At 47.1% G+C, this 144,179-nt stretch overlaps 1 protein-coding gene and 1 pseudogene across 1 annotated transcript; one reads left to right on the top strand and one right to left on the bottom strand.

Annotated features, from left to right (window-relative positions):
• Positions 1 to 8,831: 8,831 nt before the first annotated feature.
• LOC144116459 (uncharacterized) lies at positions 8,832 to 13,486 on the bottom strand (annotated as a pseudogene).
• A 9,268-nt stretch (positions 13,487 to 22,754) lies between these two features.
• LOC144116469 (uncharacterized) lies at positions 22,755 to 73,953 on the top strand. Its single transcript, XM_077651196.1, has 5 exons — positions 22,755 to 22,773; positions 23,738 to 23,975; positions 25,276 to 25,534; positions 71,053 to 71,226; positions 71,578 to 73,953. The coding sequence occupies exons 1-5, from the start codon at positions 22,755 to 22,757 to the stop codon at positions 73,951 to 73,953; spliced, it is 3,066 nt and encodes a 1,021-aa protein (XP_077507322.1).
• The last annotated feature ends 70,226 nt before the right edge of the window (positions 73,954 to 144,179 follow it).

Genomic DNA, 144,179 nt, shown 5'->3' on the forward strand with positions numbered 1-144,179 from the left:
GCCATTACCTTTCCTTAAAAACCAAGTAATATTATTTTTATCACATAGAAAGGAAATGGCCGAATAACTCTCTCACATATCTCAGTGAACACACGAACCGCGCTGTAAAGGAATGGAGAAAGGAGAGAGTGCGAGAACAAAGGAAGAAAGAGGTGCCTGAGTGGAGGGCGCGGGAATAAGTTCGACCAGCTGGGGATATATAACGTACACTGACACTGCAGAGCAGACGCATGTCCGGGCCTCGTAGAGTATCTTTTACGGGTCCAATTGGACGTATTTTTGGAAATGTGGCTGGGAGTTTGAAGGCCCCTTAACATCCGCCACTGGTTGTCCCGGTATTGCACTACCTCAGGGACCGGCCTTTTCTTTAGCGCGTCTTTACTATCCTGTCTTTCTATCTCACCTGTCAACTCTCCTACTATCTGCACAGGGTAGCGATTGTGGCTCGACTTGAGCAAGTGAGCAGGCCTGTGCATTCCCCTTTCTTTTCTTCCTGGCAGCAACAGACAGATAGACACAGCAGACGGGAACCTACAGATTTTCGCCTCCATCAACGTGGCTGCCGTGGTCGTGTAACCCGGTCACGGCATGTTTCCGTTTGCTAGTCGCTACAGACAAGCTCAATGTTGCCCACACCCGACCTATCTATCTATACGCGTGGTACGAAGCCGTGTACTGAGAGGGAGATGTGTGCTGCGTGCATTAGCGCTGACAAAGTTGTGGTACACACTCGGCACTCCAGCAATGGCCGCAGCGTTCATTGCTAGACCAATCTCTCGCGATCAACATTAAGTGCCGCCTGGTGGTCTGGCAGTGTGGGCGCGCTGCCTATTCAGTGTGCGAAACGCAAAATTGAAAATTGGTTTTTGAGGAAAGGTATTTGCGTAGTAAGTCTCACATGACTCGGTGGACACCCGAACTGCGCTGTAAGGGAATGTTGATCAAATAACTTCAACTGCACCCGTCAAGGAATCAGAGGGCGGTGAAGTCTTGAGTCTTGACCGCGGTCATCTTCCTCCCTTTTCAGCAGGCTGTGAGCGGTGTCCAGGGCCGGACGGGTAACTTTTTTGACGCAACAGCGATAAGGAGCTCGTGTGTGTCGCAGAAAAGCCGGTGACGTCGGCGTTGGCCGTGAGCGAACACTCCCTTCTCCTTTTCCTTGAAATGTACGCCACTGTCGCAAAAGATAGCGCACGACGGCAGCGCCTGCCGCTCGTCTCGTTCGGGCGCAGTGTTTTTTTTAATTGGTTCTTTTGGGGGGAAAGGAAATGGCGCAGTAACTGTCTCATACATATCGTTGGACACCTGAACCGTGCCGTAAGGGGAGGAATAAAGGAGGGAGTGAAAGAAGAAAGGAAGAAAGAGGTACCGTAGTGGAGGGCTCCGGAATAATTTCGACCACCTGGGGATCATTAACGTGCACTGACATCGCACAGCACACGGGCGCCTTAGCGTTTTTCCTCCGTAGAAACGCAGCCGCCGCGGTCGGGTTCGAACCCGGGAACTCCGGATCAGCAACTAAATATTGCCTTTCCTACGCCAGCGGAATCCCCTGCTTCGGTCGCTCAATGACACCGGCTTGATGTTTTATACTGCCTCGAGCACCCTTGGCAGTGGATATTTCCTTCTCTCAGCTGTCATCAACATTAAAGTAGCTAAGCGAATGCCGTCGTGACGAAACACGCGACAAACTTCGCTGTCTCGTGCACTCGCAGCTCAACTCCAGTCCCCAAACACGTTCACTCATAACCACACATAACCACTCCCACCCACTCATCACATCCGAAGCGCGTTCACCACGAAGCTTGCGGCTTGCTGCGCGTTTGTTCGGTGCGGAGAAAACGCTGGGCGCAAGCGGGGCGTGCGGACGTGTGTCGCATGGGCTCCGCAAATTTACGCAACTCCAACTCGACTAATCATTGGACAACCCAAATTTTTGGGAGAATCGAAAACAACAAGTCACCAGCACCACGAGGACACCAAATTCATCAAAGAAGCATAAAGCCAAAAGCACTTTCATAGTAAACATATATAGCCCACCCAGACAGAAGACATGCAATTTCAATAAGCTTTTCATGGAGGTGGGAAGACTAGCTAAATCCAACACTCTGCTTATCGCGGGAGACTTCAACGCGAGACACCCCAGCTGGGGCCACCAGAAAGGAGAGATAAAAGGACAACTAATCTGTATAGCAGCGGAAAATGCAAACTGCACCCTACTAACAGATGAGAACCAACCAACGCGACTAGGGAACAGCGTTAGCCTAGACACGTGCCCAGACCTGACTTTTGTCAGAGGAGCGCGACAGGCCGAGTGGGAGAACTTGCTGGAGAACCTGGGAAGTGACCACTATATAATCAAGGTCACCCTTGAAGCAGATAATACTAAAAGGAAGAAGCCGCCCCAAAAACAGGGGAGAACATCATCATGGTACTGGACATCAAGGGCGCGTACGATAACGTCAGCCATGACGCCATCATGGAAGGGCTAACCACCACCAACTGCGGAAGAAGAGTACACGACTACGTAAGGGCCTTCCTGTCAAACCGCACAGCTACGGTTGAACTGGGGGACCTACGCAGCAAGGTATTCGAAACACCAAACAAAGGCACCCCGCAAGGATCAGTGATCTCGCCGCTCCTCTCCAACATAGCCATGATTGGGCTAGGCAGACAGGTGAGCCAGATAGAGGGGATACAGCACGCTATGTACGCCGATGAAATAACGATCTGGATCAGCCAGGGCTCCCCAGGGCAAAAACAAGATCTCCTGCAGCTGGCAGTCACATGCGTGGAGAAATACGTCAGAGAGAGAGGCCTGGCATGATCCAACGAGAAGTCCGTAATTCTACGAGTGTGCAAGAGACCATCCAAAGAAATATACAACATAAAAATTGAAGGGGAGGTCGTCCCGGAACGCAACATGATCAGAGTGTTGGGAATGTGGATCCAAAGCAGCGGGAAGTGCAGCCACACCCTGAGCCATCTCCCACAATCAATGCAACAGGTCAGCAGAATGATCCCCAGAGTATCATACAGAAGATTTGGCATGAAGGAGAGTGACACGATCAAGTTAGTCAAGAGCCTGGTGGTCCGCCGCATAACATACTCACTCCCCTATCACAAGATGACACAGCACGAAAAAGAACAAGCAGACACTTGAATCAGGAAGGCTTTCAAGGCGGCTCTAAATCTACCAAGATATACGTCAAACGAGAAGCTCCTCAAGTTGGGATTCCACAATACGTTTGACGAGCTAAAGGAAGCTCAAATAGGGGCCCAAATGTACAGGCTCCAGCAGTCAACCACCGGTCGAGGGCTCCTCCGAAGGTTGGGCTACTTAAGTGAAGAAGTGGAAGATAGGGTTGCGGGCATACCTGATAACATTCGCCAAACACTCAGGGTGTACCCAATCCCTCGCAACATGGACCGTAATCTGCACGCTGGGAGAAGAGCTTCGAGAGCAGAGTATGTAGAAAAGCACTTAGCTGAAAAAAGCAAATGTAGTATACACAGATGCGGATTTGCATCGATGGAACAGAAACACGAAGGAACACAGAGTAGTATCGGTGGTGGTGAATCATCAAGGGGACCTAGTCACCACTATATCACAGAGTGGCTGCAGAGTATCCGAGTGGGAAGAAGCTGCTGTTGCGCTAGCAGTAGCTGAAGGATGCCGCAGAAATAAATCGCTCACAATAATCACTGACTCCAAAGAAGCATGTAGGCGCTACACTAAAGGTAGGATACGCAAGGGAGCGCTACGCATCATCCTCTAGGCCGGACCTCCGAACAAAGAAATTCAGCACAAAATTTTCTTGGTGCCGGGGCATACCGGGGTGACTGGGAATCAGAGGGCCGACGTTCTATCTCGCGAGCTTACGAACCGAGAAGATACGTCAAGTGACCCTGGGCCCACCACAACGGGAGAACCATCGTACGCGGAAATCCTAAATTACTACAGAGGACACAGGATAGCGTATCCTCCACCACACCAGCTATTAACGCAATATGAGGCGGTCGGTAGGCATAGACTGCAAACAGGAAGCTTTCCTAACTTGCACATACTTCACAAAATGTTTCCGAACCAGTACGCGGACACATGCAAGTGGTGTGGAGCCACCCCCACTTTATGCCATATTACATGGGAGTGTAAAAACAATTATTCATTCCATAAACTAAAAGAGCCCAATGCGGAAAAGTTGGAGAATCTGCTCACCAGCAGCGTGCTGGCGGTTCAAAAGGACTGGTCCAGCATGCGTATGAGGTAGCAAGACTCAGTGGGGCCCGGGAATAAGGGCTCCACCCCTGGAAGACTCGGAACTTCAACATGAAGACACCCGGGTCCCGCTGAATCGACCAATTTTTGGCGCCAATAAAGTTTTTTTCTCTCTCGGCGCGGAAGCTATTCTGGCGTTCGTGGCATCGGGTTTGTCGAGAACTGTCTGCCGACGAACTACGACTGCAACTTGAGTCTCGCGCGTTGCGGCAAGGCGCCTGGCAACGCTTTGTTGTGCTTTGCCGCTCCGCGCGTCCGTTAACCGTACGTAGCAGAGCAATTTGTCTAACGGGCAAGGCGTCGCGCCGAACAGGCGGTGTCGTTCCGTGGACTCCCTGACAGTGCTGCAACACGCTGTTGCGTTCCACTCTTAAAACCAAAGCTTGAGCGTCACCCAATTTTTGTTTATGCCTGTGTAGAAGTGAGCGGGTTCTTTTATTAATGTGAAAGCAATAAATGATTCCCTTTCAAGGTCATATCCGCAAAAAAGTGTCCGCAAGAAACGGCACCAGGTGACGTCACGAGCCGACGATTCATGCGACGAAGATGATGATGTCACATAATAATGACAATTATTATAATTAGACAGCGCTAAGACTAATTGTATAACTGGTGATGACATCATATGAGTGCGACGTCATACCAGGTCACGTGACTGCGATGTATTATGTCACCAAACCTAATCACGTGACGATGCTGTAATATGACATCACACCTACTCACGTGACAACGATGTAATTTCTCGTCATAACCGGCTGCCATCCAACCTCCTTCCACCCCCATTTCAAGGTCTATATGGATTCCACATTACTACACATGCAGCCGCCGCGGTGGCAGAGTGGTTATGGCGCTCGGCTGACGCGGTCAAATTTCGATGGAGGCAAATTTCTAGAGGCCCGTGTACTGTGCGATGTCAGTGCACGTTAAAGAACCCTTGGTGGTCGAAATTTCCGGGGCCCTTTACTACGGTGTTTCTCATAGCCTGATTCGCTTTGGGACGTTAAACCCCCATAAACCAAAAACCATTACTACACATAAGCCAATGACGCATTAGAAAGAGTGCCCACAACCGGGTCCTCATTAATGATATTAGGATTGTCCAACAGGTAAACGCGCCAGTTCTCATGTATGACATGCTGAAAAGATCATGCAACGACGCATGCCTTTGACTTTTGAGATGATGGCGATGACGATGATGCTAACAATGTATCTTTATCAGCCCGGGGAAGTCTGATATACGGCTACCAAATCAAATGTTGCCAGAATAATGATTAAATATTGTACATTACCCAGCAACCGAAGACAATTATTGTGCGGCAAAATAAGAATACCTGCAGCTAATAAATAGGGTTTGATGATGGTGATGTTACTGTGAGAGCAAGGCCCTCCCCGTTTCCGCCACTTCCCTCCAGGTGGCGATGGTAATGGTTCCGAAATGCTGGGAATTGTCCGATGACTCGGTGATCCCGCGGCATTTTAAAAGTAAGGGGTAGATTACGTCTTTGAACACCGTGCCAACTATTAAAATCGCACAGGTCGGAACAAACTGGCGTCGAGTAGGCAGCTTAGGCCTCTCTCTGTGTCAAGAGTACCACGGCTCTCCGCTGAAATTTCCCGGCAGCGAAATCTTCTTTCGAGCGCACCCCCCCCCCCCCCCCTGAAAAAAAACGCCTAAATACTCATACGCCTCGACAGAATTCTTAGACAAGCTGCTTTAAATCATTCACTTGCTAACCATCCAAACTGAACTAATCAATGGTACGCCAGCATCCTCGACGTTTTTTACCCGTGGGCACCGCTTGAGCATTCTGCGAAGCGTTTTAAATTGAACGATGGGTCTCTGCAAAATAGTTAAAGGAAAGATAACGTGTAGCGCCTGGTTGTCTGCAAGGCAGGCCGCCAACCTAACTGATCCCCTACGAGAAAAGAAAAAAGAATGACTAGAAATAAACAAACAAAAATCGCACATTAAAAACAGAAAACAACAGTTCGCCCCATTCAAAGTCATATTATAAGGTTTGAAACAGCGACTCAGCAGCACCCCGCCAGCATGTCATCAGTTCTATTCCCACATCTTTATTGCAAAAATGTAAAGGAATCATCTACCACATCACCATACATTCATAATAGTTTTGCATATTTTACCGCTGTAACACCGCTATGCTGGTGCGTTCGTCTCGTGCTGCGGTGTTTCGGCATAATAAGCGAATTTCCGAGAAGGAACAAGGAACCGGATACCAAAAGAGAGGATATTCTGAAATATAAAAAGGGAAATTATGTTTGCACCTGCTTACATTACGAAACGAAAATATACAGAATTAGTGTGAGATTCGAAATGTTGTCATGGATCAAAAGCCTCGACGATGTTTACAGGTTTTTCTGCCTTTGGGATTTTTTAATTAAATCAGCTGATGTCGTCTTTAGGAACGGTATGAATCATATTCTCGCGCCTCTTCTGACTACTCTAGTTTCTGTTAAGTCAGCTTGAGATAATAATAATAATAATAATAATATTAATAATAATAATAATAATAATAATAATAATAATTTTTATTCAAGCAATTGTACTTGATAGTAACAAGCCCGCTTAATCATTGATGCATCTGAGCATGGCTGGGCAGTACAGTTGTTGACTTATTTCTAGCAGATACCTTTTTAACTGCTACATTTATGTGTGTGTTGGTATTTAGATATTTTTCCTTAGCAATAGCGATAAGGTGTAACAATAACAGAACTGGATTTTTTGAGGCGTTGTTGCGCAAATAATATTGGCTCTCCGTATGGATCGAAGCCATATTGCTTGCGGTTATAGGAGTGCATACAGCCACACACGCGAGTACAGGTCACACTCGACACCTATGACCAGATTCCGCGCGGCAGTAACCATAGCAGTCGATCAAGCGATTGCCTTTAGAACGCGGTTATCGCCGTGCGCCTTGGGCATGACACTTATCACCATGCCTGTTATCGCTGCTCAGTATGCACGCGTTTCTCTGTCACTGTCCCGGGTGTCTTCCTCCGCCTTCCAAAGCTTTAGCGGGGTGTGAGAGCGGGGGAAAAACTCAAAGAATAGTGGCAATAAGACATCTGCTCGCGGAATGCAGAGTAACTGCTTTAGTTGAATATTACCGATAGCAACAATGCGGCGGCGTTGGCACAGATATTCACCGTTGACAAGAATAATGCAAGAATATATAAATAGAGAAGATGGAATATTTGCAATATATGTTCTCTGCGACCAGCACTGCCAAATGCAATCGCGAAGGCAACATTCAGGGTGTTTCACACAAGATTTTACACAATTTTTTAAAATAGGTTTTCTGCGTTAGAAGAGCGCTTGTTTCGGCGTAGTATTGTCATCGGTAGTACAGTTCATCACAATATAGCTAAGATGTGCTCAATAGCAGGCTGGTTAAATAAAATTGAATAGTTAAGTTTTTAACTATTACAGTTAGGCTCCTTATTTTTGAGAGGCGTGTAGCCCACCTTATGTAATATCCATATAGGTTTTCAGAATTTCGAAAACGCGATTACCCTCGGCGCTGTTATTAATTTATTTAATTTATTTAATTGGTTTTGGGGGAAAGGAAATGGCGCAGTATCTGTCTCATATATCGTTGGACACCTGAAGCGCGCCGTAAGGGAAGGGATAAAGGAGGGAGTGTGCCCCAACAAAGTTTGGCGACATCGCGCGCTTTCGGGAAGCTTGCAGGCAAAGCAACCTATCCAGTGCATGTAACTCATCGAAATGGCTAAATGTTTTTCGCCATAGCGCCGAGGGTAACCGCGTTATCGAAATTCTAAAAACTTATATGGATATTAGCTACGGTGCGCGATCTCCTCCCAGTTATTAAGGAGCCTAACAGTAATAATTAAAAAGTTAACTATTCAATATTTGTTCATGACCTTGCTAGTTGGCATGCCATTATTATGTACTACACCGCTGACAAGGGTATGCCGAAAAGAAAAGCGCTCTTCTAACTCAAGAAGTCTAATTTTAAAGATTGCGTAGTCTTAGGTGAAACACCCTGAATACTTCGGCCAATCTGTACACCACGCACGTTAAGGAAGTTGCAACGAACAGTGTCAGAGACCATTGATTTTTCTATATATCTTTATTTCTTTTCCAACAAATCTGAACGTCATGCATAACGATCCATTCTCACAGCTGCTACAGCAGAGCAAATATCTTGTCCGAAAAAAGAATGACCGTGACTAGCTTTGTTCAGGAGCTGTACGGGCTACACAGTTCGCATCGATCAAAAGAACCAGGACGCTCAGCAGGTTCTCTCTTATTCATAAAACACGGCCAACAAGAAAAATGCGTAACCAATTCATCAAACGCCCTTTTCAGACTGACCGGCGCACTTGAAGTTTGATGCAACCGGTAAAACAGTGCGGCCTCAAATACGCCGGCGCGATCGAAAAATGTCTCCAGCTTTGCAGGTTCCTAGTTTGCACCACAGGTATTTTAATCTGAGGCTTGCGTTGCTTACCCGCAGTAGTCGCTCGGCGTGACAACCGCGGAGCTGGTCACCCTAAGCCGGTTCAGCTACCCCTGCTGCTGCTGCTGTAGTGCGCTGGAGGCCGCGTATCCGCGCACTTTGCCCATGATCTTGAACTTCCCCTTTACTTCCTGCAGCAGGCCTGACTGCAGCACGCCGGAGTTGGTGCCCAGGAAGGCGGCGCCGTTGCCGCGGGCCTGGTTGTAGAAGTACGTCCGCTCGAAGCCCTCCTCGACCTGCTGGCCCTGGGTCTGCCGGAAGCCGCCGCACTCGCAGAACTGGCCGCCGCCGCCTCCGAGCAGAGGGCCGCCATCCGCAACCAAGGGAACGCCTACAGCGGGGCTTCCGCCGGCCGTGCTTCCCTCTGCCCTGGCCGTGACCCTGGCCTCTCCCGCAACCGAGGCCCTTGCCCTGGCCTTGGCAGCTCGTGTTGCACACTGCCAGCGCCAGCAGCAGCAACAAAGTTGTCGCCTGTTCCGGATGAGAGAGCAGAACAGGGCGGGCGGTCTTTCAGTCTCACAAGTCACATGTGGAGCGGCAATCGCCTTTAAGAATGACTCTCCGCGTTACTCGTCGACGTCTGCCCCAGGACGAGGCATTGTTGGGGCATGCGACACAGCCGCAGTGATACAACTTGCAAATTTATGCAGTCGGCCACAAAATGAAATTGCGTATAGTGTTTTGGGTAAGGGGCTCATATCTCATGAACGTGCTTATTTTTTATAGCGTTTGCTTCGTCCATCCCGTCTGTAGCAGTCTCCATCTCTCTATGTCTGTATATCAACAGCACTTCACTGACTGATTGTTATTGCATGACAAGAACGCCGCTTGGAAAATCACAACGATAGTAATTCCAGCTGGTGAATCCCCGTTCTGCACCTCAGGAATGCTATATACGTATACGTGTGTGCGTGTGTGTGTGTGTGTGCGCGCGTGCGCGCGTGTGTGTGTGTGTGACTATTACACTTAGGCTATTTGTTGCAATTAGACACTTGTAGCCTGCCGTTTCTAATAGCCATTGCCATATCAGTTTTCAGAATTACGAAAACGCGATCACCCTCGCCGCTCTGGCTAATGAAAATTTGTATTTTTGCTTTGCCTACATGCTTGCAGCCGATGCAGCCAATGCAGCGCATGTATTTTCGCACGATCAAAAGACACGGCAGCTGCCGAGGGCGGCGTTGAAGGCCCGAGGGAAGCGTATATAGTCCCCGTTCCGTTCTCTGTTTCGGTATCGCTTGCAGTGCCTTATGTCCCATTGAAAACAGCATTAGGGATGGGCCACGGGCAGGCGCCCAAAGACTAAACTCTTGGATGATTAGAAGGGGTTATAATGGGCGCATCCTAAAATAAGACGGAGTCCAGCACGCCCCCGCCCGTGCCCACACTTCCAGCGGTCTTCCTCTTCCTCGCTGGCCGGACTGCGAAGACGATGAAAAGGGCTCAACTAGAGTCACTAAATAAAACTTAGAGTACCGACACTGTAGCCCGTCGGTAAGCAGGGGCGGCCATTTTGGTGTTTATCATTGTTGTCAGATTGCCGCTTCTGCAACTTCGCCGCTAATTTCTGCCCAACCATTTCGTAATCAACGCTGCTAGCCATCCTGACGCTGCTGCGGGAATCGTGCGGCTTGGAACTGCTCAGATGCGAAGGGTACAGCCGTTACCATCAGTTTATGCTTTCGTCGTGGAGAGACACTCCTTGCATTATGAGCTTAAATATTCCAGGTTATTGTTGATTATTCTGGGCAAATTTTTCTTAACTCTCCACAATCGGCGTTGCACTGTTCGTATGCTTTATTATATATTGCGATAGGCGATCGCCTCCTCAGTAGAGGCTGTTGCTATAACACTTCATGGGTTGAATTTTAAACTTGCTTTTGTTTCCTAGGAGCTAATGTGTCAACACTGCGGGAGTGTTGCTAATGGCTCAATGTAGGAAGCGGTCGAGTGCAATGCTACTACGGGTATCTTCGCGGTGACTCCAAAATTTTACAGGAGAAATTTACGTGGGCTCTGGCTGAGCAATTCACGGTGATTAAGGCAAGGGTAACCCCGCTGGAGGTAAAATAACGCTGGGAGCGCTGGTGACTGCTTCAAACAGTGGCTTAATCTTGAAGCGAATGGCAGCGAGCCGTCTGCACGCGTATTCTCAACATGCAGCCGGTGTTACTCGATGGTCAGTACGCTTCCTGAGCACAGTAATCACTATAATTATGTGAAACTTTGGGAGCTGGTTACAGGTAATGGCATTATCGTGCGATACACTAACGCGGGCATTCGATTTTCAGCGTCGGTTTTCGTGCATGCACCTGCTCGCCGGCTGAATTTTGGGAAGCACATAGCGTGCTTCTGCTAGTCATAACTTTAAAAACCTTGCCACCCGACCGCAAATGCTTTCAAATGTGGGGAAAAATTGCTTATTGAAAGTACGGAAAGGAACACAGCTCAGCACGCGCTGGACCAGCCACATGCTTTGGATTTTATTTTTCGGGAGAAAGAGACAGCGAATTGTAAAGTGCATGCTTCACTGATAGTGGTTCTGGGCAGTATCCATACACGTATTTCATTCCAGATTGATTGAAAGAACCGCAAGGAAATTATGGGAAACCCTAACATCTGGTGCTGGATTACCTCACTTACGAATACTGGAAATAAAGTGCGGTATACTATTTCATAATAACAATGATGATGTGCTATTTAGCTTAAGTCTAGCTTGGATAGTTTATCTAGTTTGTAACGCAGTGGAACTAACCAAAAACTCGACACTGTTCTCTGCAATTTCATTAAGCAGTTTTCATTTACTGAGACTCAACTCTATAAAAAATAACCACTTTCAGGAGCCAAAAGCACTTACCGCGTGAAAGCGGCGCTACGAATTCAACATCCCAACAGAATATTTTTATTCACGAGATAACACCTTACATAAAATACAAATTCAGTCAGTGTTAAAAACAATGTGGACAAATGACAGCATGAACAATGTGAAGCCTTTTGAGAACACTGCAGCTGCTACACAACCAATGCTTCATATAGTTCGAGATTACATGAACTAAAATAGCATCAGATGAAACCAAACTTCTTCATGTAAAAAAAAAGCAATTTTATACTTTTGCATGAAGCAAGAAAAAATGATTGCCATACGAACAGGCAACTGCTGCCTTTTTATTCCACTGCTGAACTTAAGACTATAGCAAGGACATCATTGCAATATCACTTGTGTGCGTGCACACGCACACAGACACACACACACGCACACAAAGTGACCAGGCGCTTGGGAGAATATCAGTAAATACACTTCCAAGGTAACACATAGAAAAATTTTGTGCGGGCACATGTACACATAAAAAAGGCCATGTTACTTTTGAAAATATGTAAACACATGGCTGAAGTCACATCATGCTGCGGATCTAGGAAAACAGGCCTTTCAAGAATATGATCGCAACGAAAAAGAAGGTCATTCAACTAAATTATAAAATCCATAAAAACAATGAGCCACAACCGCCGCAAGTCATAATATAGACCAGGTCAACAGTCATCAGAACAATTCTAGGTGGCGCATAATAAATCCTCCATTTCTTCACAAACAATTCAGACCAGCATAAACATGAAGAAAGACTATTCCACTCCGTGACAGTTCCAGAAGAGAACTTCACTTAAACCTATTGGCTCATGCAAAAATTGGGGCTAATAAATGCTCGCGTACACGTGTTGTTTTAGTACAGGCCAATTCGATACAATTAGGAATATCTGCTTTCAAATTGTTAGAGATGTAACTGTGAAGAAGTACGAGACAGCTAACTTTTCTTCTTATTGCTAGAGGCTGTTAATTACTGTTTTCAGTTAATGCATTAGGAGAATCTGTCCAATATTTTTTGCTGCGTGCACTCCACTTGTGCGATGTTCTGTTTATTATGCGCATGCCACACTGCTTCCGCATGTTAAAGCAGAAGCCTCTAATCGCTCATTGTCAAGGTCATCTGCTGTTAGCAGAAACTGTCACAGCTTTCCGGCCTCCTGACTGGTCTCCTCTCTGTTGTGACGTCACTGATTGAGGTTGCCTCCTGATTCGGCACTGTGTGGCCTGACGTCACCGTCTGCTTGGGTGTGGTGTGGCTGCGACGGCAGTTTACTTTGCGGTATCGTGCGGGAAGGACCCCTCGTCTCGCCAAACAAGTCTCCCAACACGCGACGTGCAGCAGCGGCTGAACGCAAGCAGCTCTCAAGAGAGGCTGAGCGTATACGGTCGCATGTATCAGGGCGGCGAGGCGCGTCCGAGTTGTTTGCCTCCGCGCTGTTTCCGACGCAACAAATTGCCATTGGCAATGGTGTGAGGCTTCCGCCGTTTCACACTTTAGTCTCGAAAATGTGTTTTCTGTAATTATTCTTTGAGACCTCACACAAGTCAGGTACGCACACAATTCAGTTTCAAAGCTTTTAATAAACCATACTTTTCTTCATGCTGATGAGCTGAAGTCATCAATATGAAAGGACCAAGTAACTTTGTTTGTGAGGGTTAATGCGAAGTATTTGTAACTCTCTACCTACAAAATAAGACAGTTACGAAGTGTATAACTATGAAGCCTGGGCTCTTTCTTTGTGATTTGTTACAATACAGCTTTCTCTTGCCTAATGTCCATACTCCAGCGCTCACACGAGTCGGCAACTGCTGCCACGGATTTTTGTAGTCACAGAAGGTCATGGTTGCTTCCTTCCTCTTTGAAAACAATCGTCAGCAAACAGCCTCACAAATAAGGCCTTTTCAATAACATCCACTATGTAACCTTGCGTCACTAGGACATCTTGCGCTTGAATCGCTTAGCGATTGCTTGTACCCAGGTGCACCAATCATATATGTTGGTTCTGTAGGACTTGTGCCAGTCGAGTGCTGCACCACGATGTCGTGATGGCCTTCAGCATAGTGAGACGTTCCATCCAGTTCGCGAGGGAGGCGACGCATTCGGCCTCTTCAAGGACCCTGTCAGGCTCTCTCGCATGGTACCTTCAAAGGTGCGAATTGCTGTTGTAGTGTCTCCAAACAAATGCATTTGAAGTGCATGTGTGTTCCGTAACAGAGCTTGGGCGAATTGGCATTGCATTTCTGCAATCACACCGAAGATGCCAGTTGAAGAATAGGGACGTGTCCCGCTGTCTTCGTCTCTATATGGGTGGAGTCGTGACTTATGTGTACAGCTAGGACCATAGTCGCCTCTTGTTGTCTTGCTGGACTCTTAAAGCAGTAGTCGCGGAACATGTAGTGCTCCATTGGCTGTTTGATCTAGTCCGTGATCGTTGCTCAAGTTCAATGCTTGCAGTAGCGTGTGCAGCTGCACCCTGATGTCCTTTATTTTGTTCCGGAGGTCAACAACGGGGCTTGTATCCACGTCCGTAGATGGCTGTGCCATATTTAAAAATCTGAGGCCGACAAAATAAAGCCTAGAATATTCTTTATCTGCCTTTGCCACGTGCACTTCTTCATCGCTCTCTTCTGCATGTGCGCTGCTCCAGGGCACCAGATCACGATCACATTCTTATAGAGGCAAGAAACATAAGCACCCACGTGGACGAAATTTCGGCATATGTTAAACGTCTCGAGGTGGCCTAAATTAATCCCAGGCCGTTCATTGCGGAATGCCTTTTGTTTGCTTTCACTTCTGTGCTCTGCAGTCAACAAACATATTAGCGAATCGGAGAAATAGGTGCTCTCATCCCTACACTTTTGGATCCATATTTCGCCTTTGCGGCCTTCTCCTTGCTGCTGAGCTTCCGTAGTGCAATTCGTAGCCGCAGCATGGGGAAAGCTTGGGATAGGCGCCTTTACAGATCATGGCAATGTGCAAAGCTGTATGCGAGTTTGCACGTGTCCAAGGTAGCATTCGTAAGCGAGGAGAGGGAAACAGTTAAGGCCACTTGCTCGTGGTCACGGAACACCTTATCGGCATGTTGCAGCAGGCTCACAACGTGACGTGAAGGACGAGTGAGGGGGCTCGGTTGTGGCTGCGACCGATACGATTTCAGCTTTAAAAGCTGGTTGTTTTGCTCTACAGGCTCCGCTTCAAGACTCTCCTTGCATGTGTTGCATAGCTTGTACTTCTTGGTCACGCTATGGGTGATGTACCCGGACACATAAACAAGCGATTAATTTTGCACCTCGTCAAGGGGGGGGGGGGGGGCATCATCGTCAAGAAGGCTGCCATCCAAGAGCTTATCTTCTGCTGCCTTCACACCGTTCTTCAAAGCTGCTTTTTTATTTCAACAAACTCAATAAGGTCTACTGAGTCATCGATGTCATAGTTGCCCTTTGTGCTTGGTTTAAAGAACTGGCTCAACATTATGAGCCTCTGCATCAGTTTAAACTCTAGTGGCCTCGGCACTGCGTGTCTCGAGCGAATGCAGGAGAAGAGGTTCTCCAGGGCACCCTGTGTCATCCTGCACAACACAAACTTGAACTTGTGCCCACTTAGAAGCTGGTGTTGAATGTGGAGTGCACTAGGCGTTGTGATGAGCACACCAGCTTGGAGAGGCTTCGACATTTCCTTCGCGTTACGGGATTTTATGGAAACATGTGCAAAAATCTCTATGAATTCCTTGAGAAAAGCCACTGCCTCATCATGCGCATCCTGCTTGAAAAGGGTAATTGCAGTGCCGATATACCGTGATTTGATTAGTGTAAACCACCGGAACACACCTTCTACAAACCAAGCTGTGGTTAGAGCCTATGATTGCAGGAGCCGAAGGCTCACTAGGGTACGCATAGCCGCACCAACACTGTGGTTCAGAACTGCAGCCGGAGAAGCCACATTCATTTTGGCAAAATGACCAGGGTCACGCTGTGCAGGTTTCAGGTGAGAAGCCAACTTAAGGTCCCGTTCTGCGTCGATTACAGAAAGTTCCCTAATGTGCTTCACAGACACCTGCGAGAAGCACAAAACAGATTTGAAAACGGTTTAAACCTTGCCGTAGTTTAAAAGACCACAGCTTAAGCAATGTCACAATGTCCCTGTTTCACTGCAAAGTTAAATGTGATTTTGAACAAAACTGAAGTTTGAAGTAAAATGCAAGTTAATGTGGCATTCAATCATGCCCACTAAGTCCATCATTAGAGAATTAGGTTCCTCAATACAGATTGGCAGCCTGATTACCCTGACCGTACGGGGCATCAGCCAAGAAGTACAGCTGTCGACCACGTTGGCCGCACACGGATGCCTGCAAAGACACCAAGGGCTTGACTGAGCGAGTTACAGAGATCCCAGATCTCTTCCACAGTCCGTTGTTGCTGGGCCTAATGTCAGAAATCACAGCATCCACGTGACACCCAGCCGCTTCACACTTTTCAATCACAGAAAACAGGACATCTTTAAAAAAAAGAGCCATCGATAGAGTCCCCTGCAACAGAATGAAACCAAAAAATGCCAAATGGGTTGAGGTTGATTTACTAAAGAAAAAATGTACAAAGATGAGGCTTATGCTGGTTTACATTGTACACAAGGCTGCAGTCACGTTTTCAGTTTGTAATGGAAAGAGAAGTGGGCAGAGAAACTGATGACTGAGAGGCGATACAAAAAGTGTTAAAAACAAAGCAGCATTAAGAGAGAACAGCCGCACTACAAATATCTGGCATGGCACAGTTCTCCACGGAAGAAAGAAATTCACAGGAAATCAACATTCAGCCACGGGGGCCCCTCACTTGCTGTTTCCCCTGAGCATAATGAAAGTACAGCAATCTTTATTGCGTCCTGAAAGTAATAGAATGCTTCGGCAGCTACTATGTGACACAAGTCCTAGTTCAATGATAAGAGAAAGTTTGTCATGTCTGGTGAGGACTGTGAAATTTCCTTTACTTTTCGAAAAAGCATCCCTCGCAGCCTGAGTAGATTTGGGACATTAAACCCAATAAACCGAACAAACGTTTAAAAGTTGTGTACTTATCAGGTGGTTTCAGGGTTTCCCTTTCAGTATACCCCGTAGTTCAAAAAAAACCCATTGGCATCATAACAAGCACAAATGCCAACATCACGCTGGATTACTTTGGCTTCCACTGTACGCATACAGGAATATTAAAAAACATGTTGGCAATTACACTTTTTGTAGTGCAAATTTCGAGCTCAGCTGTTGAGATATAATCTTCTTTGCAGTGATATCATCTCTTACTGCGGCAATTATGCCTTGGAATCAACCTGAAGGCAGAACGAAAACACAATGCAAATTATAACAGGCTGTCGAGAAACTTGTTTTGAAATGCCCTACGAAGAGAAATTCCTGCACCTCTACACCTTAGATTATTAAAACACTTACATTATTAAAACAGAATGAAGAACTATTATTCTCTTTATTTTTTAGCGGGAGCTGTTTGCGATTCTTTCTCCAGGGTAAACAGCTGCGGCATTCGCGTCATAGAGAGGCGTAATCAATGAATCTAGCGTTCGCGGAAAGACAATATTATCCCTGTGTACTCGGGCCACGAGGACTTGTGAGCCTGGGAGAGGGGGCTCTTGGGAGTGCGCCGGCTTCAGTCACGTGATATAGGTGCACCTGGAACCCAGTGCAGAGGTGGGGCGGGGGTTCTGCGCTGCAGATATTTCACTGCCTCTCCGCCGGGTATTCCGAAAAATGTGGGAGTATTTAAAGCGGCTTTAACGTCGACTTCGCAAGCACTCGCAAGCCCAGCCAGGTTTTGCCTTTATGCAATTTTCGCATCCTAATTGAGATTTCTTCATATACCTTCATTCACCAATTATGCAGAACTCTTTTTCTTTAGTAGTACATTTTTCAAAGTACATTTCTATTTGCATAAATGATCTTTACAGTGTGCATTGCTCTCAGACGTGTCTTCGATGCGAATCAGTTGGCACTATAATATGTTTTTTATTTTTTCTGCCTCTGTGGCTGAAAGTGGGGCTTTCAACGAGAAGAGGCAGGGTAGCTTTGAGTTCAATCCTACTTGCTTTTACAGGGTCCTGTTAGATGGAAGGGCCCAAAGGCTCGGACGGACCAAAGGGAGAGGGTGTATGTATTTAACCGCTAGTTCTGTCAGTTTTTAATGTTGGCTATAGCCTTCGCTGTCAGTTGGAGCCGACGTTAAACGTATAAAGAGCCTTAGCTCTTACTCATCACGTTTCGAGATTTCGTTGGGTCTGCTGCCACTCTTGATACCAGCGCCATCTGTGGCTGCAACTAGAAAACAGCGCATCTCGGATTGAGACTTGCAGCGCCATCTACAATAGCATTAATATAAACAACCACCTGCCGCGTGCCAATGATGACGTCACGGTCCTATATGGTGGATAGAGGTGGAACGACATGAGTATGACGTTAATGGTTTCGGTTTCTCGAATCCAAGAAGCCCGCCATTAAATTTGGCTGTGCCCCTTCTCATCCCCCCTCGCCCCCCGCATGGAATCGCGCAACATTTCATGAGACTGTGGAAGGAACCTTCAATAAATATTGGTTCCAGAGAATTGTAGCGTGTATCATTCTGTTTTGAAATGAAAAGGTGGATAATAAATGCAAGAAAACAAAGAATAATTGCGTTGACCTAGTTTTTGCAGTACAAAAATAAATATCTCAGTTAATTGGTCGCTCTGAATTTCCCTTACTTGAATGCCGATTTTTGTCTCGCTTTTTTTTTTCGTACGCGTGCTGCGTCTTGTGTGCAAATGCCGTTGGCTTTTGAGCAGGTATTATATTTTTATTTCTTTGTGGGGAAAGCGACTGCAGAAACCCGAAGGAATTCCGGAACATAAAGGCGTTCAGGTAAATAAATCCCAACTTTTTATTCCAGGGAAAAGTGGCATATTTGAACATTCAGCTCAAGCATGAGACTCATCGCATACTCGCTCCAAACCCAGCATGTGGGAAAAAAAGCAGCAACATCAGGATAACGAGCAAGAAAATTTAACCCCTGCAGATAAAGTAACATATAAGAAGTAAAAAAAAACTGAAAAATAAACGGATAAATTGAATAAAAAATCTAAAAAGAGGGGACCATCTCTTATCAAAAGCATGACAAACAATCGTAACAAAAGCACTTATACATGAGAAGCAAAAGCAGTCAGAAACCGAAAAACGACAGCACTAAAAAGGATAAAACCAATAACAAACATTCTCCTAAAGAACAACAACAAACAAACACAACAGACGGCCGCTAGAAATGGAGGGCTGAAAGTCGCAGAGTACAAGAGGTCGCAAAAAGTTATCAAGAAATGAAACTTCAATTCTACGGAGGGATACCAAAGAGTGCTAAAAAAAGTGCTTCCCTTATTTTTATTCATAAAAGCCTCAAGTATTTCACGTGCCACCTGATCGCAACTCGAGTCCAGAATCCTTATTCCGTTAAGCCTTGGCTCACACTTTCATTCTTTACAATGGGGAGGCAAATTCGGCCCGCCTCCGTTTTCTAGCGATTTCTGTCTTTCTTGATCGTGTCCTTGTTAGCACCGCCGTTCATTTCATCATGCACCAACTCACCCGTCAGGCTGTTATTCTAAATAAATCCCATTTTCCACAGCTGGCACTGCAGCACAGCAGACACTGCGGCGCAAAATAATGTTATCATTTTCTTTTTTTATGCAGGGGCTAGCCGGAATGAAAGGTGAAACTGGACCTCACGTAAGGAAGTATAATATTTTAGCGAAAAAATACCACTTTGGTTCTCCGACCATAACCGGTAATTTGAACTTCCTGCTTTTTTTATTTGTTACACGGACTCGCAGGTCCCCCGTGAGTATACCCTTTAAGAAATCTCTACTAGCATGATAGCTATGCGTGATGTGATTTCTTACTCTTGCCAAGTGAAGTACGTTTTTGCTTTCATCTGCTTTTTGTTCATATATGTGTGCATGGTCATTGTCACCAATGATGGACTTCGCTCAAAATATTTAGCATGATGTTGACAATAACCGAAAGGCAAAATCTATTATTTAGGCGCGCTGCTAATATGTCCTCAGACGAAAACGCATCTCGGAAGAGAGAACGGTTACGTAAATAGTATCTTGAAGGTTATACTAACGTAACATCTGGAAACGAACAGTGCATTTAAAGAAGCGCAATAGCTCTGGAAATCATTTCGCCCATTGCAGGACCAATTTCACCTGGTAAACTCGCCGAAGTTAACTTCTATATATGCCGAAGTGGCTATTAATTCTAGACTCCTGGAGCTTGCTTAAATACTAGGCCATATCATTCCAAAATGCAAACCATATTATTACAAGAATTCAACTGTTCGTCGAAAGGTAGCACTGTTTGAAGCCGTTGTCTTTCTTCCAATCGGAAACTGTGGGTGCCGGAAGCTTTGACCTGAGCTGAAAGTGGAAGCGTGAAGAGGAGAGATGTATCCTGGCGGCATTTTAGGTATAACGAGACAAACATCACAGTATAGTCAGTAGACGACCATAATGAAAACTGTTTATACACAACTAATCACTAATGCTCTTTGAAATGTCAGGAGCTAGAGCATAGCTGAAAGCGACAATCTCTTGGCTCTCGCGGCTAAGGAACGCACCTACTCAGTATTCCCTTAACGTCCGGAAGCTTTTAACCAGACCTGATATCGCAAACCACACGAGTTTCCATTTCGACCCGCCACGGTGGCTCAGTGGTTTTGGTGCCCGGCGGCTGTGCCCGAATGAGCGGGTTGGAATCCTGACCTGGCGGTAATGGAGCCGAAATGCAACAGCGCGGCCGCGTGCTGTGCGATGAGAGTGCATCTTAAACAAACCAAGGTGGTCGAAATTAATACTCGGTCCCCAACTTTGGCGTTCATTCATTGCCCATCTCTACCACATTATACAATTTTTGCATTTACCTGGCGCCGAAATATGGCCGCAGCAGCCGAGATTTTGTCCCGCGATCGTAGGCTCACAACTTGAACGGTAAAACCACTGAGCCATGGCGGTGGCAACGAAACATCTTGTGCAAGGTCAATAACCGCTGACACCTTTATTTTACGACGTCAGCCCTTTTCAGTGGAGGCAACCATTTTTTTTGTATGCTGCGGAACTTCGCTATGGCTAAGTCGAAGGGGGTCCAAGATCATTTCGTTACGACCGCTACTTCATTACAGGCGCATTAAAATTGGCCGCAGCTGTCACATGTCAACAGGTATCCTGGCAAGGTGTAGACCGAGGACAACATGTGTGGCGTTTAGTCTGCCACCGATCTGTGTTTGGGCAGTCTCCAAAACTCGCACCAAACGCTCCCGACGCGGCCCAATATAGGTACACGATATACACATGTCAGCCTTCTCATCACAGGCGCATTTTTTTTCCCGCGGGGCCTAGCTAATGACTCTTGAAGCAATGTTGTCATAGAGGACGGGATGAAACTCATCCAGAATATTTGGCCCAATGTTCTCGGTTCTGAAGCAGATACGAACACAGGTGAAAGAGGGCGCGGCGGTGATTCCCCGGCTGTAGTGGCCGATTTTGTTTTCTTCCCCGCATGACGCATGAGCTCGCAGGCTTCACTGCATGACAGAACTGAATATCTGGGGACGACTACAGTAGACTGAAGTCTACCGCAGAACCGTTCATAATTTCTGAAAGCTCCCTCAATTGCTTCGGATACATATGTCTCTTACCTTATTTCCTGTTCCTTGCACACTGCGGGTGACGGCACTAGTGATTGCTTCTTTGTTGCCGAATATTGCAGACGGCTGGCGCGAGGTGACGTCAAAGCCCCTCGCTACCTGACACTTTGTACCCGATGCGACCGCTTCGATTGTGGCCGTGTTCTGGTGAACGGAAGTCAACTTAGGCTTTTTGTTTTCAGCCGCTGTCACTAATTTTGACCTTGTGAAACAAGCGGCGTGTCGATGTCGTCAGGCCGCGAAAACCGAAACTGGTGAGCACACGGCACCTAAGAAGCACAGCACGCTCCCAGCGAGCCAAGCAGATCGAGTGGGTTGGAGAGCGGGGAGCGCCAATGACCTTGGCGACTCTGTCGAGACGCAACATGCAATGCGCGCCGCCTGAAGTGGCATTCTTGACTGGGCCGCGGGCTCGAGTTTCGGTAAAAATGGGTGCGCGGGCATCTCACGCCGAAGCCGACGAACAGTGAAGGGAAACGCTCATGCGGGCCTCATGCGAAAAGTATGTTTGTGCGGCGTTGTAGCGAGCCCGTTATGCGCGGCCATTTCAATTTTTCGCATCGAATGGCTACAGAACGGCGGCGTATCGTTACAAACGGATAAACTCAGCACGAAATGGCCAGTGATGCTCAATTTTTTTCATTATGTCACGTCGTAGGAAGTTTTTCTTCGTAAAAACGAGGTAATTAATACATGATCACCTATAGGAGCTTCGAAGGGGAACAGGTATTCTTTTGTTATATCCATTGTTTCGTTATAAACAGTTTTGTTATAGCTAGGTTTAACTATATAGCTTGAATTGTCTATTCGTGTCAAACTCAATGTTTGCCGTGCTTTTTCTTCAAGAAGCGTTGTGTAGTGTAGGAACGGAAAGAATATCGGGAGAGCTGCGAAGCGCCAACCGCATGTGGCAATAATTCGCGGCGACACTGTCACTCATTGCGTCGCTCAGCTTCTGGGTTTGCAGAAAATTTCGCTTATAGCCCGAAAGTAGCTCACGAGACTGGCCAATGACAGAATGCTTTGAGGGTACGTAACTTCCAATCTAGATATTTTGAGAGTAAAGATTGTTTTTCTAGCATGGTTTCAGCGGGAGAAGCCGCTCACGCTTACTACGTCTGAGCCATGCATGCAAATAGTTCAGTAAATAATTGGTAGGAATAGAACAAGAAATCCTGTTGTGTGGTATGTATTGTTATTTATTATGCAAAGAGAAACGTCACTTATTGCAAGTGTCAGCACCGTAGAAAGTAGTTTGGCACCACTGCGCCGTGTCTCTTAGAAATGCGATGTGTTGCCAGAGGAATTCTCATAAGGGCTTTTATCGTTGTTTAGTCTTAAAAGGGGGTGGGAGGGGGGGTACTAGCATCGTAATAGTCCCCTGATGACACGAGGTGACAACGGTGAGGCGGCGGCAACATAGCGGCACTGCAAATGCGCCGCTCTGTCGCCAAGTCTCGTGGCTTCGTGCGGGTGTACCAGCGGCCGCGGTATGCGAATGCCGTCGCCATCGTATGTCACGTTGCCAGGGAGACGGCGTCATGCGGTTACCGCTTTACATCTGTCTTGGTGATGATCCCACTATGATGAAACAGGCAGTGTCACCTGTAGGTTGAAAATAAGGAAATAGCCGCATTCTGCTGAACTTTGTGTCGGCAAACCTTGAAAGTAATCGTGAAACCAAACTTCACGATGTTCATGAACATATAATGCTGTGAAGTGAGCGCACTTTCCTGGAGAACGTGAAGTCCACAGCACCGCACAAACACCACGTTGCAGCATGCTGCACTGTGGGAACAAGTACCCAGGATCTGCGTTCTTGTCGGAGCAGAAAGATAATCGACCTGGTCTCAGGGTTGTTCACACATCTTTCAGTAATGACCGCTGCGAATTAGTGAATACGGTGCGTGTGTAAGAAGTATGTCTCTCTCTTCACGTACGTTGCAGCACGCGGGAGTCAAATCCTATGCAATCAGACTGTTATTTTCAAGCATAGGGACAAGTTTGGAGGTGCGAACAAAGAGCCTTGAACAGGCACTCTGTACGGCACTCAGTGTAACGGACAGGTTAGTCAAACTAGATACCGTGATTCCTTCATAACTCGCATCGCGTGCGTGATTCTCAGGGTCCGCCGGGTGAAGGCGCTCAGATTCCCCCAGAGATTCTGTTGCAGAGGGACCTGCACAAGAGGTTCACACGTAGCCTCGAAAAAGTAGACAACGCCAGCACGGAAGAAGACTACGCGGTCATCACTTGAGACGACGGCAATGACGACGATGACAAGAACTCTACGGCCGCCGCGGAGCCAGTGGACGTAGTGGCGTACGAAAAAAATCAGCCGAACGTTGACGCACATCTTCGCTAAAGTGTACATCTTGCGGCCCGAGATAGAGCAGATCCGGCGCCTCTTGGGCTCCAGGCCCAACCCGTCTCGATCGTGCCGCGACCCGTGGCTCGCGCATCCAGACTCATCTGATGGGTGGCACTGGGTGGACCCCAACTGGGGCGTGCCAGACGACGCAGTGCGCGTCTTCTGTGGCATGCGCGCCGGCGGAGAGACCTGCGTGTTCGTCGACGGGGACACGGACTCGGCGCGCTTGTCCAGGTGGGTCGGCCGGAGAAGTGTGTTGGCCAGTGCAGCGCATAACCATGGCCTTTCTTTGAGTAGTTTTATCAGGTTAATTCTCGTTCGCCTTCTATCCAAGGGATCATTTTTTTCAGAATAACGGACAGTTATTTTTCTTCTTCCGCGATATGTGTGCGGCGAAATTGTTTCGGTGTGCGAGATAAACGAATGTGCCTCTCATAGCCGGACCGAACATTGTGGTATTTGAAGACGGCCTTCTTATCGCAAGGAGACCAAGATAACGTAAATGCAAAGGTTTCATCTTGGGCCCTTTTCTTTGGTAGTGGTGACAAAGAACGTGCAAAGAAAAAAATTGCAGGAAAAAGCGAGAAGCAGAAAAGACAGTCATTTAGAGCTATAGCTGGCCCCTAAAAAAATAGAAACAATGTGTGAAGTGGCTCATTATTCCCGACTAGACATTCCCGACCAAAAGGGTTTATGTCAGAGCGTATATTTCAGTTTTTAACATATTAGTAAACTAACACTAACGAATAAACTTTTTTATCTTTTATTTTAGGAGCCAAGATTATATTGCAAAATTGATGTCCGTCAGCATCTAAGGTGAGCTGCGTTTATGAATATTCTGGAAAGGCAGCGTGTTTCGAAATAGTCTATGTCCAAAATACGCATTTGAAAGCTTGTTGAGTTGGCTTTTCCGCATTGCGCACTGATACAATTGCGTCTCTAGCATTTCTTATGCATCAAAACATGGGGGGAATACCAACTCAACGAGCTTTAAAATTTATATTTTCACGTTGGATATTTGAAACCACGTTTGCAGATTAAGAATATTTACAAACAGGGCTCACCTTTGATGCTGACAGCTATCAACTTCGCAGCATAATCTTGACTCCTAAAATTAAAAAAAAAAGCAAGAAGCTAATGATTTTATTGGAGCCAATTAATCGTTCGAACTATTGATCCTTGTGAGGTACACAGTGTCAATCTTGCTGTACAATCTAGCTTAACAGACCGCACCGATGTATCTTTCACAGTTCTTCAACCCCCCCCCCCCCCAAAAAAAAAAAAAAATATCCAAAGGTTAATAAAATCACCCTGTATGTACAAAGAGTATGTTCGGCAACACGAAAGGAATAAATATAATAGGCCCCGTGCCTACCGAGGGATGCGAAGCCGAGTGTTGCCAGCTAAATGCCGAAAGTTGTGAAATAAACAATTCTTGAGCGGCTAACTTTGCACGCGACAACTTATCAGAGCCTCTGAAGGCAGCGCGTATGATTGCAATGTTTCCTAAACCAGCGTCCGCCTCCGCTGCCAGCAACGCGTCCTCGTGGTTCAGCAGCCTGAAAGGTGGCTTCCGGCTGCGCAACCGAACCGTGGGGGACGTGCAGCTGCGCTTCCTCAGCCTCCTGAGCACTGGCGAGTACCGGAAGTTTACCTTCGTGTGCAACAACGTGAACGCCTGGTACAGCCAGCGTACCAAAGACCACGCACGCGCTCTTCGCTTCCGGGGCCGCAACGACGCGCAGATGAGCTTCGGGAAAGACAGTTGCAGGGTGTCCGTGAAGGATTGCCAGGTGGGAACGCTTGCCGCGGACTTCAAGACGCTGCTTCCTTGGATGCCTCTTCAAGGCGCCGTTTTATTCCGAAAATGCGACGAAGCTAAACGAAACGCGGCAGTAAGTATACGCGTGCACATCAGCGGTGGCTTCTGCTTGCAGTGAACGTTCAGTCGTGCTCCGAAAAGATTCAGTGACAGGCATGAACAAAGTTATTTTCTTTCCTGGACATGTAAAAAGTATTAGGCACTGTAAAGGCTGTAATTTCCAACTTGTACTCTGACTGCTTGCAACGATAGAGATAGGTGCATGCCCGCTCAAAATGTGGAGACCTGCATTGATAGATATGAATGCGCAGTTATCATTTAGCGCCGTCCTGAAAATCTCAAAGCGCATTTTCAAAAAGACAGAATTTTACGCCTGGGACATCAAAAAAAAAACACAATCTTGGGCTACGTTACAAAGGTGCATGCCAGATATTATACCTCGCCCGATGCATTTTGCTTTCGGGCTGTTAGGCGGAGTTTTTGCCCTTACGGCTCCGATGATGTGCGGCGGAGTTTGTAAATGGCGTGGATTTGGGATGTCCGTCGGCAGAGCCTTCTCCGGAGAATGCGCAACGTCCGCTACAAAGCCAGCTTGACCTTTCACTACATGGCATTCAGGGATTAACCCAGGCCGCATGGAAAACGAGGCCTTCTTGTCGCAATAAGATGTGACAGAAATTACGAAAATGAACTTTGTCGTGCTAGTTATTAGCCATCAGTGAGAAAATTGACGGAACAGTGCCTCGTTGCACCTGAATTCATAGATTAGAGAAATCTAAAATACAGCCACACGAGGAGCGTTGTGAGTTCCCCCTATACATGGTGTGCGTGCTCTCGTACTACACATATGCGATGTCCGTCATGATGATGATCATTTTTCTGGCAGCTCTGGAGGAAGTCGCATTTGAAAATGGTGAAGGTATGAAAGGGGATGGCTGGAGGAGGGGGAAGGGGAGTTAAGACGGTGTCTCACAAGGCCACTTCGAGCAAGTGTATGCCCCGCGTTCAGCTGCACATAGCAGCGGGTGCAATTGTTTAATGTGTGTCTTTCTGTATGGCGGTGCTAGACAATCGCTGTAGTCTCCCTGATCCCTGCTTTGCGTTCCGTCGCTCAAAATGTATCTGCAAACAGGCGCAGTGAGAACCTTTCGGACATCTAAATGACATCAATATTTTTATTTATTTATTTTTTTTATTTCCAATACTGCAAGTCTCATTCTGAGACCATCACAGGTGGGCAATCAGTCGTACTTTGAGTTGAGAGTAACCAAAAATGCATCATAATTACATATTAGAAATAAAGTAGTCAAGAATTATAACAAAGGAAATAGCAGGTTAACATTCAATAACATCAAACTCAAAACCCTGCGCTGGAAAACAATCCTAATTTCATAATGTAATAATGGTGGTTCAGGGTAGCAGTTAGTTCAGCAGGTATATTATTTTACATCTGTATCAATGAACAAGCCAACAAAAATAAAAAAGATGGCCTCTTCGAGCAGGACACGCACATGCACGAAAACAAAATGAAAATTACATGGGGATGGAACGTGAACAGGTTGCACTACCGGCTGGAAGGATGGACGACGATCACCGGGTTACCGCTTTGGGACAGATTCCATTGCCTTGAGGTTAAAAGGGGAAATTGAGCTGGTGATGTATGAATCCAGTTGGTTTAATTTGCGTAGGACTAAAGCTGAAAATTAATGCTTGAAGGTCTCGGTACGACATGAGCATTCGTTCAGTGTATGCTCGTGTTTATGTCCTGTTTGCCATAACTTTGAAAGAGACACATATTTCAGCGGTATTATGTTCTAAAGATTGTGTAGCAACAAGAATAAAAACTTAAGACAATCTTTGCTCGCCTTAGATAATGATTAGAGAAGGCTGCAAGGTTGGTAAGAGAACCTGAATATTTGTGTTTGTCATGGTTGAGCCTTACTACTTTTCGTTGAAGCCTCTCTAGGTACATTGTGTTTGTTAGTAACTGATTGTGGGAACTAAACAATGTTTGCATACTCATGACCGGTTTCACGAACGCGGTAGAAGCCAACATTTAGGAGTTTTCGGTGCTAGTCGTAGGTTATCTTGAACACATTACAGAAAATAAGCAACCTATGGCAATTAGCGTTGCTCCAACTGAAATATAACTGATTACAGTGGTCAATTATAGCCACAAAATAGTAATTGAAAAACTACAGAATATTAATTGATTATTCTTGCGTTATTTGCCTTCGAAAGGTTATTGCCACGGCACATATTTACTGAGGCTAAAATGAACCACTGAAGCTCAATTGCTCAATATGCTAACGTGATAGCGTTAAGGCTCCAGTTCCGTAGAAAATCTGGCGTCATCAGCGTCGGCGCTGTGAGCGAAAAATCACCGGAGAAGCAACCTAATTCGGCCACCTAGGTCACGTGACCTTGTCGTGTTATCTCAACCTGCCCACTGGATTGTGAGCCAACTCACCACCACCGCGGCAGGTGGCAGTTAAATTAATGACAGGTCGCTAGAGCTTGCTCAGTAAGGGCGGCCTGCGTCGCAAAAGCGCCACCGGTGGAAGCACCTGCCATCGCAGGGCAGTGGTGCATGACTTAACCGCTGCAATCCCTGCGCCGCGAGTGGTATGCGCATTCCCAGGGATCTGTGAATGTAAAGTCGAGAATGACTAATCCCGCACACATGAGAATTAACGCCCCCTTAACGCTATCGCGTCATACCCTTAAGGAGGAGCTTAAGTGCCCCCTCCAATATATGTTCAAAGTTAATTTTCAAGAGGAGTTGTTTTTTGAAGTTCGACCAGCGAATACAACTTTAAAAAACAACTGCTCTTGAAAATTAACAACTTGAAGGAAAAATTGGAAGAAGCCGCCGAGTTCGGTGTAGTTCCGGCGCCATGTGACACGGTGGGGAGTGCCTACAGAGTGTTCACGTGATACTTCTCGGGGCGAGAATTGCCGTAGAGGACGGTGGTCACCCGGCTGTGGTAGCGACATGATCTCTCACGATGCTCCTCTACAGCCAGTTCGTTCTTGCTCTTTAACGAAGGGAACCTCGCCGCTAGCACCGGTATTTGCCGTCATGTAGAGGTTCTCAATATTGTGCTGTTGGTTACTATCATTTAGAGAAAAAGTGATTACACACTAAACACAAATCAATGCAGATGGTGTTTTTAGCTTGTCCTCTAGCGACCTCTCAAATCGAGGTTCGATATACACCATTAGACTTGGGGTAGATTTCAACCCCCCAAAATATGAAGGACTTACGGTTGGCGAAGGGAGCAGATTTGGTGTAGATATTTACACCAAAAAATACTAGCACTTGCGGTTGACAATGGGAGCATATTTGGTGTAGATTTTTACACCAGAAAATACGAAGCACTTCCGGTTAGCAATGGGAGGTTTCAACTGCGCCGATACGCTGAGCGGTGGCTGCAGTGTCGTCTGTATGCAGGCGCCAAGATTTCGCAACGCCGGCATCCAGGAGGAGGAGGTGATGACACCGGTTCGTTTTTCCATATTGCATTTTTGCTCTTTCCTACAGGGGTACTAGAACTACTAACTATATAGGCGGAACGGTGCTAGTTCGTTAATGACTATAATCAGGTTCGAATGCGCTTTGTAATCACGAACAAAGCCCAATCGAACTTCAATGTTGAGATATAACAACTGGCCCCGTTCCGTCCATGCCGTTACGAAGTAGTACTGTAAGGAACAGGGAAAAACGCTGGATACAAAGTGCATCGGACCGCTGTCTTCACCTCCTCCTGGATGCTTGGGTTGCACGATCGTGGCGCGATACATACACACGACGTCGCAGTCACGTTGCAGGGTACTTCCGTACATCGCGGAAACAAAACGAGACCAGCGGCGGCTGCAAGGAAACGTCTTTAATCTGACTCTGCTGTGTGTACGGCACTTCTGTAAAAAATACACAAACCATGACTCCGGCGCTAGCGGAAAGTATCTTGACGGGGTGGTTTGGAATGGGCAAGAAAAGCAGAGTTGGGGAGACGACCGGCAATGAAACTGAAAGCGAGACCGTGGTAACGTTTCTAGGTGCCAAATTCCTGCAACACACTTTTTCATCTTCTCTTCTCGTAAAATATACCATCTCTTCACTGTGGTCAAAAAACCAAATCCCTGAAGTTAAAGAACCTGAATGGTACACAAGCCACTTGCGGAAAGCTCCACATTGGACAAATAATGTTTGCTATCTCTATGCCTTTAGAAGTTTTTAAAAATAATGCATTTGTATATTGTATCCTTAAAATCCGTTCATTACGGTCACTTATTTTTGCAGTCCATAATGAACCTTTTTAAAGAAAATTTCGAATTCCGTGCTACACTCGCGCATTGAAAATATTTTTCGAGCACTATCTTTATCCGGTCTATAAGTCCTCAAAGTTGATAAAAGAAGAAAGATTCGCAGTAAGGATTACACAAAAACATAGCATATAGCTTGTGACTGTGGTGTTATTTTCGAACAAAAATATAGTTCTTGGATTTTACCTTCATAGTGCAACGTAGCAGTGTAATTTTCTTAGGCATTTTTTTCCGAGACTGCAGTTTTAGGCACTTCACAGAACTTTGTTACTAGCACGTCCTCAAAACACTGTTCGCAATTTAGCTTGTGCATGCGACTTACATTCATTCCATTGGATGTTCGAAAACACTGAATTACACAGACCACCGCTACAAATAGCACTGGATTATCACAAATGTCAGTTACTAACCTACACACATAACTGAAATATTAACACCAGAAGCATTAAAAAGCTGCTTAACGTGTAAAGCTTATTCAATTGAAAATAAATTGAAGAGCCTGCGTAAAATGAACAAAAGGTCACAAATATCTGTAGATTACAATTTTATTTATTTTTTAAATGGAGGACAATAAACAGCATTTGAAACCAGAATTCTTGGAAAGGTATTAGAGATAGGGACTAACTTGAAATCAGGACCTAAAAGTAATTAGGAGCCGCGTCGTTGCAAGGAACGGACGCGTCTACGGGAGTCAGAATTAGGCTACATTTAAAGCGAAAGCTTTTCTGGCCGCGAACTTGCGATTTCGCCGTAGCGGTGCTCCGGGGAGGCATATGACGTCCCCACGCGCGTATTGCTGCGGATATTACTCTCTCTCTTCCTCCCTAGTCGCTACTGCGCACGCGCCACTAGTAGCACCAAGCCACAGGAGTTCCGTCGCTGCGCATCGCCGCGGTTTTCCCCAAAATCCAACTTTTCATTTTATGTTTTCTTTCTTCTTTCCCGCCCTCCTTTATCCCTTCCTTTACGGCGCGATTCGGGTGTCCACCGAAATATGTCAGATTGTTACTCTGCTTCGAGCGCTCGCCGCACCATCTGGCATGATGTCAAACCGCGCGGCTCGCCGCCGCCGTTTGGTATGACGTCACACCGCGTTCCTCGTTCTCGCGTCAAGCGCAGTTGGAGTATAGAGAGTCTCGCTTTGGCCGCTTCAGGAGCCGCATCCGCTGCCGCTTCCGGTGGTGGTGGTGGTAAAAACATTTATTAATTATAGAGAGAGGTGTTGGGGTCCGTGACCTGAAGGGTCACGCCCTTACAACCACTAGGTGGGGATGCCTAGTCAGGCACCCCATTGGCGGGTGCCGCAGCCCGGGCACGCTGCGTTAAGGCCCATTGGGCCTGGAGGGTGCAGCAGCCAGACAGGGTCGCCTCCCAGTCCTCTCGGGTGGGGTTTGGGATAGGGGGTAGGGATGGGTTCTGCTGGCAGGCCCACACCATGTGGTAGGTGTCCGACACCTCCCCACAGTGAGAGCACCGCCCGTCGAATTGAGGATTGAAATGCTTTAGAGTTGCCGGGCACAGCATCGTGTTAGTGAGCAGGAGCAGGAGTACCCGCTCGTTGGCCTTCCCCAGCCCTTTGCAAGGAGTGGGAAGAGTTTGGTGGGTGGATTTGTAGTAATCGCATATTTCCTTAAAAGTGTAAACCGGATTGAAATCGGAGTCCTGGTCATCGTCGGGTCCCGAGGGAAACGCCCGGAGAGAGAGCGCGCGGGCGGCGGCGTCGGCTGCTTCGTTTCCGTGGAGGCCTTGGTGACCTGGAGCCCAACTAATAGCTCGGTGCGCAGGATCGGAGTCTCGGCTACAATTTTGATAGATGCGATAAGCCAGGGAAGTAGCCCACCCTTGCTCGACGTTTCGACAAGCCCCACACAAGCACACATCCCCAATTGGACCACCTTTCGCCAAAATTTCCCATCCGACGCCAACACGAACATCACAAAGAAAGGCTACACGAATTGGTCCCAGTTAGTCATATCGCACCTTCGCTTCCGGTGAGATCCTGCCCTTTCCAAAATTATACACAGTCGTTTCCTTTTCGCTAATTATATAATTCGCTTCCGTTCCAACGCAACCGAGCGCTATCGCAACTTCATCAGCTGTTTCCTTGTTGCGGCGGCACGTCGGGTGCGGCGATCGCCTCAGTGGTCGAAGGCCGCGGTGCCCCATATCGGCAGCCACCATTAGGTGTGCTGCCTACTCCCTCCGTGACGTCATGCACCTTGACCGAGCGGAGCGGAAAAGCCTCTGCTGGAATCGCGTGCTCAAGGCATCAAAATGGGTCTTGCATAAAACGCCACCCGCCACGGTGGCTCAGGGGTTAGTGCGCTCGGCTACTGATCCGGAGTTCCCGGGTTCCAAACCGACCACAGCGGCTGCGTTTTTATGGAGGCAGAACGCTAAGGCGCCCATGCGCTTTGCGATGTCAGTGCACGTTAAAGATCCCCAAGTGGTCGAAATTATTCCGGAGCCCTCTACTACGGCACCTTTCTTCCTTTCTTCTTTCACTCCCTCCCTTATCCCTACCCTTACGGCGCGGTTCAGGTGTCCGCCGTTATATGAGACAGATACTGCGCTATTTCCTTTCCCTAAAAACCATTTATTATAAATTGTTATTATAAAACGCCACTGCACTGTGATGCGTTCAGCGTAACGCTAGGTGTGTTCGATGTGGCGCCTGCCGTGGAGGCCGCCCGTCGCTCGACCACAAACGTAGCCATGGAGATGGAGGTTTTCGCTTTCGACCAGTGTTAACCTGAACTAACCCACCAGCAAATTTTTTTAGGAAAGGAAATGGCGCAGTAGCTATCTCACAATTCTCGGTGGACGCCCGAAACACGCTGTAAGGGAAGGGAGAAAACAGCTATTGAAAGTAGAAAGGAAGAAAAAGGTGCCGTAGTGAATGCCTTCGCAATTAGTAGTAGTAGTGGTTTATTAAAATATTTATCAAATGGTAGGATAAGGTTTTTGCTAGCCCCGGCATCAGCCATCGAAGCTCAAGCACCTGAGCTGGGGCATAATAATAATAATAATAATTGGTTTTTGGTGGAAAGGAAATGGCGCAGTATCTGTCTCATATATCGTTGGACACCTGAACCGCGCCTTAAGCGAAGGGATAAAGGAGGGAGTGAAAGAAGAGAGGAACAAAGAGGTCCGTAGTGGAGGGCTCCGGAATAATTTCGACCACCTGGGGATCTTTCGCACAGCACACGGGCGCCTTAGCGTTTTTCCTCCAAAAAAACGCAGCCGCCGCGGTCGGGTTCGAACCCGGTTACTCCGGATCAAAAGTCGAGCGCCCTAACCACTGAGCCACCGCGGCGGGTTGAGCTGGGGCAGCGGAATTAAAGGATAGCAGGCAGAATGAGAAATGAAATGAAAGTGGCGAAGGGGAACAGGAAGAAAGGATCTGGGTAGAGGTAATATAGACAGTCTATTTACACAGTAAGAATGGTGTACAGGTTGCGCGTGTGATTAGTAATTGAAATTAAAATTGAAAATTGGATTTCGAGGAAAGGAAATGGCGCAGTAACTGACTCACATCTCGGTGGACGCCTCAACTGCGCAGTAAGGAAAGAAAGAAAGGAGGGACAAGAGAAGGAAGAAAGAAGTGCCGTAGTGGAGGGCTCCGTAATAATTTCGACCACATGGGGATCTTTAACGTGCACAGACTGCAGTCGCGGAAGTTGCAGTTACGACAGGCTAGTCAGATTTTCAGGCTAGTTTTTGCGTGCAAGGTGCTCGTAGTGAATGAAAACCTCCTTGTGCTGAAATCTGTGCACTTGGTGACTTCAAGTGAGTGTTACACATGCCATCCTGCTTTGCGCCCGGCTGCACAAGAGGCAACAGAAATGACGCCACTGATAATAATTTTTTCACACCACCTCACGATGACAGCCACATAATAAATGGGAGCAGATACTAGGGACAACTTCTGCGAGGGAGAAGAAAGAGAAGAGTCCTGGCACTGAAGGCAGAACTCAGAATTTAAAGACAAGGAACCCCAAGAGCACTGGTCGATCTCCTGCCTTTGCAGCGCCTCGGGTTCGTGTCATCAGCATGTGGCATGACAGGGCACAGCTCGATGCTTGTACACTAAAACAGTGTTGTCGTTACATCCGATGGTGTGAATTGCTATAACCGACGAAAATCATAGTGAGAAACTAAAGTGCTTGGACGGCATGACACACACAACACGTAAGACGAGAAGCGCTCCTTGTTTATTATCATGTTATTTTCAAAGTTATTGTGTGTACTGTTGTGCCGTGCAGCTATGGGCGCGGCGCTGCTTGTCGTTGCGGAGGTGTAGCAGACGACGCGCGAGGTGTGTAGAAAAGCACGACTGCAGCGCCGTTACTTCTAGCTGTGTCCACATAAGCAGGCCAACAAGCGTCGGGTGTCGGAAGCTGCGAAATCGAAATTGTGTGCATTGAATCTTGAACGCATTCTTTTGCTTTGTCTAATATTCTTCCTCTTTTAAATCTTTTTTCAACCTCACATGAAAACAAGGATTTTGTGCTAGCACAAAAATTCACAGAGCTCATCGCAATGGCAAACCAGGATCTGCAAGCATCCCCTTTTTCCTCTGTTTTCGCCTCTTCCTTAGTGGAACTCCTATAAAATCCTTTGTATACTTTCGAGCTGCTTCTCTTGCTCATCTCCATCTTAATGTTTTTAACTTTCATTGAATGACGTTCTGGCTTTTAAAAAAAGGCCTTCTTCTATCATGGCCTGGCAAAAGCCCGCGGACGTCACCGACGACCAGGTTCCGCCAAGGTAGACATGAAATGAATGCCCTCACTGTATTTAATCGCGAGCTATCCCCGAAATATTGCCTGCATGTTCTCTTGTGCACGCGCAAAACAAACTGGAAGTACAAGAAAAATGTCTCGAGGTCTCCCTACTTCTCGAGCCAATACACCGCCGTGGGTATGTGCCATTATGCCCTAAGATATCATCATTATCAGCTCTTGTCGGCTGCTCGAGCTCTCTGCGCTCGAGCGGCACGAGACATCGAACGCACGCCATCTTTTCTTTAGAGCCGTTCCTTCATGAGGCACCGCGAAGCTTGGTGCGTCCACACCGTCTCTCGCGAGCAGTCCGCTGTTGAGCTCCATCAAAGCGGTTCTGGACTCCAGCTTGCGATGCAGAACAACCTTGGCCAAGGAGCTGACCGCTGCTGTGAGATCAAGAGCTGCCGGAACATCGCAACCTGTGCCGCACTTCCATCTGGGCAGCCACCGGACGCCGAGCTCGCCAAGCGCTTCGTCGCCTCGGGGACACGCAGCACCAACGGAAGACAAGACGCTGGTGGCGACCACCACCACCTCCCTGACAAAGGCGAAGAGATGCTTAAGCTCCGAGAAGCGCCTGCGCAGAAATGCACGCAGCCGGTCACAGCCGTCAGCCTTCCCCCACTACCTGCACGGTGAGTTGGCTTCTATGCCTTTTCTCTCCCGAATGGCTTTGATACACTTGCAGGATATACTCCTAGGCTGCTTCTCCGAACCCTGTATTCAATACCTTCGGTCAGGGCGCGTGTTAAGGTTCAGGCGGGCGACATGCAGGTCCCACCAGCTCTATTTCAGAAAAGTATTTATTTGCCCGAATCTCGATGTTCACATTCACCTGTCGGTGCCATGTTGCCTCTCTGATTGGCTCTCAGATGTGTCAGTCAGTGTCACCGTGTGCGTCACTTGCCGCCAGTTACAGACGCTCTTTTCGCGTCGACGTGAAATTGACCTGGCGTCGAAAATAGATATTTAGCAGCGCTATTCTTGGTGCCCAGCTGGTAATTATGTATGATTATGATGAGCAAAATTTTGGAGGACGCTTAATCTTCGTCTTTAATAGTGAGAGGCGACAGCGTATTGCAGCGCTGCCTAGGAGTCCAGAGAACGCCAACGCCTGTTCGGCGCGACGCGTGGCCCGTTGGACAATTTAAGGAAAGGACGCGTGTCTCACATATCTCGGTGGACACCCGTAAAGGGCCGTAAGGGAAGGAAATTGAAATGAAAATTGGTTTTAAGGAAAGGAAATGACGCCTGCCTCACAATTCTCGCACTGTAAGCGAAGGAAAAACCCTTCTCTTACGGCGCGGTTCATGTCTCCAATAAGATGCGCCATTTTTCGCTCACGGCCAAAGACGCCGACGACACCGGCTTTTCTGCGACACACGAGCTCCTTAACGCTGTTGCGTTAAAAGAAGCTACAGGCCGTACGGATGAAAACACATGTGCTCGACTTGCCAATTTGGAGAAAGCAGTTGCATACAATTATTAGCCGCTTCCTGAAATCTGACTGCAATAATATCACGAGAAAAAAGTGATTTGCCCGTATTATGGAGTGATGTCAAACTGACCTTTCGCCATATATACACTGTGCCACCATTGGCAAAAATGGAAATGAAATTTGGTTTTTATGGAAAGGAAATGGCGCGGCATCTGTCTCACATATCGCGGAAACCTGAACCGCGCTGTAACGGAAAGGATAAAGGAGGGAATGAAAGATGGTTTAGGTTTAAGGGGGTTTAAAGTCCCAAAACGACTCAGGCTATGAGATGAATGAAAAACTTTATTGAATTCTTTTGGTCAGTTCCGGAGAGTCTCCTTGCAGCTGCGTCTTGGCGCTTGCCGCAGCCGCCGCCGCCGTCGGGGGCTCCTTAGCAAGGGTGGTCCCTCATTCCAGGGCTCCACTGGTCATGGCCACCTCGCACGCGTGCTGCACGAGATACACCGTAGTGAAGGGCTGCCGAAATTTCGACCACTTCGGTCGTTCTTTAGAGGCTCCGAAATGCATTTTCAGTGCATTGTTTTGCCTGTTGGTTGCATAGAATGACTCATAGTGATGTTATTGGCATCGGTCGTACCGCGTATACTGGTTTTTATTATTTTAATTAGCTCGCAAAAGCAAACTCGTGGCCCTGACTGTGTCACCATACAGTGGCGGTTTTTAGCAGCGTATATGACATCACTTATGACATCACTTATGACAAAAGTAAATATACAGCAATTTGTGTTAATAACTAAAGATACGTTTTGTCAAGCTTGTATTTTATATTACATTAACAAAAGAAACTTGTTTGCCTTAGATAAAAGCGCTGTAAACCAATTGAGTAAAACAAAAATACACCACCAGACTCAGGCTACTTCTTGCATCGAAGGACTTTGCGCCTCTCTGTAAACATCCTACGACCTAGCACTCAACGTTGATGGCTACTCTCTATGTATCTGAGAGTGGCTTTGCGGAACCGATCCGATCGAGCCATTGCACTCTATAAGCGTTCGTTTCGGTCACAAGGAAGGATGCGTTCGTTTCACATTTAGCGGACAGTGCGCATCGTCAGCTTGTGGAGGATCACCAGACGGCGGCGCCAGATGGCGCCACGCTGCCGTCAACAGCGCGCGATCCTTGTTCGCCGTGACCAACCAGCGCGCTAGGAGCGACGGGCGATTGTAGGCGGTAAGCAGTAGCTGTGCGTGCAATGCTAAATGTGCCTGATATCTTGCGCAGGCCGTCACACCGTCGCAGTATCTCGCGCTCGAGTTCGGATCCATAAGTAAGGAGCGTCACTGGTCAGTTTTCCCTTCTGCGCCGTCGACGTGACGATGAAGCATCGCTGAGTCAGCTGGGCGTTCACATGATTGTTGTAACCATGCAAACGGCGCTGCCAGCTTTGGCATGAACGAGTTACGAAGAACAGACAACCATGGAGTGTAAACTTCCGCCACGCGCTCATATAGGCTGTTTTTTTATTGGTCGCATTAAGTGTCGTCCGCGGGAGAGTGAAATGGGAATGGGAAGCTGCGGGAAAATCGAGCTGAGGGCACCATTTTGTTTGCTTGCATTTTGAAATTTCTTCATTGAATGACTTCCGTTCGTATGCATCGATTCTCGTAATTCTTTTTTAGTCAGCATCTGTGGGACATAAAGAATTCATTTTAAGTGCAACCATTATCCGTTCAAGCCGTGTTTCGCAGCCCCTTTAACGTGCACTTCCATCGCACAATACACAGGCCTCTAGAATTACGCCTCCATCAAAATTCGACCGCCGCGGCCTGGATCGAACCCACGTCTTACGGGCCAGCAGCCGAGCGCCATAACCACTCAGCCACCGCGGCGGCGGAGTGAAAGAAGAAAGGAAGAAAGAGGTGCCGTAGTGGAGGGCTCCAGAATTATTTCGACACCTGGGGATCTTTTATGTGCACTGACATCGCACAGCAAACGGGCGCCTTAGCGTTTCCCTTCGATTGAAACGCAGCAGCCGCGGTCGGGTTCGAACCCAGTAACTCCGGATCGGTAGCCGAGCACTCTAACCACTGAGCTTCCACGGCGGGGTGTTTAATATTAACTATTTTAATATAGTTGGTTTTTGGGGAAAGGAAATGGCGCAGTATCTGTCTCATATCTTTGGACCCCTGAACCGCACCGTAAGGGAAGGGATAAAGGAGGTAGCGATGTTTTTATTTTTTTATTGGTTTTTGGGGAAAGGAAATGGAGCAGTATCTGTATCATATAACGTTGGAGACCTGAATCGCGCCGTAAGGGAAGGGATAAAGGGGGGAGTGAAAGAAGAAAGGAAGAGAGGTTCCGTAGTGGAGCGCTCTGCAATAATTTCGACCACCTGGGGATCTTTACCGTGCACTGATATCGCACAGCACACGGGCTCCTTAGCGTTTCGCCTCCATCGAAACGCAGCCGCCGCGGCTGGGTTCGAACCCGGGAACTGCGAATTAGCCGCCATAATTTAGCCGTGCCGCAAACTACCCGAATCATGCGAATGAGTTATTGTAACGCTGGTTTATACGGCATTAGGCCGCCGCAGTTTAACAGGTATTTAAGTGATGCCAAAACTAAGCTTATAAAAGTCTTGTTTTCATTGCACAATGCACTGAATTGGCTTCATAAGGGCACACCTAAAATGAACAGCGTTTGAGACATGGAGGAAAAAAAAAACTGAGGAGGGCTCATCCGGCGAGACCTTTGAATCCTAGTCGTAAAAAGTAAAAATGCATTAAAAAGAAGGGACTCGGTCGCCCCCCGCCCCCCTGTGACCACGCACGTGATAGCGTGCGGTGATATATAGCGCCGCTGGGCGCGCATGCGCGGAGTAGGGCGGCAGACTGATTGTAGATGAACTTCCTCGCTGTAGACGGCTGCGCCACGGGCCGCGCAGACGCGCGCACTAAGACATACCTACACCAAAATACCAAGTACTGACTGGGAGAGCGAAAAAACGGGGGAGGGAACGGCTTCACCAGCGCTTGGCTTGCGAAGGCCGGCCGCTTGGTGTCGCGCTCCCTCATAAGCTTTTTTTCCTCCATGCTGCATGTAGTTACACAGCAAAGAACTATTTTTCTTATGAGAAAAGTCAGGCAATTGTTTCATGGTTACTAAATTCCTGATGAAATTGCAAGTCTTGGGCAGAGTTTTCATAGGCTAACCATTCCCAGCTTTTCTAGTCAGAGTGGGTACTCCTGACGGAAAGCTACAAATTCTACATAATTCCGCTGGAGTTAACGGGAATTATAATTTATCCAGTCGGACATATCTGGGTAAATAACTAAGCTGCAAAACACATTTTGCAGCTGGAATTAATTGGTTTCCAGCTGGCAGGATATGATTTCTACCTCAGTAATCAAATTTGAAATGGGATCCTTTTTTTTACCTGGGCTGTCAACCTTGCATGCATGTGACACAAGGTTACTCTCTGCCTGTGCCCCCAGTGGCACTGCGTTAGATCCAACTTTCACTGACTCAGCCATTTGCACATTGCTTCCTAGAAGTTGGTGATGCCGTTTGGTGATTTTAGGAAAAATTGCAGACAACCTCCTTACCCTCTACACTCTTAGTATGACTGGGCCATCGATGATGAATATGTTGCTATTTTACTGTTAAACAAAAGTGGCTGTTGGCTTCGCCATTTTGACGTTTATAGAATGCAGCTCTGTCGAAAAAGTAATGGCTCTGTGTGCAAGCCATACTAGTCACTATGTGATGTTGCACTTGATAATGAACTGCAATTAGGCTGCATAATGTATTCCCGCATGCATGAAAGACAGTGATGAAATAAATAACTTCAGTTGTCTTTCCTCCCACAAAGTGTACACTGTGGGCGAAAAACATACCTCACTACTCTTAGGCGTAGCAGCTTGTCTTGTTACCAAAAAAACACTCCGTTACTGTGATGTGCACATGCTTTCCATACCGTTTTTCTACAGTTGCACATCTGGCGAAGTCGCTTCTTAACACTTCTGCTGGTGCCACATGCCACACAGCACTGGTGATATTATCTGGTAGTATAACAAAAAAACTTTTTTTTTTGTGTTGAGTGTACAAACAAGAAAGCCTGGGTTCTGTGGTTGCAGGTGCTTATGGAATTCGTGAAGGGCTGTATGCTCTATATTTAGTCAGACAGCTGTGTACAGTAAGGCCGGAAGGAATCGTGAATGTGCATATGGTCTACTTTTATACTTTGCAGTGAGATATCCATTTAGGAAGAGTTTATAAATGTGTACTTCGCTTGATCCTTTGCTCAGAAACATGAATCAGGCTAGTTGCATACTGCAGCTGAAAAGCATGCAGATGGAGTATTTAGTTTTGTTCATAGAGGATGTTTGCATTTAAGTCCGGCCTCACTGTACGCATGTGCCTTGCCATATTTTATTAATACTTCTTTTCATCTGAACTGCAGATGGAGATATTCTCTGCTCTGCAATCTTTTGTACGCACGAGACTTATTGTTCGCCACTGCATTTTGCCTTCCTTGATTTTCGATGATCTGGTGGACGCTTCTTTCTGTCCTTTCACAGATGCCCTTAGCCCTCTATAAATGCGAAAACATTGTATGGCTATGTTTGTGGTTTCGTGTCATCACGAGCTTGTCCGCACGATTACGTCCGAACGAATGGGTTTATGTGAAAAAGAATGGTACCATCAGATACAGCATCAAAAAATCTAGTGCGGGAAGTCAAGGGTTTGAGGTGGGTTCATTAGTTCATTAGTTACAGCTAAATATGTCCAAAAGTTGCGCCGGGCCTGAGCAAAAGTGGCGCCAAATTTCAAAATACCAGAAGTGGGCGGTGCCAAGCATGGCGCCAAATTTGAAAAACGAATTGGGCATATGGGACAAAGAATGGCACCATCGGACAGAGCATCAAAATGTCTTGCATGGGAAATGGGGGCTTGAGCCGCCGCGGTGGCTGAGTGGTTATGGCGCTCAGCTGCCAGCCCGAAAGACGCGGGTTCGATCCCGGCCGCGGCGGTCGAATTTCTATGGAGGCGAAATTCTAGAGGCCCGTGTCCTGTGCAATGTCAGTGCACGAAACAGAACCCAAGGTGGTCGAAATTTCCGAAGCTGTTCACTACGGCGTCCCTCATCGCCTGAGACGCTTTGGGACGTTAAACCCCCATAAACGAAACCAACCCAAATGGGGGCTTGAGGTGCGTTATTTAGTTGAATAATTACAGCCAAACATGTCCAAAAAGTGGGCGGGGCCAAAGCAAAAGTGGCGCCCAATTTGAAGACAACGGAAGTGGGCGGAGCCAAGCGTGGCGCCAAATTTGAGAAACTGGCAGTTTGACCGGAGCCAAGCGTCGCGAGAAAATTGAAAACGAAGCCTGGGGCTAAGTTTCAAAATAATAATAATAATTGGTTTTTGGTGGAAAGGAAATGGCGCAGTATCTGTCTCATATATCGTTGGACACCTGAACCGCGCCGGAAGGGAAGGGATAAAGGAGGGAGTGAAAGAAGAGAGGAACAAATAGGTCCGTAGTGGAGGGCTCCGGAATAATTTCGACCACCTGGGGATCTTTAACGTGCACTGACATCGCACAGCACACGGGCGCCTTAGCGTTTTTCCTCCATAAAAACGCAGCCGCCGCGGTCGGGTTCGAACCCGGGAACTCCGGATCAGCAGTCGAGCGCCCATGGAAGAGTGGCGAGTTACCGCGGGCTACCACCGTGAACTCGAACCGTTTTCCTTATTGTTCATCCCTGAACTGTTTTTTTGCTCACCAAAACCATGGTCATGAAAACAGAACTTTGCTTGAACCCTGCCCCTGCTGTCACACATGAGAAGTGTCTTTGAGCAGTAACAAATTAAAGCCATTGTAATAGGTCTTCACCTTCCTCTATGTTCCTCTCCTTCCCCAATGTTTAGTAGCATATGTGAATATATTTTTTCAAGCCGACTTCACCTTCCTGATAGTAAACCTTTCCATTTTACGAGGTGAGGAGTCTTGCTGCATTGAAAGGAGCTGCCTGCCGCTGCAGTTGGTACATTGCAGTTGTTCTACAGCAAAGGACTTGTAGGGCTGTGCATGACAAACTTTGTTTCACCTCTCGTTTTTGTGCGTACTTGCATCACACGCGCAGTGTAGCTGCCAAAATGCTTTTGGTAAGTGCTATGTGCTCATGTCAGACAGAATTAATAAGATTGAGGGCATTTCCAAACATTGAAAAGCAAGTAGCATTCTTGAGAGCCCTTTTTAAATAAAATAGTGTACCTGCCACTGTAAACAATGGATATGCGTCGTGCTGTATAAATTTTTTGTGAGGTGTGCATGCAGGCACACCTTATATTTAAAGTTTACAAAGCAAAGGATGAGTCCTCATATAGTGAATATCTTCCTGTTTTGCTTTCGAATTTCAAGCATTTGACTATAAGACACTATACTTGTTCGAAACGTTGCGTTTCACGCGTATCGCAGACGTGTTTCGTATGCGGCCTGTGGCAAGCGTAACCAAGGATAGCGTTAAATTCGATGCACCTGGATTCCTAAAATCTATATGGGATTGCCGTGCTAAGCATAGTTTTTTCGCAGCCAACACTCGCTGTTTAAGGCCCCACTTGTTTAGACCGATCTCCTGCGCGCACTACACCGTTCCACCCCACGCGCTACACCGCTGAAAACGACATATTGAGGTTAACCTTTCCAATTACACTGATGCGTTGAGGTTATGATCGGCAGCCGATAGCCAGCCGTTTCTCCGCCAGTTCGTCTCTCCGTGACTCTGATCCGACCTGACATGTACGAAATCGCCGCATATGGCGATAATTCGACGCGACGTGCTGCGCGATGGCTTTGGACGGTGAGGTGAGAGCGGTTGCCTCGAAGTTGCCGACACCGCTTAATCAATATCTATGGTTCTTAACGTTGAAGTGAAAGCCTGGGAGGAGCTGTGGAACGGGAAAGTTGTTGTATATGGCATCCCTTCATTGCGCTTGATGCTGTCGGACGTCTGAACGGGTTGCTACCGCAACCCTAATGTCTCATAACGCGAGGTGACTGAACACAGAAGCGGCCACAACTGAGCAACGCTGCTGAAACGCGCCGCTCTGCCACCAAGTCTCCTCGCTTTATGCCGATGAACCAGCGACCGCGTAGCAAAGATTGCTTCATGCAGTATAATTACCGCTAAGCCCTTTATTTGAATTGCGACCAACTTGCAGGGCCTTTCGCGTCGCATTCAGCACCATTAGCAGCTGTCTTGAGGCACATCTTTAGAGCATCGGTGTTTTTTTGCACTCGGTGCTAGGTAGTTGGCGACAGTATATATTTTTTCCTAATTTTTTTTTATTTGCACTTTCGTCATCTTATTCTGCGTTTACGTACTTTGGCGCCGCCCCGATGCATATGTCACGGACACACGGGTACTCCCCGCTCTGGGCGAATTTGCGAATATCGAGAATCAGGCCCCAGATGACATTTTACAAGTGAGCAGATTTATTAGCAAAGCACAGTTACATTTTCACGCCTTGTGCTTAGAACGGGCGTCTCGATACTAGAAACCTTTTTAAGAACGTAATGACATGGGGGTACCATGTGTTGCATGATGAGCAAAAGCTAGCAGCTTGCGGTTAGGCCTGACGACGGGCTTCTGATGGCAGCTGCGGCCCCGGATTTCAAAAAACAGCAGGGTCTAAACCTGTAATACGTGCAAATAAAGAAAGAAAACTACGGGACGTTAACTCCTTAGACAGGGGGCTTGAGGGGAAATGCAGAAATGGTTTTGTCATTTTGGGAAGGGGTGCCCTTTTGCGACAGGGTGGGAGTAGCCAGATGCAGTCAGCAGTCGATGCGTGCGTAGGTGGAGTCGGGGAGATGTGTGGGGATGGGGTGGGCGTTCATCTGCAGGTCACGCACGGTCGAGCATGATCCCTATATAAGAGGGCCGTTCGGCAGGTCAGATACAGTGAAAGAGAGGGAAGAAGAGGCTGTAGAGGGAGACGGAGACCGCAACTGTCATCCGTTGTTTTCAGACTAATCAGTGATCAGTATTCTGGCCCATCAGCCTGATGCGTTGCAATGACGCATGCGTGACGTCAGCTCATTCTGCTTTACAACAAGGACAATGACGCGGCATAAACGGAGCCATAGCCCTAAGAACTAACGCGGAAAAAAAATGATTCGAGGCTGCCGAGTTTGACACATGAACAATGGTGCCATGCGCTCACAGTTCCCCAAATCCAGAATATTCCTGCCTAACTAGCGGCTTGCGCGAGAATACCAACTCAGGCGTTCTAACGCGCGCTAGTTGATCATGACTCGTGCGGTGCGAAGCGGTGCTCGATCAGCAGTTCATTACTATTTATGATACCTGCGTGTGAAGGGCAAAAATACAGAGAAAAGCGATCCTCGACGGAGTTTTGTTGCGTTTCATTCAGTGTGCCTTCTCGAAGGAAAGTCCTCACAGTGTTGTCTTGCTGCATCTCAGGAAACAGGATGCCTCCTGGAGAGCGCTTAAGTTTTAAAAAAAACGTGTCGGTGGCCATGGTCGCTTATTTGAATCAGTTGACTCGGGACGACTACTTTCTACCCGGTTATTATAAACTTACCTTCTGACCACCAGTTTAATGTACTGTAGTTAGGCTATGATCATCATTTCGTTTTTTAGACGTGGCGTCACTGACAACTGAACTTGTCTCAGAGCATTCTGTGTTAGCTCGAGCGGTTTTAATCTCGCTGTAACTGACGCTTGCTCTCGGTGAGTAAGCCATTAGGCTAAGGTTTCAGTGCGCTCCAGCTGCGAAAGTGCCACGCTCAGCACAGGCGGACGACAAAGCGACGATGTAATTGAGGGCAAGAAGATATTCATCTTTATTCCTCCACCTGATCCCATAGCAACGCTCGTCGCTGTGGTTACGAACACGCCGATAACGAAAGCGCCAGTTGCCTTCGTAGAGAACGGCGCCGCGCCTCGCCAACCGCGTGGCGATATTCGCCGTTCTGGTGACGTCATTGTGCTGATTCTTTTTACTCGCGACCCAATGCCCATCTGTCGTGTATGCACCATTGTATTTATTCCTTACTTTTTAGAGTTTCTGCTGATAGTGACAGCAGTTTTCATTTGCCTAATATTTTGCACTTCCAGCGAAAGTATTCGAGCTTTGAAGGCTCAACTCTATACCATATTATAAATATGCAGTTGTTTTTGTGAGAGCACATAGAATAACACCATTAGGGGTGTTAGAGGTGCACTAAAGTCTATAATTATCGATCAGCACTTGCTTTTCCTTGTTCATACACTTCACCCAATCGATCAGCACTGTTTAAAGATCCCAAATTCCATGGGCACGCTCGCTTTTATCCGTCTGTCTACTCACCCACTTTTGATGTATGTATGTTTTTTCTTGGCGTTTACGAACCGAAATTCATTGTGGCTTTCCGTTTACCTGAATTTTGCTGCACTCTTGTTTTCGAGCGCAGCCAACGACGCAGCCCTCGCACCGCATCTGCTGAGGAGCAGGACATAAGCTTGCGCTCCGCGCATCGTCATGTGAGCCGAGCTGCTGTCGCTCGGAGGGCGTCCGACCGAGGTATACAGTACTGCTGCCTCTGCCAGCTGGTTCAGTAAGTAGTCTCAAAAGCCCCTGGGCACTCCTTATACTACGGTTTTCCGCAGCGTCACGGGCAAAACACGCCACGAGGAACTGGCGTTAGCAGTGATTACACGCAGCTGTTGTGTCTGTGCCGATACGCCTGGTTGAACAATGACGCAATTAGAGCGAGCGCGTCTTACATGTAAAGAGTTCGGCACCCAGCGGCAACTAATTAAGCCATATATCACCGTGGCATCTGGAACAATCACAGTGGCAGATGGCACGGGTATACGGGCAGTGTAACTGTGGACCAGACAGTGACTGCAGATCCGGATTATTAGATGGAACTTGGAGAGAAAAAAGTTATATGATCTAAGCTTACCAGATTAACGCATTAATTAGTGAAAGCTGATTGGCATTTGCGGCCGAGAGGTCTAAAGTGGCAGGCCCATTTTGCGTTTCACATGCGATAGCCCTGTTGGGCGTCTTAGATATGCTAGTGTTGGCGCCTATACGCTCCGTGAATACCCGGCTTTCTGCAGCAGCCGGTAGTTTTGAGTCAGGCGTACCCATTCACCATACTACACTAATGGATTACACTGAAGCCAACCACTCAAAAAACATTTATGTTGTGTGGCGAAGCTCTTACTGCAGGACGTCCGAAGCTCTGCTCGCCAACTTCTGGCCAACTTCAATCTCCTTCGAATTCTATTTGCCCTTTCTTTGCCTACCACATATTTTCCAATGTGCAGAATAGCTCGCGCAGTGTGCTTTCGACACGCGGGAGCGGCTGTCTTACAGAAGCCAAAGAACTCACGCAAACCGCCCCTGAATTTGGCCGTTTCCAAGCAACTGAGAATCCGCGCTTATTCCCGTTTTTCACCGATATCGCGCACTGAGCAAAACACCATTGGAAACTTTCAAGGGCTTTATACGTTTCTCGTTGTAAGGCCATTTTGTCGAGAGAAGGCTCAGAACTTGCTGAAAGAGCACACAAGCGCGCGAATCAATTGTGTACGCCTAGGTAGATACCTCGGTTTGAGCGCGGTGCGGCTGCTCTTTGCGACGCTATTGACGGCCAACGGGAGAACGAAAGAGCGATATAAATTGGTAATTGGCTCCTCGCTGGCCTCAGTTTGTCATTATTCCCAGTGAATCTTCACATCGCCCACAGAGCGCACTTGACGCGCGCGAATAATTTGGATTAGTGAGGCCGGTCATGCCAGTTCCACCAACATGTTGTCGAACATTCCATCACTATAAGGCCACCTTCGGGCCAAGCAAAACAGTAATTAAAAAGAGGAAGTCTGTTTTGAGTTTGCCGAAGTCTCTAATAACTGATCTCCGGGGCCCTGAAACATTGATAGGAGCACTTCTCACCTTGGCAAGATGGTGAACAAAACAGTGCACGCTGCTGAAAATCTCTCGGTAATTTCGCGCTCCTCTCGGAAGTAATAAATGCCTGGCGCTCCTTTCAAATGCATTTACGGGGATTCCTCCTTTTTTCATCAATCTGCGCTTGTGATTATGTAGAAGAGAAAACGCATTTTTGCCATATGGCATGCACTTATGATTTATGTCCGCTTTCTTGTATGCCACGTTTGTATATATTTATGGACGCGAGGTATTTTGCCCCAGATAACGCGAGATAAAGGAGCTGCTAAGCTTATGACATCTTATGGCCTATATTTCTTTTTACATTCGCCGTGAGTAGACGGCTGACGGTGAAGGCGCCAGTGAGACGCTAAAACGGGCTTGTGAGACGGCACTGCTGACCTGATCGGCGATGCGCACAGACGAAATTCAGAAGCGCGACTTTACCCCCCTGTCATTCAAAAAAAACGCGAAAAGGTCCAAATTTCCTGCGTTGACTCGCGTTTAAGCCTTGAGCTCTCCGTAAAAGTACCGTAGTACTTGAGGTACTGGGCAGAGGCGTTGGCAACGCACCTAATTAATGTCCCGCACTCCGTCGCGTAGTTCGTTAGCGCGGATTCTCAGCAGTTTTCAAATAGCCCAATTCGGTGGCGATTTCCGTGATTTCAAGGCTTCTGTAAGAAAACCGTTCTCGCGTATCGAAAACACACCGCGCAAGTTACTCTGCACACTGAAAAATGTGTGACATGGAAAAAATGGGCAAAAGAAAGGGAAAGGTTATTGCATTTGACGAGAAGTGTCCCTGCAGCACTTCGGACGTCCCCAAGCTTCAAACGGAGCCACAGCCATCATGGTAGCAAGGTTTCGCTGCGTTTCAACAACGTTTTAAAATTTTAAGTGTTTTGCACGCCTGTGGTACAGGCTTTGCCACATACCTTAAATGCCTCTTGAGAGGTTGGCTTTTTTGTAGTGCGCTGGTGTAGTTAGATGAAAGGGTACGCCTGACTCGCCACTACTTTGCGGCCTTCGCTTCGATCGTGTTCCCGGCTGACTTAACGCACGCCAGGGCACGCTTGCACGAAGCAAGCAGTTTGGTTCCGGCGTTATTGTTTTTTTCGCAGTCTAAAACTTCAGCTCGCTTTGAGAAAAGGGAAGGCGCATAAATGGTCTCTGGGTCAGTAGATAGCTGAATCGCGCTTAGAGGTAGCGGCGATGTCCGTGCCCCAATTGGGTTCTTAGACTTCGTGGGTTTTTAGCAAAAGAATGGCGCATAACTGCCTCTCTAGGTCAGTGCACACCTCAGTCTCATTTGGTGGTACGCTGCAGTGGTGTCCACCTAACACGTTACCCGTAACGCATTATATGGCTGCCTTTGTACCCCTTATATCGCTTCTACTAAGTGCCTTGTTGAAAGATGACTGATTTTGCTTTAAATAATGGCTGCGATGCATTTGGAAGGTACTCACAGGTCATTAATTTCAGCTTTCCAGTATCCCTCTGTGCACTGCTGTATTTGGGCAGTGCCCACCTATGTTGCGGAAACCTGGAGGCTAACGAAAATCCTTGAAATAAGGCAGAGGACAGCGCAGCCCAGGACCGCAAAGCGAGCTATGGGGCAGTGGAGCAGAAAGAGCAGTGGGTTAGGGAGCAAACGCGAGCTAATGATGCCCTAGATGAAATCAACATCAAGGGGAAGTATACATGTATAGGACATGTAGTACGGACAGTTAAAGGTCTGACGATTCCTTAGGGTGACGGAGTAGATTCCAAGACAAGGCAAACGTAGCTCAATTTGGCAGAGCCATTGGAACAGATCAGATTAGGAAGATGGAGGTTACTCAGCAGCCGCGGCTGGCACAGGACAGTGTGAGATAGGCATTTGTTCTGCAGTGTACGTTGTTGGTATGGTGGTGATGATTGCACGGAGCCCGCTAGACTGTTGTGAGGTTTCCGCTGGTTTACCGACGGGAACAAAAATACTTAGTTATTATTTCTGCTGGCTTCCCTTATTGCGTCCATCATCTCTAACGCCTCGCCATCCACTCTAGAAAAGATGAGGCATGTTTGAAACGAATCAGTAGCTGTATCTGCATGCCAAAAAAAAAACAGCCGCGCCGCAAAATATAGGGGCCGCCATTACGGCATACACGACCTTTTGGCAGTCCCGGCCGTGTCTTCGCTTTCCGTAGGGTGTAGAAAGAGTGAGCGCTGAGACGCGATGGCAGCGATAGGCGAGTGGAAGGCCGAGTCTTCTGCACTGCGAGTGGAAATAAGCATTCGAAGAGTAAACACGCTTTTGAGAATCCCTCCGGTGACCGAGCGAACGCGCGTGGCCTGTGTTATTGGAAGCGCTCAAGGAACTGGGGTGCATGCATCCTAGGTCAGCGTAGCGCCGCAGTTTTCACGTGTCTTTATCTCAGTAAGGTGCAATCGCACCTGCGCTCTTTACAGTGCGTGCGCAGATGTCTTAAACTTCACTCATGTGCACGTAAGCTGGGTAGTCAGATGCAACTCGCAAGTCGATCTCATCCCACAATTTGTGGCTCCCACAGAAGCTTCCCAACCAATTGTTTTAGTAGGCTTTGACTTCAGATTCGTATGGCTGTTTTTTTGTTTGTGTTTGTTGCGTGCGGTTCTCTAATCTGTTCAGCTTACAACGCAACATCAAATATCATTTTTGATGGTAGGAATTGCATGCTTTCATGGATGTCGCAATAGAGACGGGGAATCGACCTGATTATTGGTGGCCTGCGCAGTGCAATGATCTAGATTATTGTGTGCGGGGTAAATATTTTGGGCACCTATTTTTCTACACGCAGCAGAATGAAGCCAACACTGATGTTACTCAAGCAGGGGTTCTTAAAATGCGAAATTGAGCAGTACTGTCGAGAATGAAATTTTCATCATGAAGATTCGTTGCATATAGCCTACAGCTCCAAAACTGGGTACCTGCTGTTATTTAACATGCATTCAGTTAGGTCGTCGTGCAACAGTGCTGTATGGCGAACATGCGCCTGAAGAATTGAAAAGATATTGTAATGCTTAGTAACTACGAAAGCCGCCCTGCTAAACGTCGCAGTATCCGCTGTACAGAGTGGCTTTATGCGTAACCGGCTCAGGTTTCGCACTTTCCATTAAAACACGCGCACAGGCGGAGACAGCCACTCGCGACGGGCCCTGTTATTTATGGCTGGCCTTTCTTGTGGCGTTTTTTTTTAATGCTTCTCAGTTTGCAAACAGTATTGCGTCTCACCCCGTCCGTGCGGTCTCCCTACACATGGCAGTCGAGAGCAACCGGGTGCCTCTCCTTTCTTTTTTTAATCCGTACAGATTTTTCCTTGCAAAGCCGATAAAGGTACAACAGCGAGGTGTTTCCAAATGCATCGTACGTTATGGCAGGTATTATGTTATGGTAGTAGGCAATTAAGAGAATTCATTAGTTATTTAAAGTGATTAACTTTTTAACTGATGATTTCAGGGCACAATTTTACATCACGCAATAGCAGGCTTTCAACATTCTCAGCGAACTCAGTTTTTTTTTTAATTTCTAAATCGGCATTGTGGCTCGAGATATCGAACGTGGCATTAGGTGCGCAAAATGACCCGATACCAAAATAGACGCACGACATGCGCCGGAAGAGGTATAGGGCCGCTTCAAGCTAAGGGACTCGGTCAACGAAAAAACCACGCCAAGTAGAGTTAGGAGACACGCTCACCTGTCTGGTAGCGTTCTTCGTTAGGGGCTCTCGACTGGACATAAGCGTCTCACAGTGGTCTCACAGACGCAAGCTATATGGGGTTTCCGCTGCGTTCATCGCTATATCGAAGTGGAGGAGGCCGCAAATGCTGCCAGCATAGTCTCCCGCTTTACGAAGTCATCCTCGTCGATGCATTTTCGCCCGCCATGAAGCCACGCTGAGCAATTTGTCAGCCTCTCAACTTATTGCTGAAACAGCAGCGTTTGTTGGCGTCGCGGCTCACCGCTCAGAGCGTCTCCGCCGTCTTTAGGTTGACGATTTGTTCCCTGTGAAGCAAGAGGGAAGGCTTCGGTCTGCCTGACGCCCAAGGAGCATTGCTTCGCTTTTTCTTTTGCTTTCAAGCGCGTCTCTGCGGCGTGAAGCTCGATAAAACTATTTCCGGCCCATCTCGCGGGTTGGTTGTGGTATGGGTTCGTTTTGCACGCACAATTCCGTCTCAAAGCTCAATTTTCCTGTGATTTTGAACCTCTCCGCTTCTTCCAATAGTATTGCGCCCGTAAAAAATAATAAAAACTTGGTTAAAAATAATTACCTAAACATTTCACCTGCGCAGACCGCACTGCCGTATCGTTCAGGGCTGCTTCAAGAAAATTCTACACAGACTAGAAGAAAAAACTCCAGGTTAGCGTCGACGCTTAAGTTGAGTTCATTCGGCTCAGTCGTCCAAATATATTTGTAGTAGAGAGATGAAAACAAAGTAAAAGCTGCAAAGGAACAAGCTCAAGGGGTCACCTGTACCTTAAAAAGTTCTTTTTTGTTTTGCCTTTTGGGATGCGCGAGAGTAGGTCTGGCTATGCAACTCGACTTGAAGGCCGGTGGCCGAATTCGTTTCTCGCAGTTTTCAAATCGCGCTCTGCTCACAGTGCGCTGTATTCTGCTGTTTAGCTGCGGTAGGTCCCTTTAATACCTCTGAGCTGCTGATACGTGCAACGATCGAGTAAAAATCGACACTTCAGTCTTTTGAAACTGTCGCTTCTGTTTCACTGGCGCAATCAATCAATCAATCAATCAATCAATCAATCAATCAAGCGGCGAAACTCTCACGCATTGCTTGAAAGCTCAATTCCATCTTTAGAAAGGAGCGGCGCTTAATACGCCAGCCGTTAGGAGCAGGCGAGTCGTGTTAAGACTGAAGACAGTATGGATAAATGAACGCGCTCTTTTGAAAAGAGGCTCTATTCCATGAAAATGAAGAGTTTATTAGTTCGAAAAGTCATAACCAGAATTTCTGGGCAAGCGTATTTTTTTTTTTACCAAGAAGTTGATATCAACGCCCAATTGGTTTTCTGTACACAGAAAGCATACCGCGGTAACTACCAAGGAGGAGGCGAGGACATGACAAGCGCTGTAGTTGCCCTCTGCAGTTAACGTGCTATGGTACCTGTGTAACGATGCACGAACATGACCAACCATGCCCTACCATATTCCCTCCTGCTTTTATATGGCTGTCTGAACTACTCGATTCGAAGCCGCGACTTACTTTAAAAGCAAGCTTTTGTTACACATTCGAAGGTTAGACCATTCCCATCGATATGTTCATAAAAGTATATTACAATTTGCCCCTTACAATCTAACTGTTTTACAATCTTACAATTTGCCAATTGGCAAGTTGCCTTGAGATTAGAACCAACATCCAAGAAAGCTGGACTTGTATAAAAATTAAACACGGGTTTCGCCACCCCCAGCCATTTTCGCATGTAAAGTGCCATTTACCTATCGCGGATCCCCGATGCTAAGCAACACTGCTATTCACTCCCAAACGTTCATCACGGAGCCCTTTTCAGTGTTTACCTCACCGGTTTGAATCGCGTGGCACGAAAAATTTTAGACGAAATTTTCTCGGCAATAAATGTTTCTTTTTTGCTTTTGGACAGATATCAACATAGCCAGAAAAAGCCACAAATCACCTTTGTACTAAGAACGGAAGTTCTGTGGAGTTGTCCCCAGTGTCTCTTTAAAATATGCTGGCAGTCGGCAGCTGCAGGGATTTACCGAAATAGGAATTTATGAAAGGCACGAAACAATTATCTGTGTCGCGTCCTCCTTTCGAAGAGTTGGCTCGTTTTTATGAACGACGCCCTACACGGTTGCAACCATCGCTCCATCTCACAACAGCGGTTTGTTTAATGGTCACGGGGAGTACCGTCGAATATAACGACAGCATGCAACGGAGCCAAGGTTCTCTCATGGCAGGTCCCACCTGCGGTCTTGTGCCATTTGACCTCTCGCTGTATATTCTTGCAGCTTGTTTTGAAATCACAAATAAACTATCAACTTCAACTATCGTTCCATGCGGCCACAAAGTGCTGGATCCGAGGCGATGACTAGGGAATGCAGTTCCGTTGTCGCATTACGGTAGAGTGTCACTGAAGGAGCAGCCATCATTTATGAGTGTGCATGCCTTACTCTGGCTGGAGCTCTACCGAAGTGTCTCCCTTTTTTTATAAGACCACGTGGGCCTCAGCGGTCACTCGTGACCAATTTGCTGTTTTTAACACGATTACTAAGCGACCGTTGTCTGTGTCTGCCTGGTTGATTCACCACCCTCATTCATTCACTGTTTTCTCACCTACGCAGACGGCTGAACCTGAAGTTTATGGGCGCCCTGTGCGAGTTCGTCGGGTTCTGCTACGCCATGGAAAGGCGCGGCGACAGATTCGATTTTGTATTTTACTGCTATTTCGATATTTGTGAATTTTATGTAATTGTAAATTGTGTTGTAATTTATTAAATGTGAAGAACGCCTTATTTGTCCCATAATTCCTTCAAGCACATATAAGTGCTCTGTGAGCACTTATCTACTCGTGGGGACTGTTCATTCGTCAAAAAAAGGTCAAACTGCAGGTGGAACAGAATTTATAAAAAAAAATGAGGCAACATTTCGTTTGGTTTATGGGGTTTGACGTCCCATAGCAAATAAGGCTATGAGGGACGCCTCGAGGGAACATTTTAAGCTCCGTCTGAAATATATGACGCCATAGCCGAATGGGTAAAGTCCTATATATGAAGGAGGTCATTCTCTACGTTGATATATCCCGGGGAGTCCCAATGCCCCTCCTGGTGCAGTGGTGCAGCGGTTAAGTGATGCGTCGGTGTCCTGCGATGGAAGGCGTTCCAAGCGGCGTGCCTCGTGTGCGGCCCAGGTTGATCTTTCCGAGCGACCAATCAGTTCAACTGCCAGCAGCCACGGTGGGCAGTTTTCTCACAGTCGGGTTCAGGTGCCCAGGTTGGGATGACAGTGCAAGGTCACGTGACCTAGGTGGCCCACCTGTCTCCTGGGTCGCTCTCGGGGCATCACCTGCCGGAGTCATGCTCGTGAATCTTCGCTCACAACACCGACTCCGACAGTGCCGACAGCAGATTTTCTGGACAATGGGGCCTTTAACGCTATCGCGTTAATACTTCGAGATGCGACAAGAAAGACTGAGTGCACCAACGCATGCTAGACCAATCATTCAGCTGTATGATCCACAGGTCAGGAGAAATAAATCACTTTACGTCAAAAAATCGGAGAATCGACTTCTGTTGCTGCTCCTGTGTCCACAACTGCTATTCATGACTTTCGGTGAATATGTTGATATGACACTCGCTCTGCTCTCGAAACACTGAAACCAACCCAGACCCACCCAGGACTCGCTCCGACAGTTCGAAGTCAGAAACAAAGGACTATCCTGTACAGACCAACGCTTAATTGGCAATGTTTACACGCATTAACGACCGGACCTTGGCATTTGCCAATGGCCAGACCCATGGAGCTCTGGGCAGACATTAAGATGAAAGACAATAAAACATCAGTATAATGCAAAATTTTTGGTGTATTCCTTCGCCTCGAAGTTCTTGAATCGAATACTAATATTCCTGATGTCATTGAGCTTGGGTGTCGTCGATTCAGGACGCCCCTGAATATTTTACAGCGCTCCAAGCAGCACTCATGACGCGTTGCAATAATATGGAAGGCAAGTTCAGAAGAAATAATTTCATTCTGCATTGTATCCCTGATGCAGCTGAAACACGGAATTAGGAGAGAAAGCACTTGCTTCATTTTCAAACGCACTCTGCAGCGAATCCACGCGAATAGGTATACAGGGCGTATTTTTAAATTTTAATACATTTTGATTTTAGTACCTTCGTGATACATCGGTCTGCTCTCTTTAGCTGGATTGCACAGGAGGAGACATTATACTCCTCATATGAATCAGAAATTAGACGATTAATTAACGTCAATTAGGTAACATTTTTATTTTTTATTTTAATGGGCACGGTTTTAATCCGAAATTGATGGCCGTCAAATAGAAGGGGAGCCTTGGTTGTAAATTTTCTTAATTGGCAATGTTTTTTCAAATATCGAACGCCAAAAAATGCGCAATTGATGCCTTTTTAAGTTGGCTTTGCCGCATTATTTGAATATAAGATAGCATCGCTGCGCGTCATATCGCCGCTGTAATCAAGTTAACAACTTCTACATCATCAATTACACAAACTACGTCAGCCCATTCACAGACGTCTCCACGGGAGCGTTGGGACGTCCAAGCACTCCAGCTAGCTCAAATACATTTGAGTAAGCGAGTGTACATGGTCGTCACAGGAGTTCAAAACACTGAAGATAAGTTTTGAGTGCGTCAATGTTTATTGCCCTTGGCACCTTCACTGAATCTTGAATCTTCTCGCTGAGCCCGTTCGTCATATTTTAAGACAGCTGCGGTGGCATTAATACTCTTCTGCCGAGCCCAATAGGTCAGGGCTGCTGCAAAACAAAACATAATAGTTCATTTTTATAGGTGAAGAGCACACAGCAAGTACAAATAAAATTTACGCTCTTTACCCACGCAAGTCTATGAGGTGTCCAGGGGTGCTCTCTGCAGCATTAAGACGCAATCGTGCTGAGCGGAGTTCGCTTCCATATACACTTCGGCACACGATCCGAACGCATGCCCACTTCTCGTATAGTAGAGATCAGTTGCATACATCACCAGCCTTTGTTTCAATCAACAGCGAGTTTGGAAAAACAGCCAAAGGAGTTAGCATAAAAATATAACGTGCCACTAAATGCGTTAGAATTTTTCATTACGAACGCAAAAATAGCATAAAATACACTTAAATGAGCGAACTGAGTACGCACCTGGAAAGGGCATGATTGCATCCTGTGAAAACGACTTGTAGTCCTAATTGGTATTGACGGGTCCACTTCGCCGAGTAGTCAAAGCAAGCAAACTGTCTTCCTTCAGCACCATCAAGGAATGAACTGCTGAACAATCTCGCCAACAATAGTATGCGAAAAATTAATTCTATGTCGAGGTTCTTCAAACACAACGTTCCCGCGAAACACGATGAAAAATTGCACATGCATCCGCGCGACCATTGCCGCAATGGCTACCCTAGCACGGACGGCGTGTGCGAAACTGACGCTTGTTTCGCCAACTTTTTTTATTTACTACTATCTTTTCGCTAGCATAAAAAATAAGTTAATAATTTTTAAATTGTAACAAATTATTTTTCTCATAGCTGTAATTGTCAAGCATAGTTTGTGCTATTATTGACAAAATACGTTACGAACGTCAACGCGATGGCAACATCGAGGATGACACCCGCACCCGGTCCGCTGATGGCTGGAGACACGACATGTCGCGGAAGTCACAGTCTTAGAAGTTTGTTTTAGGATGGTTCGGCAATTGTAAATAAATAAATAAATTTAATGTTACCATGTCCGAAACGCCTATGTCACAACGGGTTGAGACAGAAAGAGAACAGGCTTAATAAAACAAAAAATTAAGCAGTAATGCGTGCACACGATATTTTCGCAGCATATGCGTGTCGACACATGTTTTGAGGGAAGTGGTGTTATTCGCCAGGAGAGCGCCTACGGGCGTTTTCACATGCAGTGCACACAGTGCAATCGGAATGATGTTCGCTAATGAGCCAGCTTCCATGTAATTTCGCATTACGTTCACTTCTGCGCCTAATGACTGTGCAATGTGCTGAGCCGCAGCAGCAGTAAAAAAATTTACCATTTGGTTTTAACCCACGACCAGTTCTGCCCATTTGGCCCTCAATTGGGAATTTTTGCTTCCCACTTGACCCACAAATGGAACCATTTACTACCCAGTTGGTCCTCAGTTCCTACTGCTTGGTTCTCAACTGGGAATTGATGTTTCCCAGTTGTTGGCACACTTGACCAATTGCCTCCCACTTGGTCCTCAACTGTGACCAGTTGGGCTCCATCTGGGTTTCCAAGTGGAACCAGTTGGCTTCCAACTGGTACCAGTTGGTCTCCAACTAGTTTCCAACTGGTACCAGTTGGTATCCAACTGGGACCAGTTACTCCCAGTTGAAAGCAGTTACTCCCAATTGAATTTCCAGTTGAAGATTTTCACCTGGGGCGCCATACCGCCATTCGCAAGCCAGACCGAGGGGCAAGCTCAGCCGTCATTTACGATATACACTTCAGTGAACTCGGTTGAGCATCCATCTTTCCTTTCTCCTTCGCGCATCGAAAAGCAGCAGTGTCAAGCGTGAAGTCGCCGCTCACGATATCCGTTCCAAGAGAGGCTGCAGACAACCCGCCGTGCCCAATTCTGCGACGCAATCCGAGACGGCCCCGCTGGCGCTGCTAGGCCTAGCGCCTACGTCGCTGACAGACGCATCGTACGCACTCACGACTCTCTCGCCGTCTTCTGATCCTTTGCGCCGCCTGCTGTCGATTGCATCCCGACCGAAACTAAAATTTGCTCTTTCGTTCCGGAAGTAAGCGAAACAGATAAAGGTACACAGTTCCACTGGCGCGTTCTTTTGAACAGCAGCAGCAATTCTACCTCGCTCCGTCTCAGTTGCCGTACGGTGTTTATATTGTCACGGAGTTCTCACGGAGAGACGCTTCAACAACTGGAGTCGGCAAGAGGAGACGGTAATGGCGGCCGATCCGCGATAGCACGATCGCAACCTCATCGTCTTCGCGGACAGCTTGCGCCACCTGGCAACACTAGGTGGCATTATTCCCCCCTCCGAAAAAGAAGGGCATCGCAGTGGGGCCGCCAGCAGCGTAGGCGCGCTAAGGTTCAGAAGGGAAACAGAGAAGAACGCGAGGAAAACGGAGCACACACAGAGTCACAACGGAGGGCCGCTAAGCCGTTATCGGGCATAGTACGGCTTAAGCCGCACAACGTGCACAATGTCAGAGCTGTTGGGCTGTCGACGTCTCGGTTGCGCGGCACCGTCGGGAACCACTTCATAGGTAACATCACTGATACGCCGTAGCACTTTATAGGGGCCAAAGTACCGGCAGAGTAGTTTCTCGGACAAGCCCTGGCGGCGGACAGGTGTCCACACCCAAACTTGTTCACCGGGATTGTAGTCGACCTGTTGGTGTCGAAGGTTGTAACGGCGCGCATCAGTGCCCTGCTGCTGGCCGATGTGTACGCGGGCAAGCTGACGGGCTTCTTCAGCGCGTTGGGCAATTTCATGAACATCGGGTGCGAGTTGGTCGTCATCGAGGCATGGTAGCATCGCGTCAAGCATGCTCTGGACTTCACGTCCATATACAAGACGAAAGGGAGTAAAGCGTGTAGTCTCCTGGAGGGCCGTGTTGTACGCAAATGTGACGTACGGTAGCACCTCATCCCAAGTTTTGTGCTGAACGTCTACGTACATTGACAGCATGTCCGCAATGGTCTTGTTTAAGCGTTCGGTTAGCCCATTGCTCTGCGGATGATAAGCTGTGGTCTTGCGATGGCTAGTGCAGCTCAACGTAAATATATGGTCGATTAGCTGCGCTGTAAACGCTGTGCCTCTGTCGGTAATAACGCACGAAGGGGCTCCGTGCCGCAAGACGAGGTTTTGCATGAAAAAGTTGGCGACCTCTGAAGCTGTGGCACAGGGTATCGCCTTGGTCTCGGCGTAGCGAGTCAAATAGTCAGTAGCGACTATGATCCACTTGTTTCCTGAGAGTGACAACGGAAAAGGACCGAGAAGGTCCATTCCTAATTGATCGAACGGAGAGCGGGGTGTAGTAACGGGCTTGAGAAAACCCGCCGGCTTAAGCGGTGGCGTCTTCCGGCGCTGGCATTCACGGCAGCTTTTTACGTACCTTTGGACATCGTCCGAGAGTCCGGGCCAGTAGTACATGTTGCGTATCCTGGCGAGCGTCCGGGAAAAACCCAGATGGCCTGAAGTGGGCTCGTCGTGGCATGCCAATAAAATGTCGGCGCGAAGATCGGCCGGAAGTACCAGAAGGTAAGCTCTTTCTTGGCCTCTCGAGTTCTTCTTGTATAAGATACCTTCGCGCAAACAGAAAGAGCCGAGACGTCGAGCGAAGTGTCGTGGTAGAGACATGGCGTGACCTTCAAGGTTGTCAATCAGCGGTCGGAGGTCCGTGTCAGCCCGCTGCCGGGCTATTATGTCCGATGCATTAGGTATACCGAGGAAACCGCTGTCGTCGTCGATTTCGGGACCGGAAGAGTCGAGTGGTGCACGCGACAGCGTGTCGGCGTCTTCGTGTTTACGGCCCGACTTATATACGATGGTAATGTCGAATTCTTGGAGCCGTAAACTCCAGCGGGCCAATCGTCCAGACGGGTCTCGCAAATTAGCCAGCCAGCATAGGCAGTGGTGGTCGGTTACGACTTTGAATGCGCGGCCGTAAAGGTAAGGGCGAAATTTCATGGTGGCCCATACGACAGCAAGGCATTCCTTCTCTGACGTAGAGTAATTGCGTTCGGCGCGGGAGAGAGTACGGCTAGCATAGGCTATAACTCTCTCAATGCCCTCTTGGTGTTGGACAAGGACAGCTCCAAGACCGATATTGCTGGCGTCGGTGTGGATCTCGGTGTCGGCCTCTTCGTCAAAGTGTGCAAGAACGGGAGATGTCTGAAGGCGTTGGCGGAGCGAAGAAAAAGCCGTCTCTTGGTCTATTGTCCAAACGAAGGAGGTGTTGCTCCTGGTGAGGCGCGTCAACGGCTCTGCAATCTTTGCGAAGTCCGCAATAAGCCGTCGGTAATATGCACAGAGACCCAGAAAACGCTGGACAGCTTTCTTGTCAGTCGGAGTAGGAAAATTGGCGACGGCGGCTGTCTTGTCGGGGTCGGGTCGAACTCCGTCGGCGCTCACAACGTGACCGAGGAACCTGAGCTCTGTGTAACCGAAGTGGCACTTCTGGGGCTTCAGCGTAAGGTCAGCGGAATGGAGGGCTCTGAGGACAGTTCGCAGGCGCACGAGATGCTGTTCAAAAGTTTCTGAAAAAACGACAACGTCGTCCAGGTATACAAGACAACTTTGCCACTTGAGGCCGGTGAGGACAGTGTCCATCATCCGTTGAAACGTCGCTGGCGCAGAGCACAAGCCAAAAGGCAGCACTTTGAATTCATAGAGGTCATCTGGTGTAACGAAGGCAGTTTTTTCGCGGTCCCGTTCGTCCACTTCAATTTGCCAATAACCGCTCTTCAGGTCAATGGATGAAAAGTACTTAGCACGCCGTAATCTGTCCAGGGAGTCATCAATGCGGGGCAACGGGTAGACGTCCTTTTTAGTCACATTGTTTAATTTACGGTAGTCCACGCAGAATCGAAGTGTTCCATCCTTCTTTTTAACAAGGACAACAGGCGAAGACCACGGGCTTCGGGAAGGTTGAACTACACCGTCGTCAATCATCTCCTGAACTTGCTTTTGGATTACTTCCCGTTCTTTGGCGGAAACACGATAAGGCTGCTGGCGGATAGGGCGAGCGTCGTCATACGTAATGATCCGGTGTTGCGTTAGGGGCGTTTGACGAACTTTCGACGAAGAAGCGAAACACTGTTTATACTCCAATAGCAAGTGCTCTAAGGCCAGGCGCTTTCCTTCGGGGAGGTTGCAGTTGATGTCGACATTCGGAACAGATTGGTCGTCAGTGGCGCGCGATGATTGGTCGTCAGGGGCCGCTGCCGCGAACGCAAAGCAGACCGGAACATCCACAACCGCTTCAGCGGTAGCGATCGCAGTTCCAGAGAAAAGGTGCCGGTGCTCTGGAGAAAAATTTGTAACAAGGATCGCAGACCGGCCAGCGCGAATTGTTAGTAAGCTTCGAGCGGCGCAGATGCCTTGAGTCAGGAGGAGCGAATGATTAGCCTCGGCGACTGCTTCAGCGTCGTGCAACTCAGCACAGGCGACTTCAATCAAAACACTGCTACGGGGCGGAAGTGTGACGCTGTCGGCGAAAACGCGAAGTGCGGCACTGCGTTGGCAGGAGTTGTCGAGTTCGGCGGCTTGCTCTGTGGAAAACATGACGATTCGGTTGCGCAGATCGATAATTGCTCCATACTCCCGCAGAAAGTCGATGCCGAGGATTAGGTCCCGAGAACACTCGCCCAGGACGATGCAGCTGACGACGAACGTGGACTTGCTGATCTGAACGCGAGCAGTGCACATACCCTTGGGCGTAACCAGATGGCCGCCGGCAGTTCGAAGGTGCGCGCCAGGCCAAGGGGTAATCACTTTTTTCAGAATGGTCGCCAGTTGTCCACTTCAGATCGAATAATCGGCCCCGGTATCAACTAATGCGCTTACTCTGCGACCATCGATAAGAACGGGTATTTCTAAAGAAACGCGGTTTTTTAACTCTGGTGATGGCGTCGGCGGGTTTTTGTCGGATTGTAGCGGCGACGACGGGAGGTCTTCAGCACAGCGCCCCCCAGCGACCTCGCCCCCGAAGGTCGCGGGTTTCAGTTTTCCCGACGAGGACTTGGCGATCGGCCCGGTGCCGCTCGCGAGAAGCCGGGAGGTGTCGGGGAAGAGCGCCTCGGTGAGGGTGAGCGCGACTGCCGCTGCGCTCGGGATGGATTGCGCTGGTCCGCAAGGAATTCTTCAATTTCAGGGGGTCGTTCACCTTGACGGGGTCTCGGTGAGTCGGTGCGGAAGCCTTGGATGCCGATGCGTCGGTAATAACAATTTCGATAAAGATGACCAGGCTCTCCGCAGTGAAAACAGAGCGGTCGTCGGTTAGGTGTACGCCAAACGTCGGCCTTTCGGAGGGGTGCTCGACGATCCTCGAAGTACTGCACCGGTTGCACAGAGGGCCGCGGGGCTTGAGGCGTGGCGTGAATTGGTGGCGGCGAAGCGGGAGCCGGACGCCTTGCAACTTCGGCGTACGTCGGAAGGCGGTAGTCCCCAGGCAGAGGTGGTACGTCGACCACAGGAACAGGGCCCCGGAACGCCTGTTGCACCTCCTCTCGTACAAGAGCGGAGATGGAACCGAGCGCAGGCTGCGACGGGCTACAAAATTTGTGAAGCTCCTCACGCACGATTGTGCGAATAAGTTCCCGCAAATCATCAGGATGCTGTCCGATGGTGGCAAACGATGATGTGACTGCAGCAGCATGCACGGGCCGGTCGTAACTGGCGCAACGCTGTTGCAGGACCTTCTCCATCGTTGTGGCTTCCGAAAGAAATGCAGCAACTGTAGATGGTGGGCTGCGCACGAGGCCTGCGAACAGCTGCTCTTTGACGCCTCTCATTAAGTGCCGAAGTTTCTTCTCTTCAGGCATGGCAGGATCAGCTCTCCTGAAGAGCCGCGTCATGTCCTCGACGTACATTTGTACGCTTTCGTTCGGTAGCTGGACGCGGGACTGGATTGCCCGCTCCGCTCTTTCGCGGCGATCCGCGCTGGTGTAGGCCTCCAGCAGGCGACGGCGAAACTCTCGCCAGGAAGTTAGAACTTCCTCACGGTTCTCAAACCACGTGCGGGCGCCATCCTCTAGGCTAAAGTAGACGTTTCTTAGTTTCGCGGCGTCGACCCACTGGTTATAAGCAGCCACACGCTCGAAGTGAAGGAACCAGTCCTCCACGTCTTCGAAAAGGTCCCCGTGGAAGGCCTTGGGAACCCGCGGGGTCTGCAAGGTATAGTGGGCAGGTGTAGCACCGGCAGCTTGCGTGAGAATACCGGTGGCTGGCATCATGACTGTCGCGAGTGGTCCAAGCTCCGGTGAAAGTCCCTGCAGCCTCCGGCTGAAGCGGTGTACCGGGGTGTCAATCGGCGCAGGGCTGGCGGCACGGCTCCCTGGAGGGGTTCTTGCATGGGATACTCGTACCCAGCAGGCTCCACCAAATTGTCACGGAGTTCTCACGGAGAGACGCTTCAACAACTGGAGTCGGCAAGAGGAGACGGTAATGGCGGCCGATCCGCGATAGCACGATCGCAACCTCATCGTCTTCGCGGACAGCTTGCGCCACCTGGCAACACTAGGTGGCAATATCTACACCGTTCGGAAGGTTCGGAATGGCGACAACCACTCCGTTAGAGACGGCTGATGAACGATTGCGGAACTCGTTAGCACATCGTCAGTTCTAGCTGGTGTTGCTTCGATGTTTATGATATCATGTGCTCCGTTTTACCGGCGTTCTCGTCTGGCGATGCGGAGTTTTAAAGCGGACGAACACCGATAAACCTCCCATCTCGTGTCATTCGTGTTTAGTTTGTACCGGCAATCATTCACAGAAAAAAGTAAATGAATTATGCTGAACGTTACCGTTTGAAAACATAATTGATTAATTGCAAATTTACATGAAATTATAATTGGTTACAAGTAATCAAATGCTTCTAACGCGTTACACAGAACTCTGGTGGCAGGCACCTTCAGAAGAAAAACAATTTTTGCGTGCTGCAAAGTGACATTTGTGTTGTGCGCGTCCAATCTGGGGTAACACGTTACAGTTGAAAAAGGCGCGTCCAGCTAAGGCATATAATTCGAGCTGGCGGAAATTCAGACGTTGGGGAGATTGTTCATGCGGCAGAAGCTCTGCCCACCACAGTTTATAACCAGCTTTTGCTTTGCTTTGTTTACCTATGTTTCAGTTTCGCGACACGGCAAGCCTGTGTTCGTGTTCAAGACGAAGCAGACAGCCACACTGCGAATTGTTTGTAGATTTCCATCCATTCGACTTCGGTGGCGAACACCAATCTTATGATGCCGCGGAATCACAGAAATCGGGAATAAAGTCTGTGGTGCCGGACATCGCAGAATAAGTCCTAGCGGGCGTGGTAGGGCTTCATCCTGGCAACGTGGACGATTTCGGATGCCGCCTGCTGCCTGGAGGAGCGAACAGACTCTTGCGGGAGCACTTCATACTTAACGTCACTAATTTTGCGCAGCACCTCGTAGGGGCCGAAGCAGCGGCGCAGAAGTTTTTCGGAGCGACCCCCAGACGTATTGGGTCCAAACCCAAACTTGATCGCCAGGGTCGTAAAGCACCGCCCGGTGATGAAGGTTGTAACGTTGAGCGTCGCTTTCCTGCTGGGTACGGGTTCGCTGTCTAGCTAGCTGGCGGGCGGCTTCTGCTTGCCGAACGAACTCTTCAGCCCCAGCAACGGAGGGACGTGCAACATCTGGCAGTAACATTGCGTCCAGCATAGTCGTGGCTTCGCGACCGTGCACCAAACGGAACGGCGCGAAGCGCGTCGTCTCTTGAAAAGTAGTGTTATATGCGAACGTGACGTAAGGCAAGATCTGGTCCCAGTTCTTATGGGCGGTGACGACGTACATGAAAAGCATGTCGGAAATGGTCTTATTGAGTCGCTCAGTCAGTTTATTTGTTTGAGGATGGCAGGCAGTGGTTCAACGGTGACTGGTGCCACTGAGACGCATAACATCCTTTTTAAGGGCTGATGTAAAAGGCGTGCCTCGATCAGTTAAAACGACTGCAAGGGAACCGTGACGGAGGACAATGTTAAAGATGGAAAAGTTCGCAATTTCGGCAGCGGTGCCCCAAGGAAGGGCTTTCTTCTCACAATACTGGGGGAGGTAGTCGGTGTCAACTATAATATACCTGTTACCCAATGATGATGTCGGAAATGGTCCCAGCAAGTCCATGCCGACCTGGTGGACAGGGATTCGAGGCGGATCAACGGGTTTCAATAGGCCGGCCGGCATCACAGGTGGTGTCTTCCGACGTTGGCTCTCGCGGCAAGACTTAACGTAGTGCTGGGCAACTGTAGCAAGCCGGGGCCAGTAATACTTCATCCGTATCCGCGCCAACGTGCGAGAAAAGCCGAGGTGGCCGGAAGAAAGGTCGTCGTGGCATGCGTGCAGAACTTCGTCTCGAAGCACCATTGGGACCACGAGCAGGCACGGAGTGTCCGTGGGACCGTAGTTTCTCCTGCAGAGGATGTCACCCCCGCAAGCAGAACGACGATAGCCCGCGTGTGAAGAAGAGGGGTGGCGACGAGGTGCGACCTTCGAGGTACTCTATGAGGGGTCGTAGCTCGGCGTCATCTCGCTGTTACAGAGCAAGGACGGATGTGGTTAAAGCGGCAATAAAAACGGGATCGTCTTCAGTGTCAGCAATGGTGTACGGGAGAGGATCACGGGACAGGTAGTCTGCGTTGCTGTGTTTGTTGCCAGACTTGTACACGATAGTAACATCGAATTCTTGCAAGCGGAGACTCCAACGCGCCAGCCTCCCCGATGGGTCTTTAAGGCTTGCGAGCCAACAAAGCGAGTGGTGATCGCTCACGACTCGAAATGGGCGACCATACAAGTATGGGCGAAATTTCGCTACCACCCAAACGACAGCAAGGAAGTCCTTTTCCGTGGTAGAAAAATTCGCTTCAGATCGCGGCAGAGTGTGGCTTGCATAAGCAATCACGCGCTCAACACCACCTTGCCACTGAATGAGGACGGCACCCAGACCAACTTTGCTGGCATCGGTGTGTAGTTCCGTGTCCGCCTCCTCGTCAAAGTGGCAAAGCATGGGCGCAGTTTGTAGGCGGTTCTTGAGGTCGTCGAAGGCCGTCTGCTGTTTTTTGGCCAAGATGAAAGGTTGGTAATCCTTTGTCAAGCGAGTTAGAGGCTCGGCTAGTCGGGAGAAGTCTCGCACAAAACGTCGGTAAGAGGCGCAGACGCCGAAAAAAACAGCGCACAGCACGCTTATCAGTGGGGGTCGGAAACGCAGAGACGTCAGCCGTCTTGTCGAGGTCAGGGCTGACACCTTCAGCGCTTATGAAATGGCTCAGGAACTTCAGCCGTAGGAACGCAAAGTGGCATTTCTCTGGTTTGAGCGAGAGGCCGGCCGATCGTATGGCCTCCAGTACTGCACTCAAGCGCTTGAGGTGCTCGTCGTAGGTGGCAGAAAAACTGACATCATCATCAAGGTAGACAAGGCAGGACTGCTATTTGAGACCAACGAGGACAGTGTCCATCATTCTTTGAAAGGTGGCAGGAGCGGAACACAAGCCGAAGGGGAGCACCTTGAACTCGTACAACCCGTCAGGAGTAACGAACACTGTCTTCTCGCGGTCCCGTTCATCTACCTCAATCTGCCAGTACCCACTGCGGAGGTCAAGAGAAAAAAAGTAGCGGGCATGACGCAGCCGGTCGAAAGAGTCATCGATTCGAGGTAACCGGTAAACGTCCTTTTTAGCAATTTTGTTAAGTCTTCGATAGTCGACACAAAATCTCAGTGTCCCGTCTTTCTTGGCGACCAGCACAACGGGCGAAGCCCATGGGCTTGTAGACAGCTGTATGACATCATCCCGGAGCATTTCGCCCACCTGCAGTCGTATCGCCTCATGTTCTCTCGCCGACACTCGATAGGGGTGTTGACGAATAGGCCGCTCACTGCCATCAACGATGATGCGATGTTTCGTTATGGACGTGTGCCTGACCTTAGAGGTGGTCGCAAAGCAGCCATGAAAAGAGTCAAGAATGGTTTGCAAGCGGCTATGCTGATCAGTGTTCAAAACAGGGTTCACGTCAGCCTTAACTGTTCGACTAGGTCCTCCTGGAAGAGTGTCCCTGGAAGTTGACAACGTGCAGTGGGTGGCGGGCTCGCTAATATCATCTAAATAGGCGATGGCTATATTTTTCGCTAGGTGGCGGTATTCGGCGCTAAAGTTCGTAACCACACGCTCAGTTCGCTGATTCTGCAAAACAACGACACCCCGTGCGATGCAGACTTATTGGCTCAGCAGTAAAGACAAGTTTGCTTCTGCGATGCCGTTGGACTCGCGGGGGTTGTCGCAGTCCACCGTAACAAATAAGGTGGCACGCGTTGGTAGAGTAACGTGGTCTTTGGACACGCGAAAAACGGGTCTCCCTGGCGCACTGTCGTCGGCTACGGTGCATGGGGCGGAGAATGTCATCATGAGTTCGTGGAGGTCGATGACAGCCCCATTTTCGCGATGAAAATCGAGACCGAGAATCAGGTTCTTGGAGCACTCAGCCAGCACAGCGAAGCAACCAGTGAAGATGATACCGCGAATCTCAGTCCTTGTGGTGCAGACGCCGAGTGGCATCACCACGTGACCGCCAGCGGTCCGAATTTTTGTTCCGTGCCAGGGTGTCAGCACTTTTCGCAAGAGGGTAGCAAGATCACGACCCATAACTGAGAAATCTGCGCCGGTATCGACAAGGGCAGTCACATGGTGGTTGTCAGCGAGGACCGGTATTTAGGCTGAAGCAACCTCATTTTCTGGAACGCGCGCAGTGAGAGGTTCCGGAGTGGAGGGTCGAGGTGTTCGTAGAAATGGGGCGTTGAGCAGAGTCTGTTCTCGGCGTCGGAAGGTGGTCGGAGCAGGTGGAAGATCAGGTTGAAGGGTCAAGTCGCCGAGCGGAGGATCTTGTTCGAATTGCGGAGCAACGGCGGTCCTACCCCCAGAGGTCGCCGTCTTCAGTTTTCCCGGCGTGGACTACGGGACTGCCGGATGAACGGCTGGCGACCTTGGGAAGAGAACCGACGGGGCGACGGCGACCTGGACGGGCGCTGTGGCGGAGGCGCAGGGGGGACGCTGGCTGACAGGTACTGTTCAATGTTACGGGGTCGTTCACCATAGCGTGGCCGGTCCGTCTGGTGAAAATCCTCGCAGGCCTATCCGACGATATGGGCAGTGGAGCAGTATGTGGCCGGCTTCACTGCAGTGGAAGCACAGGGGCCGGTTGTTCGATGTTCGCCACGCGTGTGCTTTGCTGAGGGGTGGTATGTGCGTCGGAGAGGGCAGGCGAAGTCGAAAGGCATTGATGAGGTGCAGAAGGAGCAGGGCAGTAAAATGCCGGTGGTGCTGGCGCCGAGCTCCGCAACGCTTCACTGTACGTCATGACATACGGCTCAGGCAGCGGCTGGGGACAGGCCATTGGCTGCACTGCTCGACGGGCTTCGTCGCGAATGACATTCGAAATGGCTCCGACACCCGGGGTGTTGCTAGAGAGGGCGAAGCTTCTGTATCTCCTCACGCAAAATGCTCCTGACAAGCTCACGCAGGGCCTCACTCTCGGTTCCAAGCAGCGGCATGTTGGCGTCCATAGCGGTTATATTCGCCAGACGGCCTTAATGCGCGAACCTATGCTGCAAGGCGCGCTCCATGCTCGTCGCCTCGCGAGCAAAGTCAACCACTGTGCTAGGAGGGTCACGCACAAGTCCTACGAAAAGCTGCTCTTTCACTCCTCGCATAAATGACGCACCTTCTTTGTTTCAGACATGGTAGGATCTGCGCGGTTGAATAGCTGCGTCATGTCTTCTACGAACATGGCGACGCTCTCATTTGGCCGCTGCGCTCGGGACTGCAGGGTAACTTCAGCTCCCTCCTTCCGTTCGTTGCTGCCGAAGGTGTCGAGCAACTGTCGCCGGAAGTCTCGCCAGATGGGGATAGCGGACTCGTGGTTTTCAAACCACGTCTTGGCGGAGTCTTCCAGGGTAAAATAGACATTGCGTAGCTTGCGGTCCTCGTCCCACAGGTTAAACGCAGCGACCCGGTCGTACCTGGCCAACCAGTCTTCCACGTCTTCGAACTTGTCGCCATGAAACGACGTGGGAGTGCGAGGCGCATCAAGAAGCAGCGGTGGGGAACTTGCGGCATTCTGGGTGATCTGACTTGTCGCAGTGGACGTCATTGCGCGGGGTCGTGCCGTCAGGGGTCGGAACTCAGGATTTAAGCCTCGCAAGCGACGGCTTGCCTTGTGGACAGGTGTCCTGTCCACGGTGTGTAGCCGGGCGTCGTCGGAGGCTCCCGGGAGCTCTTCGTGCATTGGGAAATAACCAAGCACATGCACCAAAATGTCACCGAAAGCCGGCAGAAAGGGCAGAAGGGCACACCAGGACTAGCCAGGCAGACACACTCTGCGAACGAACGCACGAGCAGAGGAAAGACAAAGACGACCAGCGGGCGCTGTCCCACCGCCTGGCGGCGCCAGTAAATGGTTAACACTGCGGCAATATGTTGATGGAGGGAGAATTATTGTTTTTTTTCACTTGTTCCTTTTCATTGTACCTGCTCTCTCATTCTAGATTCCCGCAAGACAGAAAGATCATATATTTCTTTATTTCCCGAATGTAAGAAAACGCTCGGATGTGGTCGGTGTGTTTTTAGCCAATGTAAACCTGAAAAGTAGGTACATGTCTAAAACGCTATAGAAAACGGACTTCTTGACTGCGCCTGATAGGTTGGGCGTATCTCAGTAAAATCATATGATGGGTGCTTGCGTAGTTCTTGAAATATGGTTAATGCGTTTGGTAATTTTCTTATGTCTCGTGTTCACTTCATGCAATTAAACCAAGGCCCTTTAATTGTATTTATATTACTAGTCCAAAAAAGAAGTTCTTTCTTTTGTCTGTGCAAATTAGTATTCTCCTAATTCGAACACAATTTCGGGAACGCGCACTGTCAACAACCTACTTCTTGCGATTCTAGCTCTTCGAGCGAAAGGAATATTTTATGCACACAATATGGATTTTGGCGGATTCTCTATAAATCTCTTGGTGCCATTTTTTACTCTGGCGAGAAAAGAATTATTGACAGCTTCAGCGCGGCGACGGTTGGCCGTCATCTCGTCCAAGCATATCAAAACATTAGAAATTCAGAGTGTATTTTAAATTTCTGCAGGGTCCAAACATTCTGACAAGCCAAATTGTCCTGCAGCGGTTTCACGTTTTTTTTATATCTTAATGTAATGAATTCATAGTTTTTCTTTTTTGAACACTGCTGTGTTTACATCCTTCTTAGACCTGGGATTGGAAAATTTGTCCAGTACATTGGGGAAAAGTATCACAGACGCCGCAGCCATGGAACGAGGTTTAGTTCCTTAAGAATCCCATGTTGAGTTAATTTCATACTTGTGCTGCTACCGCCATCGGACAGGTGGATGACTGTGCATGATTACTTTATAGTGCCGGTAAAAAATAAAGAAGCAAGTGGATTCACTTGCATTTCAAGTGGCGATAAAGCACCTTTTAGCTCTTATTAACACCAATTAGAGTTCAAATAGCCGACATAAGCCTGCATTTCAGCTGTTATCTATCTCTGTGCGTTGGCAGTTTCATAACTTGTTTTATACTTACACGTAATAAATGCTTAAAAAATCTGGGAAACAATTTACACTAGGGGTCGCAGGAAAATATTTGAACATTATTCGAGGTCAGTTTTACTATGTCACTACCTCACTGTGTACTAATTCATCGAAATTTCTTTTGCTGCCTTCTGACACGAAAGATTACTGATTGCAGAGTGGTGCCGCGTTGGTTAAGAAATTCGACCATATAGCACAAAAAAATATCATTGCTTTCTTTCAAAGTCTGTGTAGTTATGAGCGTGTAATTTTTCGTTTTTTGCACATGCGCTTAAAGTTTACGAGCAAAATTGATATGACAGAAGTGGTTTGTTACATCACACGTTGAACTTAGTGTAAATAGAATTCTGTTTACAACATTTCTATTCAGCTCGGCAAACTTTTCGAAATGTATTTAATGAAAATCGCTCTGGGCGCATCAGTTAATGCGTATAACCTAGTGTTATTTCTACATTCAAAGTAGAATCAATATAAACGGCTGTCCTATCCCTCTCGCGAACAATAAAATAAACTCTGTTCGTTGCATACACTGCCTGATTATGCTAACTGAGCGCAGCTTCACATTATAGAGTTAAATAATTACCGTGTAATCGCTCAAAAGAATTTTGTTTCTAAGCTGCCTTTACTGACACGCACTAGAAAACAAGGAATTAAATTTGCATGATTTGTATTCGCGAGATGCTGCTTAATCTCAGCGCAACGAGGACCGTTCTTAACGTGGGGCCTATATTTAAGCTGACAGTTGCCGCTGGCTTATGCCTAGAATCGAGTGGTTAGTATGCTTTTTCACACTCTCTGGTTAGCCCTTTTGCAGGACTCTGTGCACTAGCAGTTCGAATATGTAGTCTATTACCACTGTGCTAGATGCTCGTTTGTGTTCATAAGGTTAAACTTCGAAGGGTGATGTAAAAATAGAATGACCCCCACCACGGCCCACGGCTAAATGTTCACAAGAATTGCAGAGGCGGATACGATAATGGGCCCAAGGTGCGGCTGTTTTCTTTTCCGAGTGATCCCACACGAAAATCGCTTTGGCAGCGTGCCGTGCGGAGAGATGATGTCGACGTGTCGACCCTGAAGGATCCTAAGGCAAGCAGCGACTTTTCTTCTATTCTCATTCATGCTGAGCTGTTCTTTACAGAAGAGTGGTGTGGACATATGCGAGAAGCCACTCAAGCGTTACACTGCACGATGAGTTAAATGTTTGCTGCGGTAACTTTTCTCATGCCCGTCTTTGCTTTGTTTGGGGTGATCACACTTTGGAATCGGCACTAAGAGCGAGTAGAGTTTGCGTACGTACGGACACCTCAATGAGCGCTAGGGTCATGTTTTACAGACAAAATCTACAAAACTAGCGGTCATGCCAGGCCGATATTGGCATGCATACATATTATTATGCATTATTTGCTAACAGCGCTTTTTTTGCTGTCATATGTACAGGTTTGTGAACGGCATTTCAAGCCTGAGCACCTGCGCACAACTTCAACTTACACGGATGTCGACGGACGAACTATAGAAGTGCCTATGAAGATAACTCGGATAACGTCTGACGCAGTTCCGACTCTCTTTCCTGACTGCCCAAGTTACCTGTCCGCTACAAGACAGTCACGAGAAGAACCTGAGGTGAAGCGCAGACGGAACGAAAATGCACAACTCCAAGAAGCCATTCAACAATCAGCAGCAGCTTTCGAGATGGAAGAAGCAATGAATAAGATACAGAGCTTGGAAGACATTTCTGCACGTCTCCAACGTCTGCATCAAAAAGATTATTGGACGAATGTGTGTTGTGATAAGTGCATAATATTTGCTCACCTTGAGCCAACAACACAAGCGCCAGAGCTCCTGGCATCAGTGACAGTGTCAGCCGATATGTGTGTTCGCGTGTTTTGGAAACATGTGCAGCTGGCATCAAATGAAGAGCTTGAAATCCCTGGTCAAGTTCTCGATTTTCGTGTCTTGGAGAGACTTCTAGACAATGTGCAGGGATACTGCACTGATCGAAGCCATCAAAAACAGGACAGAGTGAGTGCTGCGCTCAAACTGATTGTTGCTCTCCTTGATGATATTTCTGATGACGAGATAACAGAGCATGAAAGGGCAGACGCATTATTTTTCCTGAAAGAGCAGTTTGAACTCATGGGGAAGAAAAACAATGGTTGCAGGTATTCAGCTGAACTATTAGTTTTGTCTGCTGTGTTCCACACAATTTCACCCCATGCGTATAACTTTCTTCGAAGCAGTGGTAAAGTGGTGTTGCCTCACGCTACAACTATTAAGAGAGTTTGTGCAGCTCAAGATGTGAGTCCATCAAAAGAGCAAACTGAAGAAGGCTTCTTGAGGTACATGAAAAGACGAGCTGGTTTGCTTAATCCTCATGAAAGGAACATTGTACTGATGATGGACGAAATACACCTCCAGCAGTTTTTCGAATATAAAGGGGGTCGTTTTACAGGAGCTGCTGCTAACTGTGCCGAGCCAGCAAAAACAGCTCACGTCTTTATGGTACAGTCATTACTGTCATCATACAAAGATGTTGCACACATACTTCCTGTGTCTAGGATAACTGCAGAGGAACTTCATCGTGTTCTGCGAGGAGTAATTATGAACTTGGAAGATGCTGGTCTTCATGTAGTTGCCGTCATTACCGACAACAACTCTATTAACAGGAAGGTAATGTCATTGTTTGGTCGAAATCATAAGCCACTAATTGTATACCCCCATCCAGCACAACAGCAGCTGCCTTTATTTCATATAATTGACACAGTTCATTTGCTCAAGTGCATTCGCAATAACTGGTTAAACCAAAAGACCTGTGACAAGTGCCTGTATTTTCCACCTTTTGAAAGTGAACAAGAACAGGGTGTAAAAATGCAAGGGGCTTCATTCACTTCGCTAAAGAAGCTCTACGAAGCTGAACAAGACAGTGTTGTTAAGGTTGCGTATGGCCTCACTTATAAATCACTGAACCCCACGAACCTTGAGCGACAGAACGTGAAGCTCGCTATGAAAATCTTTAGCAGCTTCGTCTCGTCAGCTTTACGGCTTAGAGGAACTGAGCTGAAGCTAATTCTCCCTGAAGAAACGGCTGAATTTATCGACCTTGTTTTAAGGTGGTGGAACATAGTAAACGTAAAAACTCCCCAAAAGGGATGGAGACTGCGCGATCCTTGGCAAGAACCAATAAGTGCAATGAGTTGCAAGCAGATCGAATTCTTAGATAAATTTGCTACTTGGCTTGACAACTGGAAATCGAGAGGCATGCAGACAGGCACGCTTACCAATGAGACCCATTCCGCTCTGAGACAGTCAACGTACGCATTAATAGAAGTAGCACGATACTGCCTGGATGAACTTGGTTTTAAATATGTTCTTTTGGGGAAGTTTCAAACTAATGCACTTGAGGCAAGGTTTGGAAAGTACAGACGATTGTGTGGTTCGCATTACAATGTCTCAATAACTGAAGTGTTTGAAGCGGAAACAAAGATACGCATCCAAAACACACTACTGTTGAAAGATTTCACTGATTCATCTAAGGAAGAGAACGAGCCAGAGCCATGCCCTGAAGCTCTAATTAAAAAATACAAGGTTTGTTTATCTGACGCTGAAATAAAGAAACCGCGAAAGGACATGCCAGCTATAGTATATATAGCAGGTTTCTGTGCACATGCTGCGCTACGGCGTCAGCCTTGTGATGACTGTTTACTGCAGCTCACAATCAGAGAGAGAGAACTTCAGCCAAGTGACCATGTTCTAATCAATGATATGAGCAGAGGGGGTCTGAAATTTCCTCAGCCATTTGTTGTGCATACGGTATGATGTACAAAGATTGTTTTGGAGCAAGTGACAGCCAAGGAGTGCGAGCATTTATTTCATGCTGAAAGTAACCAGAGGCTGGTTCTACTAAGCATCATGAAGTTTCTGCTGGCTGATAGGGAAGATGTTGATGTTTGTGCAAATGGTCACTGTCCAGATCTAGTTCGTCACAATATAGTGAAGCCTGCCATCAACACATTGCTAAAAAACTATGCAGCTGCTAGAAATGATGTCCTCACCAGAAAGCAGGTGCATGCTAAACAGAGAAAACTGATGACCCTCAAATGAATTTCAAAACAACCCCTGTAATGCTAGGCAACTGGCTTTCACATTGGTTGTATGTTGGGTTATGTTTGCATGGGGCAGAATACAAAAGTAAAGCATATGGCTTGCACATCGTTATATGTTGCGCATGTTTGTAATAAAATGTCAAGTTGTTTGCTCATTAGATGTGTCTCATTGCGAGTGACCATGGAAATAAACGTGTCATTTAACACCACCAACTGTCTTTTCATGTCATAATTGTGTATTTCTGTGCTGTATTTCTACTGATTTGTAAGCAGCCAGAAAAACTTCCACTTCCATGCATTTTCACCCCTTAGTATCAGTGGTTTATTAATTGCCCATCATTGGAAAGCTGTAATCAGCACCTCTAATTGTCACACAACTTGCTTCAAGTGCAAGCGACCCGGCGGAGTTGGGCGTGTACAGCCAGAGCAGGGCCTGGTGTGGTGACGTCACGGGGCGAGTGGGGAGGCCTTCTCCCTAGTCTAGGTGGCTTTGGTCCGGCCGGCCGGGGCACTCGGCGGCTGCTTTGCCAGGGCGACGGGAGGGGAGCTAGCAGGGTGCGCTTTCCAGTCTTCTCTAGTGTCACGTGACTATCCCCTTCTCTTTCTGCTCGTTCGGGTCCTCCCTCAGCGCCTCCTCTCTCCACATTCCAAGACAACCGCAGCGAGAAAACGCGCGTAGTGTGAGCGTCATTCCGAGGAGCTGCGAGGCAGCGTCGACGTTGACGCTGTGCCGGCGCGGGAAGCTTCCCGCTAGTGTGAGCGCGCCTTTATACAACCATGGCCGCGGACACGGCGCCGCCTTCCTGGGCACCAACTCCGGCGTGCTGCAGTCATGCCTGCTGCAGGAAGTAAAGGGGAAGTTCAAGATCATGGGCAAAGTGCGAGGATACACGGCCGCCAGCGCACAACAACAACAATAACAACAACAACAACTATAACAACAACAAAAATAGGCTTTTTGAGTTAGAAGAGCGCTTTTCTTTTCGGCATATCATTGTCAGCGGTGTAGTACATCATAATTACGTGCCAGCAAGCAAGGTGGTGAACTAATATTGAATAGTTAACTTTTTATTTATTACTGTTAGGCTTCTTAATTACTGGGAGGAGATCGCCCATCGTAATTAATATTCATATAAGTTTTTAGAATTTCGAAAGCGCGGTTACCCTCGGCGGTATAGCCCAACAAATTTGGCCATTTCGATGAGTTACATGCACTGGAGAGGTTGCTTTGCCTGTAATCTTCCGGAAAGCACATGTATTTTGGCTCGATGTCGCCAAATTTTGTTGGGTCACAGCGCCGAGGGTAACCGCGTTTTCGAAATTCTAAAAACATATATGGATATTGCGTATGGTGGGCTACACGCCTCTCAGTAATGAAGGAGCCTAACTGTAACAGTTAAAAAGTTAACTATTCAATGTTACTTAACCATCCTGCTAGATAGCACTTCTTAGCTATATTTTATGTACTGTACTGCCAATGACAATACTATGCCGAAACAAGCGCTCTTCTAACTCAGGAAACCTATTTTAAAAAATTGTGTAAAATCTTAGATGAAACACCCTGAATGTTGCCTTCGCGATTGCATGTGGCATTCCTGGTCGCAGATAGCGGAGAATGCAAATATGCCATCTTCCCTACTTTTATATTCTTGTCAACATTCAATATCAGTGCAAACGCCGGCGCATTGTTGCTATGGGTAATATTCAGCTAAAGCAGTTAGCCTGCATTCGGCGAGCAGTTGCGTTATTGCCACTATTCTGTCGGTTCTTCCCCCGCTCTCACGCCCCGCTAAAGCTTTGGAAGGCGGAGGAAGAAGGACCGTAAGGACATAAGCAACATGAAGCACGCCAAGACACCCGGCATGGTGAGAGAGCAACTCGTGCATGCTGAGCAGCGATAACAGGAATGGTGATAAGTGTCATGCCCAAGGCGCACGGTGATAACCGCGTGCTCAACGCATTCGCTTGATCGACTGCCATGGTTACTGCCGCGCGCCATCTGGTCATAGGTATCGAGTGTGATCTGTACTCGTGTGTGTGGCTGTATGCACATCTATAACGACAAGCAATATGGCTTCGATGCGTTCGGAGAGCCAATATTATTTCCGCAACAGCGCCTCACAAAATCCAGTTCTGGTATTGTTACAGCTTATGGCTATTGGTAACGCCAAATCTCTAAATACCAACACACATATAAATGTAGTAGTTAAAAAGGTATCTGTTAGAATTAAGTCAACAACTGTACTGTCTAGCCATGCTCAGAATAAACTTATTATTATTATTATTATTATCACAAGCTGACTTAACAGAAAGTAGAGTAGTCAGCACAGGCGACAGAATATGATTAATACTGTTCTTGACGACGACATCTGCTGATTTTATTAAAAACGCCCGAAGCCAGGAAAACCTGTAAACACCGTCGAAGCTTTTTATCAGTGACTTCCCCTTGCGAATCTCACTCTATTTCTGTATATTTCCGTTCGGTAATGAAATCAGATGCAAACGTAATTTCCATTTTTATCCTTCCGAGCAACCTCTCTTTTAGTCTCCGGTTCCTTATTCCTTCTCAGAAATTTGCTTATTATGCCGAAACACCGCAACACGAGGCGAACACACCAGCATAGCGGTGTTAAAGCGGTAAAATATGCAAAAGTATAATGAAGGTATGGTGATGTGGTAGCTGATTCTTTTTCCTTTTTTGTAATGAAGATATGTGAATAGAACTGATTACATGCTCGCGCTGTGCTGCTGAGTCGCTGTTTCAAACCTTCTAATATGACGTTGAATGGGGCACAGTGTTCTCTTCTGTTTTTAATGTTCGATTTTTGTTTATTTCTAATCATTCTTTTTTTTCTTTTCTCTTGGGGGATCAGTTAGGTTGGCGGCCTGCCTTGCAGACGACCAGGCGCTAAACGTTATCTTTCCTTTAACTATTTTGCAGAGACCCATCGTGCACTTTAAAAGGCTTCGCAGAATGCTCAAGCGGTGCCTGCGGTTAAAAAACGTCCAGGATGCTGGCGTATAATTGATTAGTTCAGTTTTGAAGGTAAGCAAGTGATTGACTTAAAGCAGCTTGTCTCAGAATTCTGTTGAGGCGTGTGAGTATATCAGCGATTTTTTTTCCTTGGGGGGTGGGGGGGTTCGAAAATAGATTTCGCTGCGGAAAAATTTGAGCCGAGAGCCGTGGTACTCATGACACAGAGAGCGGTCTACGCTGCCCACTCTACGCCAGTTGTTTCGACCCGTGCGATTTTAATAGTTGGCACAGTGTTCAAAGATGTGATCTAGCCCTTTCTTTCAAAATGCCGTGGGATCACCGAGTCATCGGAGAATTCCCAGGATTTCGGAACCATTGCCATCACCACCTGGATGAATGTGGCGGAAACAGGGGAGGGTATTGCCCTCACAGGAACATCAACATCATCTTCCCTATTTATTAGCTGCAGGTATTTCTACTTTCCCGCACATTAACTGTCTTCGGTTGCTGGTTAATATACAATATTTAATAAATATTCTGACAACTTTTCAATTGGTAGCGGTATATCAGACTTCCCCAGGCGTTCATAAAGATACACTGCTAGCATCATCATTATCGCTATCATCTAGAAAGTCAAAGGCATGCGTCGTTGCATGATCTTAGCAGCATGTCATGAATGAGAACTGGCGCGTTTACCTGTTGGACAATCCTAATGTCATTAATGAGGACCGGTGTGTGGGCACTCCTTGTAATGCGTCATGCGCGCATGTGTAGTGATGGTTTATGGTTTATGGGGGTTTAATGTCCCAAAGCGACTCAGGCTATGAGAAACACCGTAGTGAAGGGCTCCGGCAATTTCGACCACCTGGGGTTTTTTAACGTGCACTGACATCGCACAGAACACTGGCCTCTAAAATTCGCTTCCAACGATATTCGACCGCCTCGGCCGGGATCGAGCCCGCGTCTTTCGGGCCAGCACCCGAGCGCCATAACCACTCAGCCACCGCGGCGGCTGCATGTGTAGTAATGTGGGATCTATATGGACATAGAAATGGGGGTGGAAGGGTGTTGGATGGAGGCCTGGTATAACGAGAAATTACATCGTTGTCACGTGAGTAGGTGTGATGTCATATTACACCATTATCACGTGCCTAGGTTTGATGGCCTAATACATCGCAGTCAAGTGACCTGGTATGACGTCGCACTCATATGATGTCATCACCAGTTATACTATTAGTCTTAACGTTGTCTAATTATACTAATAATCATTAATTATGTGACATCATCATCATCTTCGTCGCATGACTCGTCGGCTCGTGACGTCACCTGGTGCCGTTTCTTGCGGACACTTTTTGCGGGTATGACCTTGAAAGTGTCCATTTATTGCTTTCGCATTAATAGAAGAACGCGCTCACTTCTACACAGACAAACAGAAATTGGGGGACGCTGAAGCTTTGCCTTTAAGAGTGGAACGCGAGAGCGTGTTGCAGCACTGCCAGTGAGTCCACGGAACGCCATCGCCTGTTCGGCGTGACGCCTTGCCCGTTAGACAAATTGCTCTGCTACATATGGTGAATGGACGCGCGGAGCTGCAAAGCACGTAGAAGCGCTGCCAGGCGCCTTGCCTAAAAGCGCGGGACTCAAGTTTCAGTCGTAGTTCGTGAAGGGATCGCCGCTAGGGGCCCGAGTGAGCGGACGCGTCTCGCATCGACTCCGCCAATTTCTGGCTCCTGTGGCCAGCTCAATCTTCCCAAGGACCCATCAAGAACCACAACGGATCCAGGAAGGTACACGGGCCCTAACCGTTATCATCTTTTGGATGTGCCCGATGATTTACAATAACAGGCAAGTGAAAACGTCTCCGCCTGCTGTGCCGCTGCGCTAAGCCTCGCCTCATCGAGGCGAGCCTCGCCGGCGCGCTGCGTTCCTCACTCACCGGCAGCGCACCTACACCCAGCAGCGATGGAGGTGCAAGCGCAGAGGGAAGACCTTCGTCCCAATGAGTGGACCCCGATACTCCGCGCGTACAGGGGTGAAATCTCAAGCGCGGAAACGCTGGCCATATCCCATCAAGCAGCGTCTGTTCCATCTAAGCCTACGGCGTCCGCGTCCGCTACCTCTGCGACTTTCAAGCTTACATACAGGCCTCAACAAGAACCGCTGCGCGCGACGCACGCAGTCGCACACCGAATCAAACAACTTGCTTCACTCCCTCCCGGCACTATACGGATCGTTTACCGACCAAGAGGAGGCATCTCTTTGAAAGGCACCATGGCGCAGCCACTCCTGCAGGCCCTGTAAGTCACCGCTGCTGGCCGTGACCTCGGGGACCTTGGGGATATTCACCTGACGATCCACCCTACGAATAACACCTTCACGGTCGCTACCCCGCTTGAGACAACCGCCCTTCACCTCATCCAGCTCATGGAAGTGATCCTCCAAGAGACAGCTTACCCTCCCGCAGTCTACAGTGCACCGCCGGCGGCTGCTGGGCGTGGAGTCATCTCGCAAGCCTCTTGGGAGGAGACGCCGGAGCAGATGCTACAGGACCTCCAGACCCGTAACCCGTACGCTGATATCAATGTAGCCCGCAGAATGGGTAGGAGTCATTCCGTACTGATCACCTTTGCGCACTGACCAGTCCCCCACACCATACGCTACATGAGTGTAGTGTACAGATGGACGCCGTACAAGGGAAGTACAGACGCGTGCACGAACTGTCATCGACCGGGCCATAGGTACGACGTGTGCCCGCACCCCAAGCCTGGTCTCTGCCCGCGGTGCGGAGACAAGCATGAACCGCAAGATGTGCCCTCCTACATCCCGACCTGCATTCTCCGTGGAGGCCAGCACATCACGGGCTCCGGCTCGTGCATGGCTAGAAATCGCACCGCCCGACCACGCAACCCATCGCCCCAGAAGGCAATGCCCCCAAAAAAGGATGACTTTCCTCCGCTGCAAACGAACAAGAACGACTTTCCTCCGCTGAAAACGACCCTCCCATCTACTGCAACATGGGCCTCCAAGGCTGCCGGGGTGAACACTAGGACCTCCCAGGACCCGGACGTGAAGGCTCTGCGAGAGGAGGTAAAGCAGCTCAGAGTAGCCCTCTCTACCGCCACCTCTGCTGTAACCCCCCATCCTACCCCCCTCCTTTTCACCCACCCAACCCGCCCAACCCGCCCAACCTCCCCCTAAAAAAAGAAGGCCTGATGAGAGCCCAGTCGAACCAATAGACCTAGACGCCAAATTTCACTCTTTCGCCCAAAACTTGAAAGTCAGGCTCACAGCGCGCCATTACTGCGCAGCTCACTGCACAGTGCCAGCTTATGATAGAATCTACCATTACCCGTCTAATGGATAGTGTCATATGTAGCATCATGACCAAGGTAGAGGAGCGCTTAACTCGCCTCTCTCCTGGACTCTCAACGGACTATCCTCCCATAGTCCCACTCTGCACACCCCTCCTTCCCCTCACTACCCAACAACATGGCTCCTCCGATGGGCCTTAATTCTTTACAGATTATTCAGTGGAATTGCAGGGGCTTTCGACGAAAGCGCGATCCTCTGCAGCAAATTATCGCAAGTTCGTCATCCCCACCAGACATTATCGCCATTCAGGACGCCAATGTTTGCAGGCAGCTGCCAGGATATGCTTTTATCCCCTCAGACCCCACTGATCTTCCTCGGGTGGTCACATATGTCAGTAAATCCTTGCATTACGTGGAGCACGTAATTACCTCCCCTATCGCTAACAGCCTTATTGAAGTTTTACCGCCCACCCCTGCAAAATCAAGCTTGTTCTTTCTTAACTGCTACCTTATCCCACGTCAGCCAATTAGCTTACTCCCCTCACTTCTCAAATCCGCAACCCAGTTAGTCGGATCAAACCCCCTACTTATTGCTGGAGATTTGAATTGCGCTCACGTGGACTGGGGCTATCGGCGCACCAACCACAGAGGCACAGCTTTATACAATGACACTCTGGCGCTCCACTTGACCATCTTTAATGATTTCAGCTTACCTACGCGGATTGGTAACTGTTACTGCCGATACTAGCCCAGACCTCACGTTTGGTAGAAACTTGGACCATCTGCAGTGGGAAAGAATGTATTCCACACTAGGCAGCGATCATCACCTAATTCGAATAACGCTAAACTATCGCCGATCTCAGCGCAAATTTCCCGTTAAGCACACTAATTGGGACGCGGTCCGCAAATTTAGACAAGCACAGCCAACACAGGCTCCCTTAGACCTAGACACCTGGATTATTCAGTTGCAAAAAGACATTCGCCAACACACTCAAACGCCCGACTCTACCCCAGACACCCCTGTTATTGACAGCAAGCTCGCCCACCTCCTCCAAGCACAGGACAACATAACGAAAAGGTGCAAGACTCAGAGGCACAATAGGAGACTAAAACTCAAACTTGCCCAGATTCAATCCCAAATAGTACAATGTAGTGCCCCTCTTTGCAAAGCTAACTGGGCTCAGGTTTGTGACGGTCTCCGCGGCAATCTCTCCCCAACCCGCGCTTGGCATCTGTTACGGCACATGCCAGACCCCACGCAATCCAAATGTCAGACGCGCCTTAGCATTCGCCGCCTCGCTCACAACCATCGACAGGACACCGACGCCTTCCTCGCCCAGGTGAAATGCACCTGTACAACCGCTGGTCTCCCTTTCAAGTATCCTGATTATTCAGGCCCACCCCAGCCCGAGTTTGACACCCTTATTACAGAATCAGAATTTCGGCTGCCCTATTGAATTTACGGAATACCGCTCGCGGAGATGATCAAATTACCAATGCAGCTATCAGAAAACTTGTCGATGCTTCCATCTCTGACTTAGTCAACTACTTTAACAAATGTTGGGAGGCAGGTACTCTCCCTGCCTTGTGGAAGCATGGAAAAATTATTTTTATTCCAAAACCCCACAAGCCTATCACCATAGACAACATCCGCCCCATTTCTCTTACATCCTGTCTAGGCAAGGTCTTCGAGCACATAATTCTTGCTCGATTAACAACGTACATTGAAGACAACCACCTTTTCTCCCACAGTATGCCCGGCTTTCGTGCGCATCTATCTGCGCGGGATGCCCTACTTCAAATTACGCATGACGTGCTTGATGATACCATCCCCCACCACACTAAAGCTATCCTGGCAGTTGACCTCACCAAGGCATTTGACAGAATTCGACACGATGCCATCTTACAGGAACTGCAGGCTCTACAGGTAGGCCCTAAAACCTACAACTACGCTCGCGCGTTTCTCTCGGGCCGCACTTCCTCCCTGAACATATATCAGATTAGCACATCCCCTTATACACCCGGAGAGCTCGGAACCCCTCAACGGGCGGTCCTTTCTTCCCTTTTCTTTAACGTTGCTCTCATCCCCCTAGCTCACAAACTGGCTCTAATCCCACACCTAAAACATACCCTGTACGCTGATGATATTACCACATGGACCACTCATGGCTCTGACGGGGAAAAGCAGACACCATCTCCTCTCTCGCGTCATCCATCGGGCTGGAATGTTCCCCATCTAAGTCCGCGCTCTTCCTAATTAGGCCAAAATCTGGCGCTAACTCGCCCATCCAAATCAATTTAAAAGGATCCCCTATCCCCATCACACCCGCCCTCCGCATTCTTGTCCTCCACTTGCAGGATTCTGGACGAAATGAACACACCCTTAAAAGACTCAAGGTCTCCACGCAATCCATTTTGCACCTTCTACGCCGAGTGTCCTCCCTTAACAAGGGTTTAGACGAAGCGGACAGCCTGAAAGCAGTGCACGCATTTACGCTTAGCCGCATTCTATACGCAACCCTATATCTAATAATAATAATAATATATGTTTTTTTGGGGGAAAGGAAATGGCGCAGTATCTGTCTCATATATCGTTGGACACCTGAACCGCGCCGTAAGGGAAGGGTTAAAGGAGGGCGTGAAAGAAGAAAGGAAGAAGAGGTGCCGCAGTGGAGGGCTCCGGAATAATTTCGACCACCTGGGGATCTTTAACGTGCACTGACATCGCACAGCACACGGGCGCCTTAGCGTTTTTCCTCCATAAAAACGCCGCCGCCGCGGTCGGGTTCGAACCCGGGAACTCCGAATCAGTAGTCGAGCGCCCTAACCACTGAGCCACCGCGGCGGGTAAACCCTATATCTCAAATTGAACAGCACGGAAACCGAACGCGTGAACGCAATGATCCGCCTTGCGACTAAGGCAGCCCTAAACCTACCTCGTAGCACTAGCACAGGCAAACTTCTTGCTCTAGGCATGCATAACACCATTCATGAACTAGTTGACGCGCACCATCAGATACAGTACCTTAGACTTGCCACGAGCGCCACTGGCCGCCATATAGTCTCCTCCCTTCTCATCAACATACCCGCTAACCAGTCAACCCTTATAGCCATCCCTCGACACCTCCATACATCTCTCGTTGTGAAACCCCTTCCTCGACACGACCATCCCCAATATCATCTCCCTCGCCGCGTAGCTCGCGCTAGTGCCCTCCATAAGTATTATGGGCAAGCCCACGATACCGTTTGGGTACACGCCGCATGTACAGCGCATGAAGCGGTAGCATTTGCCTACAATCCAACCCTACCTCACCTCCTAACTCACCGTCTTCCCTCGGGCTCTACGCCTGAGGAGGCCGAGGAGACCGCAATCGCACTAGCCCTTGCACATTCGGACGCCCAATACATCTTCAGCGACTCCAAAACGGCTCTGTCCAACTTTACCAGGGGCAGGATTCACGCCCCAGCCTACCAATTGTTGAACACCCCGACCCAAAATTTACAGCACAGGGTAAAGCTTCAGTGAGTGCCGGCTCATTCTGGGAACCCTGGAAACGAGGTTGCCGATAAATTGGCCCGAGGTTTGATTTTCCGGGCTCAAGACAGTCGCGATCCAGGATTCTCGAGGGAGCGGGCGCACACCTTTGTGAAGCTCACGCAAATACCCCGTTTGGACCGTCGGACTTACCCTCCTCCCCACCCCTCTCCTACGCACTCCCAACAGATCCCCTTCATATGCCTCCAGACGCGCTCTCTGTCATCCCCCCCCCAACTTTTTTCCCAGTATTGCGGCACATCCACTGCATGCTCCCTATGCGGTGACCCCCACGCCACACTCTCCCATATCTTTTTTGGCGGCCCTGCTGACCCTCCTCCGCGGGGACAGCACGCCATCTCGAACTGGGAGGACTGGGAGGGTCCGGCTTATGTCTGCAGACCCGACATCGCTGCTTGCTGCGGTGACTCGGGCTGCCGACGTCATGTCCTGGCATGATCAACTTGATGCAGTCCGGGACCGCGCAGTGGCCCAGGGACCCAGCTGGGTCTAAAACTCACTTGCTCAATAAAGTTTTTCTGTCTGTCTGTCTGCGTCGTAGTTCGTTGGCACATCGTTTTCTACAAACCCGATGCCACGGAATGCCAGCATAGCTTCCGCGCCGAACGAACGGGCAGCAAGCCGCAAGCTTCGTGGTGAATGCGCTTCGGATGTGCGCTGCGTTGTTCGCCGCTCACCGCGTGATTCCCGCGTGCCCGCACGGCCCCACTGCGCCCGAACGAGACGAGCGGGAGGCGTTTCCGTCGCGCGCAATCTGATGGGGCAGTGGCATACATTGAGAGGAAGAGGAGGAGGAATTTTGCGCTCACGGCCAACGCCTACAACACCGGCTTTTCTGCGACACACAGGAGCTCCTTAACGCTCACGGCCAACGCCGACAACACCGGCTTTCCTGCGACACACACGACCTCCTTAACGCTATCGCGTTAAGAAAGTTAATCGTCTGGCCCTGGACACCGCTGACAGCCTGCTGAAAAGGGAGGAAGATGACCGTGGTCAAGACTTACGACTTCATCGCCCTTTGATTCGTTGACGGGTGGAGTTAAAGTTTTCTTCAATATTCCTTTACAGCGCGGTTCGTGCGTCCTCCGAGTCATGTGAGACTTACTACGCAATTTCTTTTCCTCAAAAATCAATTTTCAATTTTTCGTTTCGCACACTGAATAGGCAGCACGCCCACCCTGCCAGACCAGCAGGCGGCACTTAATGTTTGATCGCGAGAGATTGGTCTCGCAATGAACGCTGCGGCCATTGCTGGAGTGCCGAGTGTGTACTACAAATTTGTCAGCGCTAATGCACACAGCCCACAACTCTCTCTCTCTCAGTACCCGGCTTCGTACCACGCGTATAGATAGATAGGTCGGGTGTGGGCAACATTGAGCTTGTCTGTAGCGGCTAGCAAACGGAAACATGCCGTGACCGGGTTACACGACCACGGCAGCCACGTTGATGGAAGCGAAACGCTGAAGGTGCCCTTGTGCTGTGCAATGTCAGTGCACGTAAGTATTCCCAGCTGGTCGAACTTATTCCCAAGCCCTCCACTCAGGCCCCTCTTTCTTCCTTTGTTCTCTCACTCTCTCGTTTCTTCATTCCCTTACGGAGCGATTCTTGTGTTCACCGAGAAATGTGATACAGTTATTCGGCCATTTCCTTTCTATATAATGAAAATAATAATACTCGTTTTTTTGAGGAAAGGAAATGACGCAGTATCTGTTTCACATATCGGCGGACACCTGAACTGCGCCGTAAGAGAACGAATAAAGGAGGGAGTGAAATAAAGGAAAAAAGAGGTGCCGTAGTGGAGGTCTCCGGAATAATTTCGACCACCTGGGGATCTTTAACATGCACTGACATCACATCGCATAGCAAAGGGGCGCTTTAGCGTTTCGTCTCCATCGAAACGCACCCGGCGTTGATTTTGCGCCTACACAAGCAAGTGTAGAGGCAGCTTCCTCGGCAGTCTCTTGGTACCTTGAAAGCTGTACCTGAGTGACCAATAAGTTTCTTTCAATGAACTTTAAATTTAGGGCAGTGGTCGGTTTTATTAACAAGTTGATGCAGCACATTAAACGAATGTTACATATCAAAGAGAGAACAGTTTATTTTTATATCCTGTGGATATAAATTCTTGATTTGCTGATGCACGGCAGCAACTCTTGTGCGCTGGTGACGGCAGCATGCTTTACGAAACTGCTTGGGAAGCAGATTATTTCTCAGTCGATGTATTCTTTACTGGTGGTAATTATGAGAGCACAACTTACTAAGCTGGTCTAGAAGTGTATGATTTAGCAATCCATTTCTTTCAAAAAAGAAAAGAAGTGAAAAGGTGGACCTCTGTAAAAAGAGAATTACAGAATACGTCCAGCCTTCCTACATGCTTAACAACACATTCTGCACGATGCACGAACACCTCCACTCTGCTATCACGATCAGCACACAAAGAAAAAAAGGCTATGCCGCATATCTAAACTCTCTTTTTGGAACAGTTCAAAAACACCGCACTCACACTCTCACTACTGGCAGTCCACCGTTGTGCAATATTATTTCAAGTTTTTGCTATTTACCCCTAAAATAGAGGGCACACAAAAAACCATTTTTTTCAACTTACAATAGACTTGCAGCTACAGCCGCTGTCACCCAGGCGAAGGACAATCAGAAAAAATTCTCATCGACATGGACTACACCTCTGCCAAAGACTACAGAATCGAACTTATTGCACTCCTATCTTTGACGCAGAAGTCGAATTCCTCGAGTTAATTGACCATCTTCTACATGCATTCATTCCCAGGATGGCCTCTCCTGCAATGACGGCGGCGTTGCTTTTCTGCCACTCTTTTGAAGTGCATTGTTTTTCTGTGCACGTCCACTGCCTTCGCTGTTGCAGAGTCATAGCGTTCGTTTGTCTCATGATAGTAAATTTTCATGGTGCAATGGCGTCTGGAGCCAAAGAGCGCCATTGCTCAAGATATTTTCGTTTCATCAAGGTGGGTTCAAAGTCGTTTTTCACAAGCATTCCACCCTGAATAAGCTGAACACCAGGCGAAGAGAAGCTTGTACCCAGGCCATCACCAGTGGGTATCCGGATGCACTGGCCATCGAAGCCTGCACCTCCCGGATGCGAGGATTTATCTGTCTACGGGGCAACACCAACCGCACCAACCGGGGCAACCGAAGCGTTGGGCCGATGTAGAAAGAACAGAGCATAAATTTTCTCAAGTCCAACAGATTATATCTACTCGAGATATTCGGCTTTTTGTGCAACCAAAGGGTGGCTTGTCGACCTTTTACATTTACTTTGATAATTTTATATGTGATTTCCTGATGAGTGCAATGAAGAGTTCTGCAGTTGATTCATCCCCCTTTTTTTTTCAAAGCGAAGAAATTTTTTTATCATGGAGAGGTGGAATGGCGTACTTACGCTCTCTTCTGTGTTGGTCCAATTTAACGATGAATAAATTAAAATATAATAATAATCCCCATCTTCACTTTTTGGAGTCAAATTATGGACGCTTTAGTTTGTGCCTCGTTATTTTTGTCTGTTTTGAGAGCTGATTATTTTTTTTCATTTGTCAATATTGGCCCAAGTAATGTCCTCTTAGATGGTGTGTTCACAAGAAACAAATGTGTCATAGCTTCAACAATTATACATTATATTCTACACACGCAGACTGTCGAAATGAACAAGGCCATGTTTATATATATGGTTTATGGATGATGGGATATGATGGCGCAAAAAACGAAAAAACAACAACAGCAAAAGCTTCTGACGAAAATAAAAAAAACACATTTTTTGAATTTTTTAAACTTCGTCCACGCATTCTCCAGTATACCAACGTGCAGAATCGCCAAAAACATGTTGCATAATAATACTAATAGCCATCTTAAGTTTTTGGAGTGATATTATGGATGCTTTAGTTTGTGCCTTGTTTTTTTGTCTGTTTCGAGAGCTGAATATTTTTTTTTAATTTGTCAAACTTGGCCCAAGTAATGTCTTCATTGATGGTCCGTATCGTCCACAAGAAACGAATTTTCCAGAGTTTCCAAAAATATTCCAAAGAATTTTCAATCTAGATGCAATGTTTTGAACCACCGCCTGAAATAAAGCCGTTAAAAGCGCGCCATATATACGTATACATGCAGGTGACAGTGCAAGAATCTATCTAGATGGAATGATTTGAACCACCGCCTGAAATAAAGCCACTAAAAGCGCGCCATGTATACGTATACATGCAGGTTACAGTGCAAGAATCTATCTAGATGCAATGATTTGAACCACCGCCTGAAATAAAGCCGCTAAAAGCGCGCCATATATACGTATACATGCAGGTTACAGTGCAAGAATCTATCTGGATGCAATGATTTGAACCACCGCCTGAAATAAAGCCGCTAAAAGCGCGGTATATAGCGCGCTTTTAGCGCTCTATATATGCATGTATACGTATATATATACGTATACATGCAGGTTACAGTGCAAGAATCTATCTAGATGGAATGATTTGAACCACCGCCTGAAATAAAGCCACTAAAAGCGCGCCATGTATACGTATACATGCAGGTTACAGTGCAAGAATCTATCTAGATGCAATGATTTGAACCACCGCCTGAAATAAAGCCGCTAAAAGCGCGCCATGTATACGTATACATGCAGGTTACAGTGCAAGAATCTATCTAGATGCAATGATTTGAACCACCGCCTGAAATAAAGCCGCTAAAAGCGCGCCATATATACGTATACAGGCAGGCTACAGTGAAAGAATTTTTCTAGATGCACTGATTAGAACCACCGCCTGAAATAAAGCCGCTTAAAGCGCGCCATATATACATATACATGCAGGTTACAGTGCAAGAAAGAGGAAAATGCACTTTCAAGGAAACGCTGAGAGGTTCTCGAGCTCTGGATGTGTGTGTGACACTGGGCACCGACATCTTAGTGCGATGCTCGTGATGGTGACCAGTCCTTGGCTCCTAATTCCAATCCTTTCCTTTAACGCACGCTAAAAGAAAGGCACCATGATGCGCACCACAAGATGCGCCGCGTTCGGTCCGGAACAGACCTCCCTCCAGGGCTGGTTCTGTCCCCACTGCTGCGCTGTTTGTTGAATCCTTTTCATCGTCTTCGCAGCCCGGCCAGCGAGGAAGAGGAAGACCGCTGGAAGTGTGGGCACGGGCGGGGGCGTGCTGGACTCCGTCTTATTTTAGGATGCGCCCATTAAAACCCCTTCTAATGGTCCAAGAGTTTAGTCTTCGGGCGCCTGCCCGTGGCCCATCCTTAATACTGTTTTCAATAGGAGATAAGGCACTGCAAGCGATACCGAAACAGAGAACGGAACGGGGACTATATACGCTTCCCTCGAGCCTTCAACGCCGCCCTCGGCAGCTGCCGTGTCTTTTCATCGTGCGAAAATACAGGCGCTATATGAAAAGCAAAAAGACGAATTTTGTCTAGCCAGAACGGCGAGACTAATCGCGTTTTCGAAACTATGAAATCTGATTGCTATGGCTATTACACACACACACACACACACACACACACACACACACACACACACACACACACACACACACACACACACACACACACACACACACACACACACACACACACACACACACACACACACACACACACACACACACACACACACACACACACACACGCGCGCGCGCGCGCACGCACGCACGTACACGCACACACAGACACACACACACACACACACACACGGACGCACGCACGCACGCACGCACACGCACACACAGACACACACACACACGCACGCACACAGGCACGCACACACGCGCGCACACACACACGCACGCACAAACACACCACGCGCGCGCGTTTTATTTATCGCATATCGGACCAAATACGGTCCAAGCAGGAGAGGAACAGAATAAAACAATAGAGTACAAAACTTCGACCTTGAAAAAAAACATACGTGTCGACGAAACAAGTACTAAAAAATGAGCTGTGGTTCATCTACTGCTAAACCTGGTTATATAGTGAAAGCTGTTGTGTATCGGGCAACTATAGACGCGGCCACACTGGCTGGTGGCAGTTAATGGTTGATCGCGAGAGGTTAGTCACCCAGTGAACAATGCGACCTATTGCTACAGTGCCGCGCGTCTGCCCCAACGTCGTAAGCGCTAATGCATGCAGTCCACATCTCTCTCTCCCCACCGCCGCGAACCTCAAATCCTTTATCCTTCCCTTACGGCGCGGTTCAGGTGTCCAAAGATATATGAGAGAGATACTGCGCCATTTCCTTTCCCCCAAAACCAATTATATTATATATTGAGGCGACCACTGCCCCACGGAGGCAGTTATGCGCCTTCCTTTGTTCAAAATAATCGGAGTCTAAAACGCTGTCAACGCCAACGGCAGTGAACACAACGGACGCCTGACGGTATATAGGTTCAGTGCCGCACTTTTCCAACAACGCTGTGAATGCATAGGTTAAGGCGCGACTGAGGTGTCCACTGTCCCAGGGCACCAGTTATACACCTTTCCTTTGCTTTCGAGGAATTAATTGAATTTTGTGGAATGTAAATGGCGCAGTATCTGTCTCATATATCGGCGGACACCTGAACCGCACCGTAAGGGAAGGAATAAAGGAGGGAGTGAAAGAATAAAGGAAAATAGAGGTGCCGTAGTGGAGGGCGCGGAATCAATTTCGACCACCTGTGGATCTTTAACGTGCACTGACATCACACAGCACACGTGTGCCTAAGCGTTTTTCCTCCAAGAAAATTGAAGATTGGTTTTTAAAATTGGTTTTGAGGAAAGGAAATGGCGCAATTGCTCTCTCATATATCGGTGGACCCCCAACCGCGCCGTAAGGAAGGGATGCACGTGCTTGGGCTGAAGGTAGTTCAAGGCCATTCTCTGGCCCACCCAACGACTGCTTTACCCTATAGCGCAGTGAAGCTATTCGCTACAAACAGCGGCGAAAGGTCAGGCGACGGAGTCGGCGACGGCCACGTTCGCCGTGCGTGACGTCACTCGTGCGGCGACATATGCCGGGGATTCCTCCGCCGGCTGTCGAAGTGATCGGACGTGCGCCTGGCGCACTCTGTCGACAACAGGGGCTGCAACGCACTCAAGGACATGAGTGTGGGCGAAACTGGCTGGGATCAACGACGGGATAAGTAAAGACGGTGGACCGAACGCTACAGCGCAAGGTGGGCAGTACTTTTTACGATACCGAGCCAGCGAGGCGTCAGGAGAGGCGAGGAGAGGTAGGCCTAACGAGGCCTAGCGGAAAGGACGAAGAGGGCTACGCCTACGGCCACGCCTAAGCGACCTCGTACATAATGGAGGTGGTAGAGGGGAGAGAAATAGATCCCGAAGAACTGAAGATTCCGGGACAGTGGTTCAGAGCGATGAGAAATGGGAAAGCGATCCCAGAAGAAGCGGAGACAGGGAGCCACGTGGACGGCTCGAAAGGCGGAGGAAGAGCGACGGAGAGATGAGAGGGAAGAAAACGCGCGGAAAAGTCCGTGGAGAGACATATGAGGATTCCGAAAGGATTTGACAATATCATTCTAAGGCCCCAAGGAGGACTCGCAAGGCTGATCAAATATGGGGGCGCCTTCCTGGCTGATGCAATCAGCAAAATGGCGGGCAACGAAGATGGAGGAGCGGGAGACGTAAACCCGTTCAACACGAAGCAGCAGTCTATAGTCATGGCAACGGGAGATGCGTCGAGAAGAAACAAGTACGCGTCGCTCACCGAACTCATAGTGGGCGACGTAAAGACGACGGTAAGCGCCTATATGGCAGCGCCGGAGAACTGCGGAAAAGGGTGATATATAATGCACCGATTTTTTGGACGAAGAAAGAGATCCTAAATAGACTCGAACTATACAAGAAACGGTTCGAAGTATGCTACGCATGCTTCCGGATGGGCCATAGGCAGGACGTATGCCCGGACCCAGACAACAAAAAGTGCAGAAACTGTAGGGAAGAAAACCCACAGGGAAGTCATCAGTGCAAGACCAAGTGCCAGCTCTGTGCAAAGGAGCACCCATTGGGAGACAAGAAATGCAAGGAGATGCACAGAACACCGTAAGAATTAAAGAAGAAGATATGGGAGAAGAAAAAAGAAGGAGCACAGGCCCCAAACACCACGAGCAGGCGAGATGAAGGAACGTCGCAGGGACGACAGCGTCTCGAGACTGGGGAAAACAAGAGCAAAGACCAGGCAACACCCGGGGCGCAAGCGACACCGTAAGGGACAAGAGTATCGAGATCAAGGGACCCAAAGAATCCCTGGGGCAGGAGACAGAGCAGAAGCAGGACCCAGAACAAAGAACCAAACAAGTAAGCTTTCTAGAAGGGTCTTCCCAGGCTAAAGACGATAAAGATAAAGAAATAGAACAGTTGAAAAAGAAAGAGAGTGAGCTCCATGGGTCAATAAGTAACCTTACGAAAGCAATAAAGAAAAAAGAGAAGGCAGCGCCCCCTTTCCCTCGCATGCTACCTATACAGCCCGTGCAGGCAGCACAACAAAGTACCCCCTCGACACCTAAGCGGCAGGAAACGGTAGAGGACAAAATGGAGGAGGCAGAAACAGTCAGGGGACCCCCGCTTAAGTGAAAGGGGGACAACGAAACAGATATATGGGTAGAGGTAAAAAAGGAATGTGAAGAAAATTGGAATGACATAAAGGCAATACAAACAGAACAGAGAGACTTCATGGCACAGGTCATGGCAGCACTCAACCAGATACAAGAGAACATGAATCAGAGATTTGAGAGCATGGCGGCAGAATTACAGGCGCAAAGAGCTGAATTGCAAACGCAGAGAACTGAGCTTGTTGCCCTAGGGGAACGACAGAAAAACTTGGAGGACGCTTTTACCCAAATTCAATATGGCCAGGAACACACGAAATAAGTCCATTATTTGGCAATAGAATTGCCGAGGATTCCAACGCAAGCGAGCGTTATTGCAAGATTACGTGGATACGTTAGAAGAGAAGCCACTAGCGATAGCGATACAAGAGACCTGGAAACCAGCATCCCTGCCAGGATATCAGGCATTACACAGCGACAGGGGAGAGAAATCGAGAGTAACGACACTAGTAAAGAGAAACATAGCGACGATAGAACATGTGATTGAATCCAGGGACATAGAAGGAGTCTTGTTAGAAATGCTCACGGGTAGGAAAGAAGAGCCTAGCCTCTTCCTAGTTAACATCTACTCAAGTCCCAAACAAAAAAAAAGTAAGGTTCAGGGCCATATTCAGGAAAGCCCTGAAAGCAGCAGGAAGAAACCCCCTCTTCATAGTAGGAGATATAAACGCAATGCATGAGGAGTGGGGATACAATAAAAAAGATAGTAATGGAAGACAGCTTTAGGAGGATATACAAGAACTGAGTCTGACAACACACTGATCCCGAAACCCCGACGAGGAAAGGGAAAAGTGTCACTGCAGGCACCACACCTGACCTAATACTGTCGAAGAACACCAAGGCGGTGTCCTGGGAAAATACGGTGCAAGACCTATGTTGTGACCACTATATAATAACTACAACAACGACCAAAGGTATCAAGGAAAAATGGCTCAAGCAACCAAAATTAACAGAATGGGACAAATTCAGGAAGCGAAGGGAAGAGTCCGCCTCTACTACAATCACGGACCTAGAGGAGTGGACAAATACACTTAAAAGACATGCTACCGAAGCGACGGCAACTCTAGAAGGCCTAGAAGCTCCGTTAGTGGAAGATAGTAAACTTCTGCTCATGTGGGAGGCAAAAAGAGGCTTAGAGAACCAACTTAAAAAACAGAGATGGAATCGGACCCTAAAGAGACGAATAGCTAGGCTAAACCGAGAGATCGAAAAGCGCGCAATGCAGTTGTGCGAACAAAACTGTTGCAGTAAATGCGATGACATGGAGAAGGGAATGAGCCTAGCGAAAACCTGGAACATCCTGAGACACCTGCTAGACCCAACCCAGTCAAAGTCACAGACGAACATTAGATTGGCCAAAATACGGCACAAATATGAGGGAACAGATGATAGCTTCATAGAGGCAATCAAACAAACATACATAGTGAACATAGCACGCACTAACCTGTCAGATTATGAGGGACTGGGAAATGAAGAACTGGACACGCCCATAACGGAGGCGGAAGTGAGAGCGGAGATAATCAAGCTCAAAACTAAATCGGCTCCAGGCCCGGAAGGAATAAGCAACAAAATGCTAAGAAACTTGGATGACGAGTCGATCACTGCTCTAACTAAATACATACAGCAGGTGTGGGAAAAGTGGGAGGTGCCAAAACAATGGAAAGATGCAAGCATCATTCTTATTCCCAAACCTGGAAAGCCCTTAAAATTGGTGAACCTCAGACCAATCTCCCTCACCTCATGCGTAGGGAAGTTGATGGAACATGTAATCCAAGCGAGGCTAACCAGATACATGGAGGACAAGAAATTATGGCCAAACGAGATGGTCGGATTTAGGCCAGGCCTAAGTACTCAAGACGTTATGTTGAGATTAGAACATGACATCATAAACTCTCGGACTAAGGACACAGAGGCAATCTTGGGATTAGATCGTAAGAAAGCTTTCGACAATGTAAAACATGAGGCGGTCCTATCGGAACTTCAGGAGATCGGTGTAGGCGGCATGATATACAACTACATTAAGGACTTTCTGTCAAATAAGACCGCCAAAATAAGATACAAGGACCTGGAGTCAGAAGAAATAGAGCTAGGCAAGAGAGGTACACCATAGGGATCGGACCTATCCCCGCTCCTCTACAACCTAGCCAAGAGAGGCCTCCCAGCGAAACTGGGAGGAATCGAGAACTTACACCTTAGCATGTATGCGGACGACATAAATGTCTGGATAAACAAGGGCAGCATTGCAGAGATAGAAAACAAACTTCAAACAACGGCAGACACAGTAGTGGAGTACGCGGCAGGAAGGGGGCTAGCCTGCTCGCCAGAGAAGTCAGAACTCTTAATATACAACCCGAAATCTTTAAGATTAAAAAGAGATAGCAATCTTAGCATTATGGTAGGAGGCAAACCGGTGCCTAGGGTTGACAAGAGAAGAATTTTAGTCCTTTTTATTCAAGAAAATGGATACAATAATGAAACAATAAAGAAACTGGAAGGGTATACAGCGCAAGTAACTGGAATATTCAGAAGAATAGCGCTCAAAGGGAGAGGGCTCAAAGGAAGGAGACTAATAAAATTGGTGCAAGCAAACATAATCAGTCGACTCAGCTACGCTACACCATACCTTAACATCCGGGCCCCAGGAAGAGATAAGTTGGAATCAATAATTAGGAGGTGCTACAAACGAGCGTTAGGAATACACATAAGCACCTCAACGGAAAGCCTCCTAGCTATGGGGATACACAATACGTGGAAGGAAACGGCCGAGGCGGTCAGAGCAGCTCAGCAGAAAAGACTTTGCCAGACATATACAGGCTCAGGCAGAGCCATTTTAGGCATGGTAGGATTGCAGGCACACAGAGGCATGCAGCAAAAACAAGACATCCCGAAGGAGGTCAGGGAACATCTCAGAACAGACCCACTTTCGAGAAACATGCACCCAACGTTCAACAGTGAGAGGAGGGAAAAGAGAGCGGAAGCCCTCATGAGACGCTTCAACGAAATGAATAAGGAGACGGTAGCACACACGGATGCGGCGAGCGGTAGACTGGGAGCAGCTGTAGCCTCAGTGGTGGATGGCAAGAGTACATCAATATCAGCAGCTACGATACACAGCCGCAATTCGGAAGTAGCAGAAGAGATAGGAATAGCGCTTGCTTGCGTGGGAACAGAGACAAACTATATAATAAGTGACAGTAAAACAGCCATCTACAATTATGAAAGAGGTAGAGTCGCATCAGAAGCGGTGCAGATTCTAACGGGGAAAAAAATGAATAGAAAAATTAGCCTAATATGGGCACCAGCTCATACGTCAGTACCAGGCAATGAAGCGGCGCACCTTCTAGCTCGCGATCTCTACCTCCGTGCAGCAGCGTAACCACCAGATTGCAAGGAACTAAACGAGAGACTACAAACGTACACAGAAATCATAGAGAATTACAGACTGCAGAGAAGAACTGTCCCTCCTCCAGACAAGGAGCTCGGGAACCGAGAGGCAGTAACCTGGAGAAGGCTACAGGCCGGAAATTTCATAAACCCGGTATGGCCGTCACACGTCCTACAAGACGAGGACATAGAAGATAAATGTAAAAAATGTGGAGAGAGGGGGACCCTCGACCATATAATTTGGCAGTGTGTACACTCCCCAGGGGTGAGGAAAGGAATAGATAGTAGAGAAGCCTGGGAATTCCTTCTGCAAACCGCGGACCCCGCGACCCAGAAGAAAGCCATCCATCTGGCGGTAGAGGCCGCGAAGAGCCAACAACTCTTTGCCTGTATCTAGTCGCGGAGGCCCAGGCCTCTGCCCCCAGGCCTGCTAGCCATGGGGTAGGGAGTAGAGGGCCTCCATTTCTGATGGAAATAAAAGTTTTTGGAACTGGAACTGGACATATGCCGGCTCGCGCGAAGCGCGCTGTTGACTAGCGTAGTAAAGCTTTTAGCTTCAAAAGGGCGCCCAACACTTATACAAGGCTAAATAGGCTCAGGAGCTAGGAAAAAAGCAACACGCAGTGTCAACAACACAGCGCGTCACAGGCGACGCCAACCGACGGTTGAAATTACTCAGGGCAGGCAAGCAAAGGAGAATCATGAGGCAGTGCGTTCCAATCAAAAATCGTATTACGAAAAAATGAGTACTTATAGGCATTCGTGCGGGAAAAAATGGGTTCAATGTAATGCTTATGCTTACGACGAGATTTCTTAGATGACTACTTAGTTATGAAATCGTGGGGTTTATGCCTAGTTTTGAAAAATACAAACAACCAAGAAATTTAATTCGAGTCGTTTTTCATCGTTCACCTAAGTATTCAAGCTTTGCATCATGTAACATGACAGATGGAGAGTTCCGGCGTTTGAAGCAGTTGTATACTAGACGCGCAGCAAGCCTCTGAATTTGTTTAATTTTTTCTGTATCTACCGTTGTGTGAGGGTCCCACACAATAATAGCGTACTCCAACGAAGGTCTTACTAGCACTTTGTATGCCTTGCTTCTCAGTTCACTTGATGATCTTCCTAATTTCTGTTTTAAGAAGCCTAACTTTTTGCGAGCTGAAGAGCATATGTGATCGATGTGCGCCGTACATTTAAGCCTCTTTGTAATTGTGAAACCGAAGTACTTGTATTCCAGTACTTGTTTAATCATATTGCCGCCCATGTTATATGAAAATTCAAATTTTTTTGTTTTATTAGTAACACACATATGCACAGTCTTTTCAATGTCAATCATCATATCCCATTAATCACACCATTTTGCTAGTAATTTTAGATTTGCTTTCAGCACGAGTTGATTCCTAACAGAATTTATTGTTTTAAAAAGGACACAGTCGTCTGCAAACAGTTTAACTGATACAGTTGGCCGGACAGTCGACCAAATCATTGATATAAATATTAAATAAGACTGGTCCTATAACAGATCCTTGGGGCATTCCCGAGTAGACATCTAAATTTTCAGAACAAGAGGCGTCTACGTCTACATACTGTTTTCTATTAGTCAAGTACGACATAACCCAATTGATTATTTTGCAAGGTATACCAATTGGTTTCATCTTCAGGATAAATTAAGTATGAGGCACCCAAAATATATATATATATATATATATATATATATATATATATATATATATATATATATATATATATTTATATATATATATATATATATATATATATATATATATATATATATATATATATATATATATATATATATATATATATATACTTATGAAGGGAGCCAACAGTCACGGAAACCAAGGTGCATAGGGGAATGTTTTTTATGTGTTGTGCTTATCTGTGGGATATTATAGTACTTAGACTAATAAATCGCATGAAGAAAATTACTTATAAAGCAGCAGAAAAAACAACCATGCCGCCGGTGGGATCCGATCCCACGACCTCCGAATATCGCGTCCGGTGCCCTTACCAACTGAGCTACTGCGACGGCTGTCCAATCTCCTCTTCTCGTGGGTATTTATGTTGATTGGGTGTAAGCGAACCTTGAGAGTGTTCACCAGCGCCACCCTCGACCATAGCGGCGGACGTAGCACGTCCTGTAATACCGCGAGCGTGACGTGGAACATCATCAAACGGCGAGGGCGGAAACTGTGCGAGAGCCCTCTTAAGCTACCTATGGCATCAACACTGCCAGAACCGAGACCCTCGTTAAGCTATTAGCAGATAAGTTAAAGGAAATGAGGGGCCCGTTTGACAAACTTATGAAGGGAGCCAACAGTCACCGAAACCAAGGTGCATAGGGGAATGTTTTTTTATGTGTCGAGGGTGTCCAGGGTGCGCTGGTCGAGGATGGCGTTGGTCGAGGGTGGCGCTGGTGAATACTCTCAATGTTCGCTTACACCCAGTGAACATAAATACCCACGAGAGCAGCAGGTTGGACGGCCGTCGCCGTAGCTCAGGTGGTAAGAGCGCCGGACGCGATATTCGGAGGTCGTGGGTTCGGATCCCACCGGCGGCATGGTTGTTTTTTTCTGCTGCTCTATAAGTAATTTTCTTTAAGCGATTTATTATTCTAAGTACTATAATATCCCACTGATAAGCACATCACATAAAAAAACATTCCCCTATGCACCTTGGTTTCCGGGACTGTAAGCTCCCTTCATAAGTTTGTCAAACGGGTCCCTCATTTCCTTTAACTGATCTGCTAATAGCTTAACGAGGGTCTCGGTTCTGGCAGTCTTGATGCCATAGGTAGCTTAAGAGGGCTCTCGCACAGTTTCCGCCCTCACCGTTTGATGACGTTCCACGTCACGCTCGCGGTATTACAGGACGTGCTACTTCCGCCGCTATGGTCGAGGGTGGCGCTGGTGAACACTCTCAAGGTTCGCTTACACCCAATGAACATAAATACCCACGAGAGCAGCCGATTGGACTGCCGTCGCCGTAGCTCAGTTGGTAAGAGCACCGGACGCGATATTCGGAGGTCGTGGGTTCGCATCTCACCGACGGCATGATTGTTTTTTCTGCTGCTTTATAAGTAATTTTCTTTAAGCGATTTAATATTCTATGTACTATAATATCCCACTGATAAGCACAACACATAAAAAACATTCCCCTATGCACCTTGGTTTCGGTGACTGTTGGCTCCCTTCATAAGTTTGTCAAACGGGCCCCTCATTTCCTTTAACTTATCTGCTAATAGCTGAACGAGGGTCTCGGTTCTGGCAGTCTTGATGCCATAGGTAGCTTAAGAGGGCTCTCGCACAGTTTCCGCCCTCGCCGTTTGATGATGTTCCACGTCACGCTCGCGGTATTACAGGACGTGCTACGTCCGCCGCTATGGTCGAGGGTGGAGCTGGTGAACACTCTCAAGGTTCGCTTACACCCAATGAACATAAATACCCCCGAGAGCAGCCGATTGGACAGCCGTCGCCGTAGCTCAGTTGGTAAGAGCACCGTACGCGATATTCGGAGGTCGTGGGTTCGGATCCTACCGACGGCTTGGTTGTTTTTTCTGCTGCTTTATAGGTAATTTTCTTTAGGCGATTTATTATTCTATGTACTATAATATCCCACTGATAAGCACAACACATAAAAACATTCCCCTATGCACCATTGTTTCGGTGACTGTTGGCTCCCTTCATAAGTTTGTCAAACGGGCCCCTCATTTCCTTTAACTAATCTGCTAATAGCTTAACGAGGGTCTCGGTTCTGGCAGTCTTGACGCCATAGGTAGCTTAAGAGGGCTCTCGCACAGTTTCCGCCTCGCCGTTTGATGATGTTCCACGTCACGCTCGCGGTATTACAGGACGTGCTACGTCCGCCGCTATGGTCGAGAGTGGCGCTGGTGAACAATCTCAAAGTTCGCTTACACCCAATGAACATAAATACCCACGAGAGCAGCAGATTGGACGGCCGTCGCCGTAGCTCAGTTGGTAAGAGCACCGGACGCGATATTCGGAGGTCGTGTGTTCGGATCCCACCGGCGGCATGGTTGTTTTTTCTGCTGCTTTATAAGTAATTTTCTTTAAGCGATTTATTAATCTAAGTACTATAATATCCCACTGATAAGAACAACACATAAAAAACATTCCCCTATGCACCTTGGTTTCGGTGACTGTTGGCTCCCTTCGTAAGTTTGTCCTTTAACTTATCTGCTATATATATATATATATATATATATATATATATATATATATATATATATATATATATATATATATATATATATATATAAGTGTGTGTGTGTGTGTGTGTGTGTGTGTGTGTGTGTGTGTGTGTGTGTGTGTGTGTGATTCTCCTGTTTTTTGACGTCCGCCAACACTCATATTACTATGCCGAAAAATTCCTTACTTTTAAAACCGTATTTTTCACAATGTGTGATCACCTCCCTTGAAACAAATGGTGTGTGTGTATATATGTATATGTATACCATATATATATATATATATATATATATATATATATATATATATATATATATATATATATATATATATATATATATATATATATATATAATAAATATTTATTTTCGCGTTCATTCCTCAGCTGATCGATGTGCAGTAGCCTGGGCCTACAGAACATGCACGCTGCACAACACAGCGAAAATCGCTTCTTCAGTCCACTGATGTGTGATCTAAGTTTGTACGTCAAGAATGTGGCCAAAGGGATAGTTATAATTTAAACCTTCAAGGTAGGCCAGTGCTGAATTCCTCACATTCAAGCAAAGCAGACTCAGATAAACCCCAGATTCCATAGATAAGATGATCAAGTCAGCTTGGCTAACTTGACGGCTCGCTTCACCTTATATATCCAAGTCCGTGATCGTTACCTTATGTTAGGCGGGAACTGAAAGGGGATATGCCTGGGTTGCTAAAAGATGCCTCTTCCCAAATAACCCCCAGCAAGGATTTTTTTATGCGTTTTGTGGAAGCTGAGTTATTTGCACTCAGAAATTGAATTTCCGTGTCTTCGCGCCTTTCCCTCTCCTCTCGTCACTTTTTGCACGCTGAAATGTCGGCGCCACGGTGTAAGAATAACATAATTGCACCGTGGTCGGCGCTCCTCCGGCAGCTCCTCGCACTCGCCCCCTCCGCCCGCTGCCGACACGCGCGAACCAGCTAGTAGTGAGCTGCCGACGTAACGAGCGCTGCATGACGTAACAAGCGCGGATGCTGACTTAACGAGCGCGGATTCGGGCGAAAGCCCTTCACCGCAGGTCGCCGCCAGGTGCGGAAGCGGGAGTTTTTTAAAATTGTATTCCAAATTATCGGCTCGCTTTTGGGGTCTTATACGCGGCATGAACGCTCATTGGCCCATACTCTACATAATGCGAGCATTTTATAGACAACCTCAAACACCCTTTTCAGGGACCCTTTAAACGTGCGAGCAATCGGGCCTTGTCGAGACCGGCGCACGCGGGCGCGCGCCTGCTCTCGACACCAGGCATGTTGCGCCCGCATGCAGTTGGGCATGGTTTCTGCACGTGCTGACAGGGGTGTAGATTAGCTCGCGATAGCACCAAACTACGTCATCGCCTCATATCGAACGTTTGGCCTATATAAACGATAATTCAAAGCTTCGACCTCAAAGTTGTTGAGAGTCAGCCGGCTTGTGTCGGCTCCCGAGTTGACTTGAAAACACGGATATTCATGGGAAGGGATACTAGTCGCCGAATATGCTGGCTATCTTGTGGCACTCGTATCTTCGCCGCACTCGTATCTTCTACTACAGCGCCACAGAAAGTTGCCCCCATTTTATCAAGAGATCGGAAATAGTTAAGTACGCATTTCAAACTAAACAAGGCTGACATAAGCGTACCAAGAAGGCTCCGAGGATCAGAGGAAACCTCGATATATCCTGCGGTCGCGGCGTTTCACCATTCACTTCACACAAATTTCTGCTTGTATTGAGTACCGCCCGAATGTGGGCCTTAATATCCATCGCCTCGATCCGCATAAATAACGCTCAAAAGAGCCACACATAGCGGGTATCTTGATGTCAAAGTCCGTCCTCGTTCCCGCGCATTTATTTTGTTATTTGAACTTGTACTTGATATAGACCTCCTTCACACCGCGACGCCACGAAAAAACGGTGGCGCTGATGTCAGTAGCGACTTTCGCACGGTAGGCAAAACAGGTTCCGCCTGATCGTGCCTACCGCAGCTACCGGCGGCTGCATCATGCCTGCGCGCTGCAGAAACAGCATGTATTGGCCAGCTACGTCACTGCTGGATCCCCGTAGTAGCATAAAAAGAAAAATTAAACTAGCCTAGGTAGGTTTGTCGAAAACAAATAACGCATTAGGAAATGGGCCGCGGTAGTAAAGCGCGAAGTCTGGGTGTCGATCGGCGCTGCCTGTCAGTGTGCTTCTTAGCAGGGAAGCTGCGGCGCTTATTCACCAGAACATCAGCATAGTACGCTTAAAATTGCGCAAGGAAAAAGAAAGCACATATTTAGCTGCGAGCATATTTATCACCTTGAGCCAGTGTGCACGGGCAGCCCGCAGGTTCACTCGCCATGAAGGAATGCGTTCTTTTGTTGATAGCACAGCATGTTTTAACGTGTGTAGAAGTCATGCGAACGTATAACAGCGCGTTTATTATTTAATAGTGTTTAGTATTTCATGCAACTACTTCTTATTATGACCGACGTATTTATTTGATTTGAGTAGAAAAAATCTGGTAAGTTAATTGTGGCAATCTTGCGCGGTCACGTTGGCATGCTTAGATTAGCGTAAGTGCGCTAAAAGCCACATGCTTTTTTATTGCATCATGCATGTGTCATAAGCTGTGTCATAAGAAACAGTTTATATGATGTAGTACCTCAAAGAGGTAGTACCTGATCGCGAAGCCTGTCTAGAAAGAAGCAGCCGCAGGCGTACTCAGAGACATGTAACGAGATTGAGAGGGGACGCGGCAATGAAAAGCGTTTTCGTTATTTATGCATGAGATATGTAACCAAATGGAGCGGGAATCAGGTGGTGGCTGCGGCCGCGCGCGATAGCGCGAGTTGGGGCCCAGCTTTTCCTCCGGCTGTCGTGACGTCACGTCACGTGGTTGCGCTAAAGGTCAATGGTGGCTGCCCGGCCGCGCCCAAGGGCTGAACTGAGTGATTGCAATATGCAACGCGTAAAAAATGCGCCACTGAAATCAACGTAACCTCTGATCTCTCGTCTTCGTAGTGATATTAAGATGGTGGTGCTCCGTCTTCGGAAAACCGCGGAATTCGTGACGTGCCGGGACCATCACAAGTGCAATTACCTCACAATTTTCGACGAACACACATCTAAAAGGCGTAATTTTATAAATTTCTACCAGTGTAACAAGGGGGTAGTCGGCCTGGTTGGTGCGCGATCTTGCGGCTAAAAACAGCGCTTACGAGAGGCAGAGAAGATCAGGGTCACCATGCTGTCCCCACTTTTCGCAATGTGTGACACGTATATCAACAGACGGTGAGCCCAAGTCTGCTCCGCCGAAACAGCGCCAGCCCCTCAGCACTGTCCCGAAATAAAATCATTCCACCTAAAGCAGAGTGTCAAACACTTAATATTTTATTCAATTCCTAGCGTAGAACGGTAGAAACGCTTCCTGTTTTCGACGCATACAATACACAGTGCGGAACTATTCCTCTGAATGCTGCGTACGTGGCCAACGCGAGCTCGTGGACATCGAGAAATAACTAAGTTGAAAGCATCAACCACTGCTGTGATTCGCAGAAAACGCGCCAACAAGCCGTGAAAACCCGCGCACAACACCACTCCGCTACCTGGCCTCTTGCAAGCTGAACGTGCAGGTCTCGACCGACGAGCGCACCAGTAGACGAGATTTGCACAAACGCTTCAGCTGACTATCACCAACGAGTACTCTTCGCAACGCGATGACAGATCGTCAGTGGGCACGACTGAAGTTCGCTCACGTAGAAAACGTGGAAAAACGCACACCTCGCAGTCTGATAAAAACATTGGTTGGGGACATCTAAAACATTATAGAGAACAGGCAGTGTCAGGTTTGGTTCAACTAGAGACAACATAGGGACGGTTTGGAGTTGGGTTCAGCTCAGGATTTTTTCGGACGCGCCTCTTGCCTACCACGCGCTCGCAAGCGACTGCAGCGCCACCTCGTTTGTTTGCAAACATACAGGAGAGCTATACGAGTCGCGCTCTCCGCCGCCGCTAGGGGCGCGGTGACCTATACCGTTCGCGGGCCGCTCGCGTCTGGGCAACACCTTCTCGACTTTACAAGGCCTGCTCACGTCCTCCTCTCCCCGGCAGTCTACGTCACGCTAGTGGTCCTGTTCTCCGACGGGCCAACACCGTCTTCGACGAGCGCCCCCGCACATTCCGAACATTCCGGAGCGACAGGTTCCAGCCAAAAAAAAAAAACAATTTTTGAGCAAGTCCAAGCTTTTCAGTCGTCCCTGTCTACTCTGTCGGTTAGGTTTGGTGCTGCATCGCTCTTCGCTGACGTTATTTTCGGGGGTTTTTTTGCCGTGCTCAAGGGTGATTGCATTCGTGTGCATACATTTGTGTGTGTGTGTGTATGTGTACGTGCAAAATATTGAAGTGTGACAGCATCACCAGTGCTTGAAACAAGAATGTGGCGTTAAGCAGACGCAAACGCTTCACGTGGCGCAACATGGGACGGTGTTGTGTCCCTGGATGTCGCGGAAACTATGACACTGGTCCCAAGGTGCGTGTTTTCGCGTTTCCCAAGGATGCAAGTCGAAGAGAGTCGTGGATTAGAGCCATCCCACGGAAGGATTTCACACCCAGCGTACATTCTAAGGTGAGTAACTGAAGTTTATGCCGTATCCTGCATGTCCCGCGTGCTCGATCAATAGGTCAGAAAAATCTTAAATAATGTTTGATGAGAAAATACTGGTAGTTTTATTGCAATTTGGCTAGGGCAGGGCAAGAATAATGAACAGAAATATGCAGTACTGAGCTGAACTGCTTAATACTAGGCTAATTATGAAATAGTGTGTCCATATACCGACAATAAGCGACTACATATTTTTCATACATTGCGCTGGTTTGTGAACTTCACTTTCAAGAGAATGACCTCATCAGGAAGCTATCACACTTCGATGCAGCATCAGGAAAGACTCTTGACAGTTGAGATTGAGAGGGTTCATCTAGTGTCCGATGCAGTACCATCTATTTTTCCGAACTGCCCTGCTTACTTGAGCACGAACCACACTCGACGCGAATCTCCAGCCTCGAAAAGAGCTCGAATGGAAGACGATGCCTTGGGCAAAGCCATCAAGAGCTCGATGGAGACAAAGAAAGACGAAGAGCAAAGAATTGCGATAGCATCATTTCAAGACCTCAAACACAAACTTTCTGGTATTGGCAACAGTGATTTCTGGACCATCAGTGTCAACAGTCGCTGTGTGATGTTTCTACGCATCGAGGAAAATCCTTCACCACATGTTAGATTTTCCGTCACCGTATTTGCTGACCTCTCACTTTCAGTGTCAGCAGGCATGATCAAGCTGAATTCCTTACCCTGTGGAGGGGCAATTCCAGAAGCCGTGCGTGACACTAGTACGTTGTCGGTACTGCTTGAGCAGCTAGAAAAGCACATGACTGAAACATCAGAAGAAACTACTGCATCTAAAACTACGACAGTGTTGCAGCATATCGGCTCCTTGCTGAATGAACTAACCGAAGAGAGTGACGCAACGAAAGAACTAAGTGCCTTGATTCGGTTGCTACATGAGCAAATCACTCTCACTCTCGCTGGACCCATTCGTCGCTACAGTGCTGATACTTTAGTTTTTTTCCAGCATTCTGCACTCAATTTCTCCCCATGCTTATAACTTCGCGAGATCAGCGTCAATGTTGACATTGCCTCATCCTTCTACTTTGCGCCGCGTTTGCTCGAAACATGGAGGTGACCCAATGAAAGAACAAAACGAAGCCCACTTTCTGTCCTACATCCGCGAAAGAGTGAAGTTCATGGAGTCGCACGAAAAGACAGTGACTCTAATGATTGATGAAATCCACATCAAGCCATACTTTGATTGTAAAGGAGGCAGCATAGTAGGATCGTCAGCGAATTCACAAGAAGCAGCCACAACTGCCCACGTTTTCATGATACAGTCGCTCCTGTCAGCTAACAAGGACGTTATTCATATTCTTCCAGTGGCTAAAATGAACTCTGAAATCCTGCATGATTATTGCAAGAGGATAATATTAGAAATGGAATCATTGGGCCTTAAGGTGATAGCTGTAATCACCGACAACAACTCACTAAATCGAAAGATGATGTCGCTTTTCTCTGAGAACCGAGAAGTAAGCATTGTGTATCCCCACCCAGCCGACAAAAGCCACCCCCTTTTTTATGTCGTTGACACTGTGCACGTACTTAAATGCATCCGGAACAATTGGATAAATCAGAAGAACCAAGGAACATGTTTATACTTTCCTGAAATGAGTCTTTCTGGAGTACTGCCCGATGGGCCTCCCAGAATGAAAGCTGCATCATTTGGTGCCGTGCGGCAGCTATATGCATTGGAAAAGACATCGCTTCTAAAGCTCGGCTACAAGTTAAATTCCAAAGCCGTTTATCCAACTCCCATGGAGAGACAGAATGTAAAGTTGGCGTTAGACGTCATTAACCCATTTGTCTCAAACGCACTTGAAATGCGGGGCGAGGCTCTGAAAATTATGAATTCCAGCTCAACAGCTCTCTTCATTAACATCACAGCAACATGGTGGAAAATAGTGAACGTAAAGATACCTTCCAAAGGTCGCCGTCTGAATGACCCCCTTCAATATCCAATCAGTTCAATCTCTGATCAACAGATAATATTCTTGAATGGTATCGTAGACTGGCTGGACGCTTGGCGCAGTGTTAATATGACCAGTGGCTGCATGACAAAAGAAACCCACTCTGCTTTGAGACTGACGTGCTACTCGCTTATTGAGCTTTCGCGGTACTGCCTAGAGGAACTAAAATTGATGTATGTTCTGCTAGGAAAGTTCCAAACGGACACCCTTGAAGACCGTTTCGGTCGCTACCGGCAGCTTGCTGGGGCGCAGTACCATGTTTCTGTGCGGCAGCTTTTGGAGTCCGAAAAAAAAATTCGATTACAAAAGCTGCTGATGCTTCCCGAGCCAGACAACAACAGCGAGAGCGACGAAGAAATGCCACCGCACAACTTTTCAGTGTTGATTTCCGAGGAAGAAATCTCAAGCCCAAAGCATGACATGGAAGTTGTTACCTACATAGCTGGCTACTGTGCCTATGCAGCCCTAAAGAAACTTCCCTGTGCATTTTGCCGCAGCGCACTCATTCTGGGAGATATGAATATAGAAGTTGAATCTTGCAAAATGATTGCAAACCTCTCCAGAGGCGGGTTGAAGTTCCCACAGCCATGCACTGTGCACATGGTGCTGGTTACGACGCTTGTTGTTGAAAAGCTCACCACGGGCGAAAATGGAAACGCATTCCTTGCATCTAGCAACCAACATGCAATTGTTAGCTCCACTGCCATTTCATTTCTGCGAGATGTTGCCTTGGAAACCTGCGAGAATGGTCACACACCAGAGACACTCGTGCGGCATGTAGTGCGTGCCGCAACAAACGTTGCTTTGAACAACTTTTGCAGAATGCGAAATGATCAAATTCAAAGTGCCGCGCAAAAAAAAGCTGCGGACAGAAAAATGAAGACGTTAAGCAAGAAATGAAATAGGTCGCTTCCAACCCTTCCTGTCAATAAACCCATTTGTTCAAATGCATTTGCGACTTTTTCAGAACGCTGTTAACAAGTCTAAAAAGCCGCCTTAGATCGTTGCGGTGCATGCCTCAATGGAGCGAAAAAAAAAATACCCGAGTGCATTAGTCAAACTCGCTAAATAATTACCGAATGCAAAAACCTTGCAACAGACGCGCACCTGGGTGTCATTCTAACAAGCAGCCACGACAGATTCAACGCGAACGGCAAGCGACCGAAAGCAGCGGCCGGGGTGCCGGGGACCACTGGCGTGACGTCACGGTCCCCATGGAAGGGCCTTGAATAGTCCAGAGGGTGTTGGTCTGGGGCGGCTGGTGGCGCGCGTCCGGTTTCGCACTTCCGAGCGCTGATTAACGACAATCGGCGCCTCAAAAAAAAAAAAAAACACCAGCAGAGGAACAACACAGGCATGTACTTTATGTAAATAGAACTACAGAGGATAATTGTTCAAATAGCGCAGGCTCTTGAAAAATACCGACAACCGCCCTCCCATTTCAGGAATCAAAATGACTCTAGGGCCGGTATTGCGGAGATCAATTCACGATTTATACCGTGATCAATTTTGTTCCAGTGGTAATCACTTCTCGCGCATACCACAGGTGATAGTTCCAGCCAAAGTAAACAAGCTCTGGAAGTACGCACGCAAAAATATAAATGGTTGTTCTATCAAATCGGTAGAAATGTTGGGCTCTTAGTGAATCATATATGCGTATATCATGCACCTTACCAAAACAGTTAGTAGCGTCGATACCTTCAAATATTGCCGATGGATGCCTAATCAAAGCACTAATTTCGCCACAAAGCGTATATGTTGCAGCAGATCGGCCCGTAAATAATTTCTTAAAGCGGGCGATTTCCATAGGCTGATGATGTCAGGTCAGTGCTGTCACATTCAAGTATCAGAAAAGAAAACGAGTACAGTGTAGTTATTGCAGGAATAAATTGGTTGAACCCACGATTCGGACTCTGGTAAATTTATTTCGCACGCGGTTATCACTGTCGCGCATTGTCAATGAAAGGGTACTCCAGATGGTGGCTCATGGCAGAGTGGATGTAAGCACGCGATAATTAGTGGATGGACATTCATCATGGCGAAATTCTAGGTTCCTCTCCAGCTGAATCGCGTGTACGGCCCTAATCAAAATGTATGCGGCGTCGGAAGCTATTAACAATGAATGCGGTAAAAAGCAATGAATTCAAGTTGCATATGTGGCGTAGGTGGGACTGGCACGTAAAATGTACGCTAAACCACCAATGATCTAACCGAAGGTGAATTTTCTTTCTCCTCCTCGTATATTCAGTTAGCAGTCCTATTTAAGCATATTCAGTTCATGCATTTATTTAAAACTTTAATGAACCAAAAAGGTTGCGTTGTCACCGCCGTGGACGCGCTGTTGGGTCAAGGCTTAAGGTGATGGCCGCGGCTTCGTGTCTGCAGGCGAACAGTCTATATTTGCCTACTTTAATTCTCGAAATTTGTCAAAAAGCGCCTTCAGTATTTTCTTATCTTCAATATTTCCATAAATTAGTACCTTACCTTTCTCCAATATTCAAAATTTTTGTTCGCGAATGTTGGGCATTAATATTCGTGCATAATATTAACTAACGTAGTTTTATATTCAAGGAAGAAAGGACGGGTGTCGGCTGTGAAACTGATTCCTGCGACGTGCTTTGTTGTCTTTTTCTGTAACACAAATAGTTTGTTGAGGATTTTTTGATGTTGTTCCCAAAACCAGATGACAGTACTCAAATAGTAATTTAAGTTGGAATAAGGAAGGAGTGCATTCCTAGGAGCTAAGTTTAAGTATATAGAGTGAAATAAACGGTTAGTTTTTTTAACGAAAGTTGCTCAAATGCAGGCGAAGTTATAGCACTTGGCAAGGCGTATTTGTTCCATCTCGAAGTCTCTTAGCCGAAATATAACTGTATGAAAACAGAGCTAATTTTCTTTTTTGAGTCGTGTTCATGATTGCATATCTCACTCTGCCAGCTGGCTTCAATTAGTATTCGAACGGGCAGTGTACATACAGCCTTTTTGAATTGTGATCATGGTATGTTGGGACCATAAAAAGGAGTATAGTTGAGATATGCGGCAGAATATTTTTATACGGTACAAATCCACATCACCTGTGTCCATAAACAATATGCAACTGGAATACCTCAATGCGCAAGGCGTGTGCAGGCCTGCGGATTGAGTATATACTAACCTGTATAGATTCAAAATTGCTCGCAGCACATCGAAAGCGCGATCTCGGCCAGCCAGAGCGAAGGGGTTGCAAGCTGAAAATTTTCGCAGCGACAGAGCGATAGCTCCGCCCTCTTACCAATGACTGCGCGGCGAAAAACCCCCGTGACAAGAAGAGGATTAATGCGGGAAAGACAAATGTTTGTTTACTACACGTGCTTCCGACACGTACGACGAAATTTAAAAAATGATATTATTTGCATAAATATAAGAAGTACTGGATATTTAAAAAACGAAGTTTTCTATTTCTTAACAAAACTTGAGCAATCTTAAAAAACTAACGCATGAACATTGTCCATGTTCATTATTGCAAACCACCGGAAGCAAACGCGAGCTCGTATTCTTTGCGAGCAACACTGGGATCCGCAGCGGCAGTAAACGCCCTATAGCGAAGCATGTGAAACGGAACCTTGCAAAAAGCATCGCTGCGCCGCGCCGCTGGTCGCTCAGTTAGCTCAATCGCTTGGATGTGAACCGTTAAGACGCATTAACGATGAGAATGGGAGGTGTGCACATTCACTCCTGTAATGTATACCGCATGCACTTCTAATCACATACACACTGTTTCATTGCTCAGAGGGCCTATTCTCTCAGTTAAACACTGGCCGCAGTGGCTCTGTGATTAGGGTGCTCAACTGCTGAGTTGGAGCCTGCTGAACCTCCATGGGCGCGCAAAGCATCATGGGGCAATGAGCTATTTGGTGCCGAACAGTAATTTTTTTTAGGAACACAGAGTGGCGTTACGGAGATATGCCATTCCGTATCCACGGCGCGCTCCGACGACTTCGGCGTAGAAGTAGTGCGCAAAAGCCATACTAGCGAAAACGCAACAACACACGACGCCAATAAAAGGGTTTTGTTTTCCGAAATGTCGTGTAAAAACCTTTTAAAATATTGAAGTGACAACATTTCTATCGAAAACATATTTCTTTTGAAGATGTGCCAGTTAATCACGAAATATTGGCTTTTGTGGCCTGCTATTCTTGGCCAATAGGAGAGCAAGACTTCGCTTATTTTGAGCAAACTTTGCATTTTCATGCTTTTCTGCTCGTTTGTTACGATTTATAGACAGGATATTGAATGATAGGACATTCTTTATTATCGAAAAACGTTAGTTTTTTATTATTTTTTTAACAAAAGTTGTAGTTCTGCAGTCGGTAGCTCTCCGCCCCATGATGCTTAGAGCGCCCATGGTGGTACAGGTGGTATCGAGGAAGCTCCATGCAAACTCCCATAGGCGGGGCGCCAGCTTCCTCTCTAGTTAATAGTAAGAAACTCCATGGGAGCGACTCATGTGAAACGGAACCTTGCGAAAAGCACCGCTGCGCCGCGCCGCTGGTCGCTCAATCGCTTCCATGTGAACCGCCCTTTAGGGACGGTAGGGTCGCAGCGCCACGATCGCGCAACGGAGGCAGACAGGAAACAGGTGGTCTCGAAGAAGCCTCATGCAAACTCCGATAGGCGGGGCGCCAGCTTTACCTCTAGTAGAGTGAACTAGAGGATAGAGTGTGCCAAACGCAGTGTTGTAGACGTTACTGGAAAAAAGTAACTAAATATGTTAAAAAAATAGAAACGCGTTATACCGCCCTACGTTACCTACAAAAAAGGTAGCGCGTTACCGTTACCGTTACCGAAAAAAATTACCGCACGTTACTTTGCCGTTACTCCATGACCATAAATTTTATGAGTGCTTCTTTGCTGCAAGAACTCAGGATAACAATTTTCAGGATAACAATTCTTCAATTGATGATGGGTTTGAAATTGATTGCATATATTTAGATTTTCGTCGCGCTTCCGATAAAGTGTCTCACAGTCTCCTTTGCAAACTTAATAATTATTGAATAAAACGTACTCAAATGCATTGAATGCTTTTTAACTAATCGCACCCAATTCGTTCGCGCTAATGGCTACCTGTCCTCATCAGTTCATGCAACATCAGGCGTCCCACAGGGATCTGTGCTTGGTCCTCTTTTATTTCTCATCTACATCAACGACTTGTCCAATAATAGCCTAAAATCATCAGTGAGACTTTTTGCCGATGATTGTGTCACATATCGGTCAATAAAAACTACTAACGATGTCGGTGTGCTTCAAGTTGATCTTGATGTTGTTTCCGACTGGTGCTCTGCATGAATATGACACTCAACACGACGAAATGTAAAGTAATGCGCTTTTCTCATCGCGGAATTTTTTGTCCTATTTCATAGAACCTTAATGGGGCCTCATTAACATCTGTAACATCATATAAGTACCGTGGTGTTACATCAAGCTTAACTTGGAATTAACACATTATTTCCATTATCGCAAACGCAAACCGCATGCTAGGCTATATTAAACGTAAATTTTCTAAGGTGCCGTCATCTTTGAAACTACTACTTCATAAATCACTCGTTAGTTCTTAACTGGATTATGTTGCGTTAGTATGGGATCCTAACGCAAGTTTATTAGCCAATGCTCTAGAATCAGCTAGAACGTTTGATTCTCAGTGACTATGGTCGTTTATCAAGCGTAACAGTCATGAAGGACACATTATCACTAGAACTTTTGTCGCTGCGCAGAAAAATCTCCCGCTTATGTCTTTTCTTTAAAACTGATCACAGTAATCGAACCCTGAAAAATGCACTTATAACGCAACCGGCACATGTCTCATTGCGTGTCGATAACCCCTCTAAAGATGGAATACCTCGTTTTCGAACTGCATCTCATCAATATTACCTTATACCTAAAACATCATCGGAGTAGAACTGCCTGCCTGGAACACTGGTGCTTGCCGACAGTGTCGAGGAATTCAAAGGAAACCTATGTGTACATTGCAATGCCGCTTGATTTCTTTTAGCCAACTGTTCTTGTAGGTCAAGTTGGGTACTTTTGCCTACCAGCGATCATGTTCCGCGTTGTACGCGTCTTCATATATGCTTCATTTCTTGCTATAGCGATTGCTACTGCCTGTATGCATATATTGCACGTCTTTGCTTTTTAGGTTGTTGATTCCGCCCTGCCTGTTGTTTTTAGCATCATATAATTGGCTACTTACGCGTGTTTGTTCTGCTTGCTGTTGTTATAATTTTATTGTGTAATCTTTGTATTTTCAAACCTCATTTGGCTTCATAGCTGTTAATGTTATGTACACCGTTTCCCCTCCCCCTCCCTTTATTTTTGTTTGTCAAGCCCCACCCCCCTTTAATGCCCGCCAGGCCAAGAGGGTAACTTAAATAAATAAATAAATAAATAAATAAAGAAATAAATAAATAAAGCTCATATTTCACATAAAACTGATTTAACGAGAATACTTGGCACAAAGGTGCAGGAGCTTGCCAATGTTACAGTGGCCTAAAGTTGCCTGTAGAGTTACATGTAATGGCTTCTAACCTGTGGCACATGGTGAAGCCATTTTCTGTATCTGATATTATACACAAAATGACGCTTCTCCATCAATTCAAACTTCACAAAGAAAACAGCGCTGAACAGTCAACAAATCGACAGTAATTCTGAAAAATGTGATGTTCCAAAATGCTAGGCATGCTTCGGCTCTTTAGTGAGTCGTGTGTGTGAGTGGTTTGGGAAGAGGAGGTAGGTGAGGCAAGTGTGTAAATGTGTGGTCGTGCACGTGTTCGGTGCTTTATGAGTATTCTGTCTTTATCTTTGGGTTGGGTGCGTTGTCAAGGGGTGGTGTTTTCTGGTAAGTATGCGAGCCGCAACAAGGGTCATCGAGATCACCGATACATGTCTTCATTTTCAACATCACTTTAGGTGTTACGCGATACAGTTTAAGTATGTTACGCGATACAGTTCGTAAATGGTAATGAGTACGTTACTAAGTTACCAAAAAAGAAACGCGTTAACAGTAACGCCGTTACTTGTCACGCGTTACCGCCAACACTGGCCAAACGAAAGCCGGAAAGTGGGGCAAAAGAAGGGCAATTTCCTCTAGGATCGCTGCTAACATTATCCTTCGTAAGGTGTCTTCGTAAGGTGTCGCGGCGGTAGAAGCCGCGCGCTCCGTAGCGTAGTTGTTAGTGAACTCCTCACACGCGGAATACTAGTGTTCCATTCCCGCTGAATGAACTGTTTATTTTTATTTTAAGTCACAGTCTCTTTTAGTGCAAACAAGACGTATTAGCTTAAAAAAGCCAACCGAAACCGAAACTGAAGTTTGTGCAGCGCCGCCTTCCTGCGGTCGTGGATTTCACGTCTCCATGCCACGCAGCGCCAATTTTGAATGCGCGTATAGAGCACACCCGACGTTACTCTCCAAGCTCCGATCGGTGCATTTAGCAGATTAGTAAGAGAAACACGCCCTTCAAACAGTGCTGGGAATTTTTTCATCAGCTTGACGGCTGCGAGCTGCACAGAGTGCGTCATGCAGACACACGCTGTCACTTCAGAATGACGGCCAGTGGGGCGAGTTGGTGCATGACTGAAAGAACTGCGTCGCAATGACGACACCACAAGGAAGAAAAAGACAACACATGCTCACACTACCTACTGTTTATTGGAAGAAAAGGGGCACATTTTGTACAAACTGAAATTAATTGTTAATAAAATGGTCTGCTGCGTTAAAGGGTCTGCGAAACACCGCTTGAACGGACGCCGGTTACGCTGCAGATGGATTCTTTATGTCACACAGATGCTGACTCAAAAAAATTACGAGAATCGATGCATAGAAACGGGGCTTATTCAATGAAGAAATTTCAAAATACAAGCAAAGAAAATGCTGCCCTCCACTTGATTTTCGCGCAGCTTCCCATTCCAATTTCAATCTCCAAATGACGACACTCAGGGCGACCAATCAAAACAGTCTATCTTAGCCCGTGGCAGAAGTTTGCACTCCATGGTTGCCTGTTCTCTGTAACTCGTTCATGCCAAGGCTGGTAGCGCCATTTGCATGGTTACAAAAACCATGTGAATGCCTAGCTGACCCAGCGATGCTTCACCGTCACGTCGACGGCGCAGAAGGGAACACTGACCAGTGACGTTCCCTTACTTATGGATCCGAACTCGAGTACGAGATACTTCGACGGTGTGACAGCCTGCGCAAGATATCAGACGCATTTTGCGTAGCGCCTACCGCTACTGCTTACCGCCAACCATCGCCCGTCGCCCCTAGCGCGCTGGTTGGCCAAGACGAGCAAGGAGCGCGCGCTGATGACAGGAACGTGGCGCCATCTGGCGCCACCGCCTGGTGATTCTCCACAAGCTGAGGATGCGCACTCCCTGCTAAATGTGAAACGAACGCATCCTTCCTTGCGACCGAAACGAACTCTTATAGAGTGCAATGGCTAGATCGGATCGGTTCCACAAAGCCACTCTCAGATACATAGAGAGTAGCCATAAGTGTTTAGTGCTAGGTCGCAGGATGTTTACAGAGAGGCGCAAAGTCCTTCGATGCAAAAAGTAGCCATTGCCTCTGGTGCCATGGTTTTGTTTTACTTGATTTACAGCGCTTTTATCTAGGGCAAACAAGTTGGTTTTTTGAATGTAATATAAAACACAAAAACTTGACAAAACCTATCTCTAGTGATTAACCCTATTTGCAGTATATTTACTGTTTGTCCCATCATCAAGCTCGCACTAAGTGATGTCATATCCGCTGCTAAAAACCGCCACTGTATGGTGACACCGTCAGCGCCACGAATTAGTTTTTTTTAAAGCGAAATTTATTGCCCCAGGAAATCAATGGTGGGCGAAGGTGTGATTAATGATGTAGTTGAGATTAAATTAATGTAAAAAGGTTAGCTGATTTGATGAAGTCCAGTAGAGAACTATGGTACGGTCCCTGCGTCCGGGCAATGTATGAAGCCGAGTTGCTTGGTGAAAGACCTGCTATCATCAGGTGCCGGATACTTGTAGGCTTGAGAGCTGGGCAGTCCCACAGTAAGTGATGATGTCGGCCTCAATGTCCTCGTGTTTACATATCGGACACCCTGACCGAGGAAATTCTCGGTACTGCTCGGTACTGCTCGGTACTGCTTCCACTTCCAAGTGATGGCTGGTGTGAGGGCAACCCCGACCCGGATCCTCCTAAGCGCAACCTCCTCTGCACGGGTAAGACCGCGAAGGAGGGTTACCGCACACGGAGGGATGAGAGCACGTGTGTGGCGCCGGAGGAGTTCCTTTTTTGATGAAAGGAGGGTATAATTGTCCAAATGAAGGAGCCGAGGCGATGATGAGTTTGTATTCGCAAGGCGAGTCGCTAAATCTGCCTGGATTTGATAGGTCAGCAGATCCCGTGGGACACACTCAATACGTACTTGCTGCGGGATGCGTGCCGCGAGCCGGTGGATGTCCTGACATATTGTTGGACAGCGGCTAACACGTCGTAGCAACCGGACAATTTGAAGGGCGTCAGTACGGATGACAACGTGGGCCGCAGGGAGCATAGTTATGTCGGCCACGGAGCAGAGTGCTTCTTGAACTGCAACGAGCTCAGCACAAAAAGATGAAGGAGGTTCCGTAAGCTGAAACCAAGAGGTTTGATTCAGTGCAGTATATAGCTGTTGTTGCTTTGCTGTCTTGCATGCTTGCGTCTACGTTGACAACAGAGGATCCTTCAGGCAGGCAAGCATCTTGCTCCTCAAATTTATGGCGAAGAAACGATGCCGAATGAGCAGATGTTGGCCGGCGATTATCTGTTGGCTTGTTTTCGCTGAGCTGTACAAACTTCCATGGGGGAAGAACTGGCTTTGGCGGCTGAAGAATAGAGTGTCAGGTTGCATAAGTCCTAAGTGCATGCGTGGAGTGCGATAGACTGGCCTTAAGGCTGCGCGCAGCACGGCGCTGCTGCACAAATCCTCAATGGTATGAGCTGGGCATTCTCTTGTAAAGCTATGACCGGTGTAATGCGTGGAAGGCACGTAATGGTCCTCATAGCCTCTCGGTCACGGCTTCAAGGCGATCCCATTGAGCTCTTGTGAGATGTTGAAACTGGGCTTGATAAACAATACGTGGCTGCAGAACTGCCCTCACCGTGCAACGAACGAGCCTGCGCCACCAGTTTTAGGGGCAATTCTTCTAATCAAACCCAAAGTCTGAATAGCTTGCCTTTTTGCCTGAGAAAGCCATGCAGTCGCTGATCCTGATTGGTGAATCATTAAGCCAAGGATTTTTACACTCGGACTTTCCGGTAGTGGGGTGCCTGATAGACACAGACGGATTGGACTTGCAGCCAGCTTACGGCGTCCCCAGCGGTTGGCGACTGACGTGTTTGTTGTTTTATGTACGGATAGCTGAAGTCCGATGGATGATGCGTAATTACAGGTAACATCCAAGGCAGATTGAAGGGCAGCCTCCTGAGTACGGAGATCTTGGTGAGTACTCCACACCGTGATGTCGTCAGCGTACTGAAAAAATTTTGTCACGGATGTCATGTACGCGCCAAGCCAGCGGGATGAAAGCAATATTAAATAACGTCGGCCACAATACTGATCCCTCGGGCACGCCGCATAGAGGAACAAATGATCGGACCGCTTCGCCACTGAGGCGTATTGCAAATTTTCTGCCTTCCAAAAATATTTGGACAAAACTGCGCACTCTCAGAGGGAGATGAAGCATGTCAATGGAGTTCAGAATGCCTGCATGACTGATGTTGTCATATGCCTTTTCAACGTCCATTGCTAAAACAGTACGCACATTGGGCTGGGAGTAGATGACATAACTGCAGATGCTAAGACAGCCAACCCGTCCTCTGTACCAATATATGGACGAAAGCCGATTTGTGCTGGGTGATAAAAGCCGTGCTGCTCTAGCCACCATGACAATCGTGTGGCTAGCATTTTTCCCCCAGCATGCACAGCGTAGTAGTTAACGAGATAGGTCGCAAGTTGGCAAGATCCGTCGGGGGCTTTCCTGGTTTCGGGATAGGAATCACGACAGCAGATTTACAGCTCTCGGGCACTACGCCATCCAACCATACTTTGTTTATGGTGTCAAGTAGTTGAGCGAATGCATAGCTTCTCAGGTTCTTGTAAACATCGCACTGAATATTGTGCGGGCTGGGTGCTGATTTCCATTTCGCATCATCTATTGCAGCCAGCAACTCAGGCATTGAGAATGGGCACGCAATTCCATCTACGTCGACGTCAGACGGCATTTGATATACATTCGCTGGGATGCCTGTCATATTTAAACTAGCGGATGAAGAAGGCACAGCATCATAATTTGGGAAAAACTTTCGCGCTGTTTCTTTGGCAAAATCATCTGGCGACAAGTTAGCCGCGAAGCATGCGGTTGACGCTGCGTCAGTCGAACGGCGACCGCGTTTCATTGTACGGAATGTTCGCCAGAGAGAGGCATTCGAGGATTTTGCAGAAAATTGTTCACACCACGCATGCCACTGCTGCCGCGAGAGCTCGCGTTCATATTTGCGTGCCTTAGCTGTAAGATAGTGCAATCGCGTACGTGCCTGCGACGAAGTAGGGTCTCTCGTAGCAGCCAGCTCGGCTTGACGGCGTGCCGCCCACAAGTTAAGAAGGCCGAGGTCTGGTGTCGGCCGACCAACATCAGTCCAGGTAGTAGTTGTAGCACTGTTGAGCGCTGTTTGCGCTCAACGAGGATTGGCGAAGAATCTGAGGAGAGATTGTCCATACAGGAGCGAAAACTGTCCCAGTTGATCACAGAACATTTGTAGCGTACACTGTAAAAAAAAATGCTCCGCAGTACAGAGAAACCCGCTGGTAATGCGGTGCCGGAGGGTTTTCCGCAACATGAGGTACGGACTAAATGTCAGAAACAGAGACTCCGTATGACGACTGTCACATTCTTGGTAACGGAAAGTTACGCCATGCTATGCACGAGTCCTAAATCGTTTTTTCACAACGAATGCTTATGTTTTGTTCTTATTGAAGTTTCCGCAATGTGTATGCATACGTCCTCCGTTCACTCGGAAGTCATTTCATCTAGAGAGGAAATTATCTGTATTGTAATTATGTACTTTCTGTAGTACATGAACATGCGTCTTCATATAGCTTCTGCCCGCAATGTTCACTGCAGATATAGCCGTCCAGGTGCCGAAGAAATAAGTATTATGTACAAGGCTTTCCTTTACGCATATTATGTAGTGCATACGTACAAAGAATGCAGCTTAGAATGAAAGAGTGGTAAGTGTTTGGGTGAGTACAAGTACATACGTTTTATTTTCATGGCAAACTACACACATTGTACATCTGCACATTGCTGTCGGATCCATCTGAAAAGCATAAAAAAATCCTCATTTAGTGGTCACACAACACCAAATATAAATTTCACAAATACATTTCAACCATCCGCTATTGAACAATCGGCTTTCGTAGAAGCTTTCAAAAGCCATTCACCGAGAACCAACCCGTTATAATTTATTGCCCAAAATTCATTTCTCATAACAGTAAACAGTAAAAACCACAGGTCCAGAAAGAAGCAGACAAAATGCGCTTTCCCGGGTGGCACTGTGCGCATGAAAGTCTTTACAGTTGCTTATCATTTTGTGCAAATAGAAAGTAGCTCAGGATGGGGGCCAGATGCAATTCAGTGCAGGTGCCTTTCTGTACATAGTACTAAATGCACAACTTAGCGAGCAAGGAACATTGGTAAGATCTGAAAAAGGTGGGAGACGCTTGCCGAATTTATCGTCCATCCAATCTTGAGGCTAGACACATCTTATGACTCCGTGAAGAATGTGTGTTTTGTCTATCGTGTTAACACACAATGAGTTGGACTACCTCGATCAGGGAAATGTTGAGGGCGATTTTTGACTCATGTTGTCCTGTATGCTTATCTGTAACTACGTGGTTTATGGTATTGATTGGCTTTTTATATATTCCCTGTTCACGCCAATACACTTTAGTCGCGAGTCAGCACCTGGCTTGTCTTCTTTATCATCCCTGTCTTTCGCGCTGGTGTATTCACCGCAATGGCTCACCTCTGCAGAAATGCAAGGCATGACATTTTCCTCTTCACACTCGTGGTTCAGCGCATAATACGGCAAAGGCTTTTCAATTCCAAGGAAAGTTCATGGCTCCATTGAACACTGCCTCCTGCTTATAAGACACAGAGCAGCAATCATTGTAGATTCTACCTGTGACACAAAGAGCAAAGTTTTAGTTTGAGTGGACTAAACTAGGAAAGCAGCACAATATATCTATAGCCAAATAACTGAACTGAAAGAAATAGAGGGTAGTGTAATAGTGAACACACTGATATATTGCAAGTGAGATATATGCATAATATATTGCAATATCCAACACTGCTACCATTGCCTTAGCCAACTACTTCATAAATAACAATAAATGCAGTATCACAAATATACTGAAAACGTACTATTAGTGTTAATAGTAGCAGTGCAGGTTCCATGAACAAAAAAGGGCCCAGTGCTGACTGTCGTTCCCACAGCAGCCTTGTGACCAATGGCCGGTGCAAAGGAAAGAGGAGGAATGACTGAAAAGAGAAACAGCCAGGGGGAAGGAAAATAGGTATAGAAGGGCTTAGGATATCATAGGCAAATAAGGTTGTTTAGACAGTGAGCACAAAATAAACATTACCACACAAGTAATGACATACAAGACCAAACATATATATCATTGTGCAGAGTGGAAAACTTGATGCCATTTAGCCCAATATATGTTTTCAATAAAGTGATTATAATTATTAATAGAACAACTGACCGAGTGAAACCATAACAGGGATGAACAAGGAAGTTGTTAATATTCTGGCAGAAATTAAAAGAAGAAAATGGATCTCTCCAGGGCATACAATGCAGAGAATGAATCACCAATGGTATCTTAGGGCAACAGAAAGAATTTGATGGATTTTAATGGCACAAGGGCATCTGTGGCCAAAGAGTACCTTAGCACAAGTTAATTTCGTCTACTCAAGGTGAAATCAGAGACCCATTTCCCAAGCATTTCATTCCAGATAAGCTGAGCACCACGCCAGGAAACAGCTTGTGCATTGTATCGCAACAAAATGAATTTCACCCTAAGGAAAATATAGCAGGAGATAGCTGATTATAAGCTCACTAGATAAGATTAGGTGATTTCTGATAGTGTGTCATGTAGCTGGTGCAAGACACAGATAATTAAACTGGAAAAGGCCATTGTCCTGAGGTGAATGTAAACTAAGCAATGAGGATAATGAAATTCGCTACACTAGAGCTGTTAAGAATCAGCTCAAGTTCCATGCTTCAAGATGATGCAAGTTTGCTCAGTGAAAAAAAATTATAAGTTCACCCAAGAATTGGTATCTTGGCGGTATCAGGCTGCAGGTGCAGATGAATTAATCCTGCCTCAGAGAAGAGCTACATAGAGCACAAAACATTTTAGGCCAGTCCTACACTGACAGTTGTTAATAACTATTTTAAAACTGTTTTTCATTGCACAAACAATAATACCGAGTTTGTGTTGGTCATGTGATTATGTTACTGAGGCTCTCCTAAAAATTCTAGCCAGAGCTAAAATACAAGCTGTCTCAACTAAGTTTTTATATCAACAATGAGAACATAAACACATGCAGATTATTCAAGTAGAAGTTTTATTCTTCATGACGTGCCCTACAAATTTTAAATTATACTGAAAAGTAATAGAGTGGAGTGCTTGTGCCAAAAATACTAAACATCAACAACAAAGAGAACACAAGATAAAGGCAACAACATATTGCCCAAAATTTAAATGTTTGACAGAACAAATATGAAAAGAAAACCTCTCCGCAACTGGAACAAAACAGCGTGATACCGAGCACACATTTGAAAATTGTTTCATCGAAATCCCCAGTCTGGTGCTCCAGCACTCTTCAGCCAGCATGTCATGAAATGTACCATAGTTCGGGTAGCTGTAAAGAGTATACAGCTGATCCGGCATTTTGATATGTGAACAGTAACCCTCAATGACCACCAGGCTGAATACTTTCAAGAGGCTGTTCTAGTAACAAGACTGCAGTGAAACACTTAGCAAGTTATGCTCGCGTAATAATGCAAACCGTTAATCTGGGAGTTCGCTACCACGCAACTCTCTAGTAACTCCTAAGGTGTTGCAATCGAATGAAAAAAAGGACTGCCTATTATATAAACAAAAGTCAAGAGGCTGCAATGCAAGGCCACGACAGAAGTGCTGCAATACAGCAATAGCGATACAATGTACACTTTAAGCAACACAATGAAACATGATCTTTTATCCTTAATTATCAGAATTTCAATATTTGTTTTCCTTGCTCTCTTGAAAAATTTAGTTTAGATCGTGAAAGCGCTCAAAAAGACAAGGATACAGAAAGAGATTTCCACACAGTGCGCTTACTTCCAGTGTCTTTTTGAGCACATCCACTATCTAAACATGGTAACCCAACTAGTCTAAACGCTGTCGTTATTCCAAAATTAAGCCTTTAACAAAGTGGGAGGCCCTTTCCCCATACAAGGTACACCATAACTAATTCAACACTTTTTTCATGATATGTTTTCTCTGAGAATAAACACTGTTTGTAGATTTTGCAATAGTACTTGTCTTTTCGATTCTACGAATGTATCATGCAAGTTTTCAATGAAATGACCATCTGCCTATCTTGATCATTGCTCAAAATCAGGGTATAATGCACCATGAAGGGCAGGCTCTGCTTGATTTTTATGTTTTCCTAACGAAGCATGTACGTGCAACCCTTCTGCTGGCTTGTATGCAGCAGGTTTGTCTAGCTAGGCGAACTGTGGTTTTGCTATAAAGATGAAATGGTACTTTGGAAGTGAATGGTTTTCTAAAATGCACTTAACATACATACCGGGGCTTTACCAGCACCTGGTGTAAGCAACATCAGTGGGGGGACCGCAGGAGTAGCCTAGTGGTCCGAGCATCTGCCTCGCAAGCAGGAGGTGCGGAGTTCGATCCCCAGTGCCACCGGGTAACCAGCGGTGATACAATGGGTCGTTTCAATGGCCAGTTTAAAACTTGAAATAACCATGCTGCAATATATACAAAAAATGATTTGTGTGCTCTCTCTTACATGACATAGTTAATCATATCATAGTGTTGGTAGTACACAAAATGCATGTGTGGAACATATACATGCACTGTTTTTGTTCACATCTTACCTGCTATGTGCTGTTATGGCATGTTATGTGCTGGGAAAGCAACAGTTAGTGAGCAATGTTGTGTTGCAGCCTTTCTTCTGGTGGAATTTGAATCATGTGAGGTGCAGCTGAAAGAAATTGTTTCATACATAAGTATATTTCATGTAACACAACAAAAAGTGCACAGCCCCATCATGAGTTGTGGTTTAAACTAACAGCGAGCTTTTTACTACTCTATTTAACATATGATGCAAGTCAGTGATGCTGGAGGCACAAAACTAAATACTGTGAGGTAACAAGAGCTAATATGGACAATCATGCCTTTAAGAGATATTGTCAATATATATTTTCCTGAATGAACTAAAGTTATCCTTAGAAGCATTCAGAGGAAGATAATTTTGCTAAATGCCTTTTGCCAGAATAGGCCTTTTATGAACCAGTTGCAAATGAAAAGAATAACTTTAAGACCATGCTATGCATGCTCTAGCCAAAGTAGTTGCATACATGCAGTATACTATGCCCCTAGTTTTATGGAGCGCCTGTACTGCACAATTTTCATGCAAGGTAGTGGAAAGTATGTGCCATGAAACAGACCTCTGCTTGCTGAAACTGGCAAATAAGTACTGGGTTTTTAAGGCAGGAAAGAAGTTACATAGTTCCTTCTGCAGGTTTTGAACTTCAGGTTAGTTATTTGAAAAATATCAATCCCTGAACTGCAATGATTGAAGTTTTTAGCAAATAACATTTCCATTGTAACAGTGGAAACGCTCTTTTATTTGAGGAACGACTTCAAAAGCCTGCGTTTCATGGTGGCTGTCAAGTAGCCCTGATAAAGAGAAACCAGTCACGACACACAACCAAGCCCTCGTAGCACATTTTCAGCTGTACCCTCATGATATAGCTTTAAAGTAAGTGTTAAGCAATACAAATACAAATCCCTTGATTTCCTTCATGATTTATCACTGGTGTATACATACAAAGATATCCGTACAAGATGTGGAGTGCATGGTACAGAGAGAGTAGGCAGATGGTTTCTTGACACTCAAAAAGTGAACAAGGGAAGGAAAAATATCAGGGTGCTTGCCGTTTCGACAAGACAACTTGTTTTCGTCTGGGGGTCAACATATGCAGAGGAAATTTAGAATCAAGTGCAGGGTTGTCCACTCTTAGTGCGAACACGCGAGCACATGGCTGTGCTCTTTGGGCCACTGTGTCTGACATTGCCACACATCGAAGTGTAACATGACACGAAGCACCACATCCAGGTGCATCTCCTCTTGCGCCATTTTGCAGCGATGAGTGGCTGCGCCGCACACAGTGGACCTCTAAAGAGTGCGGCCATGCGCTCACATGTTTGCCATAATTGTGGCCAGCTCTGTACATTCCGGAATTGGCATCATTATTTTAAAAGGCCTTGCACATGGTCAGAGGTTTCCCAACCCATAATTTCCCCCTCCTTTCCTGCTTTCTTTAATTTATCGTTATACTTTAACCTTACGCCCTGCACCTCCTGGCATCACTTCTCGGAACCTTGGCTGCCATACTCCTCCCCCTCCCCCTTCTTTTTGCCTTTTCTCCGAACCTGCACTCATTTTCTCTTTTTCCTTCAAATTATTTTGCCCCCCCCCCCCTCCTGGTATTTTATTCTGCCATGCTGCTTAATTCCTTTATCCTAGTTTTTCCGGAAAAGGCAGCCAGCCATACCAAGCCACCTGTTGCGGCTGGACATAAAGCCATTCAAGCCCACTATCCACACTCCATACCCCGAGATTCGTTTCTACTGAATTGGGCTTTTTTGTTTTCACAGTTTTGCAGGTCAACCAGTTAATCTTCTTTAGCAGCTATCATGCCTGGTCAAGGTTCACGCTCCCCATCGTAGCGCCTTTCCCATATCGCACCCTCGTCCCACACAACAGGCCTTTCGCCTCGAAGTGAAAACCTTATTTAAACCCCACCAATGATGAACACTTTGCCAGACAAAGACAAGTCCTCTTGTCGAAACGTCGGCAAGCACCCTGAGGCTTTTCCCTTCCTTATTCAGTTTGTGAGATACCAGGGACAGGTGTTCAAGCAGCCATACCACACTAATACCCCTGTCACACGGGCACCGCAAAGGCCTTTGAGAATCATATCCAAAGGCGTAAGGAGTGCAGCTACCCGGTACAAATGTTGCGCCTTTGTCGCTAAGGACCTTGGAGGCGAAGGCGCTCAACCGAGACCTTCGGAGCCCGAAGACGCGGCATTCGAGAAGCTATGATCGCAGTACCATCCAAAGTCAAAAAGTAAAAGCAATAAAAAAATAGATAAGCTAATAATGTTTGAAAACATTTTTTTCAAATACGAAAGGTGTGTCTGGCTTTGGTTTTTGTACGGGTGTTTATGTTTTATGTTCAGATTTCAAGACAGTGAAAGTGTTGCGGCAACACCGAGCGCCCATGGTGGCCAAGGCAATACACGTACAAAACCTGCTCCTGCTGATGAGAGTAGCTGTTGCAGTACTTTTAAGGAAGCAATCAGAATAAAAAAATTGTCAAAGCTCAACGAATGAACAGAATACACCACTTTAATTTTAGAACACTCACTTCAGCCACCTCGAGTATAGCAGCGGGTGCTAAGCCTGAACGACTTTCACCTTTGGGCTGCTACGTGTAGCTGCATCGCTGCTCCTTTAAGCTTTCGCTCCTTTGGTGAAAAATGGTGCCTTTGCTGGAAAGGCCTTCGAGGAATGCCATGTGACAGGGGTATAAAGCACATTATTTACTGACACGAAAGACTCAGTGCCTTTAGTTCTGACAACATTCTGAATCATGCTTTGGTGGCTTAGCATATCAGAATACTGGACATGACAAAATCAGCTAATTAGTGAGGGCTATTATTTGTTATAGGAAAAATTATAACATTCTCCTAAAATAATGAAAAGAAACCACCAGCACTGACATCAATGTACAATTTGGCTGTAACATACTGGCATGACAATATAGTTGCACGTAAATTCCCTTTTCGCACTTCAAAACTGCATGCATTATTTCTAGAAAGTGCGAGAACAGAAGCTCATACATAGTGCCAAAGAAAAGAGTGCATAATAGTACCACTTATGAGGTGTTTATCGGCAACTGCAATGAGCAAGGCTATGTTAATGGCAATCCAGAGTTTTTATGTGTCTTACGAGCGCATGCACTTGGGAGGTGATAGCAGCTGTGGACGCAGCTGTCCATCGCAGTTTTGAGTCTGTCGAGATAACACATGGGGTAAGGTATTCCCTGTTTTGCTGCCGAAGGCAAAACCTTCAGCGAGTGGAGTTGCCTTGCTATTCACTGTCAATATCTACTGCTCAAAGTAAAGGAAACTAGGGCATAAAACATACAGCATTTCATATTATGCTTTGGCCAAATGCAGTGAGAATGAAACAGACTAGAGACTTGTCTTATGACGTTTGCGCTCTTTACTTTGCACCAGAGGAAAATAAATTTATGTACAGTTGACCTACTGCTTGCCACAGTCCTAGAAGAAATGAATCCAGGTCTCAGAAATTCTACCGAGAGAATACTGATGCTGCATGTGCATTTGTCTGAACTGTTCTGAAATATGCAGAAGTTACCGATTTTTTTACTACCTGATTACATACTGTAATCTTTGCAAGGAATATGAGGTTAACGGACTGGGAAAAAATGTCAGGAATGAAGAAGAAAGAAGGAGAAAGGGAATTTTAATGAAAGAAAGGCGGAGAGGTCGGCCGGTGGTAACAGGGCCCTGGCCTGCTACCACCGGGCACTTGGACAAACAAATGACCCACTGGGCGTCCCCAGGAGCTCCGCTACCAGGCACCCCTAGCAACAGTAGTCAATTTTCCAGATCCAAAGGAGCCATGCGAATGATTGCCGAAATGTCAAGTTTAAGGACAGCAGATGCATGAACACAAAACAGTTTTCCAACTTTGTTTCAGTGTGATAAATGGTTTCAAATCTCTAGACTATATCTGGTAGTACACAAATTATCAGAACACCGTCTCCCGCTCAGAATCATCTCAAAACACATTCGACACGCAGTACCAACATGGACAGTTCATGCTTAATTGAATGCAAAAGTTTACGCTGATCGACCAATATTACTCTAAATAGAGACAGAAAGCGCATGCAGGTTGTACTGATGTTATCGTGAACATAACATGCGACGAGACGCAGGGTTACAATACAAACCAAAAACCGCTTTCAAAATTTGAGAACAAAAGGCTCACCTTCTCACAAGTTCGCCAAACCGGAGACGTTGCCGAGTGGCTGCCGCTAAAGTCACTCGCAATGCACAGAAACAATAAAAATGCAGTGCCGCTGACTTTCCTTGAGCAATTCCAGTCGATTGAACTTCCAACTGTTCGCACCGACTACCTCTGCAAGCGTGTCTAAAAGTTAGCGGCGCAGCCACGCCATTTGCAATTTACGGAGCTACACGGGAAATTCATAGCGCCATTCGCGTATTCGCGCTCAAGCTCACGTCGCTGATGTCGCAAAGGCGCACAACGGCAAACACATGTAAGATGTATTTAATTTTCGGTAGCTTTTTTAGCTGACAACCTGAATCGTTTGATATATTGTTTTTTCTTTTCGTTCCATGAACGTTATTACCACCAGCGGCAGCGCAGCTTGGCCATGGCTAGCCATGGCGAAGTCGAAGCGCTAGCCGAGCCCGCAGTCGGAAACATGTGCGCAGTTAGCGCAGTGTGGAGTTGAGTGAACAGGCGCTATGGAATGGGTTTTTGTTCTTCCGTGTTCGCTGCGTGCGTCCTGCGCGTTGTGTGTCTTTAGTATGTGTGTGTGTATGTGTGTGGCCGGAACGCTGCATTGGAGTGTACATACAACAGCTCGCTGTCCCGTGCGGCATCGGTGCATAGTAAAACGATCATGCAGAATGTGCGTTACAATGCCAGTGGTCCTGCACGAAAGAGGAGACTTGAAGCTGACGGAAAAGCAGCTCTCCCTCGTGGGACTGCAAGAATCTGGCGAGTAACGGTCGGCGCGCGTTTCGGTGGATGATTCCGTTTACCACGCCAAAAAATTCAGCACTGGCCAACAGCAATGATGAACTGCTGCTGCATCATCACCTGTGTGATGTTTGTGACAAGCTTGTTGGATGTGAACGTGGCCATGAATGGTATTCGCCGAGCAGTGGCCCTCAGGGCGTGGCACCAGTGGATACCTGAAGACGATTACTGTTTGCCCGCGCCCTGGCGCCTCGCATTCAACCGAATGCTTTGGCGTTAATTATTTATATCTTAATTTCACACGTAGTTGGACTCGCAAATATTACAGAGTACAAACGTACCGTCGGAAGAGCACCCTTTTTCATTTTTTTAGGGAGGGGGTGGGGGAATTACCGTCTGCTCAAATTTAATGTCACTATTATTTTGAGCTTATTTTCAAAACAGGTGCCGTGGTGGCACTGTAAGCAATGCATTTACTGGGCAGAAGTTTATTTTATGTTGTGGTGGCACAAGGTTAATGATTGTCATTGTAATGTGGTGCCATGTTCAAACAAAACGCATAATTGTACACTCTCTTTGAAGAATGTCTAATGAGGTAATCAATTACTGAGCAGCGAGTATGCACTGTGGTAAATGCGACGAACGTTACTGAATTACTTCACACTTGTCATGTTCTGTTGTCGTTAGTGATTACGTATGCCTTGGTGTCTGCTGCTTTCCAGTGTAGGGGTCGAGAGGCATGTCGAGCTCCACTTAGCAGCTTTTTTTCCTTCCACTCTCTACTGGCCAACGTGGTAAAATAAACTCAACATAATGCGTGATTGCTCAGACCTAGATTAGACTACCATTTCACTTATTTACTCTCAGGGCCAATTGGCATCGAAGAGAGGAGATCGACTAACATAAATACATGTGTAGGCAGATTAATTAAAATGATTATACCCAGCAGACTTGAAGGCATTGGATGCAGTGGTGGACATGACGAAGGCAGAGAAGATGTGACAGCTGGAAACGTAGAAAAGTGGAGATCTGCGTGAGTTTGTACGCGATTTAAGGTGAACGCTAGCAAAAAATTAAGAAGGCGCAAAAGACTGAGGCCAGAGTTAAAACTGTAGTTTAACAGAGGAAAGCACCTCCCAGCAAGCCAAAATGTGCACATGCAAGCAGTTATGTGAACACAGAACATAGAAAATGAAACTCCTTTTTGGACAGAAGGAAAGCTAAGGCACATTGCTTATTGTGATGTTGCTTAAAAAGTTGGTGTCTAGTTGTTGCCCTTCATATCTGGTCCTTCCACACCCAGCAACTGAAATGCCATCAAAAAGGAGCATCTCCAATCACTCTAATTACATGGGAGGTACACATCGCCAGATGTCAGAGGCTTGGCGTCTCATCTTGCAGACTAGCTAGTTTGGCAGATTTAAACTTTACCGCATGTAAGAGGCATGCGGTAGCCTTGAAGGGGAGTATTTCATAAGTGTTACAGCATATTGTACAGTCTGGCATGCTTCATTATTTACATCACAGTAATATGCTAGCACAGGCTGGAAAGTTTGTAAGTGAACAGAAAAAAAACAATGTTCATGCCATATCTTAGCCACATTCTTAGTATTGTATAAAAAGTGCAAATAAGAAATTCCTCATTTTTTTGTCAGCTTTTTCTTTCTGTGCATTGATTTTTTGCAAGTTAGCAAGGTTCTACAGTCTTGTGTGCCTATCGGCTGGCCCCTTGTTTGTCAAAGGTACCGAGTACACAATGGGTCGTGTCAGTGCAAGCTAGGTAAACGATGGATAGAAAATTCGTGCTTTCAGAGTATTTCCAGAAAAAAACTGCTATTATTTCCTACTCAGGATGGGGGAACAGCATCGATGGTGCACATCCTCCTTGTCACTGCAGCAATTATGGCTGCTCGCTGCTTTTTGGTGGCGTTTCATTTATCTGCAGGAAGAGCAGGCATGAATGGGCGGCAATAGGTACCTACTAAATTAAACATTGCATTGAGCAATATGCTGTTGTGTTGGTGCTTTTGTTATCCATGACGGAGTTGGTGTTTTTGATTAATGGTTGTGTAGCAAAGATGTAACTGCTACATTGCACTGCATTCACAGATTTGTTTGCCCATGCTTTTGGTTTACTCAGTTGTTTATTTCCTTATCAAATGGCAGATGAAAATTCGGCTTTCAACTTGTGCACTTTCATCATGTTTGCAATGTACTTTCAGCTGGTGTTCAATTTCACTTTCGAGAAGTTGTCCAACCATTGTCTGTGTCTAAATGTTTTCTAACAGTTGACCTCATTACGCAGCATTTCTCACAGAAAGCAAATGTTGCAGTAACATTTTTATTAAATGTTACTCTATTATGTAGCTAGCAATGTAGCGAAAAATATTTTCATCAAGTCAGCTTTTAACATTATAGCAAATTAAGGCCTTTGTTATTTAACGTTGCTCACAATTTGTACCAATCACTCAACCTTGAAGCAACGTAATGCGTTATCATCCTTCCTCGGCTCTTCATTGTGTTAATCACATTAGACATGCTCACGGTCGTTCGCCATGCTAGTTTGCGGACATTGTTGGCTAAGAGTAAACCAGACAAATAAAAAATCGGACGTCATGTGATGCCTATAGTCCGCGGGCCAGCAGTTCTTCGTGTAAAAGTGGCGTCACATCATAAGCATCTTCTGTTTTTGCTGCCTTTAAGCAAGTTATTAGTGCGGTTGGTGCAACACATAGTCGATGGGGTCAACCGTCCTGTCGTGTTAAGTTTTGATCCCTTAAATTGAATGTTTAGTATTTTTCCCTGCAACGACTAAAGAGGAACACGGACGTTTCCTTCAATACTGGACTGAATATACGGTCATTCCCTACGTTTCATTGAAAGCAGAAGTGGTTATGTATTTAAAACGTACATAGTCTACGTTATAGGTACGGAATTTTTTTAAAGTGTAAAGTTCGGAAATGTGAGGTGTGAAGACCGATAATGATAGGGTGATGATCACTTCCCCAGAAGTCTGGCTCCATATGCCAGGAGGGAGTACCCGGACTCGACCACCACGTCAAGTCTGGAGCATAGGAAGCACTGCGAGTTTGACGCACTGGCCGTGTTGCTGTCCCAGGATGGTTGAGCAGTACAAATTGGGCATCCGTGAAGGCGTCCCGCACACGCCTGCTACGAGGGCTTGAAGTGGGGTACCCCCAATGTTGGTGAGGGGCGTTAAAGTCGCCCCCGACTAAAATCGGACACCCGGGATACTGCCGACGGACACTTGTTAACCAGCCAAGATTAATACGGGAGGAAGCACCACCGACTGGTCTAACGTAAAATGAAACCACCAAAACGGTACCCTTCGTAAGTTTTGCAGCCACTGCCTCTACCTCTTGATACGACGTGCACCACTTTTCGAGAGCAAGGCGTACATGCGGAAAACGTCAGTCCACATACACCGCCGCCTTTCCCGACGGAGCTGCAGTTTGTACGCGACGGTCTATAATTGAAGGAGACATGTAAACACTGAAGCCTGGAATCGATGGCAAGGCGTTTGTTTCCTGTAGCAGCATGGCCCATACCTCGAGCTTGTGAATTTGTAGTCGGGTCTTGAGCTCTCCCACCTTCGTGGAAATACCTCTGCAGTTCCACTGCAGCACACCAGCACGAATGGAGCTTGCCATATCTAGTTACTAGCCCAAACGCTGTAGAATCACGGACGTCAGGTTGGACAACTGGTTGACAATAAACCGGAGCAAAGAAGTCGCAGAGTTGTCCAGTGGCACTGCGGTAATCTGGGAAGAAGCGGCAGGAAATGACACTGGTGGGCGGTAGGAAGGCGATGTTGCTGCGCCATTGATAGATGTGGCGGATGATTCTGCTGCCAGTCTACGTCGAGCGAGCAGTTCACGGTGTTGAGCAGCCTGGTGACCTCCGCTAAAAGGCCTGCGATTTGTTCATCGACTGCGGCCATATCGTCCTTCGGTAGTTCAGGCACACTGCGTTGCTTTGTTGACTGTTTTCGGAGGCGTTCTTTTCGCACAGTACCGTTAGAAGGCTGCTGAGCTGAAGGTTCATGCGAGGTGTGCCCAGGGAGCTCCTGCCACTTATCGTCATCCCACTGGAGAGCTTGCGAACCGATTGGATGTCTGCAATGAAGTTATAGTGTCTTCTATTGGCAATGCTTAGTAATTCGACGACGAGCCTGTTGTGTTCCCTTTTGTTTTGTCGGACAGCCTGGAGATGTTATCTCGTAGTCGTCGGATTTACAAAGGCCGCATCGATAAGCCACTTTCCCTTCCGATGTACTTTCATCGGCAGCAGTGAAGGAGCACGATTTTCGCATATGTCCAGTACGGAAGCAGTTATAGCAATATACCGCACTCGGTTTATATGGCCGAGACCGTAAAATACAGCCATAATAGTACAGACGGGCTGGTAGTGTCGGAGGGCCTTGCAAGGTGACTATGCAAGAGCGCCCCTTTCCCATGCGTCGGGCCTGGATGACACGGTGCGTGGGACAGTACTGCTCACGCTGGAGTGCAGTTTGATCATCAGTGATATCGACGTTGTAGACGACGCAGCGCTGCAAGTCGGAACCTTCAACTAATTACATTTGTACTGGCACTGAGATTTCGCTCGTCAGTGAAATACTGGTGAGCGTTTGCAGCCGTTCTAGGGCAGTCAGAGTCGGAAGCCACACTGCAATGGTGTTGGACTTTGTCCTGGCTATGAAGCTCCGAAAACCTTTGATTCCGAGGCAAGAGTCCAAGTTAGCTTGTAAAATCTTGTTGGGCATATCCGTGAGGCTTTTGTTGGCCAGTGATTTAATGGTCCCTTTGTAAGAAGACGATCCGTGTGCAGGCTGCACCGATTCTCGATCGTGAGACAACTACTCTTGTCTTGGGATCCATCACTTGCCGAAGATGGAATCGGTTGGCTGTCGTTTGAGGGACGCTTATGAATTGCGCGAGGGCACTTTTTCACGGATAGAGATGCCGATAAGTCCATTGGAATGCCCTGTTCATCATGCCGTGCGGGGTGAGGCCCAACCGGTGGTGTAGAGTTGATGGCCATGTGCCCTGGTGGCAGATCACTCACAAGCAGTCCGGCATTTCGGGAAGGCAGAAGGGGTGCATCTGCTGATGAACCGGGAGTGCAAAATTGGACCTGGCGCCGCGGATCAGGTGTCGACTGCGTGGAAGGTGCTGCCACGAGACACGCCGGCAGAGCTACCTCCGCCAGCGTGGCAGCGGAGGCACTAAGCCTAGCGTCAGTGCCAGCTCAGCTGCACTCAAGCATGGTTCCCTGGAGGCCTCAGACGGTGGGAGGACGTCCGGAGCTTCTTCAGAAGGCGAGGATGCAGTTTTCTTCAAATAGGGCACGTATTTACGTGGATGGCGAGGTTTTTCTGAAGAGCGATGTGCAGCCACTTTAGCAGGGATACACTTCATCTTCAAATTAGTTTTCGCAAGCTAATTAATACATTTGAAAACACAGTATACGTGGTACGACCGATGCTAATAGCACCCCTATAACTCATTATAAGCCACCTACAGGCGAAACATTGCACTGAAAATGTGTTTCGGGGCCCCTTTAACATAATACACACAAGATTTCCATCGGCTTCCTTCTTTTTACTAGGTGATTTTAACTTTCCGACCATTTCTTGGATTACCCAGCCTCCCACCCTGTCTCAAGTTTCATCGGATGACAGTGATTGTCTTGATATTTATCCTCCGTTTTTTCACTTACCGAATTAGTCACTAACGCTACCAAAATCTCTGTCAACGCAGCTCTTTGCTCATTTTCAACATTAACACTGCCTGTCCTAAACGTGCTAGAAAGAAAAAAGACCATACTTGATTATATCAGAGCAGATTTCGATGCCATTAACAATGAATTATCAGTTTTTACTCAAAACTTCTTCGGAAACGTTGATGATCGCTCTGTGCAAACTAACTGGGATATGTTCACGGCCAAAGTTCACGAACTCAGAAATATGTTCAAAGACGCACCATCACTTTTAATCCTCAGGCCTCATGGTATACCGCCCATATAAGACGCCTCTCTAACAGAAAAAGGCGCAGATATCTTACAGCCTGAATTAAAACCATGTAACGCTCGCTGGGACGCATACAAGACTTCCGCTGATGCCTATATAACTGCGCTTAAGCAAGCAAAAGATAACTTTCTATCACTTTACCATCCATGCTATCTACCAACATTAAAAAATTTTGGCGCGTCATCAACCCGCATACCGAAGAATCTATTAACTGACCAGGTGACCCTATTACGGCTCAGTTATGCGCATCAGAACTTAACGAAACTTTTGTTCAGAACTTCTCGCGCTCATCAAACACCAAACATCCTGTTCCACACCGGTATAATTTCCCAACTATGCCTCAAATTGAAATCGATTAATCTGGCGCTGCTAAACTTATTGATGTCCTACAATTTCATTCATCGCCTGGTTCTGACTCCATTCATGCTAAGTTTTAAAAAAAATACTATTGTATACAGTTCCTTAATGCTAACAAAGATTTTTCAGAAGACTCTCGATAGTTCCGTTCTGCCAACACAATGGAAAGTAAGGAAGGTGGTTCCATTATTCAAATCAGGAAATAGAACATCCCCAACAAATTATGGCCACATCTCGTTCAATAGTACTTGTTGCAAACTATCAGAACATGTCATCTTCAGTAACGTTGTGAACTTTCTCGAGTATAATTCGTTTTTTACACCCGCACAGCATGGATTTCGGAGGTCATTGTCTTGAGAAAACCAACTTGCCAGCTTCACCATCAAACTTCACCATATTTTAGATCGCGCATCAGAAGCTGACTGCATTTTCCAAGATTACTCGAAAGCATTCGACAAGGTATGTCACCGTTTATTATTTTTAAAACTAACCCGACTGAATATCGACTACTATGTTCTGAAATGGATTGAATACTTTCTTCTCAACCGATCGCAGTTCGTTTACGCTAATAATTTTAATTCACCTTTCAGCGAAGTTTACCCGGGCGCGTAAGGGTCAGGGCTTGGGCCCCTTTTATTTCTTATTTACATCAGTTATCTCCCTTCTATTTTATCATCTAACATTCTTTTGTTTGCTGACGACTGTGTTGTTTTCCGCGATATAAAGTACCGCGATGATGCTAACATTCTCCAGCGTGATCTCTATAACATTTCTCTTTGTGGTAATGAAAGGCTTATGAAACTTAATACTAATGAGTGCAAAATTATGCAAATATCAAGAAGCTCCAACTTTCCGCCTGTGTACTACATAAATAACGTTGCCTTAGAAGCGGCTACTTCATATAAATAGCTGGGTGTTCATATTTCCGCTGACCTTAACTGGATGCGCCATATTCAGTACATTACTAACAAAGCTATCCGCGTGTTGGGCTACGTGCGCCGTAACTTTTCCAAAACGTCATCTTCTTTCAAATTATTGTTCTATAGAACACTAATACCTTCTAATTTGGAATATGCCGCAGCGATATGGGATCCGCATCTGAAAAACTGACAACTTTGCTTGAGCTGGTTCAAAATAAAGCTGCTCGTTTTATCCTGTCAAACTTAAACCCTACCTCAAGTGTAACAAGCATGAAAGCTAATCTTTACCCTTTTTAGCATCCCGCCGGCAGACAATTCGTTTGAGCCTTTTTCATAAGCTATACCATCACCTCACTGCACGCGATTCCCTCATTTCGTGCCCCCAGATACGTGTCAAATCGCATTGATCATCGACACAAAGTTGGCATTGAAACATGGAACACTAAAACGGCATTGCAGTCTTTCTTGCCTCGTACATCACGTGAATGGAACCGGCTTCCCTCAGATATCGTCGACATAATTGATAACCAGCGTTTTCGTTCTGCACTAGCTAAAATTGTATAACAGGAGGATTATAATACTTGTTCTGTAATATGCATTATGTCTATTTATGAATATTGTTTTATAACCGCTCCCCTCTTTAATGCCTTTGTTCATGAGGGTTCAATAAATGAAATGAATGAAATGAAATGGGAAATCTTTTAACCATTTGAAACTTGGTGAGTATTCGGCGGTGCGGGAGATCGAACCCAGCACCCACCCGGATGCGAGGGGGATGCTTTAACCGCTACAGTGTGGGCACCTTAGCTCGTACTCGGGTCCACGCTCGCACGGGCTTGCAGTGTCCGTATTTCCCCTTTTCTTCTGTGATAGTGTGCTGCGTGTTTGGCTCCCACGTCATGTGCGATAAATGTCTGCGCCCGTTCGCACCCTGCCGTCCTTGTTCCTTACGTACGCCTGACCGGACTTGTATGGAACGTGTCACAACCTCGGGTAGAAGAAAAGGCTGATACTCCTTTTCTTCTGAGGTAGAGATGAGGACATGGCGTAGATGCATCGTCACTGTTTTTGCCACGCTACTGCTCTCTACTTACGTAACGAAACGAGCCCCTAAATGTTTGTTTAGTGAGAATGCTTGCTGTCTACACATGACTACATAGCGGCAGACCACGCCTGCATTCCTGCAGTGGGGTAATCCAGGCATAGCACGGATCAGATCGCAGCTGTTTATAACTGCCATGAAATCCACATAGAAGCCCTCAATCCGAATATAGGCTCCTTCGATTGTTATGGTCAAGAGACATCCTATCATTTTCGACACTGAGCGAACGAAGCTGCGCGTTTATCACCAGGGTGCGGACTAACGTCTGACGCTATCACATCAGCCCAATGTGATAACTTACTGTTCTTTCCAGGACCAGGGCGTTTATTCAAGGCTGCGTAATTTTCTGAGCAATTTTTCTCGTTCGGCTCAAGTATGCTGTTTTGGTCAGCAACCAAAAACGGCGCGAGTCGCGCCGGCGGCGTCGCCACCGACCACCGCTGTTACTTCACTGTCAGTGTGACGTGTCTTATAAATGTGACGTGTCCCTGCACTAAAACAGAGTTGAGGTTCCGTGCACCGTTCTCCCTGTTTCCTTCTTCGTTCCTTGTCTTTCACTTGGTTACAATAAGCATTGAAGTACAAAACACCAACTAGCCCCACTTCCCCAGTTAAATTTATTCCGTATTACCGCCACACCTTCCTGGTCTCCCGATCCTCACCTTTTACGAGCACTAACGGCGACGACCAGCAGCACTTTCTATGTACGATATCACGTACGCACACTCCTCATGTTTTTGTGTTAGACGCCACTGGACGCGGGCTTTTTTTTGGTTTTCCTGTGCAGCCGCTGCTGTCGCTGACTTCATCGTTTTTTAGGACACATGCAGCGCACCTCAGAAGACCATTATTTTTTTCCGCGCACCTGTAACTAGTGCCCTGCAATGCACGAACTTATCTGACAGCAAGGCGCAAACTGTCACCGCCTAATTAGTACAGAGGTCGTGTTTTATTGTCTTGCGACTGAGAAGGGGTCGTCGTACTGCTGGCGCGTTTTTTTTTAATTTGACAGTTGCTTCATGCCACTAATGTAATGAATTATATATGTGGAAACAGCTTTTAGAGATGAATAAAGTTTCGATGATGGTGGGCCTATGTCCACGTAACACACGTTTCGCCGCCCACCGAGATACCCGGCGCTTCCGGGTGCTGGATGCATGCTGTTCTCAGCGCATGCCAATCACCGCACCGGTTGGCCGATGTCCGCTTCTGCTGAGGGTCTGCCCTTCCCGCACACAAATTTTGTGCGCTTGCGCTTCTCTGTGAATATGAAGTGGTTTTTCGCACACGCGTCTTGAAGGGAAACTGAGCACTCATTCATGCAACATTTCTACAGAGTAAAAATCAATTCTATAGATTTTCTGGCTATGGTGGTCAAGATCGAAAATTACTCAGGGATCATAGACTGGAAGGGCTTGGCGTTGTAGCCAAGCCTCAGGGATCTGACTGCAAAACTTGTGACGCACCGCTGTTTGATTGCGAATTCGGACGATGGTAGAGGCACCTGTGATTCATTGTTTGACCTTTTGAAGCTCATAAAAGTCCAGTTTTCAGTCACAATAGCACCTTCTTTTTCAGAATGCCGTAAGCTGTAGATACAGTCCAACTTCAGTTGGTCCTCAGTGTGCCTTTGACACGACACTGTATCAGGAATCCCCTACGACACGAGAGGTTAGGCAACTGTCTTGCGCCACAGTGACTCTGAATGATTGCCGTGCTATAGTCATGAATGACGACTCCTTTTTATACTTCTTTTCTATCTGCTACAGATAACCTAATCGGGGCCACGTGCGCCTCTCCGCGCATGCGTCGATGGTTCCTCTTTCCTTCTTTCTCTCTTTTCTTTTCAATATATATTTCTGAGCTGCAAATAAAGCGTCTTTTTGCTCTGCGAATCGCCCTAAATTTCATCGCGTCGCTGCTGGCCTTTGGCCGATAGTACCGTAAAAGTGGCGACTAGGATTCTACTGCAGCAAGGAAGGCAAGCACAAGGAGCCCACCACCGACCATGGCACACAGACTATCGGAATTTGAGGACGAAAAAGATAAGTGGCAGGCGTACCTAGTCAAGGTTGAAGACTATTTCGAAGCGAATGATGTAAAGGACGCTTCTAAGGAAATAGCCCTGCTGGTAGCTGCGCTTGGAACAAGGACAATAGAAATTTTGGACGGAAAGGTAGTCCCGCGAATGCCTAACGCCCCGACCTACAATGAAGTTGTGCAGACGTTAAATAGCTACTACGACCTGGTACCGAATGAAGTTTTTGAAAGTTTCTAGTTCTTCCATCGCTGCCAGCAAGAAGGGGAATCTGTACATGCATTCATAGTGACAATACGGCAGACGGCACACAACTGCAATTTGGGAACTATGCTGGACAGAATGATAAGGGAGCGTATTGTGTGCGGCGTCAGATCCAAGAATGTGTCGAAGCAGCTGCTAGCGAAGAAAGATCTGAATCTTGGAAGCCGAGGCTCTTGCCCTTGCCGAAGAGAGCGCTGAATGCGATTCGCAAGCTATTGTTACGGACCAAGAGCAAACAAGATTGCTAAACTCTCTGGTCAATACGAATCGCGCGCGAAGTTGCAAGGCGTGCAACAATGCAAATGTGTCGGTAAGCTTGGTAACAAGACCAATGATTGTCGACTAATCAAGCTCAAATGTTACAAGTGTGTACGGGCAGGGCATTTAGCGAGAATATGGGCGGCAAATGAAACAAGCAAAACGCTAGCAGAAACTGCTCAGGCGACGGAAACCGAAGAGAGTGATATCAGCACGTCACAAATCTGGTCCCTGACCACCCCGCGCTCTCTCATACCGCCCATCAGGAAATCGTTTGCGTGGGATGGCATCAAAATAATGATGGACATCGATACTAAGTCTTGTGGACGAGAATGGTGACCGTGGAAACATCAAACGGAGTCGTCCAGCGGCACGTAGACCAGGTCCGCCCGCGACCAGAAGCACCAGGGGATAACCAGGCAGTAACTACAAGCAACACACATTGCAGTGAGCCAGACCAAGTAACACAACTACAGTATCCAGAAACGGTGAGCCCCGATGAAGGCATGACTGCTCGGCGCACCCCAAATGGCACCGGTTCCCCAGATCTTCCGGCACCAGATATTTCGGTGGCCCCGTTGAATACAGGTGTCGCCCAACATACTCTGAGACGCTCAAGGAGAGAACGCAAGCCAGTGCAACGCTTTCATTTCTGAGGAGGAAGGAATGTTGCAACTTCATGTATTTTCGAAGTGCGCGTGCGCGCACCTTTTATCGCCTTATCCGGCGATCCTTCAGGGCTTCGGACTATCACCACTAACACGTGCTCCTTCCTATCTTCCTGCCACTAGGATACTTAAAAATACGCCCTGCACCTATGGTTTACTGACTACGCTGCTGCTTCCCTGGTCTGGCGTTACTGCGAGCCTGCCATGGCTATGCTACAGCTACTCTCTATGTATCTGAGAGCGGCTTTGCGGAATCGATCCGATCGACTCATTGCACTCTATAAGCGTTCGTTTCGGTCCCAAGGAAGGATGCGCTCGTTTCACATTTAGCAGGCAGTGCGCATCGTCAGCTTGTGGAGAATCACCCGGTGGTGGCGCCAGATGGCGCCACGTTCTCGTCAACAGCGCGCGCTCCTTGCTCGCCGTGGTCAACCACCGCGCTAGGAGTGACGGGCGATGGTTGGCGGTAAGCAGTAGCGGCAGGCGCTACGCTAAATGTGTGTGATATCTTGCGCAGGCTGTCACACCGTCGCAGTGTCTTGCATTCGCATTCGTATTCGGATCCATAAGAAAGGGAACGTCACTGGTCAGTGTTTCCATCTGCGCCGTCGACGGCACGGTGAAGCATCGCTGGGTCAGCTAGGCGTTCACATGGTTGTTGTAACCATGCAAACGGCGCTGCCAGCCTTGGCATGAACGAGTTACAGAGTACAGGCAACCATGGAGTGCAAACTTCTGCCACGTGCCAAGATAGACTGTTTTGATTGGTCGCCATGAGTGTCGTCATTTGGAGATTGAAATGGGAATGGGAAGCTGCGCGAAAATCAAGTGGAGGGCAGCATTTTCTTTGCTTCTATTTTGAAATTTCTTCATTGAATAAGCCCCGTTTCTATGCATCGATTCTCGTAATTTTTTTGAGTCAGCATCTGTGTGAGATAAAGAATCCATCGGAAGCGTAACCGGCATGCCTTCAAGCAGTGTTTCGCAGCCCCTTTAACGAAGCAGACCATTTTATTAACAATTAATTTTAGTTTGTACAAAAAGTGCCCCTTTTCTTCCAATAAACAGTTGGTAGTGTGAGCATGTGTTGTCTTTTTCTTCCTTGTGGTGTCGTCATTGCGACGCAGTTCTTTCAGTCATGCACACACTCGCCCCACTGGCCGTCATTCTGAAGTGACAGCGTGTGTCTGCGTGACGCACTCTGTGCAGCTCGCAGCCGTCAAGCTGAAGGAAAAAAATTCCCAGCACTGTTTGAAGGGCGTGTTTGTCTTACTAACCTGCTAAAAGCACCGATCAGAGCTTGGGGAGTAACGTCGGGTATGCTCTAAACGCGTATTCAAAATTGGCGCTGTGTGACAAGTAGACGTGAAATCCACGACAGCAGGAAGGCGGCGCTGCACAAACTTCAGTTTCGGTTGTCTTTTTTAGCTACCACGGCTTGTTTGCACTAAAACAAACTGTGTTTGAAAATAAAATAAAAACAAATTATTCGTTCAGCAGGAATCGAACACTACTATTCCGCGTGTGAGGGGAGTTCACTAACCACCACGCTACCCAGCGCGCGGATTCAGCCGCGTATAAAAAGACACCGACGGAAGGATAATGTATGCAGCAATCCTAGCGGAAATTGCCCTTCTTTTTCCTCACTTTTCGGCTTTCGTTTGGCCAGTGCTGGCGGTAACGCGTTACAAGTAACGGCGTTACCGGTAACGCGTTACTTTTTGGTAACTTGGTAACGTACTCCTTACCATTTCCGAACTGTATCGCGTAACATACTTACGTTAACGTTTTCCAGTACCGTGAGGTGTTACGTTAGTAGTTACTGTTTATTCGAATTGTCCCCCTCTCCACCCATTTTTTAGAGAAAGAATGCACAGAACACTTAGTGATGTTGGAAATAAAGAAATGTACCGGTGATCTCGATGACCCTTGTTGCGGCTCGCATACTTACCAGAAAACGCCGGCCCTTGACAACGCACCCAACCCAAAGAAAACGACTGAATACCCATAAAGCACGAAACACGTGCGCGACCACACATTTACACACTTGCCTCACCTAGCTCCCCTTCCCAAAGCACTCACACACACGACTCAGTAAATAGCGGAAGCATGCCTAGCCTTTTGGAACATCACATTTTTCAGAATTACTGTAGATTTGTTGACTGTTCAGCGCTGTTTTCTTTGTGAAGTTGGAATTGATGGAAAGGCGTCATTTTGTGCTTAATATCAGGTTAAGAATATGGCTTCACCATGTGCCACAGAGTTAGACGCCATTACATGAAACTCTACAGGCAACTTTATGCCACTGTAACATTGGCCATCTCCTGCACATTTGTGCAAAGTAATCTCGTTACATCCGTTTATGTGAAATATGAGCTTCATTTATTCCTTTATTTATTTATTTGTTGTTTTATTTATTTATTTCAGTTACCCTCTTGGCCCGGCGGGCATTAAAGAGGGGAGTGGGGCTTGAGAAACAAAAATAAATGGAGGAAGAGGGGAAACGGGGTACATAATATTAACACCTATGAAGCCAAATGAGGTTTGAAAATACAGAGATTGCACAATAAAATTATAACAACAGCAAGCAGAACAAACACGCGTAAGTAGCCAATTATTTGATGCTAAAAACACCAGACAGGGCGGAATCAACAACCTAAAAGCAAAGACGCGCAAGATATGCATACAGGCAGTCGCAATCGATATAGCAAGAAATGAAGCAGATATGAATGCGCGCACAACGCGGAACATGATCGCTGGTAGCAAAAGCACGCAACTTCTCCTACAAGAACATTTGGCTAAGAGAAATCAAGCGGCATTGTAATGTACACATAGGTTTTCTTTGAATTCCTCGACACGGTCGGCAAGCACCAGTGTTCCAGGCAGGCAGTTGTACTCCGATGAAGTTTTAGGTGTAAGGTAATATTGATGAGATGCAGTTCGAAAACGAGGTATTCCTACTTTAGAGGGGTTATCGACACGTGATGAGACATGTGCCAGATGCGTTATAAGTGCATTCTTCAGGGTTCGATTACTGTGATCAGTTTTAAAGAAAAAACATAAGCGGGAGATTTTTCTGCGCAGCGACAAAAGTTCTAGTGATAATGTGTCTTTCATGACTGTTACGCTTGATAAACGACCATAGTCACTGAGAATGAAACGTGCGGAGCGATTATGAGCTGATTCTAGAGCATTGGCTAATAAATTTGCGTTAGGATCCCATACTGAGGCAACATATTCCAGTTAAGAACTAACGAGTGATTTATAAAGTAGTAGTTTCAAAGATGACGGCACCTTAGAAAATTTACGTTTAATATAGCCTAGCATGCGGTTTGCGTTTGCGATAATGGAAATAATGTGTTAATTCCAAGTTAAGCTTGATGTAACACCACGGTAATTATATGATGTTACAGATGTTAATGAGGCCCCATTAAGGTTATATGAAATAGGACAAAAATTCCGTGACGAGAAAAGCGCATTACTTTACATTTCGTCGTGTTGAGTGCCATATTCATGCAGAGCACCAGTTGGAAACCGCATCAAGATCAACTTGAAGCACACCGACATCGTTAGTAGTTTTTATTGACCGATATGTGACAAATCATCGGCAAAAAGTCTGACTGATGATTTTAGGCTATTATTGGACAAGTCGTTGATATAGATGAGAAATAAAAGAGGACCAAGCACAGATCCCTGTGGGACGCCTGATGTTGCATGAACTGATGAGGACAGGTAGCCATTAGCGCGAACGAATTGGGTGCGATTAGTTAAAAAGCATTGAATGCATTTGAGTACGTTTTATTCAATAATAAGCTTATTAAGTTTGCAAAGGAGACTGTGAGACACTTTATCGGAAGCGCGACGAAAATCTAAATATATGCAATCAATTTCAAACCCATCATCAATTGAAGAATTGTTATCCTGAAAATTGTTATCCTGAGTTCTTGCAGCAAAGAAGCACTCATAAAATTTATGGTCATGGAGTAACGGCAAAGTAACGTGCGGTAATTTTTTCGGTAACGGTAACAGTAACGCGCTACCTTTTTTTTTAGGTAACGTAGGGCGGTAACGCGTTCCTATTTTTTAGCGTAACGAGTAACATATTTAGTTACTTTTTTCCAGTAACGCCTGCAACACTGCGTTTGCCACACTCTATCATCTAGAGCACTCTACTAGAGAGAAGACTGGCGCCCCGCCTATCGGAGTTTGCATGAGGCTTCTTCGAGACCACCTGTTTCCTGTCTGCCTCCGTTGCGCGATCGTGGCGCTGCGACCCTACCGTCCCTAAAGGGCGGTTCACATGGAAGCGATTGAGCGACCAGCGGCGCGGCGCAGCGGTGCTTTTCGCAAGGTTCTGTTTCACATGAGTCACT

This window comes from Amblyomma americanum, chromosome 1, assembly GCF_052857255.1.
Source record: "Amblyomma americanum isolate KBUSLIRL-KWMA chromosome 1, ASM5285725v1, whole genome shotgun sequence".
Lineage (NCBI taxonomy): Eukaryota > Metazoa > Arthropoda > Arachnida > Ixodida > Ixodidae > Amblyomma > Amblyomma americanum.

Coding starts and splice junctions, on each gene's coding strand:
- LOC144116469 (XM_077651196.1), top strand. Junction 23,976..25,275: donor GACTCGGCGCGCTTGTCCAG/GTGGGTCGGCCG, acceptor CTCCGCTGCCAG/CAACGCGTCCTCGTGGTTCA. Junction 71,227..71,577: donor CGACCCTGAAGGATCCTAAG/GCAAGCAGCGAC, acceptor TCATATGTACAG/GTTTGTGAACGGCATTTCAA.